Below are 108,440 nucleotides of genomic sequence, written 5' to 3'. Positions count from 1 at the left end.
AGGGACTGTGTCCCTGTAATTAATATATTCTGGAAAAACATGTCCTGCTCTTTCATGCCAATGTTAACAGAAATCATAGCACCTTCCCACCCATTGCACCACTGTTTAGCCTGTGAGGACATGCTCTGCAGCTAAGCATGTCATGGCTGAGACTTAGAAAAGGTATGAATGTAGGCTAGGTACCAGCTTGTCCAAGTTTACCACACCTTGTCATGACTGACGTCACCATGGCACAACTCCTTCTCTGTCTTTGTTTGCAATTACACGTGCTGTCCTTGCAGAGAAAAGACACAACAAGAAAACAGGTATCTCAGTGCTAGTTGTTTCATAGGCATTGGATATCTGGGTTCTTATTTGTCACAGCAGTGTACTGTGAAATTCTCGACGTAATTTTCTAAATGTGTTGATAGCATTTGTGGCCTGGATATTTTGGCATGCACTCTCCATCTCAGTGCTTGAGTGTTTCTTCTACAGTGTTTCCAAAGGCAATTTTATGTCACAGAGATACTCCAAGCTATAGCACAGTTTAGAGAAATATTTAGGTTTGGTTACATCTGTTATTTTTCTCCTAATTTGAATGTAACTGGTTTGCATCTCCCTGTTGGCCTGTTAAGAATGACAAGACAGCATTTATCTGAGGTAGCAATGTGGTATCTGCTGCTTTTTCACTGGCTGACATAATCAGGTATGATGTTTTTACACGGATATGATAATACAAATTAATCGATGCCTGGAAAACAGAATATGAAAGCTACTGCTTTGCTATTTTAGCTATTCACTAAAAATAAAAAATGAAAATATCTCTAACTCAATAACTAGCCCCAACAGAGAGCAGAAGAGTGCCCCCTCTGGTGATTTAGGTGGTCTCAGTTTATTTATGCTCCTGAGCTATGACTAAAACCAGAACATTGTGCTTAACAGAGGCAAGCACATTTAACGTTTGTGAATGTGTCTAACCCTTTTGCAGATTGCACTCATTTTGCCTATCACCACATCTCACAAGTTCCATGTGTTGTAAAGAATAGTCTTCTATCATTCATAACTTACTTTCTGTTCACTTCAGTGGTATTCTCCGGTTCTTACATTTGAGACAGACTAGACAATCATTGTTCAAGATACCATAGACTCATAGAACCACTAGGCTGGAAAACACCTTTGAGATCATCAAGTCCAATCATACCTGTCCACTACTAAACCATATTCCTGAGCACTTCATCTACCTATCTTTCAAATACCTCCATGGATGGTGACTCAACCACCTCCCTGGGCAGCCTGATGACACTTTTGGAGAAGAAATTTTTCCTGATGTCTAATCAGAACCTCCTCTGGTGCAACTTGAGGCCATTTCCTCTCAACCTATCACCTGTCACTTAAGTGAAAAGACCAATACCCACCTCTCTACAGCCTCCTTTCAGGTAGTTGTAGACAGTGATAACATCTCCCTTCAGCCTCCTCTTCTCCAGGCTAAACAACCCCAGTTCTCTCAGCTGCTCCTCATAAGACTTGTTCACCAGATCCTTTGCTAGCTTCACTGCCTTCCTCTCTATGAGCTCCAGGACCTCAATGTCTTTCTTGCAGTGAGAGGCCCAAAACTGAACACAGCATTTGAAGTGTGGCCACGTTTGAGTACAAGGGCAAAATCACTTCCCTGGACCTCCTGGCCATACTGTTTCTAATACAGGCCAAGATGCCGTTGGCCTTCTTGTCCACCTGGGCACACTGCCGGCTCTTGCTCAGCCAGTTGTCACCCAACATCCCCGGGTCCTTCTCTGCCAGGCAGCTTTCCAGCCACTCTTCCTCAAGCCTGTAGCGCTTCACGGGGTTGTTGTGTCCCAAGTGCTGGACTCTGCACTTGGCCTTGTTGAACCTCATCCCATTGGCCTCAGCCCATCGATCCAGCCTGTTCAGATCCCTTTGTAGAGCTTCCCTACCCTCAAGGAGATTGACATTTCCTCCCAGCTTAGTGTTATCCCCAAACTTACTAAAGGTACATTCATTCCCTTCATCCAAGTAATTGATAAATATATGTGTATACCACTGTTTTATAGGTATATTTTATAGTGTTTTTTTCTCTTTCTAATTTCCCCAGAAAGAAAATGTAGCACATTCACCACAGACAGTTACACTATCAGTGTCTCACTGGAGTCTGGGGCATGCTGAAATGGCATTCAGAGCTCTTGTGCTCCAACTGCAGCCACACTTACAGGTCCAATTGTCAGGGTCACCTTCTACTTTGAAACACAGTGGCATGGCCACTGACAGCTGTTTCTAGGCAATGTGAAACTGTCACTTAATGGGACAAAATGTAACATACATGCTGATTTTTAAATACTGCAGGTGGCATTTCAACTGAAAAATTAAATCCTTGAACTAAGTTTTGTGAGGCATTAATCAAACTCAGCCTCTCTTATGGACTAATCTCCAAGAACTGTAACTGTGAATTGTGTAATTATCATTAGGCTCATAGCATCTTACAGTATTCAAGTTTGATGCAGTGACAGGTTTTCCAGTGCTGGCTTTATTAGCTTTTTATTATCACAGCTAACTATGTTGTGCTTTGAAGGACATTCAGAAGTTTTAGTGTGTACCTCTTTCTTTGACATTTAAACATCCCATTTCATACAGCCCGATTTTCTCACTACATTTTACTGTAAAGCTTGCAAGCACTTGGATTGAAATTACGCCTGGGAAGTCATTGTCCTTATGTGCTGCCTGATGACTAGAGCCTGACACTGGTACAAGTGCACCGTTGTATGTTGTTATCTTGTGGCTCCTTGTTTCATGTCTTAGTTGTGGTACTTCGGAGTTCTTTGAACTTCCTTTCTTTGATTTGTCACAGCTGCCCTTCATTTATTTTGCTGTTCACATCCTTGACGTTTGAGCCCTGGGAAACATTATTAAGGGCCAGGAACTTCAAAGGCAAGACTATAATAATCTTCAACAATCTATTTTCTCTTTCTTCACTCTAAGTTAGTCAACCAGATTCTGTTAACACTAATTGTCATTAACATTAGTCAATTGAAAAACTACACCAAAGGTTATTTTGCTTGAGACTGAACTTCATTCTTGCCTCCCCTCTCCAGCCCAGCTGAGGATTAACTGTTATTTAGCTGTTAAGTCTGCTTCTCCCTTATACTAAGACCAGTTAGAAGAGATGTACCTCTCAGCTATATGCTCACAGCAGTCACTTGAAGCCTCAAATGTGCACCTTGGGGGATTGACTTCAGCTGGTGGTCAGTTAAGATGAGACGGCTGAATTGATTGCTTCCTCAACTCTTTCTTCCATTCTGCTACAGGAGAGTTTCACCCCTGCATACGTGATGTTACATGCTCCTGAACCCTGACAATTTCAGCCCATCATACCAGCTCAGAGTGAAGAGTACTCATTTATTCTACCACAACTCCAGAGCAAATAAATAATCCCACAGGATTTTTATAAAATATTTTTAGGATCCTACCAAGCTCCCTTGCCATAGCATGCATGTCCTTATAAATGGATAACAATGTTGATAGTTCAGCACCCCCTCATTTTCTCTGTAAACCAAATTCATTAAATGATTCATGCAGTTTTCAAGAAACTGACTTTATGGATTCTGACACAAAACAGTTTTTGTCACTTAGGTCTCTGTTATAATGTGGAAACAGAAGCATAATAAATGTTGTTTCCTGAGAAATGAGGCATGTTTCCTGCAGATTTATAACCATGTTTTTCCTGATAGGCCAGTTGGCTGCAGCCTCTCAGAATGGATAAAAGTTGCTTTCCCTTAAGCAGGGGCTCTGATATATTCTCCAGCCAGTGACTTCCACAAAACTTCTGGGAACTTTACCTGCCAAATCTGCCTGAACTTGAACAGCAGTTTCCAGAGTGATAAGTGAGGGTCAGGCATAGAAAGATGGCTGGCAGCACAAGCATATACTATTCAACTCCTTAGGAAACAAGAGGAACAGCATCTTCAACTGGAACTACCACAATAAACAAAACTGGTTGGAAGAATCAATAACCGATATAAATGTTGGGTTCAGTCTCTACTGTTCCTCACCACAGACCAGTGTCAGCTTCTGCATAATGTTCAGTGATTTTCTTCCCATTTGGTTTCTGTTAAGTAGCAGAACTCTTGAGATACAAACTCCATGAATTCATGTCTTGGATTCAGTTTGTTGACTATGGCAGAATCTCTTTTCATTCCACAGAGTGAAAAGGAGAAAGGAGAAGCAGTAGGCGTGTGAGGTCATTGGAAAATTGCACCAAGTAAGTTACTAAATTAAGGTGCTCTTTAAACAGTTAGTAAGTGTGTGAGCATTTACTTGACAAAACAGTGATTTTCTGGTTTAGCTTAGAGGTGTGCAGGAACAGATTTACATTAAAGCAAAATGTCACAGTCTGAAATAAGGCCATAACGGAAACTAGCCAAAGTGCCTCAGGCTTCCTGTGTACACGACGACTGTATTTTCACCTTCCAAGAACTGAAATAAAGCATGAAAATATACTAGATGGCTGAGTCTTTGAACAAGCCACTTCACATGAGATAGAGATAACTGCCTCATTACTTAAGAGTTTTCTCCAAGGCCAATTGCTTGCTGGTCCCACTCAGACGAAGGAACTTCTGAAGGCAGAAGATGCCTACTTGTTCACTATCTGCCAGGCTGGATATCAAACCAAGCCAGCTCCATCTCACGAACTCCAGCTTCTGGTTACAACCTCCTTGTCTGGGTCATTTGGTGCTGGCTTATATCAAGCACAGATGGTCCTGCAAGCAGATACACACAACCTAGCCGCACAAAGTAACTATTTGTCAGCTAATGCACACAGCAGACAGCTATCACTAACACGCTACTAGTCCAAGCATTAAGATGCCCAACCGCAAGACCTCAGAGAGCCTTTGCAGAGCTAGTTGTCCTGAATGAACCAGGGAAGGGTACCTCATGCTGTTCCTCGCAGAGGGTTGAGCTGCCGTCTTCTGAGCCTATGCTTTCTTTTTTTTTCTCATGGTTAAAGGATGTCACTACACTTCCCCTTGAATGTGAGCTGTAGACTATTTCCACTGCAATAATCATGTTTGCCTGCAGTTTTTACTCATTTCTGTCACGACTTCAGCTCTTCCTCACAGCTTCGACAAGCAGGGGGAGCCCAGGCAAGGCCACAGCACGAAGCCCAGCTGGGCACTGAGTCCTCCACCCCCATGGGTGCTGTGCTACCCCTTTCCGATGGGGTCACTTGGCAACAAGAGCCCATGGATACCTCCCCTCGGTCAGACTATCTCCACAGCTGCCCTGGGGTGGGGTACACCATGGGTGCCTCCTGCAGCTGCCTCACCCTGTGTCTTCCCACCCACAGCCTTGCCCCATGCTGGCAGCTGGGTCAGCCTTCCTCTCACGCCCTGCGGTCCAGGGAACACCTTGAGAGTGCTGCCTTGCTCAGAGCTGGGCTGCTCTTGTTGTACTTTATAGATATATTTTATTTGGGGTATTTTATTGGCATAAAGAGAGGTTTTATTGAATCATAGAATGGTTTGGGCTGGAAGGAACCTTAAAGATCCAGTTGCAACCCCTGTGCCATGGGCAGGGACACCTCCCGCTGGACCGGGCTGCTCAAGACACCATCCTTGAACACTTCCAGGGATGGGGCATCCAAACGTCCCTGGACAACCTGTTCCAGTGCCACACCACCTTCATCAATAATTTCTTCCTAATGTTTAGTCTAAATCTTCCCCCTTCCAATTTAAAGACATTTCCCCTCATCCTATCGCTACATGCCCTTGTAAAAAGCCCCTACCCAGCTTTCCTGTAGACTCCTTTAAGTACTGGAAGGAATTTCCATTGCAATAATGGTGCTTGACTGTGGTTTTCACTTGTCTCTGTCAGGGCTTTAGCTCAAGCCCTCCCTCAGTGCACTACACTACACTTGATCTTAGCCAAAAGGCCGAGAAGCCATTAGGCATTAGGAAGACATTAGGAATAATTTCTTCACCACGAGAGTGGTGAGGCCCTGGCACAGGTTGCCCAGGGAAGCTGTGGCTGCCCCACCCTTGGAGATGTTCAAGGCCGGGTTGGATGGGGCCTTGGGCAGCCTGACCTAGTGGGGTGTCCCTGCCCAGGGCAGGGGGGTTGCAACTGGATGATCTTTAAGGCCCCTTCCAACCCTAACTATTCTATGTTCTATGATTCTCACAGCTTCCACAACCAGGCAGAGCCCAACTATGTTTTATAGATACAGATTTTATTTAGGGTGTTTAGTGGATTTTTATGGCTTTTTATTGGCTTAAAGAGCGATTGCAACCCAACCTGGGACAGAAAGCAGGAGATTTGTCCCGGATCAGTGTAAACGCGGTTACGCTGCCTTCCGCCCCGCCGCCCGCGTCCGCTCGCATCACGGTGAACCAAATAATCAACCCCGGCGGCGCCCGCCCGCGCCGCTTCCCGCTCAGCCCCGCCCCGGGGGAGGGCGGGGGTCGCGGCGGCGCGGGTTTCGGCGCGGGCGGGCGCCATGCGGAGCCGCGCGGAGGCGGACGCCACGCTGCACACGGCGAAGCTGAACCCGGCCGAGCTGCTGCCCGTCGTTCACTGCCTCAGCTTCGGCCCGCGGGCCGGCGCCGGCGAGTGCTGCCTCCTGCAGCTGGAGCCCGGGCTCTGCGCCGAGCTGGAGGCGGGGCGCAGGTGCGGGGGGAGAGGATCGCGCGGCCCCTGGGGGAGGGACTGGGACAGGGCGCCCCCTGGGGGAGGGAATGGGACAGAGCGCCCCCTGGGGGAGGGAATGGGACAGAGCGCCCCCCCGGGGGAGGGAATGGGACAGAGCGCCCCCTAGGGGAGGGAATGGGACAGAGCGCCCCCTAGGGGAGGAAATGGGACAGGGCGCCCCCTGTTGGGGGGGTAGCGGTGGTGCAGAGTAGAGGGGGAGGAGAACCTCCCTCGAGCTGCTGGCCGCACTCTTAATGCAGCCCAGGATACCACTGGGCGCCTTGGCTGTGAGGGCACATTGCTGGCTCATTACATTCGAATTTAAAAGCTAGCACCATCGGAGCCTTCTCTTCTGCAGGCTGAACAACCCCAGCTCTCAGCCTTTCCTCATAGGAGAGGTGTTCTATCCCGCTGTCCCTTCACAGACTCATGAAACAGTAAGGGTTGGAAGGGACATTGCGAGATGCTCCAGTCCAACCCCCCTGCTAAAGCAGGTTCACCTACAGCAGGCTGTGCAGGAATGCATCCAGGTGTGTTTTGAATATCTCCAGAGAAGGAGACTCCACAGTCTCTGGGGACAGCCTGTTCCGGTGCACTGTCACCCTCACAGTGAAGTTTTCCTTCATGTTGAGGTGGAACTTCCTGTTTGCTAGTTTGTGCCCATTGCCCCTTGTGCTGTCACTGGCTACCATTGAGAAGAGTCTGGCCCCATCCTCTTGGCTACTGCCCTTTAGATATTTATAAATATTGATGAGATACCCTCTCAGTCTTCTGTTCACCAAGACAAATAGGTGGAACTCGCTCTGCCTTTCCTCATAAGAGGGATGTTCCAGTCCCCTGATCATCTCTGTGGCCTGTGTTGGACCCTCTCCGGTAGTTCCTTGCCCTTCTTAAACTGGGGAGCCCAGAACTGGACTGGAAATGCAATCTGCTTGAGGGTAGGGGGACTCTACAAAGGGATCTGAACAGGCTGGATCGATGGGTTGAGGCCAACGGGGTGGGGTTCAACAAGGCCAAGTGCAGAATCCAGTAGTTGGGACACAACAACCCCGTGAAGCGCTACAGGCTTGAGGAAGAGTGGCTGGAAAGCTGCCTGGCAGAGAAGGACCCGGGGATGTTGGGTGACATCTGGCTGAACAAGAGCCGGCAGTGTGCCCAGGTGGCCAAGAAGGCCAACGGCATCTTGGCCTGTATTAGAAACAATATGGCCAGGAGGTCCAGGGAAGTGATTTTGCCCTTGTACTCAAATGTGGCCACACTTCAAATGCTGTGTTCAGTTTTGGGCCTCTCACTGCAAGAAAGACATTGAGGTCCTGGAGCTCATAGAGAGGAAGGCAGTGAAGCTAGCAAAGGATCTGGTGAACAAGTCTTATGAGGAGCAGCTGAGAGAACTGGGGTTGTTTAGCCTGGAGAAGAGGAGGCTGAAGGGAGATGTTATCACTGTCTACAACTACCTGAAAGGAGGCTGTAGAGAGGTGGGTATTGGTCTTTTCACTTAAGTGACAGGTGATAGGTTGAGAGGAAATGGCCTCAAGTTGCACCAGAGGAGGTTCTGATTAGACATCAGGAAAAATTTCTTCTCCAAAAGTGTCATCAGGCTGCCCAGGGAGGTGGTTGAGTCACCATCTATGGAGGTATTTGAAAGATAGGTAGATGAAGTGCTCAGGAATATGGTTTAGTAGTGGACAGGTATGGCTGGACTTGATGATCTCAAATGTCTTTTCCAACCTAGTGATTCTATAATTCAATGAAAATGAAATTGTTTAAGATTATGCAATATTAGAATTCTTTCTAAAGAAAATTGTCCCCCAGTGAAACGTGTTGTTGAGCCTGTCCATACTCAGTTTTATATTGATAAATTGTCATTGCATAGAGGCCTGAGGACCACCTAGGGCACAGCTGAGCTTTGTTCATGCATGCAAGCTTTTGGAAGCAAGAAGAGCAATTTGATTAAATTGAATTCTGAGCACTTAATTTAGTGTAGCCTGAAAGCAAGTGAATGTTCCCCTTTCGTAGTCCTGCTTTGATATTATCATATCCTTGCTTAGAATCTCAAATCAAGTCTGTGAGATGAAGAGTTTGCTTTGATTCTTTGTTCTGAAATGCTCTAGAAGATGGTTTTCTTTCTTGCTTGGAATTACTTGCAAGAAAATGTGCATGTTTTTGAGAAGGAATTATCTGAAGGTTGCTGCACAATAGGCACAATTTCTGTTTGCTTTCTTGTTTCACAGTGGGCCAGCTCAAGTCCTCATTAAAGAACAACTCTAGCTGCAATCTAATTTCTAAGATTATTGAACTAGTTCAGGCTTTAAGCATCACTCAATGTTTAGGGGGAGTGGTGAATAGGCAGGTGAGGTGGTTCCGCAGTGATCTGCATAAAAACCTTGAATGATTGTCTTTCAGAATGGGAAAACTCAAAAAGGAGAGGAAAAAGTGTACAGTTAAGATATTTGAGATTAATTGACAATTATGTCTTTATATAGTTTACTGTTACTGTGCTAGCAAATAGAACTGCAAGTTCTAATTTCCTTAGCGGTGTATACTGTATACATGGGAAAAGATATCAGACAAGCTTAATAGATGTTAATCCCGAAATAGATGTAAAAATGCATCTTTATTTTTGTGCTTTTTTTTTTTCCAGCCTAGTAATCCGTGGTGAAAAGGATGAACAAGTAGTGTTGTGCAGCAAAGATAAAACTTACGAGATGAAAATAGCTGACACCTCAAATATGCTGCTGTTCATTCCTGGTTGCAAAACTCCAGAACAGCTGAATGCAGATCAAGCATCTTGTAATATTATTCATTCAGAGGTATGTCCTTCTGGGTTTTTGTTTATTTGCTTTACTTCTCTGCTTTCTTTTTCTGTATAATCCTGTATTTTAACCAAGATGCTTATATGAAACCTGGCTGGGATTCAGTTGCCTAAACATAGGCTTCTAATGCATAAGGACATGAGTGTCCTGTAGATTCTTTGTGTATTAAGGAGAATCCTCGGGAGGATGTCTTTTTAAATATGCTTTATACACAGGGACCACACTATACCTTGTGGTGTCCAAAGCAGCTCTAGGGCCCTTCTTTAGGTAATTTTATCCATAATGTATGATCATTATTGTTTCTGAGAAGTTAAAACTTTGATTTATTTTCAGTGGATAGTAATTACTTTTGGTGAGTATTAAAAGCTTTCAAAGAAAATCTTAATTTCTCAGTGTTAGCAGCTCTTTCTAAAATAAGCTGTTTGCAAATTTATTCTTAGGAGAGCTTTCCCCATGCTTGAATATTATTTCTTAAATACATAAGTATAGTCAAAGGTGACTCCCTTTCAACTAGTATCTGCGAAGATTTGTTGAAGTGAATGATTTTAGAGTTCTCTGTTTGAAGAGTTCATTGTTCTCTGCTCTTCTGAAGCATAGTTAATAAAATTCTACTAAAAATGGTTAGGCAAATATTATAACTAGGTCATTACTTGCTGTAATGGATATAATGACGTCATTGAGCAGTAATCCTACTTGTCCTTAGATGAACATAATAATCAAAATAACATCATTTCTTCCATGAAATGATTTCTTCGGCACTGGTGAGACCGCTCCTCGAATACTGTGTTCAGTTCTGGGCCCCTCACCACAAGAAGGATGTTGAGGCTCTGGAGAGAGTCCAGGGAAGAGCAACAAAGCTGGTGAAAGGGCTGGAGAACAGGCCTTATGAGGAGCGGCTGAGAGAGCTGGGGTTGTTTAGCCTGGAGAAGAGGAGGCTGAGGGGAGACCTCATTGCTCTCTACAACTACCTGAAAGGACGTTGTAGAGAGGAGGGTGCTGGCCTCTTCTCCCAAGTGACAGGGGACAGGACAAGAGGGAATGGCCTCAAGCTCCGCCAGGGGAGGTTTAGGCTAGACGTTAGGAAAAAATTCTTTACAGAAAGGGTCATTGGGCACTGGAACAGGCTGCCCAGGGAGGTGGTTGAGTCACCTTCCCTGGAGGTGTTTAAGGCACGGGTGGACGAGGTGCTGAGGGATATGGTTTAGTGTTTGGTAGGAACGGTTGGACTCGGTGATCCGGTGGGTCTCTTCCAACCTGGTTATTCTGTGATTCTATGAAGTCAGCAGTTCAGCTGATAAAAAAGTTAATTCAAACTTTAGTAGATTAATGAGGAAGTAATATTCTTCCATATTTATTTTTTTTTGCTATGTTGGGTGATCTCACTAGTCCTCTGAAGTCACGTATCTCAACATAATATAAATGTGATGTGTGAGCTGGCACAGGCAGGACGCAGGAACCACCACAAAACCATGGATGAAGTGCAAAGAGTAAATGTAATTTTATTATCTCTCCAACTGGGGTATTGTAGAAGCAGCACCCAGGCAGAGGTACATAAGCAAGGACACAGGCACTGCAAAGCTTAGTCCATGTTAGAGGATCTTCTCCGGGTAGAGAGGACCAGGCTGTGGCACAGCAGTCAGGTAGCACATCACCTTGACCAGGGCCACCACACTGGCAACGTGTACTGGGCTTGCCCAAGGCTTGGCCATCCGCTCAATGCAAATTCACAAGTCTGTCATAGAGCAGGCTTTACTGCAGCTGGGAGGCCTGCCCAGTGTTGGAGTTGTCTCCTGGACAGCAGGACAGGCATTCCCATAGCTCAATGAGCAGCTCTCGCATCCTCTCCTAGCTGTCCATCTGGAAAGTAAAATCATCTCCTTTGAGGTGCTTCATTTGTGTCACCAGGCTGGCAACTGAGGCAGCGCTCCACTGTTAACCTCCATGGGCCACAGGGGGACACCACAGGCTGCGGGGGAATCTCTTCTCCAGAGCCTGGAGCACCGACTCCCCCTCCTTCTTCACTCACCTTGGTGTGTGCAGAGTTATTTCCCTCACACATTCTCACTCCTCTCTTCTGCTTGCTGTTGTGCAGCAGCTTTTTTTCCTCTTTAAAGACCTTATCACAGAGGCGCTACCACCATTGCTGCCTGGCTCAGTAGTGGGTCTGTCTCAGAGCCAGCTGGCATTGGATCTCTTGGACATGGGGGAGGCTTCTAGCTGCTTCTCACAGAAGCCACCTCTGTAGCCCCCCCACTACCAAACTCTTGCCACGCTAGCTCAATAGATGTGAGTTGCTTAGGAATTATTTTTAAGAGTTTTATTTCCAAGAGCTTTCTTAATGTTTTAAAAAATGTTATGTGGCACATTGACGCTGCAGATTGTGAAACATAGCAAAAGATAATATGTCTACTCAGTATTTTGAGGCTTTACCGCAGTCTCAGACTTGCTCTTTGCACCGCTTGCAAGGCTAATATGGCTAAACCTTCTGCCATTTTATTCACCTCACACAGACCAGCTCCAGGGTTATAAATTAGAATTATTTCTTTTCTATGCAGAGTACCTGTGGGGATTGGAACTAAATGATCTGTAAGATCCCTTCCAACCCGAACTATTCTGTGATTCTTGTTCAGTACCAAATTGCTCAGAAAATAACTTGGCGGGGAAAAAATATCTGACGCTTGGGTAAATGCTATCTGTTATGGAGGGGAAAAAAGCTTAGAATTTTATCAGGAAATGACTGTTAACCTGAATTTTGTGCCAAGCATCTATGGAATAGTTTAAAAACCGAGGCCTTTCTCTGCTAGATTTTAGGTGGGACTTGTACATATATGTATCTTGCTTATAGGTGATTGAAACGGGACATTATGTTCAAGTTTTGGGTTATGTTTAATGAATGACCCTAAAAAAAAAAAAAAAGTAGTGTGATAAAGCATTTAGAGTGTTTTAAAATACCATTGTGAGGCTGTTTCATGAAGGCTTTTTTACAAGGTGGTTGGGTCAGGACCTAAGAAACTAAAGGCTGTTCTGCCTCTGCCATTCTGTACCCACTTCTGTTGGTCTGGTAAATGGCAGAAACAATGCTGAAAGGCCCCTGATACCCTGTCCTTTTAGAAGAACCTTCTAGGAAGTCCAAGCTGTACCCCGTGAAGGTAAAGTTTTATTAGATAGTGTTGTTGAATCAATTACACCTGAGCTTCCTGTTGGCGTGCTTTAAATTTGTGTGTTGAATCACAGTAAGGAACAGAGATGTTTTGTTAGTTGTGTGCAAGTGTAGGGTCCTATCTCATTCATGTCTTTTACTTGAGCTGGGTGATATGATGATTCATTAAGGTGTGAAAAAACCATGAAGTATAATAGATCCCAGTAATGGAAAGAAGGGGGAAAGATGGAAACAGGATAATACAGGAGGGGTTTTTTGGCAGTAATATAACTTAGGGTTAAGAGGAAAAGAAATATTGATGAGAATTGTGCAGGAATATACCCCATAATATTCTGTCATTTGCATGTAGAGATGAGTTATTCCTTTTGTCATATGCACGATGAACATACTTTTATCAGCCTATGGTGGATTTTTCTTCATTGCCTGTGATAAATTTTCTTATTGAAAATAGTACAATGATTGTTTGATCTTTAATTGGCATATTAATAAATTCTTGTTTTCAATGACCAGATTAATACTTTTTGCCGATAATTTTTGTTAAGCTTCTTTGAATCCAAATGGTAGATTAAAATGTTCTAAGAGTCACCATTTTTTTCCTGTAGATTGCTGGCTTCTCCAATAACTATTGGGAGTTAAGGAGATGTCGACCTAAACTGAAGAAGCTGAGGAAGCTTTTAATGGAAGATCCATATGAAGGGCCAGATAGTCAGAAAGATCAGACTTCGACAATTTCAAAGGTAAATCAGCTACATAAATTACTTGCTTGTAATTGATAATGGGCAAATTGAAGTGGATACGTTCTTAACTTGAAAAATGCCTTTGCTCCCATGTTTCACAGTGCTGCTTTTAGTTAATTTTTTAAGCCTACTATTCTAAACAAGTTGGTAATTATTAACATTTCTACTGAGTAGCAGGTAAGCAACCTTTTTTTTAGTAAAAAGTAAAAGGAAGGACACCACAGGTGGGGAATTTCTTAAAAACAGTCTTCAGAAACTTTTGTAAATTCCATGAGAGTTATAGGACTACTAAGGTGTAATGTAGGCTTTCCTCCTTCTTTGAGGCTGTTATGTCTGAGCTAAGTATAAGGTCACAGGACATCCACGTACAGGTCACTTGCCAATCAGTAATTTATAAGCAGAGAATGAGACAGACACTACAAGAAGGGAAAACACAAATAAAACACTGTCCTTACTGCTTTATATTTCCAGGAAATCCAATTGAGAATCTAGTTTGTAATGCAGAGACCTGGACTGTGTAGCATGTGATCTCAGATAAAAGGTGCATAAAAATCCTGGAGTTTTGTGTTCAGCTGGTTTTCCTTTCAACTTCAAAAACCAGAAATGGTTGCTCCAAACTGTTTTACACTGAGGCTTGGTTGAAGCTCATACTAACAAACTATCCATGCGTGCCTCTTTCTGGGTGATTGAGAGTCTAATTTCTGATAAGTTTCAGAATCTTTCCTCCAGTGTTCCCTTTTTTTCCCTTTCATTTTCTCTTCTTACTCTTGTCTAGGCATAGGAGGACTTAGCAGCAAAATAAGCTATGGCAGAATGGAAAGGCCTTATTTGTCCAGAAATTATAAGCGTTGACAAAGGCTATCAACACAGAAAGTTGTCATAGGCAATAGTATTTACTGGTAGTATTAGATTAGTTTTATAAAAATATGTCAAAGTCTCCGCAAAAATTAGTTTCTACTTTGAGGAATGATCTTCTCCATTTATTCTGAAGGAGAATGTTTTATGTATCTGCTTACTGGAGAAAACTAGATATAACTGATAAATGTAGACAAATTTTAGCTATGCTACTGGTGGAACTTGAATCTGAAAGGTCTTCATGGGAAAGCTCTCTTTCCTACAGGACTAATTCTCATTAAAGTCCCAAACAATATGTGTGTAGTAACAATTTTTGCTGTGTTGTTTGCTTACACTTAATATTTATTGGGTGCTGGCAACAAATAAGCCAGCTTTAATCTGCTTGAAAGCAAGTTACTATTTTTTGGTGGCTTGCTGTAAACTTCTAATGGTTTCTAGTTGTTTGTACTGTATCATACACAGAACTACAGGAAAGGAACCATAAGGATCTATAGCACTGGAAGAGATTACCATAAGGAAGCCTGATGCATAGTGATGGGATTTAGAAAACTACAGGAAACTTAGATACAGGCTAGTACACAGCTTGCTCGGGATGCACTGAATTAAAGTCCTGGCTTTTACAGTGAGATGGCAAGTCATACTCAAATACTTGGTTGTGTCTGAGTTGATATATGTTTCTTATCCTTCACTGGAAATTGCTGGCATGGGCATGATGCAGGTCAAACCATTCCATTTTATGTTTGCTCGGGTGATGCAGCTGATAAAAGCATCAGAGCTGAGACCAGTGATTTCTTAAAAAAAGCTGTTAAGACTGCTAGCCGGGCCCTTGAGAGGGAACAAATGCCAAGTTGTGAGTCGTCTTATCTGAATGGCAATATCTAACTCTCAAACACACTTGGCATAGTGGTCTGGAGATACATTTGCTCTGAATTGCTAGTAGTGTTTTTTTAAAGTACTGTATAATATAGTCATACCTTGCTGAAATACTGATGTGAATCAGTGCTGCTTAGCCTAATGATGTTTCAACATACTGTCTTAATAGGAGCGGCATAGCAGGAAGAGGAGACATTTCTGCATTTCTTAAAAGCTTTTCTAATATGTGGATGTTGCAAACTTAGCATTGGCTTGTTCCTTTTGTGTTCCCATAGTTTAATAGATTTCAAATATTTAATCCAATATTTTTCTTTTCTGATAGGAAATATTCTTACACTATAGTTGACAAAAGTTTAATATTAGAATTGATTAAAAAGGCTGCAAGGTGAATAACGGATTTGTTAAAGCCCTATTTCTTATGCATTTGCAAGAGTCTAGAGTTCCTTTTCTTTACTTCATTTCTCATGATACTTCTGTTCTCATTTCTCCCAAATCTTTCCCACAGAATCCCCAGCATCCTCACATCTCTCAGTAACTGTTCTGTAAGAAGCTGTGTGTACTCTTGCTGGGTCTGCGCTAAATGTCTGCTAATTGGGTTGCAGATACCAAAACACAGCACATAGCTGTCATGGTCATGGTGGAGGAGGCTTTTCCTCAGCAGAGGTACTAAGCTGGAGTTCTGACATTTGACTTATCCAAAAGCGATAAATTATTTCCATTCGCCTTTTATTTGAGTCTCATAGATCAAAATACGTGATTTAGGAAAGAACGAACACATTCACTTTTCATTCTTGCTGGGATACTGACATTCTGTGAGTACAGGTGTATTACTTAAGCACAGCACAAAGACTTCTCTGTAGTAAATCTTTCTATATTGCATAACCTTTGAGAAAATGTAAGTTTACAGGAAAAGTTTTGGAGAGTGTGGTAAACATTAGAAATTCAGAGTGTGGGGAAAAAAAAAACATCGCTCTTCTAAATCTTTCTTTTATTATGTCTTATAACACATTTGGTATACTTCCTGAAGCACAGGAGGAGTAAGGTTAACCTGGTTTATGTCCCTCTTTTTTTCCATCGTTGCAGTATACAACAGAAGATTTGTTAAGTCTGGTTCAAGCAAGTGAAGAAGAAATACTGCGCCACTTGCAGGCCATAGATGCCTGCAAAATAGAAGGTATTTGTCTCTGAAGAATATTATTGTCTATGAAGAAATAACCCTGATTTTTTTTCCCCCAAAATATCTATGTCTTCTTTTTCTAAGGCCCATTCCACATCCTCATCTTTCAAGGCGCAAGTTACTTCAAAGTACTAAGATCTGCTTCTGTGTTTCCTATATCTTCTGCTCCTATGAAACTGCTCAAAACTAAGCAGGCATCAACCAGTCCAGCTTCTTCCAGGGTAATTCCTTCCTTGCTTCTACAAACACTGGCATCAGAGCATCCCACGCGTAGCATGAATATTGTTTTGGCTGGTTGCTGTCTTCATGGATGAGGGGGTACTGCTTTCTGCTGTTCTAGAGGGAAAAATAGATGATTCTTAGGTTACTCCAGCCCCTTTTCACAGTCCTTCTTTCCTCCCAGACTGAGTTTATCTCAAAAGTCTTCCTACCATGTGAGACAAGGCTGGAGCAGGTGGAGACAGGTCTCATCCATCCTGTATTTGGCCAAGCCCAAACCTTCACCTGGATGCCAGGCGACAGCAGTCCTAGAGTCGCGGAATAATCTAGAGCAGAACTGAGCTCTGGAGGGTATCAGATCTAAATTCCTGCTTTAGAACAGGGACAGCTTGGAGCTGGCCACTCAGGGTCTTGGCTGGTCAAGTTCTTTGCCAGTCCATTTCCAAGGACTGAGATAGCACAACCTCTGCCCAAGCTGTTCCAGTGTTTGACTATCTACAAGGGGAAAAAAATCTAATAACCAACTGAGATTTTGCTTGTTGCAACTTGTGCTTGTTACTTCCTGTCCCATCCCTGAGCACCACTAGGAAGACTTCTGCTCTGTCTTCTCTATACCAACCCGTGGAGTAGGTGAGGATCTCATGGATTACTTTCCTTGTTCTTTACAGCTGCATAGTACTGTTGCACCAGATCACAGTTGCACATTTTGTCACATTTGCATTTCTGTGGACTTGGCGGAACCTGAACTTCCACACTGCAGAGCCAGTGCAGTCAGTTCTGTTCGTGCAGTTTTGTGTCTGAATTATTAGTTTCTCCAGGTCTGATTCATTTTGGGATGGGATTTGTAGTGTCTTTGTATCTGTGGCAGTCAATCTACATAAACAGTTATAAATAATTTATACGATTTCATTTCTTTCTCCTTTATATTTGCTCCTAGTATTCTATTCTTGTTTTCAGTTTTAGTTCTGAAAAGGACAGGAGTGTGTTACTTCACCTTGTAAAGTTGTATATGTCTAGACTCCTGTAATGTATCTTCAGGGGAATAGAATTAAGGTGTTTTCTTTCTAATGCTGTTTTGTTGTTTTCTAATTGGCAGGCTATTGGAGAATTCTAGAATTTGATTACCAGATGAAACTCTTGAATCACGTGACTCAGCTAATAGACTCAGAGTCCTGGTCTTTGAGTAAGGTTCCTTTACGTACCTGCCTTGAGGAACTTGGACCTCTAGAGCCCAAGTAAGCAATTACTTTTCGTACTTAGAATTGTCTACTATTAACTATTACTAATTGCAACCATTATAAGTTATTTATTAGAATTGTAGTCTTATAACTCTAGATCCCAGTTACTATGGTTTAAACCACATGGTGTTAATGAGATTTTTTCTTTGGCTGTAAAATATGCAAGGGCATTAGTATTTTTGACAGGTTCGTAAACTGATTTTAGCATCTATTGGTAATATTTCCATTGATTCAGTAGTAGGAACATTACTGCTGAATTGTAAATGATGGAAGTAGCATTTACTTAAGCTGTGAATTGCTGACTGTCTTGAAAGACTTGGTTTGAAGCTAGAGATGGCCAAAAATGTTTAATTTACCTCTTGCGTAATGTCTGAATTTGTGGTATCTTTTCTGGCATAATACTGAATTGTGATCATAAGAGTAGAGCTTATTGTACTGCCATTTGGAGTCATGAAATAATTTCTGATTACCGTTCAAATGAAGTCTTACATTTACAATATGTATTTGTTTTCCATTTATTTGGCTTTTTGCTCAAAAAGAAATCTTACTTTAGTATTAGTGTCTACAGTTAGTCTCTAATTTTATGCCAGAGGTCTGGAAAAAGGCCTGCTCGTCAGTTAGGGATAATTACCTGCCAAATCTGTGACTTATGTCACTTCACATTGGAAAGAAATGAAATTGGAAGAATCTTTCTCTTATTCTCCTTGTGCCTTTTAGTCTTTGCTAATTACATCAAGAAAGTGGAAGAGACTTTTGGGGATTGAATGCTGAATTAACTGTCACTTGCCAGTTTTGTCCCCTTTTGTCCTCTTTTAACTTTACTTCTGTGTTTTTATTAATTTGTTCATTTTAGCCATGAAGTTGCGTCCCATCCTCTGTTCTCCTTGATTTTTTTTGCACTTCACCTGTTCCTTCATCTTCTTCTTGGTAACTGTTTCTGAAATGTCCTAATGAACAGTTAAACCTTGACTTCTGATTTTTATTTTTTTCAGAGAGATGATAGAACATACCCTTTTAAGTTATGGAAGGAAGTACATTGATGATGGTAAGTTTGGGAAAGCATGCATATTTTAATTTTGCACAAAGGAAACAGTTATTCATGAATAAACGCAGATTTGGGGAGGATGGCCGAAACAAATGGATTTGCTACAATGCCAATAAAAAGGAGGCAGCAAACAGTGAGCTAGAAATCAGTACAATTGTTGGTTTTATGGGGAAAAGGGAATATTATACTGTACAAGACACTAGGTGAAATCAGGAACGATCGGAGGTACCTGAAGTGATTTATTTAGGTACCTACAAGTCATAATTTTATGAGTAATGACAGATCACTAGTAAAATTTAGATGCTATCTTTCTTTAGATAACCTAGGAGGTCTCAGATGTTTAAGCAACTAATTGTGCTATTGTGAATAGTCAGTGGTGTGCAGATCTCCTTAAATTCAATTTGCCTGAAGCAGACATCTGCATTTGGTCCCTTGAACTGCACCACAAAATCCGTTGATTGTATTGATTAAATCTTCATTGCCTGCCTTTGCATATAGACAGAATATTTCAGTGCCTTATTCTCAATCTGAATTCTTCCTCACAGTTGCTTTCATCTCACCTTTGCCAGAAGTAGGAGTTGCTCTTAACCGTAAAGGATGCAGGGAAGTAGTTGGAGTGACACAGATTGTCTTCTCAGTGTATTTAAGCAGGTTGCAGAAGGAACAAGTTTGAATTGCAGGAACTCCAGATGACTGAGAAAGTGGAAAAAAATGTTTGCACCTAATTTTGTTCAGAGAATTTTAGGCAAGTCAGTGTGAAAAAAATAAATTCTCATTATTCCCTAAATAATCTCACAAGGATGACTGAGGAAGTGAAAGTTTTGTTTAATTGTTCATCCACAGACAGCAAACACTTTAATACAAGTAATTCAGAAATACAAATGAAAGCTCTATCAGAAACAGTGTTATTGTGAAAGGGAAAAAGTTGGGAGGCAAATACATTTTCTAATATGAATACTGTAGCTCGGACAGTGCTGGACACACATGTAATATTCTTAATTTGTTCTTGAGAATGAGAAGATATTATCATTTATCCAAAGTAATATCAAGTCAGGTTACTCCCTGTGGAAAAGAAAAAAATAGGATAGTCGGTTAAAATACTGCAGAACAGAAGGGAAATGTATTTTCTGTTCTTTTATCAAAAAGCAAGAACCCAAGGTAACCTGATTTTTTTTCTCAGCAGGGGAAGTTTACTTTGAAATGCGTGAAGATAAAATATGCAGAGCTTTAGGACAAATGCTTTTGCAAAATGCCGTTAAATTCAATCTATCAGATTTTCAAGAAGTCTGGCAACAAAGTGTCCCTGAAGGGATGACAACAAGGCTTGATCAGCTTAAGGTAAAAATGTAAAGAAATACGTATTCTTTCATGAGTAGGCTGTTAACTGATTTGTGTCATACGTAGATTTTATCGATTAATGGGTATTGATTGTGTTACTTCTGTTCAACTTTTGTGTTAAAGTACTTCTTATGACTTTCTCTGTGACAAATCAGTAGTCAGGAATCATGACAATTTGGGTTTCTCTTAAGTCTGTGTCATGGGGGAAGTTGGCCGGGGTGGGCACAGTCTGGGCATTGGTTGGTTGGTGGCGAGTAATTGTATTTAATTTGCATCACCTGTCTTCTTTGGGTTTTATTTCTCTCTGTCTTTGTAATTTGCTTTTTCATTACAATTATTATGTTTTATTTCAATTATTAAACTGTTCTTTTCTCAGCCCGTGAGTTTTCTCACTTTTACTCTTCTGATGCTCTCCCCCAGCCCCCTGTGGGGGCGGGCGCAGTGAACAAGCAGCTGTGTGCTCCTTAGTTGCTGGTTGAATATAAACCACAACAGCTGGCATGTTTCCCTCTTTAAAGAAGAGCTACAGCTGTACAGTTAATACTTGTAAATGTAGAACAGAAGCTGAAGCTGCTGTTGAGCAGATTGTAGTAACAGTCAGTAGAGTAGCAAGCACTATGGAAATACTTTTGCTCCAAGGAGGCAGAGAAAGAGATGTTGGAACTCAATTTTTCCTCCTCCCTTTTTGTCATAAGGAAAATGGTAAATACTGCCTGTAAACAGCCCCTTATGATACTTTTTCACTTTGCCTCTAGCTGTGCAGTTCTAGAATGGTCTGAATGTGCAACAGGCAACTTGTACGGATTATTGCCAGATAGAAGGAAGTTTAGTCGTTTCATGTTTACTTAACATTTTCTCTCTGATGCTGATCCACAGGGCTTGGCTCTTGTGGATAAAAGCTCAAGACCAGAGACTATCTTTCTGCTGAAAGTAGAAGACTTACCTGAAGACAATCAGGAAAGATTCAACAGCTTATTCAGCATACGGGAAAAGTGGACAGAAGTGGATATTACTCCTTATATAGAGTAAGAAAATATTTCTTTCTACTGAAATATAATTAGTGTTATATTCTTCCCTTTTTGCATAGCTGCCTTCTTGTCAGCTGTGATTGCCTCAAATACTATACTTTCCATTTTAAATGATTACAAATTCTATACAAATAGGATCCCAACCCCTGGGAACTGTAGTTATATTCATTATATTTAAGCTCGTGTAGAGAACTGATCCTGCTGAAGTTACACAGGTGGTAAATCTGCCTTATCTGATTGAGGCAGACTTAACTCCTGACTTTTATAATCAGTCTCCATATTTACGACTCAAGAACTGTAGAGCAACAGTGCTTCGTGTGCTGCATCCTTTTTTTCTTCTGGTCATTAACACTCACACCACAGTGTTATCTGCAAGGCCCAGCCAGGATACACCTGAGCAGACACAGATCATAACTCAGAAGTAACGGCATCACACCATTGAGTGGCTCTAAATTTGCTGTAATATTACTAAATATATGAGAACTAATTGTTTGCTAGACTGAAAACCCTTTAGAGAACAGCAATAATAAAAACCAACCAAGTCCCCTAAAACCTAAACCCTTTATTTCTGAAGTAAATCATAGAATCATTTAGGTTGGAAAAGACCTTTAAGATCATAGACTCCAACCGTAAACCTAACACTGGCAACTCCACCACTAAGCCATGTCCCTAATTGCCACATTCACGTTTCTTTTAAATACTTCTAGGGATGGTGACTCAACCACTTCCCTAGGCAGCCTGCTCCAATGTTTGACAACCCTTTTGGTGAAGAAGTAACATCCAATCTAAACCTTCCCTGGCACAACTTGAGGCCATTCCCTCTCTCATCCTATATAATAATCTATAATGTAATGTAGTTTTGCCTGTTGCTTAAATGTCAAGCCAAGTTATAAACTTTAGGTAATAAAAAGCGTGCCAGTTACAGTAGTTTTTTCTCTCCCAATACCTCAATCCAATTTATTGCTATATTTACAAATATTTAATGGATTTGTTTTGTATGAGAATCTCTCTAATGCAAATGTCATCTGCTTTATTTCCTCTATAGAGACTTGTGTGCAGAGAAACAGACAGTTGGTGCTCTTCTGACAAAATATGCTCGCTCCTCAATGCAGAACGGTGTCAAAGTTTATAATTCTAGAAGACCCATCTCGTAACAAGTGTTGTTTTAAGAACTGAGAATACTCGACGGAGTAACAGTGACTGCTTCTTCCCGCCTTCTTGGGAAAGGAGTTTTCAACTAATATTATACACTGTTCTGGAGTTTAAGCAGCTAAGCTTCTTGAACGAGCTTTGTTTTCTGCTCAGCTAAGATTGTGAGGGCACTGGCCTTCTCTAAGAAACCCTAGTGTCCGTAGGCCATGCCCACTTTCTTTCACCCATCTTCCCTTACCCATCTCCTTTTCCCTTTGTGTCTGTTGCTATGCCAGGAGTCAAGATACTTACCTGTCTATCCATAAGCTGAACTCCGACATTAAAAATTTAAACTTACTTGATAATAATTGAATCAATTTAATTGATTTCAACAGCAAAATGGAGTGCTTAGTCTTCTGTCCATTAGTGAGCATTCTTAAAGATTAAGATTTTGTTGCAGCATTGACACTTTGAATACTGCAGACTTTGACAAACCAATGAAGAAATTATTCCTGACTTAAACCACACCAGTCTTAATTTTGAAAGGTGGTTCTTTTTATGGTCATGTCTGTGAATAACATTGGCACAAGCTCTTGACACTCTAACACTTGGCAAAATTGCCTTTACAGTATTACGGAAAAAACCCAAATGTCAGTCAAATGTGAAGAGATGAGAGAATAGTTGAGACAATGTGCTATGAACTTCCTATAAGCTGCCATTAGAATGTAGCTGAAGAAAAATTAATGTCTTACAGAAGATTCACCTTTGATTTTTAAAGAGAACTTCTGAAGCTTTGTAATATGATTACTTTTATTAGAGCTTTGTTTTGGCAAATAACTGCATGTAGAAATTGTGCCTTGAAAACTATTCTGTGTAGAGCAACGAAACAGGATATTTTTATGTTAAAAAAGATGGTGTCATAAAGTGGGAGTGCCTGAAATTGAAATTTTGTAATCATTAGAAAGGAGTGTTTGCATTTGTCAGGGAAACAGAGTTTAATATTAAGTATTTTCCAGACTTTTTTTAAAACTTAACAATTGTAGGGTCTTTTATACAAAAAGTATTTATTGCATCAAACTCAGATGTAAGGCATGAAAAAACTGAAATTGTTAGCATGCCAAATGTGGAGTCAGCAGGGAGAGGAAAGAACTGAAAATCAAATGTCACTCTTAAAAGTGGATGTGTGCATCTCTGGAATTTTGTTATAGATAATAGGATGAATAAAAACCACTTTCTGAGCTCTGTTTTTTTCTTGACTGCTAGTGCAAGGTCCATTCCCTGTGCTCCACATTTCTGACTTGTCCAGCTCTGTAGAGACTCGGCTAGCTCAGAGTGGTTCTTTGCCAGGTTCACTGCCTGGTCCCTCCAATGGCACCAGAAAGTTCCCATTCAGAGAGCTGAAGAGTAATGTGAATAGGGAAACAACTTTAACAAGGGGTTCTTTAGTTGAAATACAGAAGACAATTGATAGCCTTTGTACTGTGTCATACAACGGTGTGTATTTACATCGGGTTTTGTTTGTGGAACATAACACCCAGGTAATGTTTCGGATTGATGTAAATTATTTTTGCACATGTAACCATCCTGTGAGTTCACAGTGCTTCTGGTTGGTTTTGTCAAACATTGTTGTCATTCAAAAATGAGATGATGCTTTCTAAATTTCAAGAACTGCTGATGCTGAAAGACTTTAACTCTATCAGCTTCTTTGATGCAAGCTTTTATTTTAACATAAAACAGCTGAATCGGAACTCGCTTATAGCAGATCTGGGTTATGAAGCTTCACATCTATCCTGATCCTGTAGCTGAAGCCACCCCACAGCGCAGGCAGCACGGGAGGGAAGCAGTGACTTGTTTTGTGACTCTGTGCTGAACTTCCAGCAGCGTTGGTGCTGTCTTAACTCCCTTTTGTGAGGAGCAGTGCGCTGGGTGCCCTGCGGGCCCTGGGCGGCTCCGCAGCTGCCGGGTTATGGGCCTGACCTGCACCCACCACCCCGGGCTCGGAGGGGATGGAGCAGCCCTCATGGAGCAGCCTCTGTTATAGAATCATAGGATAGCTTGGGTCGGAAGGGACCTTAAAAATCATCCAGTTCCACCCCCCTGCCATGGGCAGGGACATCCCACTAGATCAGGCTGCCCAAGGCCCCATCCAACCTGGCCTCGAACACCTCCAGGGATGGGGCAGCCACAACTTCCCTGGGCTACCTGTGCCAGGCCCTAATAACCCTCATGGTGAAGAAATCCCTCCTTATATCTAGTTTAAATCTGCCCCTCTACAGTTTACACCCATTGCCCACAGTCCTGTCACTACAAGCCTTTGTGAACTGTGCCTCCCCAGTTTTCTTGTAGCCCGTTCAGCTACTGGAAGGTCTCTATAAGCCTTTTCTTCTCCAGGCTGAACAACCCCCAAATCCCTCAGCCAGTCCTCGTATGGGAGGTGCTCCAGCCCTCGGATCATCCTTGTACCCTCCTCTGGACCCCCTCCAACAGCTCCATATCCTTCTTATGTTGAGGATTCCAGAAGTGGACACCCCACTCCCGGTGACGCCGCGCGGGGACTCAGCCCGGATCCAGCAGCGCTGCCCCAGTTCCCGCCGCCCGAGGCCTCGCCCCGCCCTGGCCGTGCGCTCCCTCAGGCCGCGGGCCCCGCACTGCGCGTGCGCGCCAGCACGTGACGCGGCGCCGCGGCGGCCTGTTGGGTTCTTTTGCGGGGGGTTATTGTGTTTTTGTTTGTATTGTTTGTCCCCCCACCCTTACCCGCCTCCCGGTGGCTGCCTCTGACTTTTCACCGTTCTGACAAACGGCGCCGCAAACGAGTTCCCGTACCGGAACCTCCGAGCTGCGTTTACCCGGCCGTGACCTCTCTCCCCGACGGGGTCAGGGGTCGCCCACAAGATGGCGGCGGCCGCTGAGGGGCCGCGCGGGGCCGGCGCGCGCCGGACGCGCCTCTGAGGGGACCCCGCGCTGGGCGCTCCCGCCTCGGCCGGTTCGGGAGCTGCCGCCTCCGGGGAGCCGCTGGAGGTACCTGGCTTCTGCGGGGAGGAAGCCGGCAGCGCCTCTGCACCCGTATCGGAGCCGCTGAGCCGGTATCGGAGCCGGCGTCGAAGCCCCTGGCGCCTCATAACCGGCGTCGCAGCCCCCGGGCTGCTGTCGGAGCCTTCGGCGCCTCTGGGCTGGTGTCGGTGCCGCGGTGAAGAGAGGGGCCGCGTGCTGGGCTCCCAAAAGGTCCCGTGGAAAGGTTGGACGCTGTTGGGGTGGCAGCTGCCGTGCTTGCTGGAGCTGAAGATGTCCGAGTGCTGGGATTGACGTGCACGGGGGAGATGAGTGATCCAATACGTCCCAGCACAGGGAAAAAACGAAGGATCCGTCGAGAGAGGATGCTGTTGGTGCCAGTCTGACGGTCAGCGGGGTGTGTTTGGTGCTGCTGTTCAGGATGAACAGGAAGAAAGGAGACAAGGGATTTGAGAGCCCAAGACCGTATAAATTATAAGTATCCATTTTTTCTAAAGTTGCTGTATTTGGGACTGGTGCGCATTTGAAATCAGCCACAGGCTGATACGTAATTGTTTACTTGAGCAGGTTGTAACTACTGCTTGTGGCATAGCTTGTGTTCAGAAAATGTGTGTGGTAGGTCTGTGTTTTATTGTGTAACCGGGCTCCCTTATGGAGAGGGAAATTCAACTATAAGGTCTCATATAAATATATTTACGTTGTGTCAAATCCTGGGCATCTCTCCACACAATAGCAGCAGTGCAGACCATGCTGCCACTTTCCATCCTTACCGTTGTGTCAAGCTCTTATGACTTAAAGGCTCTTTTACATATTAAAAAAATGTTTGCAACCAGCTTTGTTAAGCAATTTGTCATGTCTACACATTCATTATTTCGGTTGTAACCAAGCTGTAAAGCAGTTTGGTTGTGGATTGCAGTGGACCATTGTGTATTTCTGTTTTATACCTCCTTGATTTCTTGATAAATCTGTAAAACGAATATGTTTCCAAATAGAATCACCCTTGTTATCATATGCATTTTAACGTGTAGGTAATGTTTGAATCCATTGTTGGATACTGCATGTTACAATTCTCTTGTAGGAGTATTTATTGAACTAGTTTGGCTGAAACAAAGTCACGTTTTAATGCACAGGGTACATGAGTATGTGCATAGAACGTGTGATGCGCCATGGAAGCTGAATTATTACAAGGTGATATCTTAAGTCATGAATGGGACTTCAGTGAAGTGTGGTGGAGATGCCACTGCTAAAGTTTCAAAAAATTAGGATTCTTTTGTCTTCTGTTTTTTAAATCGATTTATATTACCAAGAGTTCTAATAGATTATTCAAAATTCAAGCAAATGCCTTTGACTTCTTTAAACTACCTGTCTTAATTGATATATAACTATTATTTAAAATAATAAATTCTTATCATATAGTAACTGTAAACCAACATACGGTATCTTTTTTCATGTACAGTATGTGCTTATATAAATTATGTAGGAGTGTCAGCTTGCCTGGTAAATTTTTCACAGGTCTCTGATTGGAAATATTACAGCTGCATACAGTTCCTAACGCTGCACATTACTAAAGCGTTAGAACTTGACTCTGTGCAATTAGTAGTACTATATTTTTATATACTGTTACTTGATGTTCAAAAGTGATGTTATCTCCCTGTATTACTAGTAATATCCATATTAGTATCACTGTATGCTTTGATTTTATTGGAACTTTTCTGATGTCATGTGCAACTTCTATTCGTTATTTATTGTAGACCATGCAAGAGATTTGGGCCATTCTTCTTATATAAGTATATGCTATATGCAGTATTTATCTATGCGTACATCCTGTATGAGCTCTCAGGTTTTTTTTAAAACTGAGTTATAGTATTGTTTGAAATGCTGACGTTTGTGCAAAACCTTACTTATTTTAAATTTTTTATATTTTTTTTCCCCCAGCACAACTCACCAGGTAGTTTGTATCAACAACATAAATTTTCAGAGAAAGTCTGTTGTAGTAAGTATTTTTTAATAAAATGTGAAAGTAGAAATTAAAAGTCTGGGTTTTCTTCATGTTTTTAGGGGCAATAACTGCACACACATGCTAATTGTGTTCTGCTTATTTATTCATGCTTTCTAACCTAATGCCTCTCATACGACTGTCATTCCTTGGGATATGTCAAATAAAATACATTCTAATTGTGAGCACTTTAAACTCTCTAAGGAAAAGCTTTATAAAGAAATGCATTGGTTTGTAAAAAATGTTACAAAGCAATCTTGATTTCAAAATTGACCTTTAACGCTGTTTTTTAGTTGATGTTAGGGATAGGGTTATGGAGTTTTCCAGCCTATATGCAAGTTCACTGGAGTTTTGAAGAGGGCTTCACAGTTTAAGGCCTGAAGTCATTGAGGCTTTTTCTGAACTTGGGTATCTGGCAAAAATTACTCTGTGTAGGTTTTAGAAATAATTGTCTCGAGTTCAGATACCAAAACCTAAACTATAGCGACGCTAGTAACTTGAGATCTGGTTGGCAGAGGCAGATCATGTGCAGTAAAAGAAGCATGATTGTCAATCATTTTGAAGTTTTTTGTTTTGTTCTGTTTCGCATCTGGAAAAATTCACCCATTAAATGGTATGAAAGAAAATATACTGTAGACATAAGAAAAGGCAGACAAATTTCCTTTGAAATGCGTTAATGAGATTTATATATATGTATCTGTTGTGAGTTGGTCAAGATTTTATAGAAGGTTTTAATTTGTGTTTTCATAGGGTTATGTGGAACTGACCATATTTCCCACAGTTGCAAACCTGAATAGAATCAAACTGAACAGTAAACAGTGCCGGATTTACAGAGTAAGAGTCAACGATTTAGAAGCAGCTTTCATATATAATGATCCAACGCTGGAGGTTTGTCACCATGAGTCAAAGCAGTAAGTGATGTGTTTAAAACCCTGCAGATGTAGTGTCTTCTATTGCTGTTAAGCGTGACCTATTTTATTGTACTGGCAAGTTTTACCTGGTGATTTCCTAACTAACCTAAGTTCCAGGCAGAAACCATTAAGTTTTGGTATGGTGACTTATTTTGGGAGAGTATTTTGGCAACAATTTTGACTCATGCTATTATTTAGAATCTCCTCTACTAAGAAGAATACTTCTTTATATTGTTTTGTGAAAGTATCAAAAACTTTAAGAAGTTCTTTATGAAGAAAAAAGTCATGGATGCTCATAGTGTTCTCAGTGCTTTAGAAAACTCCTTAACGTGTTTTTTCCCTGGTAAGAAAATATCTTTGGCTAAGGTATTTTATTTTTGGTAGACTTCAAGTTTACCTATGTCCAACTTTTATGTTCATTTATTTAAAGAAAATTTGCTTACATAATTGTGGCAATTGCATTTTATTTATGTCCTTGTAGAGAACATTCTACAGCAGTGCAACTACATTCATACCAGAGTTCCATGTTAGAGGACTGCCATTAGTTTTGGATTTTGTGGACCTTTTTTGTGGTTTCTTTTTTGTTTGGTTGTTTTTTTCACTGCAGCATAGTTGGTTAAATCAATTTTGTTACACCAGTATAATATTATGTAGACCAAAACTACTATGTTCTGATAATTTGTCCTGCAAAAATTGTCCCTGTTTTTATGATATGTCAGACTGGGTCATCATTTTTGTTCCTTTCTAGTCTTAAACCTAAGAATAGTCATATGGTATCAAAGTTCTAGGGAATATTTCCCATTTTCCTAATATTTTTTTTTTAAGAAATGTTTCTGATTTGATTAAGTATGTCTAGATAGCCTTATATATAATTAGCTTATTACTTTTTAACAAATAATAGGAATAAGTCAAATAATGTAACTGTATCAGGTTGACTGTTGGACTGAGATGCGTGTTACAGTCCTTCTGCTATTTGTTGTGTCCCCTTGGACAGTGATTTCCCTGAGAGATTTGCTAGCTGAAGAGATAGAAAGGGCTCAGTAAGCAGCTTCAGAGGTGATAACAGCTTGGTTAGCTTGTATAGCCGATGAAGGCAGATGGGAACTAGCTAGACTCATTCTGAAGCAAATTGCAGAGAGTTCATACAGTCCTGCTAGTTAGATTTGTGAGAATGGTGGCATTCTCAAATTATCAAATGATGTAGCAAGATCTATGAGAGATTTTCTACTCATTGCCTTAATGACAAGAGTCCTTGTGGTGTTTCTTAGTCCATTTCAGTTTTCGGGTTACACCTGACAACTTCTGACTGTTGTCTGAAAACTAGACTAGCAAGGAAAACTTCTGTTCAGCTGCTGAGATTCAAGTGCTGTTTTTATCCTAAGTTTTGCATCCCTAGTTTTGAATTGTTTGTTTATGACAGACGCCCTATATTCCTCTGTTCATTCTGTGCAAGAGTTTCAGTAATTCAGTTTTTCTGTTTTGTGACTCTTTTTTGTTGTTGCTGTTGCTTGTAAGTAAAAAATTCAAAATCCTTGTCACAGGGGATTCTAATTGTTCCGAAGAAAGAAAGTAAACCTTTTGGTCTTTTCTGAGTAATCAGACTTTCAGTATTTATTAGCGTTATAGATTAGCGTGTAAGACTTAGCATGTTACCTAAACTCACTTTGAAGTTTGAATGGGAACGTTTAAAATTTATTGACCGTTTGATATTGAAGAGCAAGTTTAAAACCATGTAGCTTCCCCCATGAAGAGACAATGATATGGGAAGACACTTCAGTAAAAATCTCTCATCTGCTTATATTTTTGTAAGAGAAGCACTATGGGCAAATGTTTTCACTACATAGTCTGTTGAGATTTTACTGAAACCTATGTTCAAGTTTTTGAAACCTTTTTGCAGCTTTGGTTTAATTCACAGTTTACTGAGTTGTTAAAGAACTAATGAAAACACTGTGTATGTTTAAGAGTGGTTAATATGGAATCACAAAGTCCTTTAGGATCCTATTGGAATCACTTAATCTGAGCACAATGTTTAAACAGGGTCAGATAGAGCAGGCTGCACAGGGCTGTTCCCAGTTTGATTGTGAGTCTCTCCAGGGAGAGACAATCTCTCTGGGCAACCTGCTCTGGTGTTTGATGGCCCTCACAGTAGAAAAGTGTTTTCTTGTATTCAGATGTAATTGCATATCTTTTGACTTGCAGTGGGCACAGACTGAAGCACAGGAGGTTCCCTCTGAATATCAGGAACCACTTTTTTTACTGTGAGGGTGACTGTGCACTGGGTCAGTTTGCCTGGAGAGATTGTGGAGTCTCTATCTTTGGAGATACTAAAAAGTTGTCTTGACACGGTCTTGGGCAGCTAGTCCTAGGTGGCCCTCTTTGAGCAGAGGGGCTACACCAAATGACCTTCAGAGGTCATATCCCGCCTCAGCTGTTCTGTGTTTCTGTAATAAATGAATCCTGAATGACTTTTGGAATATGTGGGTAAAGAACATAATTTGAATTATCAGAGTGAGCACTCCATTATGTTAAGAATCTGATCGAGAGAGTTAATTCCATCATTCTGTGGAGAAAGTTAGTATAGTGAAACATCATCCTTTTTTTCATATTATCCTTTTTAAGGGCAGTGAATGAAATTTAAGGATGCTATGTGCAAAGTGAAATCCTGTCTCACACAGAGCTACAGTAACCTGTGGTTCTCACTGCTGCAGGTTTTCACATTGCTATTCAAACTTAATAGAAAGTCTTTATAATTAACTCCTGTGTTATCCACAGTTATGAAGGACAGAGGTCACCAAATACCTAAACCCTAGTATGCCTCTTTTCTTTATCCCAGAAGTCAGAGGCTACGTGGGTTATGAAATATTACATGAGATGTGTATTTTTTCTATTGAAATACCTCGTCACAGTTGGATATTGTACGTAACAGTGTTCAAGTTTTGATTAAATACAGCATCTCAGCTTTTTAGGTGGGATTACAAACAGCAGTGCTAGAAGCCTAAAACCTCTAGAATTAGTACCTGAAAAAAACAATCTGTCAGTGGGCTTCCTCTGCCCTTATGATGAAGAACTGCTTCTAGAAACAGCAGTTGTTTGTCGTAGTCCTTATGTGTTGGTGCAAAAGTTATTGAGATGTGATCTCTGTCATTTCATATTTTCAGTGTTGCAGAAAGAGAAACAATTTTTTTGATCTAATATATTGTCACAACTGAGGTAAAGAAACATTGATTAATTTTGTAGGAAATGTTAGAAACCTTTACTTAGTGCATTAAATATATTTTCAGCTTTGATGCCATTGCAAGTTTATCTGTCAGTTCCAAACCATAATTTCAGGTAACAACTGAAAGAACTTAAAAAGTTTTATATGGAAATAAAGTTTGTCTTCTATCTTGTAATTTCCTCTTGAGACTTCAGGTCATAATAGCATTTTCATATCGGAATAGATGGATTAATTTACATAACAAAGTCACTTCTGCCCCAACTGAGTGAATATCTGAACAGTGCTGTGAAGTATAAAAAAATCGCATAGTTTTACTGTGTGTACACAAGGTGGCAGAGAATCCCATTTTGCTCACATATTTACGTAAGAGTATAAATCTTGGAAACAGTGTTGGAGAATATCTGTTTGGGTCTTGTCTCAGGGCTATTGTTGAGTGTTAGTGTTACAGATGCCTCTGTCCTCTTCGTCTTCCATCTTTTACTTGTAAATTATTGCTTTTTCGATTCTGTCGATATAAGGGAAGTGGGATTTATTTTTCTGTGCTGTAGTATACAGAAATCCCTGACTACTGAGGCAGCTGTCTGTATCTAAGCCCCTTCTGTGTTAAAATGGGCAAAGGAAATCTGTTTTCTTAATCCCATGGGTGGGATTGTAAGCTGTTAAATAGTTGCAGCAAAAGTTAGGAGTTTTGAAGCAGTGGTTTGATCTGTGGTAAGTGAAGTTTGTGATCATTCTGCTGCTGCCTGGTTTTGCCATTCACATGTTTGTGTGATAACTATGGTGCAGGGTTGAGAAGCTATTTAATTTTATTAATATTTCTCTGCAAAGGAAGATATGTTTTTGTATAGCTAATTAATGTACGCTTTCCCCTTTTATGATGCTTATCTAGTTGTAAATCATGATAGACCAAGTGCTAATTGTAGCTGCAAAAAAAGTAGAATAGTAAATTAATTACAGGTAATTCAGTAATCTTCCATTACGTGTGGATCATATTTTGCCAAGTTTATGGTAAATGTTGTAGCAATAAGATGGTTTATAGACTAAGTTTGGGCTGTGTAACAGTTAAGTAGCACCACTGCTGATAGTAGTGAGAGTTGCTGTGGAAAATTGACATGGAAGTGTTTGAAATCAATGAGTAGCATAAACAATAAGTCCTCGTGGGATTGCTTTTTTCCAGTCTGTCAACATGTACTTAGGCTGTAATTAAGTGTTTTGGGGAAATTCTGATAATAAAATGTATCTCTAACAGGAAAAAAATGTGAATTCATATTACACTTAGTATTAGGAAAATTTATCTTTGTTCCTTGGGCTGTAACTTTTGGCATGTGCTTTGTTTTAGTATAATTGCTACACTCAGTTTATTGAGAGTAGTTCAGCCTATGAAAAAAATGACTCTGTGGTACTAAGCCTTCGGTGGATTCCTTATACAATGAATCACCCATTTGAATTGGAACACTTCACAAAAATAGAAATATCGGAATAGACTGTTATCCATAAAATGTTAAACACTGTGGAATCTATCTTTCTTGCTATAAAATCGTAACCTTTTCCTGTCTATGAACCCACTGATGTTTAAAGTGTAACCACAAGCTCATCACAATCTTCAAACTTGGAACAACTTCTCAGTGATGTACTGGAAAGGGATCTTTTGTCAGTTATTGTGAATTTTCAGAACCAGGTTTGGTTATAATGAAAAATCTTTGAGACTTTACAGTCAAAGAGAATATTACTACTGTTTTCTGTTGCTAGTTTCTGTAATTGCTAAATTAGTTTTTAGTCATGCAATCTTTTTTTTAAAGTTGCTTTCTTGGGATGCCATTTGAAGACAGCTTAACGAAACGTCAGTTGGGGTGGTTATGATCCTGTTGACAGTCTCCCATGCCTCAGGAGTAGCAATTCTTTGACCTCTCAGTATGTCAGATCAGGGAGCTAAACCAATGGAAAGCTGTCTGAAAGAAAAGACTTCTCTTTTTCCATTTGGCACTTTCAGCTACATCACCACAGGGTCGGATGAACAGTAGTCTCCTTAATGAGCGAGGGAGCAGGAATGTGTGGCTGAGACTAGGAGACAGCACATCAGCAAAGTTGGTTTGAATGGTTCTGAAATCATAGCTGAACTTATAGTATATTCCAGTCAATAAGTTCAGCCTTGTGCTTTTAAAATGTGTTGGCATTATATCCTGTCTTTAGGTATACTTCATCTATGAAAAAGGAAAATATTATTATGTATTAAAACTTGAGATCTGGGTGTGCCTATGCTCATATGCTCCCATCTACTATTCATATCCTATTTTCAGAAGCTTCCAAGCAAAGTAGACAAGTTTACTGCTCTGAACATTTTCAGTCTTGGTAGTGGTGCCAGGGAATTTGTGCACTATTATAGCCAAAGATCAAGCACTGCATGAAAATATGTCCTTCGTATATTGCAGTGTTTTAGCAAAGTTTTTTAGATGTGGAAGGCTGGGAACATAAGCAGAGTGTTTGACATACCTAAATTTACAGGATGACCCTGGAATGGTTAATTATCCTTCATTCTTCCAAGTAAGGTACTGTAATTTGGGTTGAATGCTATTTTCTCTGTGGGTGGTGAATAGGGAATGGTTAGATGAAAGTAAAATCCTGAAATGAGATCATGTCTACTTTGCATGGACTTCAGATTCCATGGAAGAGAGGAATCCACAGCCAAAAGTTAATTTTCTCCATTGTGGTGCAGTAAAGCTGCAGAGCTTTATGCTTGATTGCAGCTCTGCTGCCACAGTGACTGGATTCATCAGTGGCACACCTACATGCTTGAAATTCTGGGAAAAAAGGTGATCGATAATTGAAACACTTTCTCTTCAGGTATAGAATTGTGCAAGCTTTTGAAGAAGTCTCCGTACTAGAGGATTAGAATTAACAAAGATGTTGCTTCCACGTGTTACAGAGTTTAAAAACCCATTTTGAAAAAGTATGCAAGCTGTAGTGTAAAGATACAGAACTAAGGTTATTTTTGAACTTGGCTGGTCAGTCCTCCGGTATCTGGACTTTATCACATGAAATAAGACGCAGATAACATACTACTTATAATTGCTGCAACAGCAGACAAATGCACGTTCCTGCACATTTCAGTAGAAAACAATTAAACCAAGCTATAATTGGAGTAATGGTATTACTTTGGAATGAAATGTGCAGTCAGTTAGCAGCTAATATATAGCAGCTTAAACAGCTCAAAACCGATTACAAAATTTGTGTCTGATTCCTAAATAAATGAATGATGGTAACATTTTTTTTTTTTTAAATCTAGAGACTAAAAGGTACAATACATATTTCTGTGTTTTAGTGTTTTAAAGCTAAAGCTCTAGCATCAAATATTTTATGTGATATTTAAGAGTGTAAAGTAAAACTATTCAAGCTAAGTGGAGGAAAGATACCACTGCCAAGCTAAAATCTTACTGCATCTGGAAAAGCAACTTAAAAGCAAAACTGCGATATATGAGGGGACAGATCTTCAAGACAGATCTTTATAGTAAACGTACAAACTTAATCCAAAAATTTCCGGAACAAGAATTTCTAATTGTTGTCCCATTAAGCATACAAATTACTTTTTTTGGGAATTAAAGAGCAATTAGCATTCCTCATTTAATTTACTAGGGATTATTACTGTTTAAGTCTTTTTGATCATAGATCACTTCTGTAAGAGCCTAGTTTTAAGTTCTGTTTTTTGAGATCTAATCTTTTTCACTTCACTCCTTTAAAAACACAACAAAATACTTGTTGAACATGTGCCACAAAGTTTAGGATTGAAATCCTGTAACTTCAGAAGTTCTTTTTTGTACTTCAGCATGTGCTTTAAGAATTAACTGGGTATTTCTGACAGGAGGAATCTCAACTATTTTTCCAATGCCTATGCTGCTGCAGTCAGTGCTGTGGACCCAGATGCTGGAAACGGAGAGCTCTGCATTAAGGTTCCCTCGGAGCTGTGGAAACATGTTGATGGTAAAAAGACCATATTGAAAGCTTAGTTTAAGATGCCATAGACTTGTTAGCTATGACTTTGCTTAGGAAGACAGTAGACTTAAATAACTAGAATTAACATTGCATTATGAAATGGTGGTTACTGTTTTGATTTTTTCTCACCTGAATCTTTCCAGCTGAAGTCTGAAAATACCCTCACGCTTCTTGGTAATATGGTGAAGTGGTTGCAAGAGTTCTTAACGCCCTTTACAAACAAACTCTTGAGTAGTTATGAGCCCGGAAGGATACATGAGGACATATGTGGGTGTAATGGAATATATTTGGTGCTAAGTTATAACTGTTCAAAGCTACTTACAATATACATGAGGCAACAAAAGAAATAATTTAGAAGGATATGCCAATATAAGTGTTGTTTTAAAAGCTCAATTAATTTTTAGCCTTCTCACTTTGAAGAATCGTTGGTTTAAAACAGATTCAGTAGTGAAAAGTAGACTACTTTTTAAACTGGTATGCTAGATCCTGGAACAAGTAACTTTTTTAATAAATTACCCTCCAAAATTGATTATTTTCTTACATGGATTTTATTAGTTTCCTGTACAGGTTTTCTTACATGGTTTGATAAGTTTTTCTGTGGATTTGTGAGACCTGTTGGAGAAAAAACAATTATATCATGAAGCTGACTCACAGTGTTGTCAGATGCACCTTTATGGGAGAGATATTTTTTGTTTATTTTAATTTTTGAGTTACTGTTTTGTCACTTGCAATTTCAGAAGAGAAAATATTCAAATTTTTCTTTTCAAAATTTGAATGCCAAAATATGGTGAGATTTATTTGATAACTTTCACCATATGTCTGAATTTCTTTTCTTGCCATCCTATTAATTGGTGAGATTTCTGTGAAGCTAAACCAAAGCAAAGACACTTCAGTTACAGAAAAAACTTTAATTATGGTAAGTATTAAGAAGCTGCAAATGGCAATAAGGTGTCTATTAAGAATGTACCTATTATGTGCAGTTTTTGTAGACTATTATTTCAGCAAGTTACAAAGATCATGATTAGGGTACAGTCACTGTACAAAGATTATTTACTGTTGGGGAGCTGGAAAAGTAACTCCAGTTGGAGGTTCAGGAGAATGAAGTAAACACATAGTCTTGAAAGATGTCCAAAACTGAATGATTATTCTGAAATAACTTCCCTCTAAATTGTATATATTTACTCTAATTCCATTCTTGGTGCTGCAGAATTGAAAGTCCTGAAGGTACATATAAACTTTTCTCTGGACCAGCCAAAAGGAGGTCTTCATTTTGTGGTACCCAACATGGAGGGCAGCATGGCAGAAAGAGGGGCTCATGTCTTTTCATGTGGTTATCAAAATTCTACAAGGTAAGAAAACTACTCTTGAGTGTTAGATCATATTTCCTATTTAATCTCAAAGCGTAGAAAATACAAATAATTTCTCTGAATTCTTGTAATTTTGAAAAATTCTGAAACTTAATATGTGCTTGAAAGTAGCTTACTGATGTGAAGTAGCATCTAATCATGGGATGTAGCATAGCAATCACAAGATGGTAGAATTCTCAGTTCTAGGGGAAGTAAGGAGGGGTGTCAGTAGAATGCCCACCCTGGACTTCCAGTTGGCAGACTTTGGACTGTTCAGAAGGCTGGTTGATAAAGATCCTTGGGAGAAAGGAGCCTAAGTTCCATTAAGGAGAAAGTTGCCCAAGAGGGCTGGATGCTCTTTAAGAAAGAAATCCTTGCGATGCAGGAGCAGGCCCTCGCTGTGTGCCAGAAAATGAGCTGATGGGAGAAAAACAGCTTGGCTGAGGAGAGCGATCTGGATGGATATCCGAAAAACAGGGGAAAGTATATGAGTCTTGGAAGAAGGGGCAGGCATCTTGGGACAACTACAGGAATGAAGTGAAGTCATAGAGCAAGAAAATCAGAAGGGCTAAAGCCCAACTAGAACTTAGATTGGCCAGTTCTGTGAAAGGTAATAAAAAAATCTTTCTACAAGTATATTAACCACAAAAGAAGGGCCAAAGGGAATCTCCATTCTTTACTGGATGCTGGGAGGGATGATAGTGACAAAGGGTGAGGATAAGGCTAAGGCACTTGATCCCTTCTTTGCCTCAATCTTTAATAGTGAGGTAAGATGTTCCCTGGGTAGTAAGCCTCATGAGTCAGAAGACAAGGGAGGGAGAGCAGAACAAAGCTCCTGTGATCCACAAGGAAATGGTTAGAGACCTGCTCAGCCAATCAGACATTCACAAATCTATATGGCTGGATGGGATCCACCCGTAGGTATTAAGGGAGCTGGTGGAGGTGCTTGCCAAACCCCTTGCCATCATTTACCAGCAGTCCTGGCTGACTGGAGAAGTTTCACTTGACTGGAGGATGGTAAATGTTGCACTAATTTGCAAGAAGGGCTTGGAGGGAGGATCCAGGAAACTGCAGGTTTGTCAGTCTGACCTCAGTGCTAGGGAAGATCATGGAACTGGCCATCTAGAATGCTGTCACACAGCACATACAAGAAAACTGTGTGATCAGACCCAGTTAGTGTGGGTGTATGAAAGGCAGGTCCTGCCAAACTAACCTGATCACCTTCTATGACGAGGTGGCCCACTTAATGGATGAGGGAAAGCCTGTGGATGTAGTGTACTTGGACTTCAGTAGTGCCTTTGACACCATTTCTCACAGATTTCTGCTTGAGAAACTGGTTTCCACTGGCCTGGACAGGCACACCCTCTGCTGGGTAAAAATCTGGTAGGATGACTGAGCCCAAAGAGTTGTGGTAAGTGGATTTAACTCCAGCTGGAGGCCAATTACAAGTGGTGTTCCCCAGGGCTCTGTCCTGGGTCTGGTTCTGTTCAATGTCTTTATCAGTCCCTGGATGGTTAATAGTGGTTAACCTTGATGAAGTGATTGAATGTACCCTTAGCAAGTTTGGGGATGACGCTAAGCTGGGAGGAAGTGTCGATCTGCTTGAGGTTAGGGAGGCTCTGCAAAGGGATCTGAACAGGCTGGATCGATGGGCTGAGTCCTGCATTTGGGTCACAACAACCCCATGCAGCACTACAGGCTTGGGGAAGAGTGGCTGGAAAGCTGTCTGGCAGAGAAGGACCTGGGAGTGTTGGTTGACAGCTGGCTGAACATGAGCCGGCAGTGTGCCCAGGTGGCCAAGAAGGCCAATAGCATCTTGGCTTGTATCAGAAGCAGTGTAGCCAGCAGGACCAGGGAAGTGATCCTGTCCCTGTACTTGGCACTGGTGAGGCCACACCTTGAATACTTGTTCAGTCTTGGGCCCCTCACTGCAAGAAGGACACTGAAGTCCTGGAGCATGTCCAGAGAAGAGCAACGAAGCTGGTTGAAGGGGCTGGAGAACAAGTTTTATGAGGAGTGGCTAAGGGAACTGGGGTTGTTTAGCCTGGAGAAGAAGAGGCTGAGGGGAGACGTTATCACTGTCTACAACTACCTGAAAGGAGGTTTTACAGAGGTGGGTGTTAAAAGGCAGGTAGATGAAGTGCTCAGGAATATGGTTTAGTAGTAGACAGGTGCGATTGGACTCGATGATCTCAAAGGTCTTCGTCATTGTAGTGATTCTATGAGTACTAATTAGAATTTCTATGCTTTATCGCTCAGCAGGAGGTAGTAGCAAAGAAATTTGTAATGCTTTGTGAAATTAATGTGTAGTAGGAGTCAGTACGTCTAACATTCAGAGTATTTAAGAATATGGCTTAGAATTTGAGAGCAATATTAACTATGAAAAAGAAGTGTTATTGTTAACCATTTTTCCTCCAACCCTAACTCCGCAGATTTTGGTTTCCTTGTGTTGATTCATATTCCGAGTTGTGTACCTGGAAACTTGAATATACTGTAGATGCTGCAATGGTGGCCGTTTCAAATGGAGATTTGGTGGAAACTGTATATACCCATGATATGAGAAAGAAGACTTTTCATTACATGCTTACTATTCCAACTGCAGCTTCTAACATCTCCTTGGCAATAGGACCTTTTGAAATCCTTGTTGATCCATATATGCATGAGGTAATAATCTTCACAGAGGCCTCCTACTTGTTTTTAATAAAGAATTAGTGACTACTTTTGTGTTGCAACCAGTATATATTGGTCAAATACAGATATGTCTAGATGTGACCTCCATCAGTACAGTTTATGATACAACTTGTATTGTAGTGCCTGTATTTAAATTTATTTCCAAAGTAAAATCCTTTGAATGAACAATAATTCCATTCATACCTGAATTTATGGGACTGATTTAATTGGAGCTGGTAACAGTGTATTTCTGAAAATAGCTTTAAACCCTGACTTCTATAGAGCCAACTTGACATTACCTATCATTCTCAACACGGGTCTTGTGTCACTGCTGAAGTGAGTGTTGCTGGCTGCATAAGTTTGTGTAAAAAACAGTAATATCAAAGGTTACATGTAGTTTTAGCTGTAACAAGTCTTCTAAACAGTAGCAATGCTTAACTGATTTGAAAATAGCTAATTCTTTACTGCATGAAAGAAAAATTCTATCTCCAAAAGACACTGGATTGCAAAATCAAAGAAAAATGCCGTGCGTAAAATTATAGACATCACTAGGTAGGCATTATTTTCCTGTTGCTGCTCCTACAATTAAGATGGAGTTTCTGGTGTGCTTTTCTGCCATAGATAGTCATTATCACAGCTTGAAAATGCTTTTTTTCTGTTAAGTTTAGAGCAGCTGTATTTTTGTTGTGTTGTTTGTGGTTTTTCTGTTATGTAACATACTTGAGGTTTATGGATTTAAATACATTCATCAGCCTTGTACCTAATTTTCCTTTGTAGGTGACTCACTTTTGCTTACCACAACTTCTCCCGTTGCTCAAACATACCACATCATACCTTCATGAGGTGTTTGAATTTTATGAGGAGATTCTTACCTGCCGCTATCCATACTCCTGTTTCAAGACTGTATTTATAGATGAAGCTTATGTTGAAGTAGCTGCTTATGCGTCCATGAGTATTTTCAGGTTAGTATTTGAGAAAATTACACAGGCTTAGAAGCTCTAGATCTGAGACTGTTGGGAGATATGTGAAGCTTTTATTATTTTTATAGCCTGAATTTTGGGCTCTCTGCTTTCAAAAGGCTTCCTTTTGTTGACATTACAGGCTTTTAACACTGTTTGCAATTTTATCTGTTATAAAGATGTTGGATTTGTATCTTCTTTAAAAAAAATTGGCAGTGTTTTTTTCTGAACAAAACACTGTGCATAAAATATTTAAGATCAAATTAAGTGCAGAAATTTTATTATATTTTATTTTTCTTCAGGTGGGATAGAGTACCTGAAGCCCAAAAGAGTTTTACCAGTTAAAACAAACTACTTTGTCTCTATGTAGAGTCTCATATATAGATAATAATAGATCTGTCTGGATTAAGGGTATTAAAAAAATTTGTTAACATCTCATTGGAAAATCAGTGAAGGAATTATTTTATTTGTTTTGGCTTCTAGAGCAAGTTCTCTGTTTTGTTTCTTTGGAGCTTGTGCTCATATTGTGTTATTTTCTTTTTTTGGGGGGTCTAGCACAAACCTCTTACATAGCGCAATGATTATAGATGAAACTCCACTGACACGGAGGTGCTTAGCACAGGCCCTGGCCCAGCAGTTCTTTGGATGTTTTATATCCAGAATGTCCTGGTAAGTATTTTACCATTGTACTCTCTAGAAAATGGGAAAAATCTAGGAAATTCAAATTTTAATTTGCATTTCACATTTTATCAGAGGAAGCTGTAGACAAAAGAGAGGAAAAAAAAACCCAGGAAGAATGGTAAAACCAGCTCAATTAGTGAAAATCCATCCGTTTAGGGGTTGGTTTTTTTCATTTGAGATGGGAGTGTGAGATATAAAAGTTCCAAAGACTGTGAGGACTTAACACGTCTTCTTTCAGAAACTGTTGCTACTGAATGTTGTAGTGTGCTTTGGCACCTGGAAAATTAGAGGGGATACTTTCTTGTATCATCAGTAAATTTCTGTCAGATATTTTGGATGAAAACATGTAGCCTGCATAGGAAGTACTTGTGGACTACAAAACTAAGGAAGGAAAACATAGGAAACTATGAGGAAGTTCAGGGAAGGGAATGCAGAAATTGTTGCAAAATGGGCAAATTTATTGGAGCGGTATGTTGCCTATAACTCTACCCGTCAAAGTCACCCCCAGCTGATTCCTGCAGTTCTGATCAGTCTTTATTTTAAAGACTTTTGCATATACATTATATATCAGGGACAAGGAGCCCATTACTTTTTTTGTGGCAAAAGTGTATGTCCCAAAGTATCCTTGGCTTAAAGGAACCCACATTTTTAAACTGATATTTGTACTATTATAATTGCTTTCGCTTTCTTCCGTATTTCTAGTCTGCTTCCATTGTGAAGACATTTTCTTCTTCCCTTAGTTAACTCTCTTTGTCTTTATTTTATTCACTTCATCATACTCATGTCATTCTCACGTTCAGGATTTTACTTCATGTTCATTTTGTAGCTTTTTCCGTATTTTTTTCTTTCAGAACATACCCATTTCAACACCTTTTCTGAGAGTTATCCATGATATTGTGATAAGTATTTTGTCTACTTGCTGCCCAGATCTTTTGCATTGCATTGAGAAGATTAAAAAGAAATTAGGGCCATGTAGATTAGCAGTTGTTTTATCTTTATGTGTCCATTTCCTCTGTTTCATTGTTACTGTTTCAGCTAAAATAGCTTGGGTTTACATTTTAATCTGGGCTTCTGTGGTAAAAGTGCAGTTTTCACTGGCTTTTTGGTTTCATTGGTCCCATCCAGGTGCCAAGTTACATAAATTGGTTCACAGCTCATCAGACTCCTATTGACTTGGAGAAGTTATATAACCTACTGAAATTTGTGGCTATTTTGAGCTGGTCAAAAATACCACTCCTTACAAAATACCTTCTCAAGTGCTATAATTCATGCTTCTTTCTTATTATAGGTCAGATGAATGGGTACTAAAGGGAATCTCTGGTTATATTTATGGCCTTTGGATGAAAAAAACCTTTGGTGTTAATGAGTATCGCCACTGGATTAAACAGGTAGCAACATAAGAAGTCTGTTCTATATCTTTCAGACATTTTACATCAAAGAAGATGCAGTATAAATAGGTCTGCATTTCAATCTAAAGAAATATTTAGTAGTGACAGAACTAAAACATTTTTACCACTTGCTGCAAGAAAAACACCAAACATATTAAGCAAAATAAGTATCTGTGACTGCCTTATGAATAATTTTCATTATCTGTGCATTTCGTTTTCCTCTTTTTTGGCGGGGGCTTTTGCACAAAAACAGAAAGAAAAACAAACAAAAAAAGATTGTAATTTTTAAATGCTTAGAATAGAACATGGGATAAGGGGATGTATTTGGTGAATTTGTTATACTGTGATAGGCATCCATATAGCTCAGAATGGATGCAGCATTAAGTCGGACCAGTAGTGGTTCAGGTATCTTTTAGTATCATTTAGGTTCTAAATGAAAGAATGAAACAGTAAAAAATCCCTGTTGAAGGCATTTCCTTTCTTGGAAATGAAATTTCTATCTATACCTATCTCAGGGCATTACATTAGGAAATATAATCTCTAGTGATAGCAGCAGTGACTCTTTGTTCTTTACCAGTCACATTCATTCTCAGAAAGGCATGTATCTTCCTCTCCCACACACATTCTCTTACCTTTACTCTTCCAAAAACTAGATCCCTAACTGCAGGGGCTCCATTTACATCCCCAACTCGCACGGGGACCTAATTCCATATCTTTACCAGCCTAATGTACGTTCAGCTCACCACTCGTGTGCTGTCTGTGTTAAGGCTGTGGGTGTTCTAGAGAACAGCAGAACTGGATGAAGGTCTGTCTAATCAGGTTCACTGCTGCATGTGGCAAAAGTTGCTTCTGGATATTAGTTGCTAATGTTCTTCCCTATGAATTAGTCAAATGCTTCCTCATGGAAGTAAAAGGTGCTATTGTCACAGACTCCAGTTCTGCCCTTGCTGTTTTGAATGTATTATCAATACATGAACATGTGTTATTTGATATAAATCAATAATGCTATCAACATGTAGAAATTCCTTGACTGGAATGTATTGGGTTGCAGACAGACATCAGTTCACTCTCCCTATGCTCAAGCTGACCACCGGATTTGATCCAAACGACACATTTGATTGTTGGGTGATAGTGAACCCACACAAATGTTGAGGTGTGCTTGTTAACATGGACATGGCACCACACAAATTCAGACTTGTGTTCCAGTTCAGAGCTGGCTTCTGTCTGGTTTGAGGATGGGTCAGGGTGAGCTTCCATATGCTGCAGTCTACTCTGCAGATATACCCAGTGTTACTTTCTACTGCAAGGAAATGGTCATCCCCTTTATTTCTTTTAGTCAGAGACAACTTATTTATTGAACAATAATTCTCTTTAGATATTCTCTTTAGATATTCTCTTTAGTTAAATATTTTTGTGTGTTGATCCAAAATCCATACCCAGAACTAGTATTAACTGCTGATTTCTACTACCATGCTGAAGAATATCTTTGATTTTAAAATATTTGTATTTGTAAACAAATTTAATTAGGAGATATGGTTTGAACGATGATATGAAAATTACTTTTCAAAATTATGTTTGCTTATTTATGTTGTACTTTTTAGGAGTTAGATCAAATAGTGGCATACGAACTGAAGACTGGTGGAGTTTTACTGCATCCAATATTCGGAGGAGGAAAAGAGAAAGACAAGTATGTTTATTTAAGCCACAAGTCATTATGGGGTATGTTTTTATGGGGCCATTAATATATGCCTTGGGTGTGTTGTGTAGCACAAGGCCAAAAGCTGAAGAACTTCAGTTGCCCAAGGCATGTATTACCAGTCTCATAAAGTACATCTTGAGTATATCGTATCACTGGTGTTTTGGTTTTCTTTCAATTTAAATCTTGAAGGGAGTTAAGTATAATGAATGTTTTTTTAATGCTATTATGAAACTCCTTCTTAGTAAGAGGATGATAGAGAATATGGAGCCAGAATTTTGATGTGAGCTATTTCTGGAGTGGTTAGTAATCTTTGGGCTTTTTACAGTATCGTCAGTTTTCTTTTCCTTTGCTCTTTTTCTTTTCACTCTCGGTTACCATCCTGAGATTTCTTATCAAGTGAAAAAACCAACCAAACAAACAAAAATATTAGTCATCTGTGAAGTACGCTTGTAGCTGTGGACTGGCTGGGTTTGTGTAGCATCAGTATTGCTAGCTTAGGAATTTTCCCTTTACCTGTTTTGTGGTACTCCGTACTCTCTGCTACCCACAGGGTAGCGCTAAACACTGGAGGTAGGAAATATTGCTAAAAGACAGATCAGTTAGTTGATCCAGGTTTCAATGACAACCTTTTGTTGGGTTTTTATTTTCTTGGATAGATTCATCTAGTTATGAGACAGCCTCACAGAGAATGGCTCTTTGGAAACTCGTGAGCAGCATGTGCAGAACTGTGAGGCTGAGCGTGTGCAGGCGGAGTGGGAAAATATGTCAATTTCTTACTTTTACTGTGGCAGAAGCCCCTATATTATGAAAATACAAGTGAAATTGTCTGCAGTGGTGATTCTCTTGCATTGAGTGTGTGCAAATCAAGTTTGTATTAATTTAAAATTAAAACTCTGGATTTAGAATTGAATCAAGTATGCAAATAACCCACTTAAAATTTGAATAGTGATCTTTTTTTTGAGAAACGAAAAATCAGAGTTTTCTGAAAACGGGAATAGGACATAGTGGCTAGTTTCCCAGCCAGATGATTCCTCAACAAGGGCTGTGTTTTCTGGATGTTGACAACAATCATAGATGCAGTTTGTGTATGTGTATGTATGCCAAACTGGTTTTCAAATTTGCTTGCCTGCATGTGATGGATTTAGATTTCATCCTGTTCTTTCAGTTAGAAAAGGAGACCAAGTAAGCAGATGCTTTTGTTACTTATACCTCTGAAAAGCAACTTACAGCTAGCAGCAGTCGTTTTAGGCATCCTGTGTTGGAACATTTTACAGAGAACAAGGCCTGGATGCTGTGAGATCGTTTAATACTGAACAACTCTAACAAGGCCTTGAAACAGAGAGCCGAAAGATAAACAGGGACCAGTTGGGAGGAATGTAGTGGCTACTTCTGTGGGAACAAGCACCAGCTGAAAGAAAAACAATTGAAGAGAACTGTCAACATAGTTAAGTTTAGTATAACTTGGTTTCTTAGCATGTGCAGTAGTTTAGCAGTAGTTAGCCAATAATATGTTAGTAAAAGCCTTATGGACAGCTACCTTTAACCAATAATACACTGTAGATACCCTCGTGGGCACCCAGTTATGTAACCGAAAAGGGTTTATAAAGAAACAGCTAAGCTCAATAAAGTGAACACTCGCTGATCACATTGATCTCTGCGTTTTGATTCCATGCTTCTGTCAACAATCCTGTTGGTGGTGATGTCTTTTTTTTCCTAAGGAAAATTTCGGGTACTGAATTAGGTCTTGGCTGTCTTTTCAATGTACTCCCCTATACAGAGAATCTAAATTGAAATTAATAGGATCAGATTAAATTAGTAGAAAAAAGGCAGATTTTTTTTTTAAAAGGAAAGTTTCTTTATAACTGTTAATTTCATTAGTTTTATTGTGTGTATTCTCGATTTGAATACAAATAATTGAAAATATCCTGTTCTAGTGCTTTTAAACGTATCCTTCCACCTGATGTGTCACTGCTACAGACACTCTGTTTCTACGTCTGTTTTACTACATTGTATAGTGGCTTGTTAATAATAATCATAATGTCACTTAAATGTAAATTACAACTTGCTGTTTCTTGTAGATTGCAAAGTTCCCTTGTATGTTAATTTAAATATATGTTCCTCACTCTGGGAAATTATTTGCATTTAGGGTGGTATTATCATAACGTCTAGAACATTTCTCTCCAATATATTTTTTGCTTTGTTGGGGTTGCTTCTTCCCTAGCATATTTGCATTACAGCAGTCCCAATTAATAATAATATTAAAAATTTAGGGTGATTAATAATCTCATTTTCAACTAAATTCAAAGTAGAGTTTGGAGATGATTCACTGGGTAAAAATAACTTTTCAGACACGTGAATTCATTTCTGTGCAAAACACAGGTCTCTCAGATTCTTCCTGTTTATGTCTAGTCAAATGCAAATACTACCCTCCAGAACTTTTATTTTAAAACAAAAATATCCTACAGCTTGGGAAAATGAAAGAAAGGAAAGTGCAAGATGTCTGCTGCATGGATGAGGTTTCAAAACAAAGCTTTGTGGTTTTCACATATTCATTCTGTGTTCTCCCCTCTCAGATTTTGGTTCTCTTCAGTCTTTGATTGTGCTGGTACCACCCTGTCGTAAAAATTAAAAACATCAAGAAATGTATGTAGAGATATTTCAGATAGAAGAAGCGTACTGACAGGTTTACTTTGAATGGCTGGAGTATGTTCAAGAGTGTAAGAGTTACAAATTTCCATGGAAGGGCTATTTCAGTTTCAGTCCATATTTTTTAATCTTAATTCTCATTTGGTGCCAATTCAATAAAACTTTTAGAAATATAATAATTGAAGAAAAATATAATGGGAAGAAATATATTAATATTGAATGAACTGTGAAACATAAGTGTCAAATGTAGTCTTGTCTGAGTTTTGATTTGCAGTTATATAATGTAACCAGTACCAAAATCAATCAATGCTTAGTAAATTTAAGAAGGCCAAGAATGTGGGTCCTGGCTTGGTTGTAATTTTCAAGAAAAGAATTTTACCAAAGTCAATCAACTGTATAATTTGATGCTGGATAAATAGTTTTATACTGAGACCAAATTTTTATATAATGTCTGAACCATAACCTCAGTTTCCTCGCATTTCAATTCATTCATGATTGGTAACCCTTTCCTACCGCAGAACAGAAGAGTATCGAAACTAATGGGACAATTTTTGATAAGGAGAACTTTAGCATTTGTTTATCAACTAGAAACAGCAAGTAGTAAACCTAAGTGTCTTCTTATTCATACAGTCAGTATGCCCGAGAAGGGCAGTACTTGCTTAAACTTAGAAATACTTTTCTTTTTGTGTCTTAAGATGTTTAAACAGACATTCATGAGGAAAGTCAAGGAAGCCTCCCAGTAAATAGAAGGATGGAAAAATTTTAAGGTGTTGTGGCTATGTCTACCTTAATTCTTGCCGTGTCCTGAAATCCTGTGAGTTGCAGATAAGGAGTTAAGTGCTAGTCCTGGTAGAGCAACTCTTGCTGACGTGTGTCTTTCAACTGCATGGAAAACTGGTCAAAGTTAAAATGGTTTCTTTAACTGGTATTTGAAGATTCTGGAAGACCAGTCTTTTCTGGAGGTAGCTGACGCGAATGATCAGGCTTATAGCACTTGCCTTTGATCGTTATAATTTGTGCATTATTTAATTCTGTATTGCAGTGTCATCTTCTAAAGTCTTTGGACAGTCAGGTGCCTGGGCCATCTGGAAATGGTTTAGTTATGTTATCTGTAAGTGAGAATCACAGGGGAAGAATCCCATTTTGAGTCCAGAAATGTTAAGTATCTGGCATTTCCTGTGTTGCAATGGCCAATTTGTGATTCTCCACCAACCAGCAAAAATTAAGTCTGAATTCCCACTTCAAGATGTTGGCCTGGCAGGGTGTGGATTCAGTTTAAGATGTTTGTTACTGATTCATAGAAAGCTCAAATGCCCTATGAAGAAAGCTATAAGAAAAAAAAATGTAGCGTAACCTAAGACAGTTGCTGCAGACTTGATTTACCAATAAAATAAAGTCTGACTTATAATTTCTCCACTTCTCAAATAATTCAAAGAGGGCAGAAAGGTCTAATTTTTCTTGAGTACTACAGTATTACAGCTACTTTTCTTCATTGAGGCTGGGCTGTGGGTCACAATGTTTGTGTTCTGAAATGTAGACTGTGGTGGAGAAAATTAATATTGATGGGCGTGAAAATTAAGCCTTTTGATGTTTTATTGCTGTACAGCTGCTAAGGCTATCCAGAAATTAGTTCTGGTTTTAGAAGTTTCAGGGTTTCACCATTTGTTTGCCTTCTGATAGGGAATGAAATGAAACCATTTAAAATATTTTGCCTATAGACATGAAGGGTATGTGTGAAAGAGCATCACAGATAGTTCAAATTATGGAAACAGCGTGGCAGCTGTAGCATGATACTCTGTGTAGTCTTCCTTGGCATCTTACCTGATTTAGAAGACATCGATTTTCCAAAGTATTGAAAGCATAAAGGTGCTAACTAAAATAAACAAAAAACCAAGCAATTCCTTTTGCTCATTACGTGAAAGTCTGCTGTGAATTTGGAAACTCTTACTTCTCTTTAATAATGTACTTAAATATAAAATACTTGCTATGTGCAGTTAAGTGGAAGTGAAGCAGGGGGAATGTCAATTTTTGAGTAATTTCTGGACTCAAGTCACAGATCCCTTGTTCTGGTTGCTACTGCTACCACTGTCTTTACAGCAATGCACTGCATGTATTACTTGTCATTATTCTCTATACAGTACTTGCTGTATGTGGGGTAAATAGACGTGTGTCAACTTGCTGTACGATTGTATGGTCATGTTAGTTATGTCATAATTTATAACTTTAAAGCAGTAGATGAGATCCTAAATAATTACTGGTGCAGCTATAATCTTGGTTGCTAGGATATATTTTAAGTTTCATTCCATAAAATGCAAAATAGAGAGCTGGGTTTTTTTAATTATCTTTTCAGCCCTGCATCCCATTTACATTTTTCTATCAAGCATCCTCATACACTGTCCTGGGAATATTACACTATGTTCCAGTGTAAAGCACATCTTGTTATGAGACTGATTGAGAACAGAATTAGCATGGAGTTCATGTTACAGGTGAGTATTTAAATGATTATGTGGAATATAGAAAACTTACTGTCTTCAATTGTATTTCTATTCATTAAATGGAGTATAAGGAAGAACAAAACAGGTCATCATAGGATTCCATTTGTATCTTCAGCTTTAGCAGGATAGAACAAATGTAAAATGTGGGTGATTTGTGTTAGGATAAGGTTAGCTGTTATTGGTATACATAACTTGTGATACTTTTTATATATTGTTTATTCTTTTTAATGCTGAGGTACTTCATTGCTTTGTGTTATTGTGATTGGTTGTTAACACTGAAGACTTGTTTCACTGACCCTAAGTGGTGTTGCTGTGAGCTAATGTAATCAAATGTTAAATAATGAAAGTAGTGAGGATCCAGCTTCTGCTTTCTCCACTGTATGAAATTTTCAGTGCTGGAGGGAGCACAAATCTTTATATCATAAGAAACACTTGAATTGAAAATTGTCAGCGGTTGAATACACAAACAAATTTTGTGACACACCTTGAAGAAGATGGGGTACTGTAAAAAACACGCAGTTAGAAACTGAGTGATACCTTTCCTTATCAAATTCAGGGTTTGGAGGAGGGAGGAAGTGTTGGTTTTGTTTCTTAGAGATAACGTGTATGTACTTGTACCAGAGCTATTATAAGAAGTTGTTAGGTTAAAAATACAGCAAAGGAACTTTTTTAAACCTTTCCATACATACATTTTAATTATTCTTTTCAAGTTTTAAGAAGGAATAGCGAAGCAGAGAACCTGATGATTTTTATTTCTAAAAAGCATATATAGTCAGTGATCTGTTTTATCGTAGATGATTTCTGAATGCTGATGGACTTTTAATGGATTTTTTTGTCCATATATGTAATTTCGAGGAAGTAGGTTCTTTGAAAAACCTCAGGTGGAAAGAATTGATTAAAAAAATGCATCCCTTACCTTCTGCATTATAATTTGGTAAATAAAGGTCACACCTGCCTGCAGTGTTTGTCTTCTCAAACTACGTGAAGTATAGAGGTGCTTAGTACTTGAAAATGGATGCCAAAAAGTGTTTCTGTATTCCACTTTGAACTCAGCTTTTAAAAAGCTGCATGATAGGTTGTACCTGTAGCAGTGATGAGCAGGGACAACATTATTAGTTTTTGTTACTTAAACATTTGTCATGTTGAGAAGCTGGGGTTTCAGAGCCTTTCTCAGCATTGTGGATGATTTGTGCTAAGCAAAAATAGATCTGTGTCTGCAAAGCACAATTTCTGATATAGAGGAGCAAATAATATCTTAAATGTCTTTATATTGATAGGCTTTTTTTTAAGGCCAGTTACCAGAAAATTCGTTTATTGACCTTTTGTTGCAATTTAGCTGCAGCTGAATAGAAAAGCGTATTTTAAATATTGAAGTAATAAGTATTAACTTTTTTATAATTTTAGGTTTTCAACAAGTTATTAAGTCTGGCCAGCACTGCTTCATCTCAGAAGTTCCAGTCACACATGTGGAGTCAGATGTTGGTTTCCACATCTGGGTTTTTGAAATCTATCTCAAATGTCTCTGGCAAGGACATCCAACCTTTAATAAAGCAGTGGGTGTATCCTTTTTTATCCTTGGTCTGGATTGTTAATATGGAGAATGAATTTGGTTTTTAATTGGCTCTATTAAAGGAATGTGAAGAAAGGTATGAAATATTTTTGCTTTAAAAAGTTCAGTACATGATTCTTTAAATTAGAAATAGATGCAAGCCACAAGTTCACACCCCTTTCATAGTCATCTAGAGTATGCTAGCTTTTTTGGGTGTTCTTTACTAGAAAGGAGTTCATGTTTTTGAATTTTACTTTGAAAGAAGCACAAGAACTCTGCTGGAATTTAAAGCCAAATTATACTAAAGGGATTCCAGAGGACACTGCCCATAGAAATATGCTGAAGTCTGACATGGAAAATGCTATAGTCTGGTGCATTTTAAGATGTGATTTCCAGTAAATCACCATTAAATAAGTAACCTGAATTGCAGACTGACAGTTTAAAATACTCTTAACACTTATTAGCTTGGTAGTTTGTGTTAATATTACCATTTTGGTGTTATAAACATCTGTGTGTTGATTCTTCAAATTTTGGTGAAGAAATAGGTTTTCTTATTTCTGATTGATATAAGGACAAATTTGAATTTGCAACATTTTAAAGGTTTAATTCATTAACACAACTGCAGACTAAAAGCATGAATGCAGCAAAACTCTACCTTTCTGATCTAATAGAAAAGTGCATGTTTATATTTAGACATTATTTATTTGAGATAGCTTAACATTAATGGATCTCAATGTCTACGTAAAACCCACTGTATAATTAATATTTATAGAGTAATATGAGAAATTGGTGTTTTATGTGAGGGGGTACAATATAGTTTTTAATAATGACTTCTTACCTAGTTCATGATTTTCACAGTACCTCAGCTTTCTTTTGTAAGGTACATGACTGTTCATTAAAGAACTGTTCAAAGAAAAAAAGAAATCTTAGAAAGTCAATGAACAACCATGTGTATTTTCATTTCCTGATTTTCTTAGGATGAGAAATTCTGGGAATATAGAAGCATAAGGCAAGTGTAAACAGTGAAAAAAAAATTGAATGACATTTGTTTTAAAACACCTCATTGTGCACTACAATTCCTATACTACTTACTAGGGATCAGAGTGGAGTGGTAAAATTTTATGGTAGCTTTGCATTTAATAGAAAACGTAATGTATTGGAATTGGAAATAAAACAAGACTACACATCTCCTGGAACCCAGAAATATGTGGTAAGTTCTATTTTCTATATTTTACCTACACATGGTGTGTACATTAATAAACATAATTTTAATGTTAATAACAATTTTGTGAACTTGAAGGGTCCTCTTAAAGTGACAGTGCAAGAACTGGATGGATCATTCAACCATACATTGCAGATTGAAGAAAACAGCCTTAAACATGATATACCTTGCCATTCTAAAAGCAGAAGGTAAGAATTGAAATGCAAACTGCAAGTATTTTTAGTATGGATAAATGAAAGCATATAGTGCATTGACAATAAATACATACTTTCTTAAATTTTGTGTATATTTTGTTAATCTGACTGAATAATGTTTACCTGTGATGTAAGGGAAGAAAATACGATTTGCTATTGTTTATGGACAGGATGAAATCTTACATTTTATATGCAATTCTGAAGTAAAGTCTTAAATTTTATGAAAGTTTTATAAAGAGCTTATTTTGAATGAGGACTCTAATTAATTTCTTCCAAATGCCATTGAATGGGAAAGGCAAATTAGAGGCAAGACATTTGTAGGCCAGAGGAGTGCCTCAAGTGAAGATAAATAAAGCATTATCATAGCTTTTCTTTTATGTCAGAAGTGTCAGAGCTGTTCCCTAAACTTAATGAGCAAGAAAAATAACATACTTCCCACATAGATTCTCTCAGTTTCCGTATGCGTTTGAATAACCATTTTGAGCTCTGCTTCTCCAAGTTGTGTGCTTATGTGTAACCGTAAAAATGGTGGGAGTCAAGTTTAAACCAATGTAAAGTATTGGTGGTTATTATTTAAACAAAGTGGACACATGGCTCAGCTTTGTGAATATTTTTAGCTGGGGAGAGCATTGTTTTTTTGTTGTGATGAAATACACAGAAAGTACTTTTGTAGGCTCAAGTTTCATATCTTTGCTAGTATGGTAACTTTCTAAATGCCATTTTTTTCTATTTAATAGAAATAAGAAGAAAAAGATTCCACTGATGAATGGGGAAGAGGTGGACATGGATCTTTCTGCTATGGAGTAAGTTAGCTTGTTGGAGTTTCTCAGCGTGAGACTTGTCTGAAGCTTGCTATTTTGAAGAATTTGATAGTAATGCTGTACATCATTATATGACTGGCAAATGTCGAGACTATACCACATTTCTTTGCCTTCTTTAAGATTCCTGTAGCTGTGAAGATTCTGGTGAAGCATAAAATGTATGGAATTAACTATTATAATCAGATTTTTTTAAAGATCTTAAGCCTGATAAGGTGAAGGAATTAATTACTTTATTCTTTCTTAAGTATTTCTGATTATATCTTTCATCTGACTGCGTAGGTAAAATGTAAACAAGAATTTGCTTGAAACAAAGTAAAAGCAATTTTTGTTGGATCTAGATGAAGATCATTTAACTGGCACTAAGATAGATAAGTTCCTGAAATCTGTGGTTAATTCCAAAAGAATCCTTTTAGTTTGAATATAAGTGATTAAGTGCTCCATACTGAAATTCATAGTGGCATTAGTTTCAGTTGGAACTATTTAGCTCTTTGGAAGCAAATTCTTTTTCAGTGTAAATACTGCTTTACCCCTCTTGAGTAGGATCCGGTGGTACTCTGAGAAATACTGAAGATATTGGTACTTAGTTTGATGGCTGAGGAAAGTAAATAATGTGCTCTTGAAAGCTAATGGCTTGTCTTTGAAGAATAATAGGTTGCTTGACACCATGAAAGTGTGGGAAGTTCTTACAAATGTCTCATCTAAAATATGATGAAAAATATTTTTGTTGGAGATATTTTCATTGAGCAAGTTATTGTTATAATTTCTATGTGGTAGTTGGTACGAATAAATAGATTTAAAATTGTATTTAAGAATAGTGAGCATAGATATCTGTGAGTAGTTCTGATCAATCGTGTTCAAGTAGCAATTACACTATACTCAGATGAGACCTTAATGATGATTTTCGAACTACTTTTGAACTGGTATATGATTCTATACTTTGTTTATCTGCTAACTTTCTAATCTGCAATGATGTCATTCTTTTGTCCAGTTTGGATTCCTCTGCTCCAAGCATATATGATAATGTTTGTTTTTCTCTATTCTTCTGAATCCTGTGTATGCACTCTTCAGTATCCTTTCTTATCTTGCTACTATCTTGACAGTAGTTCTAGGTATTCTACAACCATGTATAGAAATACGTGGTATTTATAATTATGGCCTTTTCATCATTCCAAACTCTTTCCTAATTCCATCTCTGTATTTTGCCATTATCAATTCTATGTAGAAAACTGAGCAAGAGACTTTGTTATGTGGTTTGTGCTTGTTGCTCATATAATTGACTTCTACAGTTTTGGTGCTACATGAATACTAAAATATAAAATGCTTCCTTAAGTAGAAAATCAACTGAGTAGTTTTATCTGTAGGACTAAAACTTTAATCCTGTCTGTTGATACTTTTGCTTTTTTTGTCATTTGGCTTGGCAGTTCAATGCATTTACGTGCTTACCCATGTCAACTTTCAACATAATAACATGTGCATGTGTTTATAATATAAATACTTTAATATCTATTGATAAAAAATTGTAAAAAAAACCAAACTGGCTGTTTACCACCTGGTTTTCCTCTGGTAAGATTTTTTTTTTTTTTGCTATGAAAGTTAAGGCATCTGAGAAAGTATAATTAAATATGCTGAGATTATATAGTAATTTATGAGGAACCCAGGTCTGTAGGTTAAAAATACTAAAGCACTGTATTCACTTTTTCATTTTAGAGGTTTGAACAGCTTTCCCTGGGTAGCTACAGAATTGCAGTCCTAGAAGCAGGAGATTGGACCACATGATATAAAGTTCCCTGTAACTTAGATTTATTTTGTACTTTAACCCTAAATGCTTTAAAAGTAGCTCATAACTACTTAGAACATGTTTTGAATTCCTAAATCTTGAAATGTTGTAAGCTATTAATGTTTTTCGTGTCTGTCTTAGTGCTGATTCCCCTTTGCTCTGGATAAGAATAGACCCTGATATGTCAGTACTGAGGAAGGTAGAATTTGAACAATCTGATTTCATGTGGCAGTATCAGCTTCGATATGAGAGAGATGTGGTTGCACAAGAAGAAGCCATTCTGGCACTGGAAAAGTTCCCTACTCCAGCATCACGGCTTGCACTGACTGATATACTAGAACAGGAGCAATGTTTCTACCGAGTGCGAATGCTGGCCTGCTTCTGCCTTGCAAAGGTGAGGTTGTGTGGATGGGAATAAGGAAAGAAATCCGCTAGACATAGTAAACGTTTGCAAATGGGTCAAAACTCATCACAGTTCTCAAACTGGTTTGATATTTAGCCTCTTAAAAGTGTTTGCCAAGTATTTTTAACAGGACTGATTTGAAAGGAAAGCTGTATTATTTTAGTCTGTAAAATGAGACAGCAGAAGACTTTCATAATTGTCAAAATTGAGATGTCAGACATGAAAACCACAAGGCTTTTTTCCAGATTTCATTAAGTGGCAGAAATAAAAGACTTCTGTTTAATTTTTTCAGAGCCAAAATGTATGTTTTAATTTTGCTGGGAGGTTCCTTGGCCTGTCTGCTGAGAACTCTGAAGTGCTGAAATTCATGTCTGTCTAATGTGAATTCAGATTGCTGCTCTAAATTTTTTCAGATTGAATAGGGGCACAAAAGAAACATTATGTTGGTCTGCAATTAAATATTAGAAAGCCAAATAGTTGCCTTGAGGAGGGAAGATCTTTTTCCTTTAGACACAAAATTAGCATTAAGAGTGAAAATTAGAGAACTCTATAAAACAGCAGGGTGAAAATACAGAAGAATAAGTATTTCTCAAAAGGCATATTATTGACATACCTTTATGGACATAAAGGCAGACTTACTGACAATTTGTAGAATTTAGTTTTTGGTGGCATATAGTTTCCTTTCTGCTGTATACCTGTTGAAAATAATTCATTACCTGTATAGAAATAAACCCTTTGGCCATATTTTGAAAATCAAAATCTAAGAAATTTCTGTCAAAGTACTTTAAGATTGTGAAACACTGATGTGATACTGCCAGGGCCTGTGCTAGTGGTGGTAGTGCTAGTGTCTGACTTAAAACATGCATGTTTCATAATGAATTCACTTGGAATATTTAGAATTGTACTCCACAGGTGAATATTAAAAGAGCAGTTGTTACAGTGTTTAAATGCAGCAGAGTTTTCTGTCTTTACTTTGAATTCTGAGGCAATTGTCCTACAGATAATCAACCAGTCTTGCTCAGTTGTAACTGTATGAAAAATCTTGGATCTACACATAGTACTGTTGATTTACAGAAGGAGGAAAGTGTAATGCATAACTAGTTCCAACATCAGGGCATTAGTAAGAATTGCTTCCTGTCATTAGCTCAGTTTAATTTTCTCAGCTTGTAAATATTCAGGAATTGTAATTTTATTGAAAAAAGACAAGTGCTTATGTTTATTAGTGGGAGAGTTCTTTTTTGTTGATATGCAACTTCTAGCTGGATTGTGGTTGCTACTGTAAAACATTCTTGATGTAATGTTGATGCAGAGAAACGATAGGTGACAATGGAGTTATAAAACTGAATTTACTACACTTCCTAAATACACCGTATATTTCATTGTAAAACAGCACTTCAGCCTTTCAGGCATGAAGTATCCGGGTAATATATTAAATCCTCATTGATAAAGAAAGAGTACTTGATGACAAATAGCTCTACAGAGAAAGGAGAAAACAATGTCACAGTATTAATTCCTGGAATTATGCAGTCTGATTTTCCTGCTCAGATCTATTGCAGTGTTGTTGATGTACGATAAGGTTTGAGAAAGTGACACCACCACCACAAACTCTCCCCACCCCTCCACTGTTTCTTAGGCCAGCATTTTATGCTATGTTGAAATGAGGGATGCAGAAATAAGAGTATAACTGCCATCTTTTTATGCAGAAATAATGCAAGACAGGCTGCTTGCATTATGGTTTGGGGAATGTGCAAATACTTTAATTCAGAATATATAACATCAGTAACATAAATAGAAAATGGATTTTGTCATTTTTTTAAAGAGACATTAAAATTAGTCAGAACACATTATAAGACAAAAAATACTGAAAAGATGATTTAATTACTGTTGAGTTTATTTTAAATACTGTTGTTAATCTATAGATTTTGCAAAATGAATTGCTTAAAATAAGTAGAAGTTAAAAAATATTTTAAAATTTACTCCCAAATTTTAAAGGAATACTGAATATCATGTAAATACAGTAAGTTTTGATAATATTTTGGGGATTAGGTTTTATTTTACACTGGTACATAAATTTCAAATTTGCATTTTGAAGTTCATCATCATGGTTTCTAAGTAGTCTTTGGGATTAAGCTTTCTCTTCAGGAAGGGTTACGTTCCTTACAGAAAAAGCTATACCAGCATCTTTAGTTTGAAGCCTTCAGTTATTGCAAAGGGAGCATCTAGTCTGACCACAGTATTTTCTCTTAACTTTCCTTTGGAGCCTTACTTAGTGGGAGCAGGGTTTCCAGTAACAAAGCACCCATCATGTGCAAGAGCAATGATGGAATGGGTTGCTACCCATCTTCAGATTGCCTCTTTCTTTTCTTTCTCCTACTGCTTATATAATAGACTTTGAAACAAGCTAAATAATTTAGAAGGAAATTATCAAATTCGTTTTCTTCTGTGTGAAAACAGATCTTTCCTTAGTTTGTGGTGGGTCTGTAGCAATGGATACTCCTGCTACATTGTAGGGTGCATTGGCTCCATTAGTGTGCATGCATTTGCACACGCAGGTGTGCAGTCTGTCCTTAGGCTTAATCCATCAGCAGGTATAGGTGCTCTTGTCCATGGGCTTTCATTGTCTCATGCAGCAAACGCATAAAACCCAGGATGCTGGGATGGCACAAAAGCAGTTTTGTCTTTGTGGAGCCTTACCCCAAAACAGGCTGTAGCAATAAATTTGTCTCAGTGCATACTCTCTTTGTAAGCTACGATTAAAGTTAGAGGTAGCTGAATTGCCTTTTACTTTAGAGGTGGTCTTTTAGTCTTAGGGTGGCTGAGGCCTACTTAAAGACTAGGCTGAGGTTACTGGCAGGGTAATTTTGGGAAGCTGGTATTGCAAAAGCCTCTTCCATTGTTGGCTTCTGTAGAGTCGGAAAACTTGGCTTAATAAACAGAGATTTTTCATCTAAAGTATAAAAGAGAAAATAATTAAGAACAGAAGTTTATCATGGAAAGATAATTAGTTGCAGACATCTTCCAAGTGGAACAATTTTCAAAATGTACCTTTAACGTAGAGAAGATATATTGGGGATGACAGTGAAAACTTAGCTAATATAAGATAAAACAGTCATGAAAATATGTATTGATTTGGAGGGCAGTAGGTTCTTGGCAGTTATCCTTTCTGATTATAGGAGATATGTGTTTTTCTACAGCCAAACTAAACTTGCAGTGGTGATGTTAATATGATTTTCTTTCCTCCCTAATTATACAGATTGCAAATTCCATGGTAAGTACATGGACAGGACCACCAGCCATGAAATCACTCTTTACCCGAATGTTTTGTTGTAAGACTTGTCCAAACATTGTGAAGACCAACAACTTCATGAACTTTCAAAGCTACTTTCTGCAAAAGGTAATTTTTTTTTTTTCTACTGGACATTTAAAAGAAATGTCAAAATAGGAAAACTTTTCTACAGTTGACAACTTAAAGGAACACGGATAGCACCATCCTGCTTTACCCCTTCATAAAAATCCAAAATAACTAATTTGTTCTCATATGATATCTTTTTGTTCCATTCTAATAAAAAATCAATTAACAAAATTTTAGGTTTGTTTTTTGAGGTTAAATTAGCAGTTACTTCAGAAAAATGGAGTACATATAATTACTTGTAAATATTTGGGAGCTCGTTCTTAAACAGCATTTATTGCGCAGTAACAAAACAACTCATTTCATATTTTAGGTGAATTCAGCAGCTGTCTTTGTGCCTTAATGGCAAGGATATCGCACTGCTAATAAGATCTCATAAATCTTATCTTAAATTGGTGGGCATTTTAGTTGAAGGCACTGCATAACCCTTCCTGCCCTCTTCTTTCTGTTAATTGTCATCATTGGGTGTTGCATCAGTTTATTTGAATATGAATTCAGAGCTTTATTTCTGGGACCTATAGTTGTTAGTTATACAGTAGGTAATAAAGTGAATTACAATAGTTTTCTCTCAAGATTCACTTTATAATTCTTGGATGGTTTAGTTCTTATTCAAAGATGTCATATTCCTGATTATGGAGGAAACTCAAATTTTGTTCTCCTACTCTGTTCAAAACTGCTTCATCCTTCTCCACATGAGTTTTTCTACTCTTTTTATTATTGCTCTTTCTTTCCTACTAAATCCTGCACTTTTGTCCTTTTTAATACCATATCCTGAGTTTACAGATCCAAAGTAAGACTCTTAAATCTATGGAAGTGGAGTCTAGAAAGCTGCTTGCTTCATTCTAAAACAAATACCTAATCAGGCTTATAGGTGTCTGGTTAATAATTCTTCAGGCTTCATTAATTGTATTAGATCTGTATCTCTCAATGGGAATAGAAATTACATGGAAACACCAAAATTCAGTGTCTGTCTAAGGATTAGTTCCATCTAATTTTCTGTGTTTCATTATTTTTCATTTCTTAAATTTTTGATAGTGCCTTGACTTGAATCTTTTTTTTTTTAATACAGGGGTTTTTTTCAAATGTCTGCACTATGACTAATTTTACAGCAATGATTGTCCAGTTTATGTGATCTGAAAACTGTGGCATGACTTTCAAATTTGAATATAATTCCTCAGAAATTTGCTATTGTAAAACTATTAATTTCTTATTTTCAGTATGTAGCTCTTTTCAGGGTGTAACTGTCATTTCACTAATATAAGAATGATGTTAGTATTAATTTTATCACACAGACTATGCCTGTTGCCATGGCCCTTCTGAGAGACGTTCACAACCTCTGTCCTAAGGAGGTTTTAATGTTTATTTTGGATTTGATCAAGTATAATGATAACAGGAAGAATAAGGTAAAGAATGTGCTTGCTTTAATCTCTCACTTTTTTCTGAAAAAAGTCTTTGTTAATATATGTAGTGTTATGGTTTATGCAAATATAAATATTTGGCTACAAGAGTTGATGAAAAGGTGATGCATTAAACTAAACAGAATGTTTGGTAGCTGACATTTCTGTGGCAGCATTTCTGGATGTTTCAGAGGTCTTTGTGCTTGTTCACTTACTAAGGACCTGCCTGTCTTCAGTTGCACAAATACTTTTCTTGATTTGCTCTTTTTTTCATTCAGAAGACCTATGCGTTTTGAGAAAACATGCATGAGGTTAACATAGCATGCAAAATTAAGCACTGGTTTATTGGAGCTTTTTTCACCTTGAGAAGAATATTTGAATGAGCAAGGAAAGGAAATAACTGGGGTTTTTTTATTACCAATATACAGGAGTTTGGATTCTGGGTTCTGAGTAGTAGCTTTAGCTCACAGAACTGGATTGTCTTTGTCTAGTTAAATAACAGCTGAAACCCAGGTTAATATTGTTCCATCACTAAGCTGAAGCATCTGGAAGTGTTGTCATCTGAAGTTCCTTTTCTCACAGACCACCTGTGAAGGATGATTAGATCACCTTTAAGACCCTGAGATGATACCAATTTTCCATCTCCCTAGCTACAGAGGAAGTTGACAATTGCTAGGAGCCTAGCATAGTCTTCCTAATTAAGTATTCGAAGTTAAGTGGAACAAATTGGAAGCCTATTAAGCCTCAATTTCTTGTGTGTAGAAACATATACTGTTGCAAGATTACTGAAGTAAGAGAGTGATAAAGAATGAAGAGGTAGAGTGTTAGACATGTGAGTGCAATCACCAATAGTTAGTGTTGTGAGTTGTGCCAACATCTCCCCACCACCAAAGGACAGATCCTGCCTCACTTTAGACATGTTCCTTCCATGTACATATTTGAAATATTCTGACAGATACTGGGTTTATTTAGATTAAATTAAGCAATATTCAAATGTGTTATGTTTTTCTAGTTTTTATATTTTATATTTTTTCCTCAATAAGCAGCAGTGAGTCCATTAGTTCACCTCAGAAGCTTGTGAAGTTGCTATCTAGATAAACTATCTGATTTTCTTAGGCGCTAAGCACCCATTAAACTTGGTAATCTTGGTAATGAATATAGAAACAGACAGGTAGTTTTAGATGCCCACATTTAGAAATAATGAATTTTATTTTCTGTTCTGGAAAATGTCCAGTGCCTTATATTTCCACATTAATAAAACAATGTATTACTGTTAATATGCTTGTATTACTATTAGTGTGGTTCTATTACAGAGTGAAGATTAATGATTTATAGTGTTTCTGCTTTCTCATTCACTCTCAAATCTATTTTCAGAAAAAATTCATCCTTGTTTTGCTTTCTCAAGTGGTTTCTCACACAGTTTTTGTTTTAAGATCTTGTTGTATAACAGTGTTTCAACATTTCTTAATTTTTAAAGAACATATATTGTTATATTTGCTTGTGTTTAAATGCTGCTTTTATCTAGTTTTCAGACAACTACTATCGTGCTGAGCTGATTGATGCCCTAGCCAACTCTGTAACTCCTGCAGTCAGTGTGAACAATGAAGTTCGAACATTGGATAACCTAAATCCTGATGTTCGGCTTATTCTTGAGGAAATTACTCGCTTCCTAAATATGGAGAAGCTTCTTCCTAGTTACAGGCATACCATTACAGTCAGGTATGGTTTAATAATTGTACATATGAAGAAAGCAGACACATTAATGCTACTTTTCTGGTTTTTATGTAGCCTTCTATAGTTAGTATTTGAGATTTTAGTTTGCATGTCTTAAATGTCAAATACCTTCAAATTTCCAGAAGCTTATAGTGCAAGTGTATAATGATTGCTTTATTTTTCAACGTTAATTTCTGTCAGTGTAGACTTCTAATAGCGGGCACATGTTCATCATGGTTGTTTCTCTTTACAGAAAAGCTTTAAAACGTTTTGTAAAAGGTGGCCATGTAACAATATCTGTAGAGTACAGAACATAATCTGAGCTGTGTTTTCTCTGTAAGTTAGTACCGTTCTACTGAAACTAAAGAATGGATTTGATGTGGTAGGAATTTTGTCTGTGTTTCTGCCTAGTTTAGAGTTAATGAGAGCTATGTGGTAGTGCTGTGAAAGCAATCTTAACATGTTGATTTGGATAATATAATTCTAGAAAAATTGTAGTACTCAATTTTGAAGAAAGTAATTTTATTTTTCTTGACTGGCATTCTAGAAACCTAGTAAAAATTTCGTCTTTCTGCCACATTTAGCTGTTTAAAAGCTATTCGAGTTCTTCAGAAGAATGGTCATGTCCCAAGTGATCCCTCTCTCTTCAAGTCGTATGCAGAATATGGACACTTCATAGATGTCCGAATAGCAGCATTGGAGGCTGTAGTTGATTACACAAAAGGTACTACTTTTTTTTTTCAAGTATTTTGCCACTTCGTAACACATGATGTAGTAGAAAAGTGTAATATTTACCTCATGTGACAGATGTATTGATAAGAAGCTGAGATTGCTATTAATGCTTTGTCCTAGAGAATGCGAGTTTAGTGAAGATGTTGTGAGCGGTGTTTTTCATTATCTTGCAAATTGAATCAGATACCTAAGTTTTGAAATAATGAGTAGAATGCAATGAGTAGTGGTAAGTGGTTTGGGTAGTTTCTTTTACCAGTTAATTTTCAGTGATTTTTGATTCAGTCGAGTTCTGCAATAATTGCTAGTCAGAGCTCTTGGGTTTGCTTTAGCTTCTTGTTAATCTCTTTACTTTACTTTTTGCATGCATTTTATAGTTATAAATTTTGGAATCTTATATTATTTTAATGGCTATTGGTTGATTCTCCTCCTTCATTCCTTATACATAACTTATGTTTGCGAAATACTTCCATTCTTTTAATATTGTCTTTATCTTAGTTGACTGTTGCAGGTCCTTTCTTAAATCACACTTGAAGTTGAAATTCAATTCTGACAGATTTTTCTGCCAGGATTTCTGTCAGTTAGAAATTAAAGCTTTAATGATTCACATTTTAGAAAACTAATTTAGTACTACATTGCCCTGTTCATTTATTATGGTGAGTCTTTCTCTTTTCAGCAGATTTCTGACAGTTCTTGTGTTTGTGGGGTTATGCCTATCAGAGTGGCCCTCAGTTCTTCCTCTGTGTGCACACTGGTGATTCTAGGCTTCTAATTATTCTGCTTCAAATTTCATGTTTTCATTTTCAGGGTAATGAAGAGTTTCCATTGTTTTTTTGATGAATAATTGTTTTCTCTTTTTTTTTATAAGGGCTTTATTACTTTGAGTTTACTGCTATCATTCTGTCCAAAGACTTATCAAGCTAGATATGCAAGGGGGTATTTTAAGGCAATTCAAGTCTTTGAGTGAGTGTATCTGGTGGAATTTGGATGTATGGTTACAGGCTGAAACCAGATAGTCATATGGAAAAGCTAATAACTTCAAGGCAGGCTGTGCACTGAGCGTTACACTTGGGCTCAGTCCTCAGTCTTGTAATTTAGTAGGCATTTGGTGACCCTGTGAGTGATACCCAGCTAGAATTCAGAACTCTGCTGGTGCTGTGCATCTCTGTCTTTGTTAGGCTGATTATTTTGTTCCTCCCTTCATAGAGTTAGTGGAAAGAGTTGCTGGAGAATGGAAAGCTTACTCATCAGCCTGCTTCCTTTAGAATAATCTCACTAATTCATCCCACCCTTTGGAAAGACAAACTGATAGAAATAATGTTTTCTCATTAAATTCTTGACCTTTTATGGATGCTGCTTATAGTTAATAACTGACTTGGATAAGAAAGTGTTTGTACCTCAAGGTAATATAGTACCTCTGTAAAACAGCTGATCAAATGGATTGCTGCATAAGCAAGATACGGTAAGGTGCTTGAAATACTCCTACAGGAAGATAAAACCGTAACAGTAAAAAGTAGTAGAAAGATTACTTGAAGTTGGTGATTGGGCTGAATGTAGTTTTTGACTGAGCTCACTGAGATGTGGAAAGGATGCATTAGAGTATGACTGTACCTAACTACCATGCCCCTTGCCAAGGATTTTTTGTCTGATGCAGATGTAGCAGGTGCAAATGTCTGTCTGCTATTAAGTCATTACAATTCGCGGCACAGCTTATTGTCCATCTGGTGATCAGTATAATTTCTCAAATGCAGCCTTGCTGCACTGAACACATTAGCTTCTGCTCCTGCCGTGGGACTGGTAAGTTTTTGGTCGAGGAGTGAATCCAGAATCTCAGTGTCCTGACTGACTTCTTAAGCTATCTGTATAGAAGTTAACGGTGCTCGTCTCGCAGAGCTCTAAACCTGGCTTTGGAAGGAGAAATGGTTGGCCATTTATTGCTAACAGGTCCAATTCTCATCGTCCCCGGTTACCTGGTTTCTACTTCAGACTGGATGTAAACCAGCAGCTATCAAATGCCTATTGCTTGTGCCAAACCTGGCTTTTTAACAGTTCTTGTAAAGGAAGCTAACAGATTTTGTAATTTCCATAAAAAGGAAAGTCTGTGTTTTCTGGGTCAGTGTGGAACTCCCATGTTTTTCTATAAACTCCCAGGCTGGAATAGCACTACCTTTTTTTTGAGTTACTTGAAAAGTAATCATTTCTCCATGGAACTGAAAAAGTTTTCTTTGCTGTTAACAGCAAGACTTCTTTTGAGACTGGCAACTCTGTAAAATGCTTGGGGCAGCACATAAAGACTTGGACAGTTGATCTAAGCTGGCTTGAAGTGAACAGTTCATTACCTTTTTCAAGTTAGCTTCTGATAGTTACGTGACTATTAGTAGTAGGTACATGTATACATCAAAGCAGTTGCATATTTATAAGCGAACCATTCAAATAATGATTATCTAATGATTATCTGCTCTCAAGGTCTTGGAGATTCGCTCCTGTAATTGAGAACTAATACACCATCTTTTGTAATTTAAAAAAAAAAAATCAAGAAGGGTTTTAGTTCAGAAAGAATCACTTGGTTTTATGTCTACCAGAGATATGAAAATGTCCACATCTTTCTTTTCCCACAGCCTTCTGGACAAACTGGCAAGATACAGACAGGATTAGTGGTCTGTGAAATGAGTAGGAAATAGGGTCATGGGCCGCACTCAGGGGGTGTCAATCAGTGCTTTTTACTTAGGCTGGCAACCTGTCACCAGTGGAGTAGAACAGGCTAGGATCTGTGTGGCTGGGGAGCAGCATTGCCCAAATGGACTGGGGCGTCCTGGTGAACAACAAGCTGACCGTGAGTCAGCAATGTGTCGCTTCAGCAATGGCAAATTGGATCCTGGGCTGCATCCACAGGGGCATTACTAGCAGAGATAGAGATGGGATCATCTCACTCTACTCTCAGTGCTTTTCAGGCCACACCTGAAGTACTGTGCCTGGTTCTGGTCTCCACAATTCAAGGAAGACCTGGACAGACTGGAGAGGGTCCAAAAGAAGGCTATGAAGATGATCTGAGGGCTGGAGTACCTGCCCTGTGAGGGAAAACTGGCAGAGTTAGTTACGTCTTTTCTCCCCGGAGAAGAGAAGGCTCACAGGGACCTCATCACAGTATTCCAGTATTTAAAGGGTGCCTACAAAGGGAATGGAGACTCTTTTCACAAGTAGCCGCATGGAGAGGAGAAGGGGCAACAGGTACGAGTGGCACCAGGAGTGGTTTTGCCTTGATATAAGAAAGAAACATTTTACAGTGCGAACAGTCATTTACTGAAGCAACCTCCCAGGGAAGTGGTAGAGTCCCCATCGCTGGAGGTTTTCAAGACTCAGTTGGGACAGGGTGCTGGGTCTAATCTCATCTAGGCTCCCTTTCCCGTGAATGGTTGGACCAGATGATCTTTTGGAATCCCTTCAAAACTGGGCTTCTGTATGATTCTATGATTCTTCTGGCTAACAAGATTTGTTCTGCCCAAGGCCAGGTTTAATTTGTTGTTACTCCCCAAAATGTTTAGTGGGTACTATGTAAATTTGCAGAGCAGATTAAAAGCATGAGTAGGAAAGCTTTAAGTCTAGCAGGCCTAGTTTACATTATAAGGCAGGTAGCAGGGATGACTTACTTTATTTCAAGCACAAATAAGGTTAGGAAGAACAAAAGACCTGTTTTTAACCACAGAAGTATGGTGTTTCTTGGTTCTGTTATCCAATGCTGTCAGCCTAAAGGATTCATCTCCCAAACTTCTCATTTTCTAATCAAAAAATGTTTTAAAGGCTCAGTTGTTAGCAGTTGAAATAATTGCAGCTTGCTTATGACTCTGACTTAAATTGTTTGCCATCTTGTGAGTCTGTGCTGCGTGGTTAAACAATATTACTTTCCTTCCATGCAAAACAACTTTTGCGTGCAGTGTTCTACCTGCATTCTACCTCAGGGAAGGGAGTTGCCAGGAAAAGCTGCTGTGCATGGAGTTTAACACAGGCAGCCACTAATCCCTTAAAAGTACATCCTAGGCATAGCTTTTCAAAGATTTCTCTGATTTTTAAGGCACATTTGAGATTGCAGTTTAGTTGGTATGGACACAAATTTTCTCTGGCATCATCCAGAACTGTGTAGCTGTAGTCTAAATTGTGCAGAACCTGAGCTAATGCATTCTGCCTCTAAACAGGGTTTATTAATCCAGTTCAGTGCCTTGCCAGTATAACAAATTCTGTTCTGTTTAGATTGTAGGAAGAGCATTACTACTATAATGTAGTTTTTAGTTGTTTGGTTGCCTCCTCCCAGCCTAGGAAGAGATATTATGTTCTAGTTGTCTGAAGTATTTAAAGAACTTCTAGTAGAACTGAAGTGGTGATTCTCAATGTAATTCAAATACCTGCTTCTTCTTTAAAAGCAACTTGACCTAGAGAAAGAGCAATGGAATAGAAGGTATTAGAATTGATTGTACTAAAAACGTTATATTTAAATTATTGACTGAAGACTGACTGAGATCAGGAGGGAAAGTTCAACTGAGGTATTTAGAACTGAAAATACAGAAGGCTTGGGGAAAAAGGAAGTACGTTGCTAGAACCACCAAATGGAAAAGTTTGCTTAAGCAAACTTTGCATTGTTTTGAGGAAATGAGCAGAGGATACTGCTGTAAAATCTTACAATTATGCACCTGAGAAAAAGATTACATAAAAGTTCTTTTGTTTGTATGTGTAAACAGCAATGGTTATATGTTGTGTTGTTTCCTATTTCACAGTGTTACTCTGACAATCATAGGAATTTTGTAATGTAATTTAAATTTTAAATTAACAAGCCAATTTTGTTTCAAGCCATGTCAGACAGCAGTTTTCTAGAAACATGTGCTGATGAGTTTCAAAATACATTTTAATTGCAAAGTATATTTATTTTAAGAAACTAAGGAAGGCTACTGAGAGGAGTACACTTGTAGTTTTGCATAGGCCCTGCAGTCTTCCTCTTTCTATCCTATTTATAGGTAATAATCTTCCACAGATTCCTATGTATGAGAACTGTATATTCACTATTCCCTGTAGAAAATAATATACTTCTGGTTGTTGAAAGGATACTTGAACAGATTAATTTTAGGAAGCACACCATATCAAGGTTATCCTTTACTCTGTGATCTTCCCAATCCAAGCTCATGAGTGACAGTGTTACCTGTCATCTTGGTAGTTACTAAGCAATTGAGGCATGAAGTAGTTTTGTGCATGTTTCTATTTTGTTGTAAAGTAAACCACATTTTGTTTCAAATTTGCACTATAATTAATGAAATCTACCTTTAGTTGCAGTGGTTCAGCCTCTGTGTGCCAAAACAGAAACTTCAAATTGTCTTGATCAAAATCCTTCCAGTTTATGCGTATCTATAAGCATATTATTTTATTTTTCTTTACAGTTGATAGGAGCTACGAAGAACTACAGTGGCTGCTTACTATGGTTCAGAATGATCCTGTACCCTACATAAGGTTAGTGAGTTAATAAAGAGCCAATGTTTTTACTAATGCTGGGTCTACTAAGTAAATTCTTGGCCTGGATTGACTAGACTAGATCAAAAGCTTAATTGATTAGTACTTCTTCACAAATCATTTTTTCTTTCTTATAAACTAATGTAATTGAAATGAGTTTTGATGTTTCAACAGTTCACATCTCAAAAATTAATATACTGTGGTTTTATTCTCCATTATATTATTTTTATCTTTAATATTCTACCCCTGTCACGGAAAGCTAAAGTAAGAGGTCTTTTTCTGATCATTAATGAAGTATCTAAATCTGATGTTGCATATGGCAAATACTTCATGATATTTACAAAAGACAAAGGTTGAGACATAGCAGGCACAGTATTTTGCCAGCAAGGAGTGTAAAGCAATTGTTAGACTGTAGATGGGGTGAAAGGATAACAAATGTAAATATGGTGCAATTTCTAGTATTGCCTAGTTACAACTTTGTTTTCCCCAATGAGTAACTGGATATTTTAGCACACTCATTATAAAAATTTGAACACCGAGGTTCATAGTCATTGTTTTTCCCCAACAAAAGATTAGTATTACTACTTCTAGTCTCCCTATATAGGTGATTTCTTACAAGTATCAAGATTGTTCTCTATTTTATTTGTCATTCTTGTTAATGAAAGTAGATGCAGTTAGATTCACTAGAGGAGGTTTAGTTTCATTCCAGGAAGGACGTTTAATTTGATTTGTATCAAGAGGAGTTAAAATTGAAACTTCTCTTTTTAAAAATACAAATAAAATTTTAATTGAGTGCTGTGTGTTGGCCTCTTCTGGCCTCTGCAGGGAAAACAGTTAAAATAATTCTGTTGTTTATTTTCTCATTCATAAAATGTTTTCAAGACCAAGTTAAAAGAAAGGAAGTGGAGAAAAAATGGTGTCTACTTTCAGCTTGGTGTGTATATATTGTAAGCAAACACACTAAGTGCAGAATTTCTGTACACCATTGTAACTTAAGATGCGACAGCATTCCTTTCCAGAAAAACCTGCAGGTCACTGATTTTGGTGCTGTCATTTCGTATCAGTCATAAACATGTAAAGTTGTTTAAAAATTCTTTGCTGTCAGTGTCCAAGGAGTTTATTTGCCAATGTCGCTCCTTCTTTGTAATTATCAAAAGACAATGTGCAAAATAGATTGTTACTAAACAGAGGAGCACAGTGCGAACTACAATTTTGTACCTCACTGTTAAAAGTGATGTCTAATAACATCATGCTGCTTTTATCTATAGATTATATTGCTGACGATAAATCTATGTCTGCTGATACATATTGCCAGTTTTATCTGTTTGTGTTGTGGACAGAAGGAAGATCTAAAAGCATAAAACATAGGTTAAAATTTTGGCAGAAATCCTGTGTTTGAATGGGTTTGTAAGAATTTTGCAAACTATACAGACTTTTGCAAACTATACAGACTTTGTGTTTGTAGTGTATTCATTTGGATTTTGTTTCTTCTTCAGACATAAGATTCTGGATATGCTGACTAAGAATCCACCTTTTACCAAGAACATGGATTCTCCTTTATGTAATGAAGCTTTGGTAGATCAGCTTTGGAAACTGATGAACTCAGGTTGGTTTTTTCTTCATTTATTGTTTGGTTGTTTTGTTGATTTTTTTTTTTATTGTAAGTTTTTTTAAATAAATGTTTAAAACTTCCTTAAGAATATGACAAGAGCTCTCTTAGTTTCAGTAGTTAGAAACTGAAGAACTCAGGTTGGTTTTTTCTTCATTTATTGTTTGGTTGTTTTGTTGATTTTTTTTTTTTTATTGTAAGTTTTTTTAAATAAATGTTTAAAACTTCCTTAAGAATATGACAAGAGCTCTCTTAGTTTCAGTAGTTAGAAACTGAAGATTCAGTCTCAGAAGATCAGTGCCATGTAGGTACTTCAAGAGCTTTCTCAGTGTCATAGGGTACCAAACCTTCTTTTGATTCTTCTGCTACTGTAGTGTGCTTCCTTGTGCTGTGGCATGGAATGATTCTTTGAACGAGACGTTCGAAGCAAATGTTTCCTCAAATAATCATGTCTGTGTTACCTTTTATTTAATAGCTTGGTTTAGATTAGGTAGTCTCCCTTTATCTTGTTTGACTAAACCCTGAGAGAAGGTGAGAAGGTAACATTTGTATAGATAATTTAAACGAGATTTTTAGAAGTGTATTATAAAGCTAAGACTCAATTTGCCTTGTGTGATTAAGAAAGACCCTGATGAGAGAACAGCTTGCATCTTAACCATTGTCTGGTTTTTCATTACTGAGGCAGTTTTATCCAGTCCTGACAAAGTGCCCTGTAACATGTAACACGTTGCTACATATATTACAGATAAATGTTTATATAGCTTTTTTAGGTCATTGAAGGCTGTCTGTTCTCTGTGCGTCGTTCTTTTTAGTGTTTAGAACTACGGTTACACTCTAGGGGTTGAAATGCGAGACTACTGGTAGTTCAAGTTCATAGGATTTGCCAAGTGTCAGGCACAGAAAATAAACAATTTTGATGTTTTCACCAGAGAATTTGTTTTTCCTTTCTCTTGAGAGAAGAGTAAATGCAGTGTTATTCACAACGGTTACCTCTTTTGCAAGTACCAAATAGGGTGTACATTCTTATTATGATGCATGGGGCTTTTAAGTACTTAAATTTCTACTATGAAGATGACATAATGTTTCAATTTATTTTCTGTAAGGGATAACTGTAGCATTCCAGAGTGCCTGGAAAAACATTTATTGGTGTGAGACAAGTTAGTGAGCAGGTTTAAAGCAGCATGATTCTAGAATCGCTAGTTGCTTTCATTTAGCGTAAGCACATGCAATGGGAAGCAGACCCTGACTAATATATGTAATCTTTTTTTCCCTTCTGCATGAATCTACATTAGATTGATAATGCTCAGAAGTTTCACAAATTGCAGAGAAACTCAGCAACCAATTGTACTTAGGCTTAGCTGTTCTGCTGGAAAAGGAGAGAGATACTAAATGGGAATTCATAATAGCATTTTAAGATGTACTAGTTTAAGAATTTGAGTAAATTATTTATTGTTAAAATATTAGAATAGTTTTTAAATTAATAATTTGTGGGTGTGTCATTCCCCAGAGAGTATTTTAATGTTAGCATTGTCCAGATTAATATTCATATTGCTTTATCCTTACCCAGCTGTTACCAAGCTGAAACTTGTGCTGTTACAAGTAACTCTTTGAGTCTATGTTCAGCTAAGCTTAGTTAAAATACTATTTAGACCTGTGAAAGTTTGTTTTTATAGGGATAGATCTTGCAATTTTATTTTGTGCTAAGTCTTGCACAGCCACATTAACATGGCAATTGGCACAACTGTGTCTTGTTTACCAGATATAGTTCTATTCCTGCTGTGGAACAATATGTTCAATAAACTTGCAATCAGTCAAGAGCTGGGCTGAGTTAATAGCAGAATCACTGTATTTGCAGCATTGCACCAGATGTTAAATGTCTTTCTGCTGTGATTGGTGCCAAATGTGCTTTGACCATTTGTGTATGAAGATATAAAAGCAGTACACAGTTTGCAATGAAAAATAAAATCGATGAAGCATTGCTTCATCCGGCATAATCACAAATTAAAGTATTGACTATCCAGTGAAATACATGACATTGTAGTGACATCAAAAAAGTATGTTTATGCATTGCTGATTTGTGTTCCCTATCAATGTGGTTTCCAGAGGGTACTGATCTCGGTCGTGCTTAAGGATCCTACTATATTTCTTGGAATACATAGGCAAGTGCGACCAAATCCACAAATACAAGAAGCCAGTTTGGTAACAAAATGTTCTATTTAATTGTCCAGCAGTAAAACCTTAAGTGAAACTTGAAAATAATAACACCCATATGCTTCTATTTTCACATTTATTTTTCATTACATTATTGTAGCACTTAGTTTCCCAGTCTTGTTCTACTAAACATGTCCAGTTTACAATGTAAACAATTTAAGGCCTTCCTTTTAAACAGAGTGTGGTAGGTGAGTTTGAGTCAATAAGAGGCAGGAATAATGAGAGAAGTGTATCTTAAGTACAGAAAATGTCATTGTCTGGTGGATCCAGATCATTTAAACTGTCTTATTTGTGGGGGAGGAGAAAATTATATATCTGTGTTAACAATAATCTCTTTTGGATTTTAGGAACTTCACATGACTGGAGATTACGTTGTGGTGCTGTGGACCTTTATTTCACACTTTTTGGCCTCAGCAGACCTTCTTGTTTACCACTGCCAGAGCTTGGACTTGTTCTTAATCTGAAAGAAAAGAAGGCTGTACTTAATCCAACGATTATCCCTGAATCAGTTGCAAATAATCAGGAACCTGTGAATAGTACTAACAATCATGGACAGTTAGTAGGATTTCAGAACACCGTAAGCACAAACCATCTGCATACATCCCATTCACCTGGCACCAAGTCCTTGCGTTGGTTGCTGATTTAATTTTGTATTGTATTCAAGCTTCTCATGCTTTACCTAAGCTACTGTCACACCTTGTTACTTTTTATTTCTTCCACTTGAAAAGCTGGCATATACCATAACTTCTTTGACTTTAACCGTTTCTTATAGCATATGCAAACTTTTTATTTGTTTTTTTTTTCCTAGTCTCATCATTTCTGTTCTTTATAAAATTTTACTTTTTCTGTATTGCTTATGAGACATGAAGTGATTCACAGAAATGTTTGATGCTGTGATGAAAACTTTTTTAATTACACTAAGAATATTTGTTATAGACAAGTTGTGCAATTTTCCAAAACAAAACCTTTGATCAGAAAATTTACATCTAATATACATAGATGCACCTCTTTCTAAAACAGTTTTTAACATTTTCATTGAACTCTTGAATCCAACTACTTAGCACTGTGCTCTGAAGGATTTGTAACAACTTCTGAAATATCACATACATTAAGTTTGATATCTTCCTGGCTTGGGAAGCCTCAGTCTTAACACATAGGTGGTTGAGTCACCTTCCCTGGAGGTGTTTAAGGCACGGGTGGACAAGGTGCTGAGGGATATGGTTTAGTGTTTGATAGGAACGGTTGGACTCGATGATCCGGTGGGTCTCTTCCAACCTGGTTATTCTGTGATTCTGTGATATAATCCATTGCGTAGTTAGAAAACAGATCTTACAACCTATTCAAGTAATTTTTCTTAATAACGACCGTTACTGCAAGACTAGTCTTTTTGTTATGAAGGAAGAAATTCAACAAACATGGAAATAATAAATAATTTTCTTACCAGTTTCAAAAACTGTATTTGAACTACTTAGGAGTAAATCCTGAAAGAGAATGTGCGCTTGTGGTTAGCATGTTTGAAACTCTTTCCACCCTTTTGTATGGAGTGGTTTACTGTTACTTTATCAATGCCACAGTTATTTTCTAAATTGTTTTTATTCAGAAGTATACTGAGAGTGCAAATCACCACAGTACCTTGCAGGCTATTTCCAGTAGGGGGAGAAAATGATGACGGAGTCGGATACCACTAGAGCTATCCTACATGTTTACAGAACATGTAGTAAGTCCTAATTTGCTGCACATAGACATCAGAATTAAATAGCAGAGACGTTTTGTTGGCAGATTTTTAGGCTGCAGTTCAGTGAACATTCAAACTTTTCTAAGCAGCCAAACTATCTTAATCAGAAAGTTCTTGACTGTTGATTTTCCTACACTGTCCTCACCCTTGTGCTAGCACAGTTGTTGTTGCTAAGTAATGAGCTGGATCAAGAGAGGATCTGGTTGAAAGTACCTTTTTTATGAACAGATATTTCCTGCTGAGTGAGCTTCCTGGTCCAGTTCATCATGTAGTTGTACAAATGCTTGTGGCAGCCTAAGACAGAAGTGTGTGAAAGGGAAGAGGCCGCTTCTTTTAGCAGCAGTACTGGCTTACACTAGTCTGAAAATACAGCATTAGTATATACCTCAAGTCACACTTTATCGCTTATATCTTCTCCTGTACCTCATCTCTTATTATCCTGCTCTGTACTTTAGGGTTACCATTTTCATTGTAAATCCTGCAAAATTCAGGGAACTGATTTTCCTTATAAAAAAACAATGCCTGTGATATAAAACAAAGGCTGCCTCTCACTTCAACCGAAGTTTAAACAAGTGTTTCACAACAGCAGTTTTGTTAAATAATAGTGATGAAAAAGGGAAACATATTTGAGGTAAAAAATGAACAGGTGATAGAATACATCAGGTTACATAGCTTCTTTAAAGCAGGCAGTAAGAGAGCGGAAGCATGTTAAAATCAGTACTGATAGACTTGTGACACTGAATTTGCTCGAGATGGTGAAAGTTACCCACTTCATAAAATGGAATTTGAATTGTTCAGGAGAAGAGTTTGTGGGGTTAGAGTGCCCTTTGTAGGACGGAGAAAGAGCAGTTTACTGGAGCAGCATATGCTCATGAGAGTCTATGATACAAGCTCTGTCTGATTTTTAGTGGGCTTTTAATTATGTTTGCTTCTGTGGGTACTTTATTTTTCCTTCTGCATTTTGTGTATTGGACTTCTTTGGAACACTTGTCTCCTATTTTAGTGACTATATGAGTAACTCAGTAGACTCTCCTGCTATTTTTATATTCCTTTGACCCTGTTTTTGTTGATAATTTAAGCAGTAATTTATGAAACTGCTTAACTTCAATATTGTTGCGAAATCAAAAAAACCCAACAACTTGTAAGTGCTTGTTATGATTTGTGTTCAACAAAGTAAGCACTAGTTTTTAAAGCTAAAAGAAGATTAGCTAAATCCCATTCGTAGATCAGAGGCTATCACAGTTTTTCAACTGCAATTTGGACTGAGGAGAGTATGCAAAGCATAGATTTATAGAAAGGCTATTCAGCGGCAGCAAATGTTGTTGCACACCAACAGTACCATGATTGTGAGAAGGGGCAGAAAAGATGCCAGTGCTAGATATGCAGAGGGAGCAGGGATACAAGTAAAGAGAAACTATGTTTGTAGGAGAGGTTGGCACAAATCCATACAGGGTTTTAGAAAATACTTTTTTGCCAGAGCTACAAGGAAAACTTTGTTCAAATCACCTACTTAGAAGTATTTTCAGCTATCAGGTCTTTTTTAGGCTGAAACATGGCTCTTGCTATCTTCTAATTTTGATCTTTTAATGCTGCTTCAGGAGGATGATCAACTTATTAAGGAAACAGCATCCAGCATTTCTGGTCATCAGCAGGGGGTGAAGAGGAAGGCTGATATGCCACTCGGGTCTCCATTGGAGCCAGGGCAAATACTAGAGAAGAATGAAGACAGTAAAGTCAAACTCAAAATCAGAGTAAGAAATGGAAATTCAACTTGCACAATATGTAGGTTATTCAGAATAATAGCAGTGGCTTCTGCTGACTTCCTTTAAAGCTGTGTTCAAACAAAAGACATATATATATATATACACACACGCATATGTATATATACACACGCATATATATATATATATATACACACGTGTATGTATATATATATGTACACAGTAGTTGTTATCCTTACTTTGGCAGAATCATTTCCGATCAGATTCTTTATTGGCTGGCAAGAACTAAAGTTGAGAGATAATGCTCTTGTTCACACAGCTTCACAGTAAATTAAAAAGAGAAGACACTGACCCTTTTTAATTTTATGGAATTTTTATTCCTTTGCAGTGGTAGATATCGCTTCCTTTCCCTCTCACCACCAGTTTACTGCAAAAATAAAATATTTTAAGTTCTATTTAGTGATCTTCCTATGAATTATTAGCATCTGCTTATTTTTTTCCTGATATCTTAGTTCTCAAACTCTCAAGAAGAGGAGGAAATTGATATGGACACAGTTCATGACAGTCAAGCCTTTATTTACCATCATTTGAATATGTTGGAGAGACCATCCACACCAGGTATGAGTAAATTTATTGGCAAAATGTAAGTATGAATTTTTCAGCTGTTTTAGTTGTTGGATGCTTTTTGCTGCTGCTTATTCCTATGCATACAGTGCTGGTAAGTGTGAAACATTAACTGAATTAAAGGACAAATGTAAAGAGTGCATAAGAACATTTCTTTAGCTTTCAGTGTATCTATAGAAAACTGTGTACATGTGTATTTTCATACATACCTAAGTGGGGCAGGTATGTATCATGCTTGTAAAAATGAAAAGCTAGGGAATGACAAAAATAACATAAAGCTCAAATAGAACCACATAAACAATTAGGTGAAACTTATTTTGCCATAGTTGTCATTTAAAAAATAATATTCTTTTAAGATTATCTTTAAAAAAATAGCAAGACTGTTCAGTTTCATTTCAAGAACTTCTTTTACTACTTCTCTTAGGTTTTTTTCCATAAAATATTTGACAAAATTACTTCTCAAAGGGTACTACTTTTCAAAAACCGTAAGGCAGACTGATCTTCCATTGGTGAACTTCCACCTTCTTTGCTTATCAGTCTCTACCAAAGAAATTCAATGTTTAATCTTATTTTCTCAAATTGTTTTAGCCACATTTCTTAACTTTAGTTCCAGAATGTGCCAGTGGAGCTAAGCTGAGTTAAGGTGGCTATGTAACAAGCATTTTAAGACATCTTGGGTACACCGCCAAAAAAAGATTTTAAGGTTGCAGTACTGCAATTTGTAAAAGTGGAGTATTTGGCCTTAAAAGTAGGATTCAGAATAATTACCCTCTTGCTGTTTTTCTTATTTTGTCCAGTGGTTGCCCGATTTAAAGCACAAGTAGACCTTAGTAGCAGGATCCAGAACATTGGTTCTGTCTTTAGAGCCCTAGGTCCTGAGCTGTGCTGGCATGTGATCTCATCTGCTTCCCCTGTGACCTGGCAATTTAGTGGCCCCGTTTAAGAGAAGGGCAGATGGATGTTCCTGCTCTGAGTGTCCTGCTGAGGCCCCTGCCTTGGGCTGGGGCTATGGAAGCTGTAGGCTCATACTCCCTTAGGGTCTAAGACTTCCTTGGCAGATGCTCTAGCCACTAAGGTGTTCTGTGGTTTTGGGGGTTTTTTGTGTGTTTTTTTTTAAAAAAAGGTAACTCCTGTCATTGTTCAGCTAACAAATTAAGTGCATGTGGTGACATAAACACAGGGAGGTCTAGTTTCTGGATTCCAGATGGCCTTTGGTTAGTGACATGTGCCTGTACAGCTAGCTCCACCAGGACAGATTTGTTGTTAGATATGGAGAGTAGCGAAACTCACAACTTTTTGCCTAAATCATCAGCATTTCAGCAGAGTAAAGGGAAAGGCTTGCATGTAGGTTGCTCTTAGGAGCTTTGTTCCACACAGCCTTTACTTTAAACCTCTCAGAGTTGCTTTGAATTTTGTCCTCAGTGTTATGGTCTGTTCTGTTACAGCAAAGAATGACGCATCCAGGGCATGAGAGTGCGGAGTTGATCCGCTGAGAATTAGTATTTATAACTCTTACATGATATGTTGCAACATTTTTTTTTACTAGATTTAGCCACTCTACAGAATATAAAGTCATAAACAAAACTCTGCCAAATGCTTTGCAAATAGGACTTACGGGACCCTTTGTAAGCCAGCTCTGTGCTCCAGGACTGTTGCATTTTAAGTTTGCACTATAGTTCAGAAAGGGTAAGGTCTGATCAGGAGTGGAGTAATGGCCAGTTGACTGCTGCTTTTGTAGACCTACAGCAGACAAAAGCTCCTTGGAGTTTCACTTTTGTGCTGAATGACCTTCTCACCTCTGCCATCTAGGCATTCAGCACACTAGAATACATTTTCTTTCTTAGGTAATGAATAAGACAAATGCTGGGGGAGTTTTTTGCCACAGGATTAATTTTAGATAATAAACCTTTGAAAAGCATTATTTTGAAACGCTTCAGATTAATCTCATTTTCTTTGGTATATGTGGTTAGAAGCAGTTCCACTTCAGATATTCTTTGCTTCTAAAAGTTCACCTGTTTCTTATTCATAGCATTTTTCTTAGAAGCAGAGATGTATGGATTTCATGCTGAGAAAATAAAGACAGTTCAGTCTTTAGGAAATGGCATACTTCTGAGAAGAAATGCCAAACAGATGCGGAAAAATAGAAGCATACGTAAATAAGATTGTTCGCACATAGGAGTGTTCTGTTTTACAAAGGAATCACAGATAATATTCCCTGAGGGCTTTTGAGATTTTGCATCAAACACAGAGGATGGGTGCACTTCAGTGAGTGATTATTGTGAAATAGATCACCAACAGGTTCTGAAATGGTCTCAGCATCTTGTTAGTAAATCTCTAAGGTCTGGTATCCGCCTTAGTTGTGTGACTTTTACTTGGAAGGCAGCGAGCTCTTAGGCCATACTCAGCTCTCCTCTCACAGCTGTGGGTTGTGTCCCCACATGTCACATGAAGCGTTAGGTCATCAGCCAAACACAGCCTGCGAACAGCAGCTGCCAGGAGGAAGTTCATGTTGGGTCTAAATCCTGCTGTATCTGTGTTTTCTCTCTTTTTTCCCTGCACCACCTCGAATGATAATTTGTTATTTGTTCAAGTTCATATAACTCCCACAAAGCCGGGAAAATATTATTTTCCTTTAAAAGTTTTCTTTTTTTCTGTATGCTTCTGCTCATGGATGTGAGAGGTTAGGGCTGAGTTACGCTGCGAAGGCAGTAAAAGAATTCTTGTACTAAAACTCTTGCAGGATTACAGGTTTCAGTGCTATAATTACAGCCCCTTTTTGTAGTTGTATGTATAGGAAGTGTTTTACATCCCACTAAAGCATCCTGTCTACGATAATAGAACTGTGGATTCTGGTAGTTATAAGGAATTCTGAGCATTTTTCAAGAAATTTTTGATGCAAACAAAATATCAGTTGTGAAATGCCTGAAGAATGGTGTTGCATTGATTATTTGTCTGCCCTAAGAAACAGAAATGTGTTATCCTCCTTTGAGCCTCTAAAGCTGTGTAAGTTTGCATTTTTAATGTGAGAACAGATTTTTATCTGCTACGAAATCATCAGGAATAGCAGTAATGCTCCCTACTCTTATCTTAGGACCAAAAGAATTTCAAGATCAGATTTTGTGTGACCAGTAGAATTAAACTCTCATTTCAGACTATAAGGTATACTGTGATGCATTATTACTTTCAGTGAAATAAAATTAAGATACACTTATTTATTTACTTTAATATTCCACTCATCTGAAGACACAATACTTCAAAATTAACCTTGAACGAGTTCTGCTGTGTGTGTCAGTGGTTATTGATTGGCCTGTTCTTTTCTGCTTCCAAAATAAATGCGTATCTGTAGCTCTCATGATCTACCAATGAAGTTACATGTTGTTATAGCTTAACAGGTCATCACGGATAAACATGTAATTAGAATTTTCCCAACTATTTTTGGTAGTTTGATAGTTGATACAAAGCAGTGTTCAACATTCATCATTTTTTTCTACAAAAGAAAAAAAAAGCACGTACAGTGATGTCCTCCTTGTGTACTGGCAGTTCTTTTTCTGATGGCATTGGGGAGCAGTGAGCTTTGAGGACACATCCTGAGCATTCAGACTCAGATCAGAAAAATCCTTTGGCCATTCTTTTAATCCATATACTGTTTTCCAGGATAATGAAACTGGAAATTTCCACTACTGACCTTGTCATTCTGTTTACTATGTAGATATACACAAAACTTCAAAGGTCTAGGGCATCCTTGTATGTGTTGATTGGATTGTGATTCTGTTTATCACAGTTACTGTCTGCGGTTTCAGGAAATAATGATTTGTCTGGATGAAATTGTTTTCTGGAATAATTTGAAACTGGATACAGCACATACAGCAATAAAGCGTAGAGGGAAACTACTGTAGTCAGTATGTATAAACAGGTCATTTACAACAGTAGATTTGAGCCTTTGGTGCAAATTGCCACATTTCAAGTGTGGATACAGTGGTTAATAGGAATTTAGTCTGAACTGTATAAAAAGGTCCTCTACAATTCAGCAGAGTTAACAGAGTTAGCTAGAAGAGCACCAGTACATCAAAGTCAGCATCATAGAATCATGAAATGCTTTGGGTTGTAAGAGACCTTTGTGTGTCACCTAGTCCAACCATCCTGCAGGAGCAGGGACATCTTCAGATCAGATTGGTCAGAGCCCCATGCAACCTGACCTTGAATGTTTCCAGGTATGGGGCCTCCACTACATATCTGAACAACCTGTTCAGCCATTAGTTAGTGGCTCCCTGTCAGAAAAGGTTTTTGAAACATCACCACACAAACAAATGAACTTTTCTTGGGTATGGGGACACCACTGACAATTACGGGGTTTTGTTTTACTTTTTAATTAGGGAAAAGCTCTTAGAACTGTTCTGTTTGACTATCCTTTAATGGCATGTAATATTAATATAGTATTTGATAGTATCTATTACACATGTTGACTTTATTACCTAAAATATAACTGCCTGCAAGCTGATAACTCACAGCCTTTGAGGTCCCGTAGGTATTTTTGCCTTCCAGAAACATTATGTGGTTGATTGTATGCTTCCCAGCAAAGAGTGTTTTCAAGTGTTTTATTCTCAGGTGCATGAAAACAACTTTAATACAAACTTAAGCCCTGCAGGTAAAGTGACAGCATAAATGAGAATTGCATCACTCTGTGGCTGCAGTATCTCAACTACATGATTTAATGAAAACAACATAATATTGTAGCTGTGACTGAGAAAATAAGCATCACTCTCAAACTTAGAAGATAAATAAGGGTAGCAACTATTTTTTCAAGCGAACTACCTGAAACTGCTAGAGGGACAAAGAATTCTGAATTGACATACTGATTTAAATGTTCTTTTTCTCTAGAGTAGGGGGTATTGTAGGATTTTTGGGGATGTTAAAGTAAATATAGTGAAATAGCACCATAGTTAGGCTCTTATTTTAATGTAAGGACAAATCAATATACTTGTGAAATGAAAGCCAAATGAGGACATTAATTAAACAGTTATTAGTTAGAAGTAGGTTTTAGTTAAATCACCAGCTCATCTTTACAGTCCTTTTACATCAATCTGCATGTAAATCCCACTAAAAATATGAAGTCAAGTGTAAATGGGAACTAGTGGGAGACTGGAATTATTTATGCGTGGTAACTTTCTGTATATGTTTCGTTGGTGGTTCCACAGATGTATAAACACCATAAAATTAAGAAATAATGTGTTTTGGATGTTTCCAGGATAATACTAAAAAAAGAAAAGTAGAAATAAGGAAAAACAAGATAATTGTCAAATGGTTTTCAAGTTCTGTTCAGGTTTTTTAGTGTAAACTTTAGAGAAAATGCTTGCCAGAGCTGCAGTTTGACTGCTAGGCAAAGAAAGCACATTATTTTTTTCATTAGCAAGCTTTCTTTGGGATAAACACATTAAGTGTTTGCATGCTTGTGTTGAAGAAGTCCCTTTCTTCCCAGAGGTGGTCAGTATCAGGTTCTGGAGCACCCGTCAGTCCTCAGCTGGAACACTGGACCCACAGGCCTTCCCTTTGCTATGCTTTGTGAAGTTGGTTTCTTCCTTGCTGACATTTGAATAAATCCGGGTGCAAATGGGATCATTTTTCACAAGTGTCAATTTGGAGAAGTCCAGCTGTTTTAAATAGATTTTGCATGCAAAGAAATGGAGACTGGAAGTCTGTTGTGTCCTATACTCCTCACACAAAATCAGAAGTATAGGAGAGACCATATGGAAGATCTTATAAAATCTTGTTAGCATGTTAAAATCTTGAGTTATGCATTCCCAAACTGTAAATTTCAGGAATAAAAACAAAAATAGGTAAAGCACTGTATCTGACAGCATTATTCAGTGTTCATGCATCGAAGAAAACATACCCAAGATAATGGATGAACAGGATGTTATCATTATCTGACAGTGATTTTTGTTATGACGGAAAATGTTACTTCAGAGCTTATGTAGATCTAAACCCCTTTCATTCTAAAACTAAACTGAGATCGGTGTTTTCATATTTCATTCTCTCTTACAATATCTACAGCATTTGTATCAGTCCCTGTGACAAGGTTTGCAAAAGTTTTCTGATCTTTCTTCCATGGGGTAGTAATCCAGTCTAATTTTAAACACCTGTCTAGCTAGCTGGAACACCACAAAGCCAGTAACTACACTGGAATCTCCACATCTCAAACAGAAAGATATCCAAGTGGATAGACACATGTATGTGCATTTTCTTCCAAGGAATGCTACTAACCACTTCAGAAGCGAGCTCCTGGGCTCACCCTCCACTTACTGTGTGTTTCTGTGATTTGAGAAACGCAGGTTCCAGTACTGCTGCCTCTGCCAGGAGGAAGTGGGTTCCCTGCAGGAAGAGGGAGTGCTCCATGCCTCCTTGCCAGCAGTCCTGCTACCCTTATTGATATGAGGAAGATATTAATTCCCTGTAAAGCAATTCCTATTTAGCCTGGCTTTCCTAGTTTGACAAGGCCCTGGCATGGGCATTAAGTAGATATTAATTAAAAAGAACTTAATGAAGAAAAAGCATTCTGCAAGTTTAACAGTGAATTTTGTAGGTACAAGTCTGTAAAAATTTTTATAGAGGTTTTACAAGTCTGTTTTACAGGAAACTGAGTTCAGTAGTCTGTGTGCATCCTTTATGAGCTATCATCTAGGATCAATGGATGTGTAACCCGATTTCAAACACTCTTTAACAGCAGGAAGAAATTTTCTGAACAGTTGTTATTTTTGCATTTAAAAAACCAGCAGATTATAGGTATTTCTTGACCTCTATGAAGAAAGTGCATGTGTACTCTTGGTACTGGCTCAGTAATAGTACATTTTTGTAATGACATTCTTTCATTTCTTGTTGACTTTTGTGCCATATTACTGATGCTGACTGTCTCTTTAAGCATCAGTAACCCTTGAGTCAGTTAGGTCCCATTTCCCTGCTTTGTGAAGATATTCCTGCCTTTTTCAGTTTCTAGATGCTCATCACCAGCCCTTCAGTCCTGTTGACTTAAGCTACTGTTGTATTTGCTGCCTAACTTGCTCCAGTTGACAGTGTTTAACTGCTTTAAAGAACAGATTTTTGTAATGACCTACCTGAAATAAGTGAAGAAGTGATAATGCAGACTCTTGCCTTAGCAGGGATGGTAGTTCAGTAAGAAGTAGGAAATTTGCACAAGTGGCAGGTGTTGCCACAGTGTCAAGAGGGTCTGTTTGATTGTATCCTTGGTCTCCGCTGGTACTTGATACTATTGCTACAGCATCGCTGCAGACTTAAGCGCAGGTCCTTATCCTGATTATCATGGGTTAAAATTTTTAAAGCTCAGAGGCTTAGCTTTAGTTTGAGGTTGTTACAAATGTAGTGTCTAGACGTACAGGCTCAGTTTCCATGTAAAAGTAACTTCACAATTTGGAACTAATGGAGCTGTAAAGGTTTAAAGATTTCTGTCATGTGTGGCTTTTTTGGTTTAGTGTTTGGTTTTTTGGGTTTTTCTTTAGGTTGACTGTAGTTTGCCTAATGCATAATGTGCTGGTAGCTTGAAAATACATAAGAATGTGTTCCATACCTTAGATAAACTGATGTATTCACGAACACTGATCGGTCATCAGGCTTTCTGTGTTACTAGAAGCTGTATTTGTGTCACTGCCACAGTTCAGCTTTAATTACTGTGGCTTATTTTAAAGGTGTCAAATACTGCGTGCTTTGGTTTTCTGAGGCACAGCCTCCAATCATTCCTTTTCTAATGGCGTGGGTTAGATATGCTACTTTTTCTGCCATTCTGTCTTCTGTTTAATGGCTGGGTTTGCATGCTTGCAGCTGCCGAAGAAAATTATTACCTGTCTAAAAGCTGTATGCTTCAGAGGAATGAACTCAGGCTACAGGGATGCGTTTAGGAGATACGTTTGGGTACAGGTAAAAGTCCCTTAAGAGAAGTATAATTAGAAATAGTTAAGTTGTAAAGCAGTCCTGAACCTTTTTGCAGCAAATACAGTACACTGCATGCTGTCTGCACTGCCAAGACTTTGCCCCTGGTAACAATGTAGAAGAGTTGTCATAACTGTGCACTGAAGTCAGCAAGCGGAAGTTTAAATTTGTGTGTGTTTTCAATCAGCCATAATATACACAAATATGTAAAGCCATTGTGAGTTCTAACAATAAAACTTTGAATTGATAACATGTGCTTACTACTGCATAATTGTGCTGAATTAAGAATTGAAGTTTTTGCAAATATTTGCATATTAGATATTTTACGTCTACTAGAAACTGCTGTGACTCTAGTCTAGCCTCCTTCATAACATTAGCAGAATTTTATATTGCACCATATTCTCATCTTGCAGTTGAGCTCAAATGTATTTCTAGAAGATCACTTTCACTAAGACTTAAGCAATAGAGATTCCACCGTGTCCCATAGGAAGTCATTGATTATCCTCACTGTAAAAATATTTTGCATTTCCATTCTGACTTCTAAACACTGCTTCCAGATGTCAACTTTGTTTTTTCCAGCCATATTTAAAAACAAAACCAAAAACTAGAACAGCTGTGCTGTCTAGAAACTGTCCTATATATGCACTTGATCAAATCAGTTCTTACTCTTTTGGATAAGGATAGAAAGATTGCATGGAAATCTTTCTCAATGCTTGTTTGTCATCCTGCAGGGAGCTGGCTCTTCAAACTTCCAGGAATCGTTACCATAGACAAGTCATTCTTGTCTTTAAAATACAAAACCAACCAAGCAAACAAAAAGATATATTGGAGGAAAAAAAAATTCAAATATGCAGAAAAAGATAATTACAAAGTATATAATGTAATTCCTTGTTATTCAACAGAGATATTTTCACTGAAAACTGGAGGGGGAAGCACACCCACTTAAAGCAGCTGTAAAGAAAATCCATTTTAAGAGAGACTTAAAGGAGTAGTTGCCTTTAAAATGTGATGGTGCTTTTCGCCATTTGTCTGGTAGTTAAAGCACATTCTTGCAACCCAGTGATTTGATTCAATTTCTGCCTAAAGGAATTTGAGTTTTTCTGCCTTCCAAGTTTTCCTCCTGTTAACAATGTTACTTTCAGATTGCTGCCCTTTAATCCCTACTATTGAAGCCATTGCAGTTTGTGTGAAATAATAAATAAGCCAAAAGGAGAATGAGAAAGTGGTTCAGAAATTGAGAAGGTCATGGATCAGTTTTTTCTCTCCTCTGATTCAGATGGCACGCTTAATATATAAGCAGTTCTAGTGTGTTTGTGAAATATATACTAATAAAGATGCTGGGATTGTCTTTCTTGGCATTTGCTTTTTGTTTACAAACAAAGGTTTTCATAATATTTTAGATAGGCTAAATTCGTTGTAAGATGCGATTTTTGGAAAAAAACAACTTAATTTTTGTGTTGAGTATCAAAAGGTTGGTATGTTCTTGCAGGGAGCTTTAGCTCCTGATAAAAGGAATTCACATCACAAAACTATCCTTTAATGTATGCCAGTCCTGTACTTTATATCATAGTTTTCAGAAACAGTTACATTTTCATTATTTGTAGTATAGTGGCCTTTCTACTCTATTTAAAAATGAATTTCTGGAACCTAGTATAATGTGCAGTTTCTAAGCTCTTTACAATTCCTCATTGTCTGGGATAGATTTATGCTTTTGAGGGAGGAAGGAGTTCCTCTGGAAGAACTGTGACTAGTACAGGAGCACTAATGGCACGTTTGGAGGCTTTTCTGAAAAAAACTAAAAAGCTAATGGTACAAATATGGTAACAGACACCGTGTTTGTATGTTTAAATGATAATGTAGATTTGATCTAATGTTTCAGAATTTCATGTTTGAAAGCAATGCAAGTTAAACATTTATTAATCCTACCGTATCTATTTTTTCAGGTAAAGAACAATCTTCGGGAGAGGTGAACATGCACCCTGTCTCAGCAGCTCCGCTGTCTGTCTTTAGTAAAGAGTCAAACTCCTCAAAACATAGTGATCACCATCACCATCACCACCACGAGCACAAGAAAAAGAAGAAGAAACACAAGCATAAGCATAAGCATAAACATAAACATGACAGTAAAGAAAAGGAAAAGGATCCCTTTGCTTTCTCTAACAGTCCAGCCAGTGCACGATCAATTCGTTCCCCATCACTTTCAGACTGATACCGATGGCTTCTCTGGAGTTCAACTTGCAATATTCTCTGAATACTTGGAAGGATGTATATAACTATAGCCTTTATCTTTTTTTATGGAAATAAGAATATGTGAATTGCTTTAGCAATTCAGAAGCTCTACCACCATCCTCGTTTGAAGCCTTCTGTTTGCGTATGTGGTTGTTGAAATAATCTGATTCAGAAAATATGTTTTATGATTCTGAGTCATTTTGTATTTCACTGTTCTCCACACCTCCCACTCTTTTTTCCATTTTAAACAAAGAAAACAGCCCTTTATGTAAGGGCCCCATGTCCACTGGCAACCCCCTGCACATCATGCTGACCATGTGTACTGCCAGAGTCAATTATGGTTTAATTCTTTGAAGAATGTTATGAGGCAGACTGTGTTTCAAGCAGAAACCAATTGCCAGACCTTTGGTGAAGTGCTGTTTCCAGAGTGGTATTGTATAACCAGTGTAGACCTCCTGAGAAGACGGATTTTCTGTAGTCTTCATTGAGCTGTTTCTTGCTTTAACCATTGCAATGTAATGTCAGAATTTGCCTTTCTCAGATACTAAAACTCTTAAATAAATCCATTTTGCTTTTAAGCTGCAGGTATTTATTCTAAACATGACCCTTTGACTATAATGATATTCTGCAATTATGTTTTTTGAATTTTAGCAAAATGCTTAATGCATGCTTTGTCCTGTAATCAGGCTTTTAAAAATCCAATAAAGTTTGCGAATTATTTTGACAGAGGTAGAATTTTTTCTTCAGGCTTGACATTGGAATATGCTTCTGAAAGCTGGCTTTGCTAAAATTAAAAAAATTTTTTTTGAAAGGCTTAAAATTTAGAAGATCGAAAAATATCTATTTCCTCCTGCTTTTGAGGGGTGGCTTTTTTGGAAGCATTCTGTATGATCAGCTCATGAATCCACAGGAGAAATATCCTAGAGATTAACCCAGGTCTGGGACTTTAAATGGTAAATGCATTTAATTTGTTTTTAGCTGTGTTTTATGCAGTGCTCTATTTACACCCAGCGCATGCTTTATTTAAAAACTTAAGGTTTTAGAAGTTTTGATAGTAGAGAGTAATCATCTCTGCCAATTTTCATGTGCTTTCTTTACTTGTATGTAGAGGCAAGGGCTTTGTTTCCATGCACTGGTTGACTTCGGTTGCCCAGAGTTTACATGCAGCTTTCTAGAAGATGGGTGTATTTGGGTTAAATATTTTTTTAAATTTTTCTCAGGTTCTTGTGAGGCTGATTCTCCTTTTTAGGGCAAAGAGAGACAGTTCAACAGGGACCCAGGAAGACTTTTTAAAGCCATATTCTGTTTCATGAAAGTTAATAAATACTTTTATATTGTATACCTGCTGTTGAATCCTGTAGTTTTTGTAATAACAAATTAACGGTAGACTGGAAAGGCGATAGGTATTTTGTAATACACGTGTACTTACTTTATTATTTAAATACTATTTCTCTTAAATCTGCATGGATAGTTGTTCTCATTGTTGCATTCTGAACATGTTAGAATATGTTTGTGCTGGATCTAGACATGATGGACCTAGGCAGCATTGCAGCCTCTTCCTATCCACTACCATGCCAGCAGCTATTCAGATTAGGTGAAGTCCACCTTAGTGTGATTCATTTCCTCTCTAGTGATGACTCTGTGCTCTTATAGCTTAGATGAGCTAAAGGTGCAACAGGAACACACCCGAGTGTGGGTAGAATGAGGTACTGAGCATGGGTTGGGTAGGCCAGCCGTGTGTGCGGCTCAGCGATCACCCCTCTTGAGCCAGTGAGCTGTTACATTAGCAGCATGAGCTGTGAGTCGCAGGGAGAGGTTGGGAGGCTATAGTAACAGCTCGATGGAAATATTTTTAAGTATTTTCCCTTGGCTAAGTAGTGAGGTAACGGTGTCAAAGGTGTTTGTGGCCTAATAAGCAACAAAAGCTGGCATTGTTTGGGAAAGTGAAGGCGGATGCATTTATATTTTAAAAATGAGGTCATGGGTAATTTAGTCTGGTGTAGTTTCTACTTTTGGAGATGTGGATTTATGCTCTTATGCTGAGGGGAAATATATTGTTTGGTGATACGGGCACAGAACTGAGGCGCAACTGTGACATAGTAACTTAAGCATCATATTTGGCTGTATGACTTTTAAGTGAACTATTGACTATATATGCTAAGGGAATATGGCAAAGATGCCATTAATAGAAAATTGGAGGTAAAATAAGTTTTCTCCAGTGCAGTTTCTGAGGTTATTTTATGGTCCTCGTTCAGAATATCTTAATTTATTTGGTGGAATACAAAGTAAGTTTGAGGTCAGTGGGGTACCACATAGGCAGTGCTCATAAGCTAGTAGATGGGCTTAGAAGTCAGAATAATTGGGCAGACTGCACAGGTGAGCCAAAAGAAGCAAGATAAAACCCAGTAAGAGTGAATGTGAAATACCCAGCTTGAGGAAAAATGAAGTGTGTGAAAAGCAAGCCATTCCCACATCTTGCAGGAGACGGTGAGGACAAAAACCATCTGGTTGCAGAGGTGAGCAACTTGATACTATTGCAAAAAGCAAAACTTCTTTAAGGGTTAGCAGGAATTTTTTATATTAGATCTGAAAGTCATTATTCTATCAAGTGCTAGTGATTTTTGGGCAACACATCTTCGGATATAGATGAGCAGATTCCCTTAAATGGAAACAATAGGTAACATTGCCCACAAAGAAAGAAATTAAGGGAACAGAGTATTCCCGATCTAGAATAAAAGAAGTCTGAGGAAGGAACTCTTCCTTCTCAGTACCTAAAATATTGCTACAACAAAGAATGTCTATCAGTTGTTCTTTATACTTCCTGTGGGAAGGAAAGGATTAGCTTTATGTGAAAGAAAAAATATTTCTGTTGAATGCTGAGATGGAAAATAACAGGCACCTAATGGTGATGTGAAAGCTCTTGTCAGTTTGTAAGCAGCAGATTGGCAAATGTCTGCAGGGGCTGTTTATAGGGGTGCTTCACCCTGCCACGGTGCAGGGACCTTGCTGCTATCATTTGTTTTCATGGATTCTTTCATCTACTTTTGTCGATGACCGTGGTGGCTTCCTGGATGTGATGGACACTTCTGAGAGGCTGAGGGAACCGAGGTCTTTGCCTGCCAAAGATCTGACCGATTGCGGCTTAGCTTGGGGTTTTCTTCTACTAAAAAATCAATGACTCTTTCCAGGCTGTGACCTGAAATCAATTAAAGTTAAAGCTTTGTATTTGTACGGTGGATTGAGCTTTCTGTCCTCGCCACCTTCAAACCTCGCAGGCTGGCTGTAACCTATGCAGGTGATTTTGGTCTGCGTTTCGAGTTTGGTTAAAACTTATGGTTTGTAGTGCGCTCTTCTTGAAACAAGAGGAGAAAAAAGTTGATCTAGGTGGGGTAGTTTCTAAATACTGGAAGAGTGTGCATTACACCTGTAAATTAGAAATGTATATGTTGTTGAAAATGCACAAAGAGGTCAAAGTCTGGAGGATTTATTTTGAGACAGTTTAAAATTAATTCCTTTTTGTTCATTATAAACATTCTAATGCACGTAAGTGTAGGATAAATATGTAATATTAAAAGACCTATATGCATTTTTAATGAAGACTTCTAGTTTATCTTGCTTTTTTACTTTGTTTCTCAGCATAATTATAGTATAAAATGTCCACAGAGTAACTGCTGCCCTAAGATTTGTAGATATGCTCAAGTGTCTAATTAGAATATAGCTTCTGTCCTTAGGTCTGCAAAGTAAACATTCATTTCAGGTTTGATTGGTTTGCTTCCAGGCACTGTCAGTCTGTCCTGGCACTGTGGAGGAAGTACAGCAGGATGCAACTTCCTTGAATTTTGGGTGAGCTGGTACCATCTTTCTATTGTTAATTGTGCTCCCCCATAAAGTGCTCTGGCTGGCGTTAGCGTTCATATCAATTATAACACGGTGTCTTACACTGTCTAGCTTTTTAGGATATAAAAGCTGTTTAGTTTTACTTGATCTCATATTCAAACAAATTTGATTTTTTTTTACATTTTAATGTAAGGGATTTTTAGTCACATCAATATTTTCAGTTTCTTAAGATAGTTTACTGACAGAAAATTAAGAACCTGCTTTTTAATGGAGCATTTATATATTGCACAAGGGCCCTTTAAAAGCACAAGATAAACAGAAATGTTTTGTATGAGATTTAATTGGTGCTATAGGTTTATATTTTTGTATATGCCTAAAAAATACATTTTATAGAATCATAGAATAGTTTGGATTAGAGGGGACCTTAAAGATCATCTAGTTCCAACCCCTCTGCCATGGGCTGGGACACCTCCCACTAGATCAGGCTGTTCAAGACCCCATCCAACCTGGCCTTGAACACCTCCAGGGATGGGGCATCCAAAATTTCCCTGAGCAACCTGTGCCAGTGCTTCATCACCCTCATGGTGAAGAAATCCTTCCGTATATCTAGTCTAAATCTGCCCCTCTCCGGTTTATGTCCATTGCCCCCAGTCCTGTCACTATAAGCCTTTGTGAACAGTCCCTCTCCAGCTTTCTTGTAGCCCCCCTTCAGGTACTGGAAGGTCCCTATAAGGCCTCCCTGAAGCCTTCTCTTCTCCAGGCTGAACAAGCCCAACTCCCTCACCCTGTCCTCATGTAGCAGAGGTGCTCCATTCCTCTGATCATCTTTCTAGCCTCCTCTGGACCTGTTCCAACAGCTCCATATCCTTCTTATGTTGAGGATTCCAGAACTGAACACAGTACTCCAGATGAGGTCTCACCAGAGAGGCACAGAGGGGCAGAACCACCTCCCTCGACCTCCTGGCCACACTTCTTTTGATGCAGCCCAGGATACAGTTGACCTTCTGGGCTGTGAGCGCACATCGCTGGCTCATTTTGAGCTTCTCATCAACCAGCACCCTGAGTCCTTCTCTGCAGGGCAGCGCTCAATCACATCATCCCCCACTGTGTACTGAAAACGGGGATTGCCCCAAACCATGTGTAGGACCTTGCACTTGGCTTTGTTGAACCTCGTGAGGTTCTCCCAGGCCCACTTCTCCAGCCTGTCCAGGTCCCTCTGGATGACATCCCATCCTTCTGGTGTGGCAACTGCACCACTCAGCTTGGTGTCATTTGCAAACTTGCTGAGGGTGCACTCAATTTCGCTGTCTGTATCAGTGATGAAGATATTAAAGAGCAGAATATATTGCAATATTTGTTTCCTGGTTTTATAATTTCAAATAGCAATAATAATATCTGAGTGTTTGCATATGCATTTAGCCACAGCAGCTAATATTTAAAGTCTGCATTATTCCATAGTCATTTGCTATCATAAAGACAGTTTTTTCTGAACACATTTCTAAGGTTTTCTTTTACTGTTCATTTTGCCAGATAAATCTACAGTGTTAATAACCTTTGTTGACATAGATGAGTCACAATTTCATTTGAAAGGCTTCGTATTTTTTTGAAAAATAGTTCACTGAGTGTAGTGTGTAGAATGTAGTAAACATCATAAAGTGACAGCAGAAATTGAAAGCATATTTAACTAGTTTTTTTTCATTTCTGATTCAAAGTGAAACTGCATGGGTGTGTTTTGGGCTGCCTTAACAGCTTGCCACTGCTCCAGCGAGGAGTTGTTTCTCCTCCAGCTCCTGAACCCGTATTTCCAAGTTGGACTTCATGGGTACTAAGGAGGCTCTTCTGGGGCCTGGTTACAACCTGTGAATTAGAATTCTTCTAACCTGCAAATAGAATGTGACTAACTCGTGCTGTGTTAGTGAGCTGATGCTTTTGGGCAGAGGCTGAGCAGGCAGCCAGGCTGATGCCCGGTTGGTGGAGGAGAGGGTGGAGTGGGGAGAGGGAGGGAGGGAGGCGCAAGCAGGAACAAAACCCTCTTTGGCTGCAGCAGCCTGTTCATTTGGCACCACTGCTCCTTGCAACTTCATTTTAAGAAAACAACGTGATAGGGTGAATTCCAGTTTTTACATCTGCGCCTCTTTGGGAGTCTTAATTTTGTTGCAAATTGGTTGCGTGAATGTTTTGTGTTGGATTAATTTTGGAAATTCTGGATGGCTGGAGTGAGATGAGCTTATGTGACTGGCTGATGTGACTTTTTTTTTTCTTTGCTGTGTTAAAAATAAAAAGGAATGGTCTCAACAATAAAGGGCAAAAGAAACTCTCTTCAAAAAATTACTCCACAGGTCATTTCAGGTCAATAGGTGTTTTAATTTTTTTATTATTATTACTACTCTATTCTTTTCTATTTTACTTTTGTCCACATAATTGAATTTCAGGAGAGTGTTAACATAAAGCATTTCATTCTGAAAATGCACTTATGATTTTCCACATGTTCCTATATTTTATAAAAAAATCATACTGTAAAATACAAGCAACTGATAAACTTATAAATGCAAATATACCCTAAAAAGAGGAAAAAAGCTTGAAAGCACATTAGGAATGAAAGTGCATTTCAAGACCTGATTGACTTCCCCTTTTCAAAAAAAAAAAATTTCAGGAAAAAAACTTCTTGAAGTTATCTGTTCCTCACCTTTCCAGGAAAAGGAGGAATGACTCAGACTCTCTCATAATTTAAAAGCTGTTTAAATTCATCTGAGTAACACTCTGTTTCTTGTGGGTGCTGGAGCAGCTTGTGCCAAGCCTCGCTGTGTCTGCCTGGGTGTGGGTTTCAGCACGGGACCCAGAGACACCGTGAGAGCAATGAAGAGGTGGCCATGGTTTTCCTTCAGCTATGACACATGTAGAACCAGTCCTAGACCTGTTTTACCTTACAGTACTGGCCCTGCTGAGCTTCTAGTCACTTGTTTTGTTAAATTTTTCAAGTTTTTAAATGCCTTAAACTTTGGTAGTATAGAATAGACTTTAGCCTTTCATAGCTCATCTCCCACCGAGAAGTCGAACTGAAGCATATCGGGGGTAGGGGCGCATTTAGCAGTTTTGGAATTATTTGAGTACAGATTTTCAAGTTCATATCAAGGTGATTGACAGTGCATTACTTTTTTTCATTGGTTACGTCTGCTGTTTAGGTGAGCTTCAGAACATTTCATATGCCTGCTCATGCTGTACCCGTGCCTTGCCAGGCTGGGGAAGGGCGAGACTGGAAAGTGAGTCGTTGCGTAGCTCTCACAAGCTGCATTCACTGCACGGACAAAAGCCACCTTGCACCCCATAAGCAATCAGGCTCCTTCTCTTCTCCACACACCCCTCCCCTTACTCTTGTGTCTTCCCTTTTCCTTCCCTCCCATTTTCTTTTCTTCTACCACGTTTTTTTCTACAGCCTCAGGCACAAGCTGCTCAAGGATGTTGAGGTTTCAACCCCCATCGGAATGAGAACCAGGAGATGGAAGTGGTTTTATGCAGAAGGCATCAGTACATGCCATCACAAAGTCGCTCATGCCTGTGAGACAGTTACAGAGGTGGTTAAAGTGTAATGCGCGTGTGTGCAGGTCAGGGCAGGCTGCTCATGAGCTGCTGCCTACTTTGACTTTCTCCTGTCTGTTTTTGACTGCCCAGATGGAGGACGTGCTGCCCTTGGCTGCCCAGCACGGCTCTGGTGCGGTGGGGCCGGCTGGGAAGAGGGGTTAGTGGGCTGAGGGTTGCTTTGGCTCTCCAGCAGCGATAACTGACTTGTTTGATCAAAGCGTAAGCAGCAATTCACCTCCACATGCAGCTCGCATCCAGCACCATGTTTAGAGGCCGACCTGTAAACAGGCAGCTGAGCAGTATTTTCAGTTTAGGATTGGATATTTTTTTGTTTTAAAGGCTTTTAAAAATTCTATTCAACATAACTATGTGAAATTGAGCTTATTGCGTACTATGTCCTTTCCATTCAGAGACTGTAGGTTTTTTTTATATAAAATTTGTTTTAAACAATCACAGGATTTTTATATAAATTGACTTTACATGACACCAATTGTGTCCTTCAGAGTCAAAATGCTCATATTAAGATTTGATTCTGAAATAGAGCAAAACCTCAGCAGGGCGTATGGAAATGAGAGGCCCCATTGTGAGCTAATGACCTCTGTGAATGAACGAATATGTCAGTACTGTAAAATGAGATACACTTAATAGCCTTTAACAATGGATGCTTGTATATGATACACATCAGCGTACTGTGAAGTGGCTTGTTATGATAAGACCATAATACAGAACTTTTCTGTTGAAATGGTTCTCTCTCCCTGCTTCTTGAGAAATATTTGTTCAAATAAATATGTGGGTTAGTGAGGCAACAGATAGCTATTTGTCTCTCAAGTGTGAGTAATGTAATATGTACAAGCATTAATGACCTAACTCCTTAATTCAACAGGAGTTCCTTATTTTTCTTACATGTTAGCTTATTTCTTAATATTTTGGAATCCATTGCTCAGTGTGTGCGTAGTGTGTTCCCAGGGGAGCTGAGCGCGAGCCACAGGCTTTGGATAACTCTCAGTTCTGCACAACTTTATATCTCTTGGACTCCCTGTTGGACTTCTTCAGCTCAGTGGCTGGCAACTCTTTGCAACTGCTCCCTGAATCGTCCAATGACATCTGCCTGGAATAATGAAAAGACTCTCATTTTTCACTAGATATGCAAGGTAGAAATGGCCAAACCATCCACGTGATAGTGAAGTCTTTGCCCAATTTCCAGAAAAGACTCCAGCATGGTGAAGTCAAAGTACTGCGAATTTCTGTGAGACGTGCCACTTGGACCAACAGCTAAAGCAGTTCACACAACCACTGCCACCAGAGCAGGGGCAGCAGAAGGGAACGGGCACTTCAGGCTCAGCCATTCCAGGGTGAGGTCTGGTGGTTTAGACTGATCCTGATGAAGGTGAATCAAATGTGAAATAGAAATTCAACCTAAATAACCCAGGGAGTGGGGGAACTAAGCAAATGGATCAAGAACTGGAACAAGGAACCAGTGACAGAGAATAAAGTCAAGGGAAGATCTGAGAGGGAATGGAGGAGAGGCTGCGCATCAAGGGACAATGGGCAAAGATGACTAGAAAACATCATTTAGAGCCACGGTCCACTCCAGAAGTTGGATTGTAACCAAGGTTCAGAAGTCTCCTGGGCAACAAGTCTCATAGTCGTTTGCTTGAAATACTTGTTTTATGCCTCTGTAGAGATCCATTACCAAAAGGACAGCAATCTGCAACAGCTGTTAGCTGCCAGTCTCTTTCCATGTGCACACCCAGTGTGTTCTAGTCCTGTTGCTGAACCATGAAAGAGTCAGTATGCATCACATCAGTGACACACTAGAAATTGTTCTTCGAATTCAATTGCTTTTAGTAAAAAAAAAAAAACAACCACAAAGTACTCTCTTTGGAGAATGTGATTAAGGCTGCAATTGAAGTGGGTGTAAGACCATCTGGGCAACTTTACTCAGTCCCTTGGCATCAAAATATGACAAGACAATCTCAAAGCAGTGTCTTGTATGGGGAATGGGGCTGCAGGAGATGCTGAGATCATGCAGGTCATGCTGAGATCATCTCGATCTTCTTCTGGAGACCTGAATCCTGTTTCTGTGTCTTCATAAACAGAATTGTTACGGGATACTGCCAGGTCATTTCAGCTGTAATTTTCAGAAAAGATCATTTTTTACTTCTCTGTTCAGCACTTAGCTTGCGACACACAGCTCTGATTGGGAGAATTGCTGGGTCTTGATGGCTTCAGCTGGAGATAAAGAGTCTGTGCTGCACTCATCCAGTAGGTAGTGCCTATTACAGGCTGTCGTAGTGGTGCTGTCTAGTGCTATGAATTCTAGAAACTGGGATTCTTGGAGTCTTAAGACAAGCTCCTAAAATTAGTGGAAATGGTTTGTTGATATCTCTGTCTCATGTGAAAATGAAGATAATTCTGTCTTTTACCGCAAAGGAGTACTGTCACAATATTTTGGAAACTGCTCAGACACTACTGCAAGGGCATCTCTTGGTCATCTTGTTCAGAGAGAAGTTTTGAATGCCACTCCATGAATAAAGAGGCCAGGAGTTCGTATGCAGTGACCATGCTGGCATGCTTTGTGTTGCTGTTGGTATCACTGGCAGCACCTGGAAGATTCATCCGGTCTCAGGGAGCAGCTGTGCAGCTTACGGACAGCAAGGGTGTGGTACCATGTCCGTTTCTTCTCAGCAGCATTGAGCACTGCAAAATGGATCTGAAGAGCAAGCGGGCTCAAAATTTCTGATCTGGAACACCTCTCTGACTTGGTTTGCAGTGTGATATTGATGAAGGGAAGCAGATGGAGCAAGGGTGCTGTAAGACCATCTGCTTGTTGTGATGGATGATGTAATTTGAAACAAGGGTCTATGCAGGATCTGTGCAGATCTATGCACCAGGATCTATGCAGAAAGCACCTGAATAAATAGGACACACTGGAGTCAGAGTAGTAGAGCCATGAGTCAGTGTCTTACCAGAGGATGTACACCAGTGGGAGTGGAAATCTACTCTGAGCGACTTCAAGTATGTTTCAGGTGATGTATTTTGCATTTAGGTGACCATGCTGATAACTGTAAGAGCAGGCTAAAGCCAATTGTTCCAGAAATATGAACATACTAAAAAATGCAGAACCGTTGGCCTACATTGGTGTCTTCTGCCACACATTTGGTCACTGTCTTAATCAGACCCTCAAGAGGCAGAGAAACACACAACCATCTGGGAGGTCCTGTAGAAGGCAGGAGATTGACCCTCAGTCAGACTGCAAGCTCCCTTCAGCCTTGTGCTGCATGTTGAGCACCATGTGTCTTCTCATTATTTGATTGCTGTTTGTATTTGACAAGCGACCTTGAAGCTGGGATGAAACATAATTCATGGCAGTGGCTGCTTGCCATCCCTTGTTATATCTGCCTGCTTTAATGTCATTGCAAAACATTAGATGGACTTTTGGTAAAAATAATTGGTGTTCTCTTTGGACAACGTTCCAAATTTAGCACATCCTCTCCGAAGCTTAGCAAAGCACTTTCCTGGAGCTGCATCAAACCCCAGTGTTTAAAGCTTAGTGTTAATGCTTGCTGGAGATGATGTTGTAACAGTTAGAAGCCCCTGTCACACTGAATGATGGTCTTGTTTTCTGGAAAGCTCTCTAGCATCTTGGAGATGTCAAATTTTGGAATCAAATGCTGACTTTAATGCAGGAATGTTCCCCATGGGCCCTGATGTTTTATCCAAAAATCCAAACTTCTGTATATAATTGTTGCTGTTGATTTCCAGTCTAAGGGATTGTCTCAAATTCTCCCCAAAGTTTGGTGTCACCAAAAAAACTCACATCTCTTTGCAGCTAATCAGAGAGAAGGGCTGGGCACTAGGAGATCATCTGAGTTTGAAGACATTGAAGGAACCCTGGATTAGTAGCTCTGGAGCTGAAGATTTATAAAGTGATTTTATGTATTAAACTCTTTTTCCTGGAGGGACCAAATCCCTCTCCTGATAAAATGAGACATCCCTTTTCTGCTTCTTTCCATTCTGCACAGTTCACGCTCCCTGGGAAAGGGAGGAGTTCCTTTAATGAAGTATAAACAAAAAAAAAAATCAAGATTTGGTTGCTACAGGGAGAATAGCAATTAGCATTTTCACTGTGAATGTTTAAAACCCCTTACATGTTTTAACCCTCTTATTCTTGTTTTCCAGGTGAGGAAATTGGTTTGGCTCAAAACTCCTCAGAAAGGCCTGTAATCCTGAAAGGCCTGAGTAATCCTGTCTCCAAAACACAGAATTTCTTTGTGTAATGGATACAGCATGGGATTGACAGCCAAAAGGTGCCAGTTCCTGGATGGTTGCCTCAAACATTTGTTATGGATATGGATTCGTTCAGGGAACTTATTGGTTTTGTCATGAAATGTGAACCCTGCCATCACATTGTTGCACCTCTAGCTCAGAAGCATTTTGGTGGAAGTGAACCCTACATAAAGTTCATGTCCAAGTTGCTTTGTAGCACCACATGGAGGTTAAGATTTAGTGTCAGGTAAAGTAAGGAATTACCTTTTCTGAATTAACAACCCAGCTGTGCCTTACTGCTGTGCCTATTGCTAATGTTATTTTTGATGAGGCATGTTTACTTACTTTCACCATGACTGTCCGGAAATCCCATGGCAAGGAACGTCAGAACGTTTGCCAAATCACTATTTCACCCATCAAGCTGATTGTTTCATGTTATTCCGTCTGGTTCACATTAAGGGTTTGCTCCATTGCTGCCTGTTGGGGTATATTGATTACTTGTGGTGGGTTTTATAACAGCCTTTTTTGAGGGATTACTCTCCCCCCCCTTCTCTTACTGAGCCTGTGGCATGTTAGTAAATACAGTACTAATCTCTTCTACTTCAGACACAGTCTCTCTAAGGCAATTCATCCAAAGGAACTGAAAGCAGCCTCCATTGGTTAATTATTGCAATGTCTTTTGCAAAGCAGATGAGAAAGAAACAGCCTTCCTATAAAATGGAAGGAATGTAATAAAACTGAAAGGGGCTTAATTTCTTCTCCTGACAGGTATCTTATTTTCCCATATATTGCAACTCGTGTAAGAAAGAGAAGTCCTGCAAGCACAGGGAGAGTGGTGCTGCCTGAGAGCCAGCTGGCTGCGTCAAGGGAAAGTTTGGCAGCCTGGAGGTCCGGCTAGCGGGGGGTGCACACTGCTGAGCCCCCTCCCAGCACAGCCAGGGGGCTGAAGCCTCTCCAGGGGGCTCCTCTGGAGCGCAAGAGGAGATTTGACTGATAAAGACAGGCCTGAAAGGTTGTCTCAGATCTCCTGCCTGCAGTCCCCATAAAACTCTGCAACGGACAGAGGGGGCCTTTCACAGCCTGGGCTTGGAAGCCTGGCATACTCCCCAGCCTCTGATTTAACAATTTCTTCTTACTTCCAACCTTAGATGAATGGCAAAAGCATAAGGAATCAGAGAGAGAAGACTGTTGCTTTGCAAAAGAGAGGCAACACCTTCTTGGAACCCTTTGCAAGTTATGTTATTGCTGCTCTTATTTATTTGCACAGTTTCACATTGATCCTGCTGTTTATACCTATTGGTAAAGAATAAGCTTATAATAGAGGGGTGAAACTCTGCTGGAGAGGACGTGTTCTGATAATGTTTTAAAAATGGGTTACTTGTTTTATTTCTGCTGTGCATGTGTTTATACATAAGTTGGCTTTTTGTTGTGCTTGAGGAATTCCTGAGTGTAACTTGAGAAGAAAACAAGATGGGATTGTGCTCTATAAATGTGCTTTATAATGTGCTTTATAATGCAGGAAAGAACCTTGAAAAGTTGTCTTTTACAGTACATTTTGTGCTTAATCTTACTTTTGAAAGTCTCCTGGAAGATGCATGAGGACTGATATTTCAAACAGCAAAACCTTGCTTTAGTTGTAAGTACTTGTTTTCTGAAGGTGCTATGAGCACTATGTAAAACACAAAATATTGGGTTTGCACCAAGGTGTTTATAAACTGAATAGTTTATGGAAATTACTGTCCATGGGGTGAGAAGAGAAAGTGGAAGAAGGATGGGTGCTGTCACCTGTTAATTTGGGTCAGGCTTCCTTAGGCTTGTTCTAGTAAATACTTCTCTCTCTCTGAAGTTACGAATTTATGGATGGGATGATAATACGAGGTGCAGCAGGATGAGCGTGGAGGTGTTTTCAACTTTTGAGCCAAAAGGGGTGATAAGAATATTAGCACTGTTACTATGAATAATGGACCTAGAGAAATTGAATTACTGAACCTTAGAGATGAATCAAAGAAATTTGACCTGAAATTAGGCTGGAGATGGAGAGCGCTTTGGAGTTTTCTGAGTCAGCTCAACAGCTCTTAGTTAATCAAGTCTGACATATGCTGTTTTGTGATCCATAGCAGCAAATTCCAAATGGAAGCACGAAACTCAGGTGAACACAACTTGGCAAGTTGCTGTGATGTCTGGGTTATATATGCTCATTTGGCTACGTGAATGTGTTGCAGAAGAGGTTACAACAACTTAAACTGGAAATGCTCAAAGCTCAAATGGAATTCAAATATCAATATTTGAAACATGGAGGAAGATTATGTTTTGAACACATGCCAAAAAATGAGAGGGAGAAGCTAACGCTACCTTAGCTGGATTTGAGCCTTTGTAGGCTGAGAAGTAATAAGGTGGGAGAAGACATGAGAAAAAAATGCATCTTTAGTAACAGGAAATTGTATTGCTTTACACCTTCTACAGGGACTCCCTGCTGTGCTGTCCCATTCCCTGACATGCAGGTCATGAAAGCAGCCCAAAGCTGTCAGGAAACGCAATGCCAAGAAACAAGAGGTGGCATGTAAAAAAAATAGATGTGTTCAGCTCTCACCTGCCCCGGGCCTCTTCCTTGGTATTCCCTCACTACTCCATTGCATCCCTGTTTCAGCCTCACAGAGCCCTATCCTGTGCACGTGGACCACAGAAAATGAAACCCACATGCACACACCTGGAGAAATGGCTTTCAAGCCTTTTGTTTAGTAAAAGGTGGCTAAACAAGTCAATGGGATCACCAGCTTAAATTCACTGTATAGGTTCTTGTCTCTGCTGGGAAGTTGGGAGCCCAGTTGAAAACAGATTGACAGAAGTAGCATTGATGGTCAGAGATCCTGCAAGAACTGAAGTAAAACCTCAGGACGCGCAAATAAACATCGATTTCTTGGTATTCCTATATACTTACTTGCTACTACTTGTACGCAGTATGATGCTGCTGAGAAATCTGATCTCATTCGTCAGGTCCTGCTAGCTCTTCACCCTGCTGGGAAGGGATATGGTGCTATTGACTTGCCTCCTTCATTTAGGCCACTGCTCTGTAGTATTTAAGCTCAAAATACAGCTAATTAAATATGCAAACACTTATTATAAACTATGGCCTATCAGTGGGAAATTTCTGTTGCAGATAAGTCTCCAAATTTGCTGTTGTAAATCTTGAATGGCTCATTGATGCGTGGTTAAAACACAGCCATAAATCTCCTTGCGAGACATGCGGCAAGGAAGGAAACATACAGAGTTTTTAATGACAGCAGTTACAAGGAAAAAGCTCAGAGCTCCTCGCTGCTGCCAATCCAGCCCCACTGGTGTTTGATGTAATTAACAGATTCCTGGTTTTGTATCACGTCTGGAAAGTGATTAAAAACAACAATAGGGTTGCATCTACCTTGATTCCTGTCACTGAGAAATACAAACAACCATAAAAGCCTTCAGATGTTTATTGACTTGAGTTCAAGTCAAACATTATAAAGTTTATGGATGCCACACCCTATTTTTTTGTCTGGAGTATTATGTAACCAAGCAGTTTGCATCTTTAACTTAGAAGTAGCTATATAGCTAACACATACCTGCTTTGAAATATGGTTAGATGCTGCTAAAAATCCATACAGGTGCAAAAATTGCCATTGTTGTTAGGAAATCTACACCAAAAGTATTTCCTCATAATTTCTTATTTTAAAATGCAGATGGAAAGGAGAAGGTGCTTGGAGATGCACTGTGGGAAGGATATATGGAGTGGCCACTGTTGTTTCCTAGTTAGGATATGATTCTCCAATTAGTTAATCCAGTACTGCTGAACATGGCAGTCCAGTGATCCTCTGGCCCCACTTCTGGGGATTCCTGTACATCAGCCCAGAAGTTCACCTTGGTGGGGTGAGTCAGCTTGCTCAATAGCTAGAAACCAAATCCAGAACCAGCTGTTTTGTGCCTTTTGGGTCTCCCCAAAGCCTTCTCTTCACCAGGCTGAACAACCTCAGCTCTCTCAGCTAGTCTCCATAGGAGAGATGCTCCAGCCCTCTGATCATCTCCATGGCCCTTCTCCGGATTCACTCCAAATGTTCCATGCCCTTCTTATTTTGGGAGTCCCAGCACTGACCACAGTATTCCAGGTGGGGTCTCATCAGAGCAGAGTAGCGGGGCAAAATCATCTCCTTTGACCTGCTGGTCACACTTCTTTTGCTGCAGCCTAGGATACAGTTGGCTTTCTGGGCTGCAAGCACACATTGCTGGGTCATGTTGAGATTCTCATCAACCAGCATCCCCCAAGTCCTTCTCAGGGCTGCTTTCAGTCCATTCTCAGCCCAACCTGAATTTGTGCTTGGGATGTCCCTGATCCAGGTGCAGGGCCTTGTACTTGGGCTTGTTGAACTTCATGAGTTTCACATGGGCGCACCTCTCAAGCCTGTCCAGGTCCCTCTGGATGACATCCCCTCCCTCCTGCATGTTAACTGCACCACACAGCTGGGGCATCATCAACAATGGTACTTAGCAAGAGGCACCTGAACCGTGTAAAGGACAATGACTCAAAGCTGCAAGATGGAGGCAGCTGAGATGCAATGGATTTTGCAAGTGGGTTTGGAAGAGAAAGCCAATGTGTTTTTGAACTACAAGTGGGAGGCTGTTCCCTGTGCTTAGTGCAGGGATGCAGCCATATGAAAGGAGGCATTAATCGGGAGTGTGGCTGTAGCACCAGTTCAGGAAAGCTGTTTGGTGCTTGCTTACCTCCCTTCCATTTCATCAAAGCTCGAGCACTTCACTGAATAAAGGCATATGGGACCAATAAAGCAGATTTAAGGAGATGGAGTCCAGGTGGCAAAAGGGTATAATGGGAAGTGACTTATGGGAAAATGTTGCATTCAAAACTATTCTGTTGGTTTAGGTGACCCTGTAAATCCAGGTCCTGCTTTTAGTCAATGGGACTACTCATGAGAGCTAAATTGCTTATATTGCAGGACTGAGCCTACTAAAAGGAAGACTTTTCAAGGAGGTCCAAATAAATGTTGTAACTCATGCTTATAGTGCCCTTGTTTTTTAGCACTAGCCCAGTTGTGAAAACAGCCAACTAATATGCCATCATTTGTATATTTGGTTGGCATGTGTCTACAGATAGGACATCCAGATTTATTTTAAAGAACTACTTTGCCTTTGGTTTCCCTGTTGTTACCTTAACCCCTCTCCACAAAAGCTCAAACAAAACCCCCACACTCTCCCTCCCCCCACCTAACTGAAAACTTGAAAGCAAACCCTGCACAGTGTACCTTTCATATGCACATAGGTAGCTTGCAGTGAAATGAGAAACAGCAGAAGGGCTTGCCATAACCATGACAGAGCTGGTAAAGGAAAAAACAAAAAGCCTTCAGTAAAATACTGCTTTGTTAGATCTTAATAACAGAAAAAGTCCCTCTAGAAATAAATCCTCAACATGATTCTCATATGAAAGAGAATCCTTCCACGTTTAAACCAAATGTTCAAAAGCTCCGTGCTTTGTTTTATTAATGCCCATAATTTATGCTCCTTAGAAAACACCCCTCGCAGGCTGCCAGAGCACTCAGTGTGGTGTACATCATAATAAAAACAATTTAGAAGGCAAAAACTTCAGGGCAAAAAACAAAACTCTGAAAGCTTTAGTGAATAAAACCATGCAGGGGGGTCTGGAAAAAGGACACAGATGTTGTGAGGAATCAAAAGCAGAAGATAAATTACAAGCAGGAACATAAACTGAGCTTTGCAAACAAACTGGAGTCATTTTAGAAGTCTCAAATAATTATATGTAAAATTCAAGTCAGAGATCATTTATGTAGACCCAAAACCTTCACTGCACAACAGCTCCTCTGCAACATCTAAACCCAAACAGGCCAGTTGGCTCTCATTTTTTTTTTTCCCTAGAACTGAGTGCATTTTGATGCAGAAAAAGCTGTTACCATGATCCTTACCTGCTCAGCCTGGCACTCAGAAGGCCCTAATTCAGTTGGGTTTATAGCTTCCTTTCACAAAGGTTTTTCTATGATCTTCAGCCAAAATGCTTGGAAATGCAAAGATGAGTTGTGTATTCACTTGAGTTAACTTTTATGCCTCGTCTGTAGGTGATGAAAATTAAGAAATTTTTTTCTTCAACAAATTTCCCCACCCCCCCAAAACTGAAATGTTTCTGTTCTCTCCAGATTATAGCTTTCTTTTCCGGAAGATGAATATCCAGGGCTTTATGGAAGTCAGACACTATGGTAACAGTGTCTATCCTGCTGATCTTGAATTCAAAATGCTGTATGAACAGCCCAAGCCACGACACAACTTCTTGCTAGTGGGTGGTCACCACACTTCAAAGGCTGGTATGTATTGTGATGTGACTTGCAAATGCTGCGATGCATCCAAACCCTGTCCTGCATCAGAACCCCTTGGAAGTCATCATCACCCCATCCTCTGCAAGCCTTTTCTGCAGTTTCCTGACTTCTCTGTTCTGTGGGGGTATGCTGGCTGTATTTGTGGCTGTGTTCGTTGGCTACCCGCACCTATGGACTGGTGTTACCTGGTGCTGTGCATTTTGGTGAAGAGGGTACAGTTTCTGGTAGCTACACTATTGGTTCATCAGTATATTAAATTTTATGTACATATCCCTTATTCCTAGTGAAACATCTCTTTGCAAAGCTTTACAGCCAGCTTTTAACATTGGATTTGCTGTAGCAGATAAGAGCAGCATTGAAAACTAGTGTTTCTTTTTGGAGCACACATATGTCAAATTTCTTGAAGGATTTTATTACCTTAGTCCCTAGTTACAATTTGTGAGCTACTATTTCATTTAAGAAATTTGTACATCTTTTCCAGGATCTGGAATCTGACATAACTTGTATATATTATATGAGACAGGACCTTCAAAATGAGGTGGAACTGTATCTACGCTAGATTACAGAGATGATGTTCAGGATAGAACATAGGTATTGGCTCAGGGCAAGAAAACCAACAGAAGAAAAGGAGCATAGGTAGTGTAGAAAGCAATGGTTTAGTGATATGGAAAGCAGATAAAGGAGTCTGGGTGTCAGCCCTCCAGCCAAGGAGCAGGATCTTGTGTGGTGCTTGTAATACTCTGCTCTGCCCTACGGCTCTTTTCTGGTCTTATCCAGGATCTGGAGTGCCCTGTGTGACGGCCCAACTGATAAAGCTTTAAGCTATCTCAGCAAGTTCATGCTCTCTCAGAGGAAGCCTTCTGCCCATGCAGAGGTTGTTCATGCATGTCAAGGAGAACTGAACTTTAGTTAAGATCTTTATAATTCTTCACATATCCACACTTTGTCTCCCTGTGCACGTTTACCTGCAACTCCAGTTTATGGCCATTTCTCTTCTATCCCAGCCATCTTGTGGCAGATACCCTTGAGGAGGTGAATGCTGCTGGTGCAGGTTTGTAAAGCTGTTCTGTCTTTAAATTGTATGTACATATCCCTCATTCCTAGTGAAATTTCTCTTTCCAAACCATTAAAGCCAGCTTTCAACACCAGATTTTCTGTAGCAGATAAGAGCAGCCTGCTCATAGCCTGGTATACTGTGGTTCAAAGAGCTCAGTCTGGTGGGAGGATTAATATTTTGATAGAGGATCTTCAGAAATTCCAGGTCTGATGACTTTTCAAAGTGAAGACGTTTTGTATAAACTCAGGATAAAAGATGCCATAACGTCCCCACTGGTAGGCAAAGTCTATTGGAAATAAACCAGTATTTCATGGCAGAAAAAATGTTGTTGAACAGGAGAAGAGGTAAACCTTTGGAGTTTGAGCAAAACTGTTATGTAGCTGTAATTATGTGAACTAAGGGTTAAGAAAAGGAAAGTATGCCAAGCAAAGCCCGAGATACAAGACCACATCATCCATTTAGATTGCAGAAGGGGTAACTCCAGCCATGCCTAGAAGGTAGTTAGACAGAGTATGTTTTTTCCATTAGCTCAGCTCATGCAATTATGCTCGTACAGAACAACATATTTCTGCACAGTTCTGGCCGCAAAATCCATTTCTTCATGCTCAGACCTGTTTGCAGGAGGTGAAACTGAGCCGAGACATTGGAGCTGCAAAGAAACTCCTAATGAAGCGAAACCGCATGAGGCTGTACTTTGCAGGGGGTGGGTGGTTGGATTAGGCGGTATATTAAGTAATCCCTCGGGATATTTTTGAACTGTAATTCACGCTCAATCATCAAATATGGAAAAGATTAACAGGAGGAGGGGTTGTATGTTTCTTGTAAGTCATAATCTTCTTTTATTTGTAACCATCTACGGTGCAATTTTTTTTGAAGCACTGTTTTTTATGGTTGACCCATGGCATAGTTAACTGCTGGTATAATTTTCTGATGAATTTATTTGCAACTATACTGTTTAAAAATGAATGCAGAAAATGAAGGGATTAAAAGGAGTAATGTTCAAAAGGTCTTTATTTCTAGAAGGCTGAGGCATCTGTAGACACAGCCTTCAAAAATATGATCTTAATGTTAGCCCCAGAAATCCATAAGTATCTGCTCAATGTGTGGCCTGATATAAGTATGTAGCTACTCCCTCTGATTGCACAAGATAAAGAGATGTTCAGATTTCTGATTCTGATGAGAACAGCTGCTTGAAAGCTGAGCCTGTATAGTCTCTTCCCCTCTGTGGCTGCAAAGGTTCAGACTCACCCACTATCATCTCCCTAAGTTCTAAGTATTGAAAATGAAAGAATATTTTTTATTGGTTTCATTATCCTTCCAGTACCGCCTGGCCTGGGCTACATATTAAAGCATGAAACTATGCGCCTCAGTAAGTCTCCTCAGTGCATTTGTTGTAAAATCAAATTCCTGAACGCTAATTTCTGAATCTATCATATCTGGAAACTTGGAGTTTTGGTTTTCATTAGACTGGATGTTTCGCAATATCAAAATAGGGTTTTGGTGAATATTTAATTCTTTATCCAAGGCTTGCAATCCACTGTCTGTCCAGCTGAACTTCTTCAAATAGGAAGTACCTGGCTGGCATGCCTGGAAATTTCCTAAGTGCAGCAGCTATATTCCTGTGCATGTCCAGCCCTGCCCTGATCTGAGCAGCTTGTGCCTTGCAACTGCCTAAAGCTAAGTGCAGAAAGTGGATCCAGCAGCTCTGGCCGTAGCTCATTAGAGATACACTGGAGGGAGAGGATGTTTGGTAAAATGCAGTGACAGCCACAGTCTGTTAAAGAGTGGTGGTGGCACTGCACAGAGCCCCTCTTAGGGGTCTACCTCTTCAGATACATATGTGGAAAAAAGGATGTGTTTATGGGTAGAAATCCATTCCCAAAGACCCTTCTGTGCCTTTTGGGCCCTTGGGGACAGGTACTGGCTTCCACTTGCAGTGTTGTGTGCTCCTCTGACTGTACCCTGCCCTGGGCCACTGCCCCTGCTTGAACTGTGCTAGTTCGTGTGTGTTGATTCTGACAAAGCATTATCTAAAGCCAGAGCCGCTGCTCCCCATGGTCCAGAGACCCATGACATCCAGAGACAGCAGCATCTGTTTTGCCAAATATCTTGAGTTTGTTTATACAGAATGAGAGAGAGTTTGCTAAGATTTATTTTAACTGAGTGTGACTCAAATAAGTTGATAGCCAGATGACTAGGAACTCTATGATGTTAAATAGGGGTAAATATGTATAAAAATAATTTTAGTTTGCAATGAATATATTGGTAAATACAAAATCATGCGAGTTCCTGCTAAATGTGCTGAAAGGAGACTGAGTGGGGAAGCTTGTGCTTGTCTCCAAGCACTGATAATGCGTAAACTCTGTAAATGTGGAGAAATCACTGAGTTTTTCATGTAAACATTTCTTTAATCAGCAAGCAGAACACTTGTAATGATGAGTGTAAGCCCCTCTGCTTTAGAACTGATGTATCCTTCTGGGGCAACAAATAATTAGAAGTGATAAACTGAAATGAAAAATATGAACAATTACATTAAAATCAGATAGGGATCAAAGGATAAGAAAAATATCAACTGCCACTGCAGGCTGCACATTTGCTTCTTAGGGAAGTGAGAGGCATCTGCTTTTAAATGAAATTAAAACAAGTATTACGGAGCACAATGCTGGGAACAGCCTGCTATGATGTGAGTTTGCTAATTTATTTCATCCTCTGTGCTTTTTTGGCATTAAGATGCTCAGATATTTTGCTTTCAGACATTGCAGAATATTTATTTTCACAAAAAAATTTCCTGCATTTAGTACTTTTATAACTCTAACTGGATTTTTATCTAAATTTATTTGATCTGACATGAAAAACACTGGCATCACATGATAAGATTTTGAAATCAAGCACTTCAAATCAATCCTCTTCTATGGTCTCTGTGTGTTATAGCACGCTTTCTGCTGTCTTTCCAACAGCAGCACTGTTTCATTTACAATACGGGACCCACCACTTAGCAGCTCCTCAGAGCTTTTATTTTATCCTCCTTTTCAGTGTTCATTCACTTTAAGAACTGATGGTGAGGAAAGGGGCTGTAGGGAGCAGGGAGGATGGATGGGGAGTCCATGGGAAGATTCCACAGTTGTGTTTGACTTTGTCTAGGGGATGGAGCAGGATTTATTTCAGGATAAGTAATCCCCTTCCCCAGGATGCACAAACACACACTTTTTACAGGAGAGATGTGGGCTCTGTGTGCAGCTGTGCTAGAGGGTGGGAGGAGGGTGTGTGAT

General features: G+C 38.9%; 2 protein-coding genes across 2 annotated transcripts; both read left to right on the top strand.

Annotated features, from left to right (window-relative positions):
- The first annotated feature begins 6,455 nt into the window (after positions 1-6,455).
- DSCC1 (DNA replication and sister chromatid cohesion 1) lies at positions 6,456-23,520 on the top strand. Its single transcript, XM_069854583.1, has 9 exons — positions 6,456-6,654; positions 9,317-9,485; positions 13,251-13,385; positions 16,197-16,287; positions 17,606-17,744; positions 18,740-18,792; positions 19,973-20,130; positions 21,007-21,155; positions 22,204-23,520. The coding sequence occupies exons 1-9, from the start codon at positions 6,485-6,487 to the stop codon at positions 22,310-22,312; spliced, it is 1,173 nt and encodes a 390-aa protein (XP_069710684.1). The 5' UTR covers positions 6,456-6,484; the 3' UTR covers positions 22,313-23,520.
- A 1,894-nt stretch (positions 23,521-25,414) lies between these two features.
- Positions 25,415-86,782, top strand: TAF2 (TATA-box binding protein associated factor 2). The gene is made up of 26 exons (XM_069854584.1): positions 25,415-25,772; positions 27,237-27,291; positions 28,045-28,205; positions 35,279-35,397; positions 36,617-36,758; positions 39,188-39,419; positions 40,203-40,387; positions 40,940-41,053; positions 42,354-42,453; positions 44,055-44,140; positions 49,149-49,284; positions 50,698-50,852; positions 51,938-52,052; positions 52,143-52,252; positions 52,996-53,061; positions 54,998-55,250; positions 58,513-58,653; positions 59,961-60,071; positions 61,591-61,784; positions 62,363-62,502; positions 67,928-67,997; positions 69,494-69,603; positions 72,165-72,394; positions 75,151-75,303; positions 75,786-75,891; positions 85,779-86,782. The coding sequence occupies exons 1-26, from the start codon at positions 25,720-25,722 to the stop codon at positions 86,042-86,044; spliced, it is 3,603 nt and encodes a 1,200-aa protein (XP_069710685.1). The 5' UTR covers positions 25,415-25,719; the 3' UTR covers positions 86,045-86,782.
- Positions 86,783-108,440: the final 21,658 nt, after the last annotated feature.

Source organism: Phaenicophaeus curvirostris, chromosome 3 (genome assembly GCF_032191515.1).
Source record: "Phaenicophaeus curvirostris isolate KB17595 chromosome 3, BPBGC_Pcur_1.0, whole genome shotgun sequence".
In the NCBI taxonomy this organism is placed as follows: domain Eukaryota; kingdom Metazoa; phylum Chordata; class Aves; order Cuculiformes; family Cuculidae; genus Phaenicophaeus; species Phaenicophaeus curvirostris.
Note: the sequence above shows the minus strand (reverse complement) of the source record. Positions and strands in the feature narration are given on the sequence as shown.

Bases quoted from the DNA above. Each gene is read 5' to 3' on its own strand.
- DSCC1 (XM_069854583.1), top strand. From the start codon at position 6,485: ATGCGGAGCCGCGCGGAGGCGGACGCCACGCTGCACACGGCGAAGCTG. The intron at 9,486-13,250 runs GTATGTCCTTCT...TTTTTCCTGTAG, and splicing joins GTAATATTATTCATTCAGAG to ATTGCTGGCTTCTCCAATAA. The intron at 18,793-19,972 runs GTAAGTTTGGGA...TTTTTTTCTCAG, and splicing joins AAGGAAGTACATTGATGATG to CAGGGGAAGTTTACTTTGAA.
- TAF2 (XM_069854584.1), top strand. From the start codon at position 25,720: ATGAACAGGAAGAAAGGAGACAAGGGATTTGAGAGCCCAAGACCGTAT. The intron at 40,388-40,939 runs GTTAGTATTTGA...TGGGGGGTCTAG, and splicing joins GCGTCCATGAGTATTTTCAG to CACAAACCTCTTACATAGCG. The intron at 67,998-69,493 runs GTTAGTGAGTTA...TTTCTTCTTCAG, and splicing joins GATCCTGTACCCTACATAAG to ACATAAGATTCTGGATATGC.